We start from the raw sequence: 144,179 nt of genomic DNA, 5'->3' as shown, positions 1-144,179 counted from the left end.
GGCAAGCTCCCCACTCCCGAGTTATACTAACAAAACCTGCATTTTCATAAGAAAACATTGGTGCAGTTTGATAAAGTTCAGAATTGAAGTTTTGCTAAAGAATGTCTGCTCTCAGAAGTAAACAACTTATTGCCAATCGAGTCTCACAGCCCACTTTAATACTGCACTGCGCTAACCTAAGGACATTCGCATATTTATCTTGGCTCGAGTGCCCGAAGAAAACAAAACAGGTGGTGAACGTGACATAGTGGTTCCCAAACTGTGTGCTTGGTGCATGGCGCCCCTGGTAGGTTTTGACGGCGCACCAGGGTGCCGCGGCGCACAGATTGGGAACCACTGCCTTAAACTGATATAGCCTCTCTGGCATACAAAATTTAGTCTTTGCCGTGGCATCAGGTGGCAAAGGGATCTGCCAATAACCACTGGTCAGATCCAAAGTGTTCAAGTACTTTCAGCACCTAACCGATCCGCAAGTTCATCTGCTCTGGGGATTGGATGGGTATCGGTTTTGATGACTTCATTGAGGGCTCGATTGTCGACATAGAACTGTAACTCAGTAGACCCTGGCTTTGGTAATAGCACCACAGGACTAGACCACAAACTACGGGATCTCTCAGTGGCCTCCAGGTCCAACATTTTGATAATGTCCACCTTAATACATCCCTGGGCCCGGTCAGACATAACGTACATCCTGCCCTTCACTGACAGACTGTTTCCTGTGTCTATTGTCACGCACACAGACAGGTGCCAATCCTGGAGCAAGCTAGAAAAGGATTGTGAATTGTCCCACTCCCTCTCTATACGCCCCACACTGCTCAGGTGTTAACTTAGGGGCTAGCTGACCCCCTTGCACAGTGCCATCCTTCATGTCACTATGCAGCTAGTCAGGAAGAGGGTCACTGTCTTCCTCTACTTCCTTTGCCAAACCCATGATATTCATTGTGTAATCTCTCCGGAGGTAAGACCTCAGCCTGTTTACATGGGACACCTTCTTGGGTTCCTTTGTGACACCACTTGTGTGCACCAAGAAGGTACCCTCAGAAATCTTTTGAACTACCTTGTATGGACCACACTATTTGTCCTTCAAGTGCTCGGACAAATAGGCTTTAGCAACAAGTCCTCCTGCCCTTCCTGATACCCTGTTAGTGTAGCTTCCTGGTGGTCGTACCACTCCTTCTGTCTGTGTGCCTGAGTCTCGAATAAAATTATCTCAGAGACTCTCAACCATGTTCTTGCAACTAACAGCATTTATTATCAATGTTGGAGTGTTTTAGTCTTACCCGATCCTATTCCCTTTTTCAAAAATAAATCACTTGGGGGGCGTGGCCTGAGGCATCAAGATGGCGGTCGCAGTCCGGAGTGCTCCGGACCCCCTTCGTCATCCGCCTCTTATCTGCTCATTTGCAGCTGTCATCCAATCCTCCAACCTGCCCCCGGAGCCTCCCTATCCCACCAGCATTGCTCTGATCTCTTTTGCTGTTGGATCTGAGCTCCCGCCACCTTGTTCGACCTTCATCCTCCCGAGGCCCGGATACTGCAAAATGGCGGCCTCCACTGTGTCCCGTCTCTGGGCCTGATGTCTCTGCCCTGACGGTCCGCTGCCTTGCTCCCCCTCGCTGCTACAGGGCAGCGGACTTGCCTGGCCTGGGTCCGCTTGCTATCCCCCCACCTGCGACTCACCCTGGGGTTGCACCTCCACGTCGACATCTGCCTGTGGCGCGTCGGCACCCGAGACTGCTGTTGAGGGCTCGCTCCTCGTCCTGACAGATCCGGAGAGAGACGGGGAGTGAACGTGGCCCGACCGCACTGGTGACTTCCTCCCGGCTCCAACAGTGAACTGAGCGACTGCCTGATGTCCCCCAGAGGGGCTCGGCCCTAGACTTGTGTGAGGACACCCGCCCGGTGAGTGGGGCTGTACCGGGCTCGGCTACCATTGTCGAGTAGTGGCGCGAGGGGTCGGGCGTCGGCCCCCTCTCCCCCTCACTGAGTTTATGCCCTCCACCTTGTGCTCAGATGACCCATCCCCTGCGGCTGGAGGTGGGGGGTCGCCCTCGCCCTCGCCACGCTGCGTCCCGCCTTTCATGGTGGTGAGGCGGTGGACTCGACCCTCGGTGCGACCCTTTTCATCACCGGAGACTCCCCTCTCATTAACAACTTGCTGTCGCACCCCTACTGCTGTAAGGACACCGAGCCTGGCCCTGTCTGGGCCCCCTGCTCTTCATAGGCCGTGGCGGTGCTGCGGCCTCAGCCCGGCTCCCAAGCTTTATCGGCTTCCAAGGACAACAGGAACCCCCTGTGGCCTCCATCTACAAGCTCCCGGTGAGTGGGGTTGGAATTGGGGATCGGCTACCGTGTCGGGTGGCGGTGTGGAGGGAGGATGTTGGTGCTCTCGCCCCCCTCTTCCCCATTAGTTGTCCCAACTTTTCTATCCTGGGGGACCTTAACCTTCATTTCGATAGACCTAACATCCCCCTGGTTAACGGTATTCTCTCGGACCTAGAGGCCATTCAGCTGACGCAATTGGTCCAACAGCCCACTCACATCGGCGGTCATACGTTAGATCCCTTCTTCACCAATTTGCCAGATGCTTCTGTCATTGCCGTCTCACCCCTTGGCTGGACAGACCACTCTTTGGTCGCCATCAGTACCCCCCTGCCGGGTAGGATTACTATCCCCCCTGCAAAACTGGTCGTAAGGCGGCATTGGAGTAAACTTCGGCTGGAGGATTTTCACCGTGTCCTTGCGGCAGAGCCATTAGATCCTTTTGTATCTGTTGATTCAGGTTACGATGGGTTCTGCGCTTGGATCTCTAAGGCGCTTGATACGCTTATTCCTCTGACCGCCTGTAAGATCAGTTCTAGGGACTCCAGTCCATGGTACGATGGCGCCCTTCGTGTACTCAAGGGTAATTGTAGGCGAGCAGAGAGGGCTTGGCGGAAGGCGTATGATATGGGGAAAAAAGCTATCTATCTCGCCTCCGTCAAACTTTACCATCGGGCTGTTTGCCGAGCTCGGGCTACTTACTATACTGCCGAGGTTGGCAATAGCTCCAATCCCTCTAAAACCATATTTAAACTGATGAAGGATCTACTAGCTAAACGCCCCGGTGCCCCGACGACTGGTTCTACCGCTCACTGTGAGGCCCTTGCTGTGTTCTTTCAGGACAAGGTCCAAAACATCTATATGACCTTTCCATCTACAGGGCCCCCAGTGGGGTCCCCGACCAACATCTATGGAGATGTCGCTTTGCGCACACGGCCCCCGTTGACATCTGAAGGGTTTGACATCTTGGCGAAGCAGGTTAAATCTGGGTCCCCCGCCGACCCGCTCAGCTCGACTCTTTTTAGAGACCAGTCGTTCGTGGGACGGGCCGTGGTGCACTCCTTGATTAACATCTCGTTGGAGTCTGGCACGGTTCCCCTTAGCTGGAAGCGGGCGGTGGTTTCTCCTATCTTAAAGAAACCCTCACTGGACCCAGATAAGCCCGAGAATTATCGGCCTATCTCTTTGCTCCCTTGGCCTACCAAAGTCCTAGACGCCCATGTCAACAAAGTTCTGTCGGCCCACCTTATCCAGGCTAACATCTTGGACCCCACCCAGAACGGCTTCCGTCCTGGCCACAGTACGGAGACCGCCCTTCTCTCCATGGCGGAACATCTTCGTACAGTGATGGATGCGGGGCAGACAGCGGCGCTCGTGTTACTAGACCTGAGCGCCGCGTTTGATACTGTGTCCCATCCCATCCTGTTACATCGCCTGGAGGAGATTGGGCTGGGTGGCACTGCCCTCCAGTGGTTTCGCTCCTTCCTGGACGATCGTTTCTTTAGCGTTGCTTTGCCACCGTTCCAGTCCCAATTCCATCCTCTGAGACAGGGAGTCCTGCAAGGCTCCTCGCTGAGCCCCACGCTGTTCAATCTGTACGTGAGACCGCTGGCTGAAGTCGTCAAGCAATGGGACATGACTATGGTCTCATATGCGGACGACACTCAGCTAGCGGTTACGATCAGCGGGGATGCGGACCGGGACGCCCCTAGGTTTCAGAGTGGTCTTAGGGCGGTGGCAAGCTGGATGAAGAACAACTGTCTCCAGCTCAACGCAAAGAAAACAGAGATCATGATCGTTGGTAGGAGGGCGGAACTTTGGGGGGACAAGTGGTCGCCCGCTGAACTGGGGCCGGTCCCCTGCCCGGTCACTGAACTAAAGAATTTGGGAGTATGGATGGACCCCGCTCTCAGCTATGTGGGCCATTCGAAGAAAATCGCGGCCTGCTGTTTTGGTATCTTGCGGTCGCTGCGTCCCATTCTGAAGTTCTTTGACCGTGGTACCAGGCAGCTGATAGTCCAGGCCACTGTGCTATCTCGCCTGGACTATGCAAGCTCTCTCCTGGTAGGGACCAATGTGGCAGAGACTATTCGCCTCCAACGGGTGCAGAACGCCGCGGCGAGTGCCATTGTTGGCTTACCTCGAACGAGTTCCGTCTCTGGCACTCTGAGATCGCTGCACTGGCTGCCCATCAAGTCACGCATTCAGTTTAAAGTGCTTTGTCTGGCGTTTAAGATCTTGAGGGGAGGAGGTCCCCAAATTCTTGAAGATCTTTTGTCTTGGTACGTCCCTACCCGTTCTTTGAGATCGGGGGGCCAAGCTCTCGCCGTGATCCCCCGATACAGGTTGTGTCGGGTTGGTGGCCGGTCCTTCCGGGTCAAGGCAGCTGGTCTTTGGAACTCCCTCCCAGTTGAACTGCGGTTAATAGACAATCTGTTAGCGTTCCGTAAAGCTCTGAAAACTTTTCTTTTTTAAACTGCCCCTCTGCTTTTATTTGTTGTGTTTTTGGTATTGGTCGCACATTTGCCTGCCATGCGCCAGGACGCCCCTTAGCTGGGGCAGCTGTGCGCAATACAAATGTGCGTAACATAACATAACATAACATTACTGACCTACCCCGCCTCCCCCCTACGCCACACATCCTGACTGGGGGTGTCTCTCTGCTTGTATAGACCTGTGGGCACGAGGTGGACCTGCCTAGCCGTCCCCGCCGTGTGCCAGTCCCCTGCCAGCGCAGGGATCCACGCGGAGCTGAGGTCTTGTCCTGCGGCCTCACTCCCCCCATATCCGGGAATGCCCTCCTTTCCTTCCTTTGGCCTCCTACACTAATTGGCAAACTCCGGCTGGCAGACGATCTCGGCCGTCTTTGTCGGGCGGCACAGGGCTCTGATATCAGCCTCCCCTCTCACTACCCACCCGCCTGGGCCCTGTCCCTGCCCCACCCTGGTGCTCAGAGCCCACTGTCCGCCTTCGGCAGTGACCATCGAGCGACGCCGGACCCCTGCATGCTCGAGGTGGTGGGAATAGATCCTAGCTGATTGTGCTGTGGAGCGGCGGACCGGCTCCCCTGCCCCCCCCCATCGATCTATTGCCACCCATCTCGAGCCAGGGGGTGGTGCTTCCCTACTATCGACCGTCACATCGGACGGAAGTGAGAGAGAGGTCCCCGGATTCGCGCTGGTAGGTCCCTGTAGCTCAGAAGGACCTGGGAGGAACGGCCTTAGTGCCCGGGCCCGAGTATTGACGGCTTGGGTGTTGGCCCCCTCCCTGCCTGGGACTGCTGACCACCCCACCACCCGATTGGAGTCAGGGGCCTGTATCCCCGGTTGCAATGGCAGGGACCGTGCCCCGAAGACATCTGCTCCACAGATCCAAACCAAAATGGACCAGTACACCACCAATACCGGGACCCCGGAAGGGGGGCGTCAAATACCCTTGCCCCCGCTGGGGGGTCCTCTCCACTATCCTCCAAGCAGTGTCTGGGGTTACTATCCTTCCCCGATGGAGTGCGGACGATTTGGCGAATGAACGCATGGTTCTTACAAGATGTGGAGTTCGTTGAGTCCATCGGGCAGGAGCTGAGGCACTACTTATTGATCAACAAGGGATCGGTTCCTTCCCCAAGCACACTGTGGGAGGCTGGCAAGGCTACTATGCGGGGCATGGCTAGAGGCTTGGTCCACGTGAAGCGAACAGCCAGACCTGCCGCCTGACACAGCTCGAGGCCCAAGCTGCACAGTTGGAATCATCCCAAGTCTCTGCAGAAGTGCTCGCTCCGCACGACAGTACGCGTTGCTCCATGAGGAGATCTGTCAGATCTCCCTAGAATCATCTAAAATGTTATGGCGTCCCTCGGTGTCACGTGTATATGGCTGGGGAGACAAAAACGGGAAAGTACTCCATAATTTGGTTTCATATCCCAAAGCCAAATCGCATAATCCCTGAGGTCTGCAACGCGGCTGGCACTCATCATTTTACCTCGCATGCTATCGCCCAAGCCTTTGCAGGCTACTATGCCCAACTTTACGCGGTCCGGCCCCCCGAGGCTTCCCTGGCCGACCTGTTGATAGAGGCTGCGATTCAGTTACCCTGCCTTACCCAGGCTGTCTCGCAGAATCTGGACCTCCCTCTTACCCTGGAGGAGATACACGGGCCATTTCACTCTTGCATTCCGGCAAGACGTCAGGGCCGGATGGCTATCCCCAGGAATACTATGCGGCCTACCGCAACTTGCTGGTTCCTCACTTAGTTTGACATGTGGTGTAAACGGGGTCCTTCCCTTCCGAGACCGACGTGCCCACTATTGTGGTTATTCCTAAAACACAGCCGCCCTCCCTCTCCTGCGCGGACTACCGCCCCATTTCCCTCATCAATACCGAGGTGAAAATCTTTGCCACTGCCTTGGCCCAACACCTCCACCCCCTACTGCACAAGTTGGTCCATCCAGACCAATGTGGTTTTATGTCTGCCCGAGGTACCCGGCACTGCATACGCCGCCTTCACCTCGCCCTCGCACACCGCCACCAGCTCACCCCGTACTTGGCCCTGCTTTTTATCGACTTTAAAAAGGCCTTTTGACACCGTTGACTGGAGCTACCTGGAGGACGTGCTTGACGCGATGGGATTTGGCCTCCCATTTAGGTGTTTTATCCCCGTCCTGTATTCTAACCCTAAAGCATGGGTCCTGACCAATGTTGCACTCTCTGAGGCGTTTTCCATCCAGAGTGGCACCTGCCAGGGCTGTCCCCTCTTGCCACTCTTATTTGCGCTGGCAATGGAGCCCCTGGCCTCCCTCATACGCAATGATCCCCAAATTCGTGGATGGGCTTGGGACCCCTATCATGTAGACAAAGTCGCCCTTTATGCGGATGACGTCATCCTTTTCTTAGCGAATCCTGAGGACTCTGGTCCACGGTGCTTAGAAGCCCTTTACGCCTTTGAGCGAGTCTCCAGCCTGCTGCTCAACCCATCTAGTTCCCCTAACCCGTCACGAGCCTGTTTCGACTGGCAGACAACTATTCCCTTGCGTAGACAGTCATTCAAATACTTAGGAGTTTGGGTGACCTTGCTCCTTGAGCTTGAATGGGCCCTCAACCGTACACCCCTGGTTATCAAGGTCAAGGCAGACCTCAAACGCAGGCAGTCCCTTCCTCTCAATCCCCTTGGCAGAAGTACGCTCTTTAAAATCATGATTATCCCCTGCTTCCTGTATATTCTTCAAAATATAACTTTTCATCTCCCGGGGAGCTGGTTCCGTGAGATAGATGGTCCGCTCACCCGGATTTTGTGGTAGGGTGGGAGGCCGCGTAAGGCCCTGGCTCATTGTCGGATACCTCCTTATTGCGGTGGCATGGGTGTGACCAATCTTCACCTTTATTATTTGGCTACGAGACTTGTTGTTGTTCATGACTGGTTCGCCGGTGGCTGGTCCGACCCGGCGTACCAGATTGAGCTCCGGACAATGGACTTTCCACAGCTCCAGGACTACTTGTACTGGGCCCCCATTCCACAAGTCCACCCCCCTATCACTAGGGCAGTCCTACTGGCTTGGCTCACTGCCCTGCGCCATACGAGATGGGATGGGAAGCTTACCCAACACACACCCCTGTGGCATGGTGCCTGGCTGCGTGAGACTTCGACTCTCCGGGACTTTCGTCAATGAGACCGCATTGGGATCTCGCTTCTTGGGGACGTCTGGGTTGGGGACCATAAAAGGGCCTTCGCGGATTTGCAGCAGCGCTACTCCCTCCATGCCTCCCAGGCTTTCAAATATCTGCAGCTTTGTCACGCCCTCAATGCGCACATTTCATCACCCACCTCCCTCCATGAATTCAGTCCCCTCGAGGCCCAAGTTATGATGGAGAACCTAGGTAGAAGAGGGGTGTCACGGATCCACTGCTCCCTTGTGAACAATGGCCCTGCGACCCTAGATTCACTGCGCGCCCGCTAGGAGGGATGGCTTGGCCCCTTGGAGGATGGAGACTGGTGGGACGCTCTCATGGCTCCCAAGACCTTGATGACCTCCTCCAATCTGCGCCTAATCCAACTCTACTATTTGCATATGGCATATCTAACTCCTGCGCATTTGTATGGAGCTCGACTGCGGCCCTCCCCGACTTGCGCACGATGCGGCCACGCCCCAGCTGACTTTTACCATGTGGTCTGGCAGTGCCCTGCCATTGCAGCATTCTGGGCGGGTGTGGAACTAGAGCTTACACGGACCTTGTGGTCGGTAGTCCCAAATGACCCACTATGTTTCCTTCTAGGTGTGTTTGATGGACTGGATGGCTCTCGGGCCGATAAACGTTTCCTTGGGACCGGAGTGGCGGTGGCAAAATGGGACATTACGGCAGCCTGGTCTCAGGCCAAAACTCTACTGTACAGAAATGGTGGCAGGGGTGGATTGGCTCAGGAAGAACCCCTCTTTGAGGCCCGGGGCTGCCCTGAACTGTTCGAAAAGATCTGGGGTAAATGGCTCAATCTATTGTCTTGATTAGTGTATGTGTTCCTACGTATCCTGATAAACTTGCACAGGGGTCTATTCTAGAGCCTGATAAACAGGTCTATGTCATCACCTCTACTGTTAATGATCCTCGAGGTAATGTGCTTGATTTTGCTGTCAATGTGAATGTTTGTTTTCTCCTAAATATCAATAAATTTGATTATCAAAAAAATAATAATCACTTACACAGGATAGGAGATAATGTTATGTTATATCACACAGATTCTGCCACTGTCTTCACCCAGACAGTATCCTTCCTGGTGGAGGTACGTCTCACTTGGAGAACCGAACACTCAAGTGAGGGAGCTCAATGATACCACTCACTACATCACTCCAATGGAGATAATATATGCTGTTGGTTGCGTCAACATGGTTAAGGGTCTCAAGTTTGAGACTCTGGCACACAGACACTCCCCGCCCTGTGATATACATTACAATTGGAAGCTGAGTGAACCTTTCATTTTTCCGCTTCTCCCTCCCTTCCTCTTGATTCATAATGTACCACTCCTTCATCAACACTTGGCTGGTCTGAAGGTTTTTCCTGTGCCTGACTTAAGTCAGGCAAACCTCCTGAGGCCAATCACATAGTCCTCCTTCTGTGGAGCCTCTAAGGTTCCCTCCCATCCTTCTCTGACCAAGGTGAGGGGACCCAGTACCGGTGTCCATACAGAAGCTCAAAGGAACTGAACCCTAACCCCAGCTGACAAATCTCTCGGTAGGCAAAGAGTCACTTCCTCCTGAGGTTCTCTGGCAGAGTTCCAATCGTGCTCTTCAAAGTCATGTTTAATCACTCCACCAAACCATTGGTTTGTGACTGGTAAACCATGGAGACGCGATATGTCATACCAGCTTGCTCCCACATCTCTATCATGCAAGAGGAGATGAAGTTGGCTCCCCAGTCAGAAATAACCATTCTCAGAAATCTGACCCTAGAAAAGATCCCCAGGAGAGCTCTCGCTAACACCCGTGCAGACATGCTCCTCAGAGGTACAGCTTCCAGGCACCTGGTGGCAAGATCCACCACAGCCAAGATATACTCTTTTTTCCAGTTTTGCACAACACAATCTCAACCTGAAGGTATTGGAGCGGTTTACATGAGCACCAGTTACAATACATAACACATTATTTTTTTTAAGGCATGGGGAGATTAAGTGATTTGTCCAGAATCACAGGATGCTGAACAGAGGCTAAGATTTTAACCTGGTTCCCCAGTTCCAGAGTCAGCAGCTCTGGCCATAGTGCCACATTCTCTCCTCTACTTGTTACCTGACTGTGGGGGAGTCAGATGGACCAATTATGTCCATTCCCACCCGCTCAAACGAAACATCTACAAGTGGTAGAGACATTATTAGTACCTCTATCCAGCTTCCATCTTATCATTCATCTGGCAAATGGAACAGGTTCAATAGAACCTCTCGGTGTCCCTGCGACACCCTGACCAGTAGAACAGAGGGTTCATTCTATCCTTGATTTTCTAATCCCCAAATGTCCTGCTAAGGACACTTCATGGGCCAGTGACAACAGGAAAGTTCTGTGAACTAATGGAACCACTAGCCTCCTGCTAGTTCCTAGCTGAGAATTCACCAGCTCACTATAACGTAGGCCATCCTCCCTGCTCACATAGTGTTTCCCGACCACCCCTTTGCTGACCTACAAAGTCACACAAGCGTATTGCACTCTTCCAGTGCCTAGCGGAAATCTTCCCAAGGAGGTCCTCCAGCAGCTAACAACCCCTGCAGAGCTGGAAGTGACCCACACTCCAGCCGATGGTCTGCTTTGGGAGCCTCATCCTCCCCCTAGTTATGAGCAGAAGCGATGACCTCCACAGCCATTGCCTTACTGGAGTCTGCCATTTCTTGCAAACTACCTTGTCATGGTCCCTGTAAATTAGGAATGATTCCAGTCCCAGTCTGAGACTGATGTGTAGCCTGTGCCATGGTCAAAACACCTGACATGGTGCATTCCATAAAGGCCTCTGATCCTGACACCATGCCAGGGGCAATCAAATCATTGCCTAAGAGATATCCAGCAAGTTGCTTTTCCCTCATCCCAACATCAACCATGGCCGTCTTTCCACTAAGCTTAATCACGACCCTAGCAAGCGAATACTTCATGCCCCCTCCGCTGGCTACCAAACCCATGCCCGTGGTCCCGGGAGTATCTCCTGAGACTTAGGTTACCTCCTCTCTACCATTGTGCAGAAGTCTCCAGTATCCCTCAGGTCAGGCACTTTCCTCCCACTGCTACTAACTTCCTGCACCCCATTGTTTTAGGATGAATGTCCTTCAGAGCATCAGGATGTCTCTCCCAGATCTCCATATCTACTAGGTTGAGTCCAGCTGGGCTCTATCTCGTCCTTTCACCCATGTGTAACATGCTTACTGTCACATGTGCTGCAGGGTGAGGGTCCTTTGCCTGACACCATCTTGAAGCGTCCCCCCTGACGGCACATGTAAAAGTCACCACCATGGACTTGGAAGCACTTCCCTGTCCTCCCTCCTCCTGATGCTCCTTACCAGATACACCATTGCCAGTCCAATGTTTCCTGGGCCCTCATGAGTCCCATGGGAATTACCCTGATCCATACTGTTAGAACTGGCTATTTCTGGTAGGCTAAGGCTGACGCCAAAGCCAGGCAGAAACCACCATTCTAGTCAGGGCAAGGAAGTCACACGCCAAGATAACCCCTGCTCACCCCCTTGGTAGCTTGGCACGAGCAGTGAGGCTAAACTCGGAGGCGATGTGTAAAGCATTTGCGCCAGCACACAACAGCAACAACATCCTAGGCACACCACAAAAGGAACTCCACACAAGGTTATATGAAAATAACTTTGTATTGTCAAAACACATCAGATAGAATCACACATATACATTGTGCCAACTGGCACGGGCAATATTCACATGGGATTATTTACACAGGACAGGACCACATGGGCCACTGTCATAATCAACATTTTGTAGATATAGAAATAGCACTTATAGAACTTAGAATAAGTATAGCAAAAAGAATAACAGTTGTAAATCACATCCAGTAACTACTGGGGACAGGTAAGTACCACCTACGCAACCCTAAACACCTTAGGAGAATGTCACGCAGGGGACCAGGCCCTCACTAGGATCACCTGTATCAAAAAGAACAACCATCTAAGTAACACACAGCATTTAGGGGTCTAGGAAAGAACACATTACCCATGATGCACAAATATACATTCAGAGGAGTAGTAAAGGGAAACACATGATGCAGGATATATGACGTTAAAACGCATGTTTTTACAACGCATACCGTTACAACGGGACTTTTACAACGCCAATACTATTACCACGCATGTATTTACAACGCATTTTTTTACAACGCAGGTACCTTTACAACGCATACCATTACAACGTAAGTATTGGTAAGTATATATATTTTTTTAATTGTATATTATTTAAAATTAATATAATGTAATGTAATTGTATTTAATTTAATTTAATTTAATTTAATTTCATTTAATTAATTTAATTTAAATTTAATTTTATTTTATTTTTACCCTGTACCCCTTTACCCAAAAACCCAAAACTGACCCTGAACCCTAAAAATACCCCTTTACCCAAAAACCCAAAACTGACCCTGAACCCTAAAAATACCCCTTTACCCAAAAACCCAAAACTGACCCTAAACCCTAAAAATACCCCTTTACCCAAAAACTGAAAACTGACCCTAAACCCTAAAAATACCCCTTTACCCAAAAACTGAAAACTGACCCTGAACCCTAAAAGTACCCCTTTACCCAAAAACTGAAAACTGACCCTGAACCCTAAAAATACCCCTTTACCCAAAAACTGAAAACTGACCCTGAACCCTAAAAATACCCCTTTACCAAAAAACTGAAAACTGACCCTGAACCCTAAAAATACCCCTTTACCCAAAAACTGAAAACTGACCCTGAACCCTAAAAATACCCCTTTACCCAAAAACCCAAAACTGACCCTGAACCCTAAAAATACCCCATTACCCAAAAACCCATAACTGACCCTGAACCCTAAAAATACCCCTTTACCCAAAAACCCAAAACTGACCCTGAACCCTAAAAATACCCCATTACCCAAAAACCCAAAACTGACCCTGAACCCTAAAAATACCCCTTTACCCAAAAACCCAAAACTGACCCTGAACCCTAAAAATACCCCATTACCCAAAAACCCATAACTGACCCTGAACCCTAAAAATACCCCTTTACCCAAAAACCTAAAACTGACCCTGAACCCTAAAAATACCCCTTTACCCAAAAACCCAAAACTGACCCTAAACCCTAAAAATACCCCTTTACCCAAAAACCCAAAACTGACCCTAAACCCTAAAAATACCCCTTTAAAAAAAACCTAACATATAACATTTTAAATATAATTATATACTTACCAATACTTACGTTGTAATGGTATGCGTTGTAAAAGTACCTGCGTTGTAAAAACATGCGTTGTAAATAAATGCGTTGTAATGGTATTTGCGTTGTAAAAGTTCCGTTGTAATGGTAGTGCGTTGTAAAAAATGCGTTGTAATGTGTGTTTACCCATGATGCATAACCTACACATTCAGCAGTGTTAAGAATAAAGCACATGATGCAATAAAATACATGGTACTAGAACAATGCAGTAGCGCAAAAGTCACATGATGTCTGAAAACATTCAGAGATGCAGGAATAACACATGATGCAAGGAAATACATTCAGAGGTGCAATAACCATACAATTGCGCAAAACTAAACATGAGCCACCACCTGTGGCAGTCCCTAGGCCAACTGGCCTTGTTGGGGCAAAGATGCCCTGGGTCCAAATGTCAGGGCGCGCTGCCATGCAGCGCCAGTCCAAGCACAAGCCTAAACGTAGCAGGTGCCCACTACTTGCTGGGCACCTGGGAACATCCCAAAACCTAAACGGTGCAGCTGCCCAATAATTGCTGGGCAGCTGGGGGTCCAAACTGCGACAGGGTCCTCACTGACCCTTAGGCGCAAACTGCGTCACGCTGGAGCCACCCAGGCCCTGGAAACACTCTACAAACGTTGGAGCCACACAGGCTCTGGCATAACACAAGAGCCTCACAGACTCTTTAAACAATTATGGCCCCTCGAGCCTCGCTGGCTCGTAAATTCAAATGCCCTCTCAATCGCAGCTGACCCCTGCCAGAGTGGGGTAGGTGAGAATAATGCCCCACAGGGGCGGCATGGGTCTCCAGGGCCTTAGGACCCCCACGGGGGACCTCGCTGCACATATGGGACCGTTGGAGCACTCTTGGCTCTAAGGACGTCCTCACCGACATCACCCCTCTTTGGGGCAGCCCGCCGCCAGACGGGCCGCACAGAATGCAGGCAGGACCCGGCGCCTCGCCCAGGCGCCATCTATTTTGCACACGGAGCCCCCCTCAGCAGCTTCTACTCACCGGCTGCTCTTTACTGGTGGGGGCTCCTCTCCGCTCTCCGCCTTCTCCGGAGCCTCAGCTGCTCCGTCTCTGCTGCGGCCGGCCTTCTTTCGGTGCGGGGCTCTCCTCTCCTCATGGGAGCCCCGCGAGCGCCGCAGTCTTCCTCCTCACAGGACAGGAGCGCGGGGAAGCCCTCGAGGTCGGGCCAATCCCAGGATGACGCGAGGGGAATCTCCTCCAGCGGCTGCGGGGCTCCCTCAGCTCACGGGAGCCCTGCCGCCCAGCCGCCATGTTCCCTCTTCCTCTCTCGCCACGGGGCTCCCTCAGCACACGGGAGCCCCAGCAGCAGGCGACGCTTCCTCCTCTTCTCTTGCCTCCATTTTTCGAGCAGGTCACGAGCGATGGGCCAATCCCATCGCGGCTCTTGCGGCGAGCCCCCAGTGACGTCGGAGCCTCTGCGGGCCAGGCGGACAATCTCAGCGCGGCTCTCGGGGACAGGCCTCCTGCAACGGCCAATCAGAGCGCGGCTCCTGTCGGCGAGGGACCAATCAGGTACCGGCCCCTTCGTTTTTCTCTCCTCGGCTCCTGGTCACTTTCAGGGCCCCAGGCCGCGGCGGTGAGCACACGGGCAATGCCGGGTGGGCACCGGCCTCCAATAAACATGAAAATAAAAGCGCTACTAAGCGCTTGGGCAAGATAAAGCGCTCCACAGCGCAAAAGGGCAAGAACACGCCCCCTCAAGCCCAGAAGTACAATTAAAGCGCTATCAGCGCTAAGAATCAAACTACAGCGCCCCCAGCGCTATAAGGACATCCAAAAGTCCAGTAAAGTCTGTCAGGAGATGCAGCAAAGTCCTGGGGAGATAAGAAGGTCCAAAGGATCCCAGGGCAACTCCATCAAGTGTCCAGGGGCTGGCAGGGCTCAGGGATTCCCCTGAGCCCCAGCAGCAGCACGCCCCTGGCAGATTCAAGTCCAAAAACAAGAACATTTTGGAAGGGGACACAGCCCCTTCTTATACACAGAAAAGTCTTTGAAGTCTTTGTGTAGGCAGTGTGAGAACCAGCTAGACTGGTTTAGAGGGAAGACCCTTCAGTATCAGGGACAGAGGAGACAATCGCCCAGCGGGGGGGTGGAGCCAGCATTGTGGCAGGCAGGCACAGCCCTTCACTATCAGGTGCTAATCTCCTCCCACTTCCCTGGCAGCAGATGCTGCCTTTCATCCACGGGCTGACTCAGACAACCTCCTGGGGGCTCTGCAGCCCCTGTCACACTCAAACCAGACAGTCAATCCACAAGCAGGTCCAGGCACTCCTGGGCCAGGCTCACCAGCCAATCACGTGCCAGCAGACTCACTACACAAATATGCCAACTTCTAAAAGTGGTACTTCTAGACTAGACACAACCATGCCGCATACACCATTACGCAGCATTCTTTCTCACGAGTTTGCACATATCAAACTCGACCCTGCACTCCCCACACATCAGGAACTACCATGGGCATACATACTCCCCATTCATTCCTATGGGAGGGCAGGTCACTCACCACACATACACAGAGAGCACACGCACTTTACACTGTACCACAGTGAAAAAGTGCGCAGAGGCCTAAAGTCACCAACCCAGGTTCCAGAAACAGGCTAGGAAAAAGCAAAAAGTCTCGGGGTGAACCTGCCAAAAGGGCCAGGTCCAACACATACCCTCCGGTTTGGAACCATCTGTGGAGAGTTTCTTTCCCCCTTTCACGAAACGGTTTTTACTCCCACTATTAAGGAGGCACAAGCTTAGCAGGTGCAGAATTGCGTTGATTTCCCTTCAATAACTTGAAGGCCACTCTACTTGAAAGGCAGCTGGTTCCTTTTTAGGTCTCGCGTCTAGCGAAAGACCTAGTGTTGCCGGCTTGCCGGGAATGTTGGACAGGGGGTGGGCACGCACTTTCCCTCGGCAATTTCACATCGTGGGCACGCACGCCCAGCCCAGCGCCGTGCACATCTTCTATTTCACATGCTGCTGGGCGGTCGCTCAGGGCCGTTTCAGATTTCAGCGTGTGTGTGCTCTTTTGTCTTTCGCATCGCGTGTACAGGTGTTCTGCTGCCTCCTTTTCGGGCACCCGACTCCCACTCATGTGCACATTAAGTGCTTCCCCCACCCCTGTCCACTGACCGCGAAAATAACCAGATTTTAAGCTGCTTTTGCCACCAGTTACAGCGAAAGATGCGATGGCAGATGTAACAGCACAGGAATAAAAGCATAGATATTTAGTTACAGACCATTGAGTACTTTTCAGGTCACAAGCGTCCCCCACCCACCCCACTGATAGCCTCACGCGCACACACACAGCCATGCACGCACACCCCCCTCCACCCCACTCACACGCTCATGCGCGCGCGCACGCCCACCCTGCTCACAAGCTCACACACACACACATAGCCACACGCAGGCACACAGGAAGTGTATAACTCATGCACACAGACGCACACACATACAGACACACGCACGCACACATTCCCCCCCACTCACCTGGCTCTTTCCGCGTGTCCCTCTCTCCCTCGGCAGGCAGAGGGTCAGTCTCGGCATGGGAGCCCCGCAGGGCTGGTCTTCACCCGGGCCACCTCCTGGGACCCGGGACTTCAGCTGCCGGCGCCAGGCTCCCTCTTCATAGCAAATAGCACGCATGCGCCGGCAGCCCCGCCCTCTCAGTCACAGCCCGCTTTCAGTTTCGCTGTCTTCCGTGTTCGCCGTCCGCGTGAAACCCTCCTTCTGGAGCTGGGCTGCTGTAGACAAGGGTCGAAGGGTGAGGGGCAGCACAGGGGCTAGAGGCCTGGGAGCTTCTCAACGTTTTTGGGCCACCAACATTGCGTGGCATAGGTGGAGCAGGGCAGGCTTTGGATTGAACATTGTTGAGTAGGAGCAGTCCACAGTCAACGGAAGGAACAGCGCTGTTTCCAAGTCTAGTAAGTCTGTTTTGGTGTGGAAAATACTTCTTTATTAATTGCAGTCCAATCTTCTATTTGTTTACATATATGTTTGTACACAATAGTTTTGTAATTGAAATTTTTACTGACAGCCTTCTGTGTATACACACACGTTTAGGGAGTCCTTTACAATCAGCAGTAGCAGTGCGGCATCTCCCCACACACACACACCAAGTGGTACAATGCTAAAAGCAAAGAAAGTTGACCATCGCACACAAAACACATTCAGGACAAGCAGCTGTAATGTAAGCTTCTTTCACACCCAGGAGGTACACTGAGCTGAGGAGTAAATTGCGAAACTTTGCACCTCTCCATGTTTCTTGAGCTTTCTAAAACTCTTCATAAAGCTTACAGACTTCCAAAAACTGCTGTTTTGCTAAATGAAAAATCAAAGAAATGTCTAAAGCTAGATTTCTACTGCTGAAGAATTATTTCCTTGTTTTAAGTGCCGCAGACCCGGTTTCTAAATCATTGACAACAACAGACGGTGCAACCGGCAGCTCTGTTGTGTAAACACAACTATTGTTCCGTGAAGGGGCCAGTCCCCTCTAAACATTGGGCACCACCACATCCACCACCACGGCATCCACCACCACCGCGTCCACCATGTCCACCACCACCACCATGTCCAACACCACATCTACCACCAATGCCACCACACCCACCACCACCTCCACGTCCCACCACCACCACATCCACAATCACCACCTCCACCACTTCCACCACCACCACATCCACCACATCTACCACCACTACATCCACCACCACTATGTCCACCACCACCATGTCCACCACCACCACGTCCACCACCACCACGTCCACCACCACCACATCCACCACGTCCACCACCACATCCACCATCACCACATCCACCACGTCCATGACCACCATGACCACCACCACCACCACATCCACCACCACTACATCCACTCCCACCATGTCCAACACCACCACGTCCACCACCACCATGTCCACCACCACATCCACCACCACCACATCCACCACCTCCACCACCTCTACCACCACCACATCCACCACCCCTTCATCCACCACCACCATGTCCACCACCACCATGTCCACCACCACCACGTCCACCTCCACCACCACCACATCCACCACTCACCACCACCTTGTCCACCACCACTATCACCACAACCATCACCACATCCACCAACACGTCCATGACCATCACGTCCACATTCACCACCACTACATCCACCACCACCATGTCCACCACCACCATGTCCTCCACCACCACGTCCACCACCACCATGTCCACCACCACCACCACCACATCCACCACCACTACATCCACTACCACCATGTCCACCACCACCAAGTCCACCACCACCACGTCCACCACCACCACGTCCACGTCCACCACCACCACCTCCACCACCTCTACCACCACCACATCCACCACCCCTTCATCCACCACCACTACATCCACCACCACCACGTCCACCACCATGTCCACCACCACCACGTCCACCTCCACCACCACCACGTCCACCACTCACCACCATGTCCACCACCACTACCACCACCACCATCACAACCATCACCACATCCACCAACATGTCCACGACCATCACGTCCACATTCACCACCACTACCACCACCACCACCACGTCCACCACCACCACATCCCACCACCACGTCCACCACTCACCACCACCATGTCCACTACCACTACCAAAACCATCACCACATCCACCAACACGTCCACGACCATCACGTCCACATCCACCACCACTACGTCCACCACCACCATGTCCACCACCATGTCCACCACCACCGTGTCCACCACCACGTCCACCACCACACCCACCTCCACCACCACCACGTCCACCACCGCATCCACCACCACCACGTCCACCACATCCACCTCCACCACCACCACGTCCACCATTCACAACCACCATGTCCACCACCACTACCACCACCACCGCAACTATCACCACATCCACCAACAAATCCACAACCATCACGTCCACATCCACCACCACTATGTCCACCACCACCATGTCCACCACCACATTCACCACCACTATGTCCACCACCACGTCCACCACCACCACACCCACCTCCACCACCACCACGTCCACCTCCCACCACCACTACCACCACCACCACGTCCACCACCACCACGTCCCACCACCACGTCCACCACTCACCACCACCATGTCCACCACCACTACCACCACCACCACCAAAACCATCACCACATCCACCAACACATTCACGACCATCACGTCCACATCCACCACCACTACGTCCACCACCACCATGTCCACCACCAATACCACCACCACCACCACGTCCACCACCACCACGTCCACCACCACCACACCCACCACCATCACCACATCCACCACCACCACATTCACCACAACCATGTCCACCACCATGATGTCCACCACCAGCATGTCCACCACGAGGCCACCTCACTCTATCTATCTACCGCCCTCACTCTATCTATTTATCGCCCTCACTCTATCTATCGCCCCCACTCTATCTGTCACACTCACTTTATCTATTGCCCTCACTCTATCGCCCTCACTCTGTCTATCCATCTATCGCCCTCACTCTAGCAATCTATCACCCTCACACTATCTATCGCCCTCACTCTATCTATCTATCGCCCTCACTCCATCGCCCTCACTCACTCACTCTATCGCCCTCACTCTATCTATCTATCGCATTCTATCTATCGCCATCACTCTATCTATCGATCGCCCTCACTCTGTCTATCTATCGCCCTCACTCTATCTATCTATCTATCACCCTCACTCTATCTATCTATTTATTGCCCTCCCTCTATCTATCTATTGCCCTGCCTCTATCTATCGCCCTCCCTCCCACTATCTATCTATCACCCTCACTCTATCGCACTCACTCTATCGCATCAGCACAGCATCACTCGTCGCCACCACAACATCACTCAGCGCCACCACAGCATCAGTCTGTGCAACCATTCAACAACAACTGGTTCAAATATGTTCTCTCAATGTTTCAAGCTTTATTACAAAGGTCACAAAAAGATGTTAATATTTCACTTCTGTTCTTAGATTTTCTTCACAATAAAATACACTGAACATAATCTTCACAAACGTTATTTACAAAAGTTTAAGCTATTGTCATTATAAATTACAATAGCATTTATTTAAGTATTAATTATTTTAAAAAAATAAAGCCATTATTATTTGTAATATCAATACATTTAAGTCACGTAAATACAACACATATTGCATTACAAATGCTATAGGTGTCACATTTGCGAAAGTTACAACTATTGGCATTGTAAATGACAAAGCTATTAATTTCGCTATTTTCAAAACCAACACATAAATAAAAAATGTGTCATTTACAATACCAATAGCTCAAACTTTCCTACTGCTAGACCTATTGCATTGCAAATGCTTGTTAAATAATGCACTGTATTTGCGTAACTCTATGCTGTTTTAGTGTTTCGCTTAAGGCATATTTCCTTATGGACCCTGCAGTTTTTGTGGGACACCTCTTTTCACAATTGATATGCACTGATTGATTTTGATGTTTTTACATGCTCCTGCTAGTGTTTTATCCGTTTTATCTAAAATGTAATATTGTGCTTTTATCACGTATCTTTTATAATCTGCTTTCATGAGATCGAATAAAGATAATTTTTTTTGTCTTAGTCTTTGAAGTGTATGCTGGGCACCACTTCCTTGGAGAAGGGCCCAGTGGACTCTCTCGAATCAAAGAGCACCCTTTGAAGTGTACTGAGGAGCCCGGCTCTCCTTCCTCCAGTGTGTCCCACCCGGCTCACAGGAACGCAGCAATGCACACATCTGCCTGGGGGTGTTTCCTCTACCTCCTCATGTTCCTCCAGTTAGCTCTCGGTCTCTCAAAATGGAACCCAGAGGCTTCCAAGTATTGTACCATTCTCTGGCACATATATACCCAGCACATGCCTATAGCACACAAGCACTGCACAGTACTATATCCTTCATGTATTGTACCACTCGCCCGGACTCGTATGTGCAGGACATGTATATTACACACAAGCCGTGTACATCACTACATGCCAACCTGATGTAGGGTAAGGTGAGTTGTGAGCATGCAGCAGTGGAACCTTTAGTGAGCCTGTAGGCCTCACCCCAGTGACACGGGTGAAAAGGCCTGTTCGCTCCTACGGATCACGACATGGTATGCTGCCACTACCGCGCTCGTGCTGCTTAACTCTGCGCAAAGGCGGTTGCCTTTCAGCACTATGAGGGTAGCGCTTAGGTGCCCTTCCCAGTCCATAAAGATTGCAATCCGTGAGACAGGCCTATGTTATGGTGTGCATGCATGATCCATGTTCACTGGTGACAACAAAAATCAGCACAGGAAATCCAGCCATCATGGGCAGGAGTACATGCCCATTACCATGTGAGGGACTTTTCTGTGCCGATGCATGTACTCACCTTTCAGCGCCTCACAGGTACTCCTGCTACCGCGGAACTCCATAAATCATTTCTAATCAGTACTCATCATTTCCCTGAAACCTCTGAACACACACTCATTCGTCAGTGGGGCCCATAACACTGCACTTTTACTCTATTCACTTAAACTTGGCTTCAAGGATTTTGATGAATCACAATGGAGAAATGCTGTAACATTTGGTGGAGTGTCTAAACCTATTTGATCAGTTAATTATTTACACCTACAATTTTATACATTTACCATGGTTTAATTCAAAACATTTCAGTTTTATTCAGACGCACCACCATAGTGGCAATGGATCTGCTAGAAAGCAAATTAGGCGTAGGAAAATCACAAGACGAGCTTTAATATTCCATTTTCCCAATTTTATTAAAAGCAAAACTTTAATATGTCTGTCATTTAAACATGAATACAACCTTTATTGAGTAAATATGAATCTTTATTTCAAAATGATCATTTTATTTAGAGCTCAGAAAAGTCGTTTATTTAGAAAACAGTTAAAAGTTTAGCAAAGAACAGATAGTTCCAAATTCATTCTCTCCTAACATCCCTAACTAACGCCCACATCTTATCCTTATATCCTGAAAAGCAAACAAGGAGAATTAGTTAGAGTTTTCTTACATCCAAGAATCGATCTTCAGTCGGGCAGCACTTCGAGAGGAAATCGAAAGAGCGACCCCCTCTAAATAAAACCAGGGTTTTTTATACACTAATTTCCTAACTTAATCTATCTAAAAAGTATCTAACATCACCAATTCGGGTTCTGATTGGACAATTTGGGGTGGGTGAGCATCTTCTCACCATTACAACATCAAGCTCACGGTGAATCAGCAAAAAAAAAAACAGTCTCTTGTTTCAAACAGTCTCTGGCCTGGTCACTTCCTTCACTTGCAACGTCGAGTAATTCTCTCGCGCTCGGAACACTTGACTGTCCATATTTTGGCAATCATCCTAGCTTCATGGCTATGTAGCCTTGAACTTCCCATCCGAGTACAGGCAGCTCACTCTTGCTGGCAGGCTTTAGGCACGCATGCGCAGTCCAGCTTTTGCTCTAAGTTAGCCAGAATAATCTGATTTTTTAGGCCTCAGAAGCCACTTTTGGAACTATCATAGAAACAAACACAAATTCATGTTAATTTTGGTAATAAAAACTCTTCTGTTTACCTCCCACCATACTAATGTTTCCCTATTAGTTATTACCTAGCAGGTAAGCCATATAAATGCATTTCATACTCACATATCCGATGATTTTAGCACAATAACGTGTACAATAAGCACATTCATGTTGCGTTTACTTATCTTTAAGCTGTGCATTAGTTCACAACACGATAACAACACAAATTAGTTAATTATTTTGTCCATGCTTGCAAAATTAGTATTTCCCAATGTTCATGTACTTTGCAATTTATACTATGATTAATTAATTTACCACAACACACCATTAGTAAATGTTAACGTTATGGAACATGGACTTTACAAGGGGTACACAAAATTTTGTTTTGCCACCTTGCCCCATCACTCCCGACGCCTCTCATCCCTGCGCATCACCTGTACTCCTGCTGCCTGCTCCCTCTCTGCGCATCACCTGTACTCCTGCTGCCTGCTCCCTCTCTGCGCATCACCTGTACTCGTGCTGCCTGCTCCCCCTCTGCTCATCACCTGTACTCCTGCTGCCTGCTCCCCCTCTGCTCATCACCTGTACTCCTGCTGCCTGCTCCCTCTCTGCGCATCACCTGTACTCCTGCTGCCTGCTCCCTCTCTGCTCATCACCTGTACTCCTGCTGCCTGCTCCCTCTCTGCGCATCACCTGTACTCCTGCTCCCTCTCTGCTCATCACCTGTACTCCTGCTGCCTGCTCCCTCTCTGCGCATCACCTGTACTCCTGCTCCCTCTCTGCTCATCACCTGTACTCGTGCTGCCTGCTCCCCCTCTGCTCATCACCTGTACTCCTGCTCCCCCTCTGCTCATCACCTGTACTCCTGCTGCCTGCTCCCTCTCTGCTCATCACCTGTACTCCTGCTGCCTGCTCCCTCTCTGCTCATCACCTGTACTCTTGCTGCCTGCTCCCTCTCTGCTCATCACCTGTACTCCTGCTGCCTGCTCCCTCTCTGCGCATCACCTGTACTCCTGCTGCCTGCTCCCTCTCTGCGCATCACCTGTACTCCTGCTGCCTGCTCCCTCTCTGCGCATCACCTGTACTCCTGCTCCCTCTCTGCTCATCACCTGTACTCCTGCTGCCTGCTCCCTCTCTGCTCATCACCTGTACTCCTGCTGCCTGCTCCCTCTCTGCGCATCACCTGTACTCCTGCTCCCTCTCTGCTCATCACCTGTACTCCTGCTGCCTGCTCCCTCTCTGCGCATCACCTGTACTCCTGCTGCCTGCTCCCCCTCTGCTCATCACCTGTACTCCTGCTGCCTGCTCCCTCTCTGCGCATCACCTGTACTCCTGCTCCCTCTCTGCTCATCACCTGTACTCCTGCTGCCTGCTCCCTCTCTGCGCATCACCTGTACTCCTGCTCCCTCTCTGCGCATCACCTGTACTCCTGCTGCCTGCTCCCTCTCTGCGCATCACCTGTACTCCTGCTCCCTCTCTGCTCATCACCTGTACTCCTGCTGCCTGCTCCCTCTCTGCTCATCACCTGTACTCCTGCTGCCTGCTCCCTCTCTGCTCATCACCTGTACTCCTGCTGCCTGCTCCCTCTCTGCGCATCACCTGTACTCCTGCTCCCTCTCTGCTCATCACCTGTACTCCTGCTGCCTGCTCCCTCTCTGCTCATCACCTGTACTCCTGCTGCCTGCTCCCTCTCTGCGCATCACCTGTACTCCTGCTCCCTCTCTGCTCATCACCTGTACTCGTGCTGCCTGCTCCCCCTCTGCTCATCACCTGTACTCCTGCTGCCTGCTCCCTCTCTGCTCATCACCTGTACTCCTGCTGCCTGCTCCCTCTCTGCTCATCACCTGTACTCGTGCTGCCTGCTCCCCCTCTGCTCATCACCTGTACTCCTGCTCCCCCTCTGCTCATCACCTGTACTCCTGCTGCCTGCTCCCCCTCTGCTCATCACCTGTACTCCTGCTGCCTGCTCCCTCTCTGCTCATCACCTGTACTCCTGCTGCCTGCTCCCTCTCTGCTCATCACCTGTACTCGTGCTGCCTGCTCCCCCTCTGCTCATCACCTGTACTCCTGCTGCCTGCTCCCTCTCTGCGCATCACCTGTACTCCTGCTGCCTCTCTGCTCATCACCTGTACTCCTGCTGCCTGCTCCCTCTCTGCTCATCACCTGTACTCCTGCTGCCTGCTCCCTCTCTGCGCATCACCTGTACTCCTGCTGCCTGCTCCCTCTCTGCTCATCACCTGTACTCCTGCTGCCTGCTCCCTCTCTGCGCATCACCTGTACTCCTGCTGCCTGCTCCCTCTCTGCTCATCACCTGTACTCCTGCTGCCTGCTCCCCCTCTGCTCATCACCTGTACTCCTGCTGCCTGTTCCCTCTCTGCTCATCACCTGTACTCCTGCTGCCTGCTCCCCCTCTGCTCATCACCTGTACTCCTGCTGCCTGCTCCCTCTCTGCTCATCACCTGTACTCCTGCTGCCTGCTCCCCCTCTGCTCATCACCTGTACTCCTGCTGCCTGCTCCCTCTCTGCTCATCACCTGTACTCGTGCTGCCTGCTCCCCCTCTGCTCATCACCTGTACTCCTGCTGCCTGCTCCCCCTCTGCTCATCACCTGTACTCCTGCTGCCTGTTCCCTCTCTGCTCATCACCTGTACTCCTGCTGCCTGCTCCCCCTCTGCTCATCACCTGTACTCCTGCTGCCTGCTCCCTCTCTGCTCATCACCTGTACTCCTGCTGCCTGCTCCCTCTCTGCTCATCACCTGTACTCGTGCTGCCTGCTCCCCCTCTGCTCATCACCTGTACTCCTGCTGCCTGCTCCCTCTCTGCGCATCACCTGTACTCCTGCTCCCTCTCTGCTCATCACCTGTACTCCTGCTGCCTGCTCCCTCTCTGCTCATCACCTGTACTCCTGCTGCCTGCTCCCTCTCTGCGCATCACCTGTACTCCTGCTGCCTGCTCCCTCTCTGCTCATCACCTGTACTCCTGCTGCCTGCTCCCTCTCTGCGCATCACCTGTACTCCTGCTGCCTGCTCCCTCTCTGCTCATCACCTGTACTCCTGCTGCCTGCTCCCTCTCTGCGCATCACCTGTACTCCTGCTCCCTCTCTGCTCATCACCTGTACTCGTGCTGCCTGCTCCCCCTCTGCTCATCACCTGTACTCCTGCTGCCTGCTCCCTCTCTGCTCATCACCTGTACTCCTGCTGCCTGCTCCCTCTCTGCGCATCACCTGTACTCCTGCTGCCTGCTCCCTCTCTGCGCATCACCTGTACTCCTGCTGCCTGCTCCCTCTCTGCTCATCACCTGTACTCCTGCTCCCTCTCTGCGCATCACCTGTACTCCTGCTGCCTGCTCCCTCTCTGCGCATCACCTGTACTCCTGCTGCCTGCTCCCTCTCTGCGCATCACCTGTACTCCTGCTGCCTGCTCCCTCTCTGCGCATCACCTGTACTCCTGCTCCCTCTCTGCTCATCACCTGTACTCCTGCTGCCTGCTCCCTCTCTGCTCATCACCTGTACTCCTGCTGCCTGCTCCCTCTCTGCGCATCACCTGTACTCCTGCTCCCCCTCTGCTCATCACCTGTACTCCTGCTGCCTGCTCCCTCTCTGCTCATCACCTGTACTCCTGCTGCCTGCTCCCCCTCTGCTCATCACCTGTACTCCTGCTGCCTGCTCCCTCTCTGCTCATCACCTGTACTCCTGCTGCCTGCTCCCCCTCTGCTCATCACCTGTACTCCTGCTGCCTGCTCCCTCTCTGCGCATCACCTGTACTCCTGCTGCCTGCTCCCTCTCTGCGCATCACCTGTACTCCTGCTCCCCCTCTGCTCATCACCTGTACTCCTGCTGCCTGCTCCCTCTCTGCTCATCACCTGTACTCCTGCTGCCTGCTCCCTCTCTGCTCATCACCTGTACTCCTGCTGCCTGCTCCCTCTCTGCTCATCACCTGTACTCCTGCTGCCTGCTCCCTCTCTGCGCATCACCTGTACTCCTGCTCCCTCTCTGCGCATCACCTGTACTCCTGCTGCCTGCTCCCTCTCTGCGCATCACCTGTACTCCTGCTGCCTGCTCCCTCTCTGCGCATCACCTGTACTCCTGCTCCCTCTCTGCTCATCACCTGTACTCCTGCTGCCTGCTCCCTCTCTGCTCATCACCTGTACTCCTGCTGCCTGCTCCCTCTCTGCGCATCACCTGTACTCCTGCTCCCCCTCTGCTCATCACCTGTACTCCTGCTGCCTGCTCCCTCTCTGCTCATCACCTGTACTCCTGCTGCCTGCTCCCCCTCTGCTCATCACCTGTACTCCTGCTGCCTGCTCCCTCTCTGCTCATCACCTGTACTCCTGCTGCCTGCTCCCCCTCTGCTCATCACCTGTACTCCTGCTGCCTGCTCCCTCTCTGCGCATCACCTGTACTCCTGCTGCCTGCTCCCTCTCTGCGCATCACCTGTACTCCTGCTCCCCCTCTGCTCATCACCTGTACTCCTGCTGCCTGCTCCCTCTCTGCTCATCACCTGTACTCCTGCTGCCTGCTCCCTGTCTGCTCATCACCTGTACTCCTGCTGCCTGCTCCCTCTCTGCGCATCACCTGTACTCCTGCTCCCTCTCTGCGCATCACCTGTACTCCTGCTGCCTGCTCCCTCTCTGCTCATCACCTGTACTCCTGCTGCCTGCTCCCTCTCTGCGCATCACCTGTACTCCTGCTGCCTGCTCCCTCTCTGCGCATCACCTGTACTCCTGCTGCCTGCTCCCTCTCTGCGCATCACCTGTACTCCTGCTGCCTGCTCCCTCTCTGCTCATCACCTGTACTCCTGCTCCCTCTCTGCTCATCACCTGTACTCCTGCTGCCTGCTCCCTCTCTGCGCATCACCTGTACTCCTGCTCCCCCTCTGCTCATCACCTGTACTCCTGCTGCCTGCTCCCTCTCTGCTCATCACCTGTACTCCTGCTGCCTGCTCCCTCTCTGCTCATCACCTGTACTCCTGCTGCCTGCTCCCTCTCTGCGCATCACCTGTACTCCTGCTCCCCCTCTGCTCATCACCTGTACTCCTGCTGCCTGCTCCCTCTCTGCTCATCACCTGTACTCCTGCTGCCTGCTCCCCCTCTGCTCATCACCTGTACTCCTGCTGCCTGCTCCCTCTCTGCTCATCACCTGTACTCCTGCTGCCTGCTCCCCCTCTGCTCATCACCTGTACTCCTGCTGCCTGCTCCCTCTCTGCGCATCACCTGTACTCCTGCTGCCTGCTCCCTCTCTGCGCATCACCTGTACTCCTGCTCCCCATCTGCTCATCACCTGTACTCCTGCTGCCTGCTCCCTCTCTGCTCATCACCTGTACTCCTGCTGCCTGCTCCCTCTCTGCTCATCACCTGTACTCCTGCTGCCTGCTCCCTCTCTGCGCATCACCTGTACTCCTGCTGCCTGCTCCCTCTCTGCGCATCACCTGTACTCCTGCTGCCTGCTCCCTCTCTGCGCATCACCTGTACTCCTGCTGCCTGCTCCCTCTCTGCTCATCACCTGTACTCCTGCTCCCTCTCTGCTCATCACCTGTACTCCTGCTGCCTGCTCCCTCTCTGCGCATCACCTGTACTCCTGCTCCCCCTCTGCTCATCACCTGTACTCCTGCTGCCTGCTCCCTCTCTGCTCATCACCTGTACTCCTGCTGCCTGCTCCCTCTCTGCTCATCACCTGTACTCCTGCTGCCTGCTCCCTCTCTGCGCATCACCTGTACTCCTGCTCCCTCTCTGCTCATCACCTGTACTCCTGCTGCCTGCTCCCTCTCTGCTCATCACCTGTACTCCTGCTGCCTGCTCCCTCTCTGCTCATCACCTGTACTTCTGCTGCCTGCTCCCTCTCTGCGCATCACCTGTACTCGTGCTGCCTGCTCCCCCTCTGCTCATCACCTGTACTCCTGCTGCCTGCTCCCTCTCTGCGCATCACCTGTACTCCTGCTGCCTGCTCCCTCTCTGCTCATCACCTGTACTCCTGCTCCCTCTCTGCTCATCACCTGTACTCCTGCTGCCTGCTCCCTCTCTGCGCATCACCTGTACTCCTGCTCCCCCTCTGCTCATCACCTGTGTTCCTGCTGCCTGCTCCCTCTCTGCTCATCACCTGTACTCCTGCTGCCTGCTCCCTCTCTGCGCATCACCTGTACTCCTGCTCCCCCTCTGCTCATCACCTGTACTCCTGCTGCCTGCTCCCTCTCTGCTCATCACCTGTACTCCTGCTGCCTGCTCCCCCTCTGCTCATCACCTGTACTCCTGCTCCCCCTCTGCTCATCACCTGTACTCCTGCTGCCTGCTCCCTCTCTGCTCATCACCTGTACTCCTGCTGCCTGCTCCCCCTCTGCTCATCACCTGTACTCCTGCTGCCTGCTCCCTCTCTGCTCATCACCTGTACTCCTGCTGCCTGCTCCCTCTCTGCGCATCACCTGTACTCCTGCTGCCTGCTCCCTCTCTGCTCATCACCTGTACTCTTGCTGCCTGCTCCCTCTCTGCTCATCACCTGTACTCCTGCTGCCTGCTCCCTCTCTGCGCATCACCTGTACTCCTGCTCCCCCTCTGCTCATCACCTGTACTCCTGCTGCCTGTTCCCTCTCTGCTCATCACCTGTACTCCTGCTGCCTGCTCCCTCTCTGCGCATCACCTGTACTCCTGCTGCCTGCTCCCTCTCTGCTCATCACCTGTACTCCTGCTGCCTGCTCCCTCTCTGCTCATCACCTGTACTCCTGCTGCCTGCTCCCTCTCTGCTCATCACCTGTACTCCTGCTGCCTGCTCCCTCTCTGCTCATCACCTGTACTCCTGCTCCCTCTCTGCTCATCACCTGTACTCCTGCTGCCTGCTCCCTCTCTGCTCATCACCTGTACTCCTGCTGCCTGCTCCCTCTCTGCTCATCACCTGTACTCCTGCTGCCTGCTCCCTCTCTGCTCATCACCTGTACTCCTGCTGCCTGCTCCCTCTCTGCTCATCACCTGTACTCCTGCTGCCTGCTCCCTCTCTGCTCATCACCTGTACTCCTGCTCCCTCTCTGCTCATCACCTGTACTCCTGCTGCCTGCTCCCTCTCTGCTCATCACCTGTACTCCTGCTGCCTGCTCCCTCTCTGCTCATCACCTGTACTCCTGCTGCCTGCTCCCTCTCTGCTCATCACCTGTACTCCTGCTCCCTCTCTGCTCATCACCTGTACTCCTGCTGCCTGCTCCCTCTCTGCTCATCACCTGTACTCTTGCTGCCTCTCTGCTCATCACCTGTACTCCTGCTGCCTGCTCCCTCTCTGCTCATCACCTGTACTCCTGCTGCCTGCTCCCTCTCTGCGCATCACCTGTACTCCTGCTCCCCCTCTGCTCATCACCTGTACTCCTGCTGCCTGCTCCCTCTCTGCTCATCACCTGTACTCCTGCTGCCTGCTCCCCCTCTGCTCATCACCTGTACTCCTGCTGCCTGCTCCCTCTCTGCGCATCACCTGTACTCCTGCTGCCTGCTCCCCCTCTGCTCATCACCTGTACTCCTGCTGCCTGCTCCCTCTCTGCGCATCACCTGTACTCCTGCTGCCTGCTCCCTCTCTGCTCATCACCTGTACTCCTGCTGCCTGCCCCCGACCGCTCATCACCTGTACTCCTGCTGCCTGCTCCCTCTCTGCGCATCACCTGTACTCCTGCTCCCCCTCTGCTCATCACCTGTACTCCTGCTGCCTGCTCCCTCTCTGCGCATCACCTGTACTCCTGCTGCCTGCTCCCTCTCTGCTCATCACCTGTACTCCTGCTCCCTCTCTGCTCATCACCTGTACTCCTGCTGCCTGCTCCCTCTCTGCTCATCACCTGTACTCCTGCTGCCTGCTCCCTCTCTGCGCATCACCTGTACTCCTGCTGCCTGCTCCCTCTCTGCGCATCATCTGTACTCCTGCTCCCTCTCTGCGCATCACCTGTACTCCTGCTGCCTGCTCCCTCTCTGCTCATCACCTGTACTCCTGCTGCCTGCTCCCTCTCTGCTCATCACCTGTACTCCTGCTGCCTGCTCCCTCTCTGCGCATCACCTGTACTCCTGCTGCCTGCTCCCTCTCTGCTCATCACCTGTACTCCTGCTGCCTGCTCCCTCTCTGCTCATCACCTGTACTCCTGCTGCCTGCTCCCTCTCTGCGCATCACCTGTACTCCTGCTGCCTGCTCCCTCTCTGCTCATCACCTGTACTCCTGCTCCCTCTCTGCTCATCACCTGTACTCCTGCTGCCTGCTCCCTCTCTGCTCATCACCTGTACTCCTGCTGCCTGCTCCCTCTCTGCGCATCACCTGTACTCCTGCTCCCCCTCTGCTCATCACCTGTACTCCTGCTGCCTGCTCCCTCTCTGCTCATCACCTGTACTCCTGCTGCCTGCTCCCTCTCTGCGCATCACCTGTACTCCTGCTGCCTGCTCCCTCTCTGCGCATCACCTGTACTCCTGCTGCCTCTCTGCTCATCACCTGTACTCCTGCTGCCTGCTCCCTCTCTGCTCATCACCTGTACTCCTGCTGCCTGCTCCCTCTCTGCGCATCACCTGTACTCCTGCTCCCTCTCTGCTCATCACCTGTACTCCTGCTGCCTGCTCCCTCTCTGCTCATCACCTGTACTCCTGCTCCCTCTCTGCTCATCACCTGTACTCCTGCTGCCTGCTCCCTCTCTGCTCATCACCTGTACTCCTGCTGCCTGCTCCCTCTCTGCGCATCACCTGTACTCCTGCTGCCTGCTCCCTCTCTGCTCATCACCTGTACTCCTGCTCCCTCTCTGCGCATCACCTGTACTCCTGCTGCCTGCTCCCTCTCTGCTCATCACCTGTACTCCTGCTGCCTGCTCCCTCTCTGCTCATCACCTGTACTCCTGCTGCCTGCTCCCTCTCTGCGCATCACCTGTACTCCTGCTGCCTGCTCCCTCTCTGCGCATCACCTGTACTCCTGCTGCCTGCTCCCTCTCTGCGCATCACCTGTACTCCTGCTGCCTGCTCCCTCTCTGCTCATCACCTGTACTCCTGCTCCCCCTCTGCTCATCACCTGTACTCCTGCTCCCTCTCTGCTCATCACCTGTACTCCTGCTGCCTGCTCCCTCTCTGCTCATCACCTGTACTCCTGCTGCCTGCTCCCTCTCTGCGCATCACCTGTACTCCTGCTCCCCCTCTGCTCATCACCTGTACTCCTGCTGCCTGCTCCCTCTCTGCTCATCACCTGTACTCCTGCTGCCTGCTCCCTCTCTGCGCATCACCTGTACTCCTGCTGCCTGCTCCCTCTCTGCTCATCACCTGTACTCCTGCTGCCTGCTCCCTCTCTGCGCATCACCTGTACTCCTGCTGCCTGCTCCCTCTCTGCTCGTCACCTGTACTCCTGCTCCCTCTCTGCTCATCACCTGTACTCCTGCTGCCTGCTCCCCTCTGCTCATCACCTGTACTCGTGCTGCCTGCTCCCCCTCTGCTCATCACCTGTACTCCTGCTCCCCCTCTGCTCATCACCTGTACTCCTGCTGCCTGCTCCTCTCTGCTGCACTCCTGCTGCCCTCTGCTCCTCGTCTTCCCTGGCACCCCCTCCTGCCTCTGCTGCCAGAGTCACTGAGCCAGGCTGCTCTGTGCATGGGCAGGGCAGTATTCTTCTCCTGCTCGTGCAGAGGGCAGGGGCAGCCCCCGCCCGCCCGCCCGCAGAGGCCTGGACTCGCACAGGCAGTACCCCTCCTGCCCTTGCAGTGGCAGTCTCGGGCCCCTCCCCCCGCAGAGGCCTGGAGTCACACGGGCAGTGTCACCCGTCCCCTCTCCTGCCCTTGCAGAGGGCAGAGGCAGTCTCGGGCCCCTCCCCCCGCAGAGGCCTGGAGTCACACGGGCAGTGTCACCCGTCCCCTCTCCTGCCCTTGCAGAGGGCAGAGGCAGTCTCGGGCCCCTCCCCTCGGCAGAGGGCAGGAGTCAGCTGACTGCACCAGAGTCAGCTGACAGCCCCGCAGAGAGGAGGAAGCAGCGGGCACGAGACGAGGGACTGAGAGACAGAGCACAGCGCCTCGAGGCAGAGACACAAAGGGGCAGCGCTTCGAAGCTGACACACGCAGGGCAGCGCTGCGGACGCGGAGACGGGGGCAGCGCCTCGAGGCAGAGCCCACGGAGGGCAGGAGTAGCGCCTCGAGAGTGCGGGCACTGACAGCAGCTGGAACCACTGGACTACGAGGGCGCCGAGGACTCCGGGAGGGACCAGGACAGACAGACAGACGGCCCCCGCTCTCCGCCCAGGGAGGGGTCGGCAGCCATGGAGGGGTAAGCAGCACCTGGACCCGGGACTGTCCTGGGACATGGACTGAGCGAAATGTGTCTGTTTCCGGCCAGTCTGGGTTTGTAAAACTACATCTACCAGCATGCCTCTGTGGGCGTCTTGACAGACAGGGGTGGGTTTAGATTTTTCAGACAGAATTTTCCATCACCCTTGAAACACTGCTTGCTCAGTTGAAAACGATAGCTCATGGCCCTGTTAACCCGCAGAAGAGTTACATAAACTTTTCTCCGAGGTCATCCAGTGCATTCTGGGAATTGTAGTCACTTCGCACCACTAGCGCTTAAGCAACATTAGCGAGACTTCGAGAACGGGTGGCGGGGAGTCGTGCCCTGCTCAGCCTCCCTGGACTGTCTCTGTTAGTGGTCTCACTCGGGCAGGCGTGACACCTCAGCCAACAACACTCTATTTGGAGGACAGGGCATGCGTGACACTTCAGCCAATAGCTCTTTATCTGGGGGACAGGGCAAGCGTGACACCTCAGCCAACAGCTCTTTATTTGGGAGACAGCCTGACAGGGCATGCGTGACACCTCAGCTCTTTATTCGAGGGGGATCTGAGTCCGTCTAGGGCCTGATTCCAGGTGGCACCCTACACTGTGAGCCCTGCGCACACACCCGGGTGCCCAGGGTTCACAATCATAAGTGATGCAATGTTCACTGCTCCTGGTAATTACAGGGCGTGATGAAGCGTGCACTCTTAATTAAAAGGCGGGTCAACCCTGCTGGCATGTGACACGGGTGACCGGTCCAGTATTTTTGGGCTCATGCAGATTTTGATGTGGTAACCATATTATCCCCCCACACACCCCTAAAAAAGAAAGTCAGTGTGATAATTAACACCTCAGTTCTGGATGTTACCAGGAGCACAAATTATTGCATCCAACATTGACCGCTTGAAAAACGCGTTAAACAAAACTGAAGACCCCAGAAGGCGAGGTCTGCTACCGAACAAGCCAGGAGTGACTGTGACTCCTGGCATCGATCATGCCTTTGGGCCTCTTGGCGCTTGAGGACGTAGCCTACAAACGTCGGGCTTTTCTACGCCAGATGCGTGACATCTATCCAGGTAGTTTATCTTCATTCTGTCAGTTGTTTTATGGTCGTTCCTGTAAGACTACAGGCAACAGATGATGAAAAGTATCAGCATCTTTAGCTAGTTGGTCATCTGGGTGTATGTTAAGATCTCACAAAAGCACCAGCTTGCTCGAAATCAGGAGACAGGGGGCCTATGAACTGGTACACATTTGTAAGGAGAGTGCTGTAAAACTTTAAAGGTAAGTCATTTTTTCGTCTGAGAATGGGGGAAATGTAACCAGAGACCTTAGATTTATCTTTAAAAGTACTTGAATCTTCATGCCTTCTTCATATGAATCAATGAGGTCAACAGAAGGAACGACCAAAGAGATTTCCAGGGTGGATTCGCTCTTCAGACATATTTTCGTGATAAATATGCAATCAAAATTAAACTCCTTATTTCATTTAGTTCAATGCAGTGTTTGGTAATCAACCAAGCTCCTTTCTTTACTTCATTTCGGCCAATGGCCATACAAGCAATCCAATTAAAATAATTGTAAAAGGAAGCACAATACAATGTAGCTGGAGCATAAACAAATACAGCGCCTAAACTATTTCTACAAGTATCACGTAGACAAAAACCTATTATGTTAAGTCATGCCTAAAAGTCGGTTTTATACATGTCGTGCTGTGGTGGTGAGGGTGTTGGAAAACTTCGGACCAGATAATACACTTTAAAAGCGGGTACCTCGATAAAGACCGCTAGGTGTGAGCACGCTACATTTAACACACAGGGCACAGGGATTTATCCAGGGTGGAACAAGATGGTACGGATACAGGAGTACAGCTTGGGTTACGCACCTTTCCAGCCGCACAGGCAGCCTAACTGAGTAAAGTGAGAGTGCTTCAGCTTACATTGTAACTTAAAACAAGTTGTAAAACCATGATGCGCGAGAGGGAGGGGATATACATTAGACAGAGAGCAAGGAAAGGGTAAAAGAGCCAATTTTTTGTGAATTGGCCATGTGCGGTCCACAAATTTCAACAATGACCCGGGGCGTGTCCGGTCCGCATATCCGTATCGCTGCTCTGTATTGGACGACTCCTAAAGACGCCACAAAGGAGCAATCCAACGCCTTCGCTGCTTATCACACCTTGAGCAGGAAAATAGATGATCATCAGTTTCCTGAGCACTTCTGGAGACAGGACATTTTGTTTCCACCTTGTTGACTCTTCCGTTGAGCGGTAATGGAAGCAAGAAGCAAAGAGCCTACCCTGAGCCTTCTATAAAGGGCTTTTGTGGATGGAGACTCGATATCATTCAACTAGTTTTCAAAATAAGAGGTGGGCTTGAGTCCAATGATGCAATCGGAGAAGTGTGGCTCACTGGTTAGAGGCAGCAGACCCGTAAGCAGAGAACGGCCCGGGACCAGGGTTCGATTCCCGACGCGGCAGGGTCGTGGACCAGGGTCAGCGGACTCGATAATTCTCGCCTCGGTGCCTACTCTAGTCAGAAACCACACTCTGCAACTCTGGGCATCAGCTTGCCTCATCTTCACAACGGCCCCCCCAGATCGCCGGGGATGCTTGGTCGCACCTTAGAGATACCCATCAGGGACCATCTCTCAGGGTGAGCCAGGACGGGTTCCCCAGTGGTTGAAGCGTGGAGATACTCCTCCGGGAGTCGATTCCTAGCGCTATATAAACCCACAATTAAATTAAAGATGGAAGGCTGCTGGGGATGTCCCTTTGTCTGATGGAAGGCTGCTGGGGAGGTCCCGTTATTTGATGGAAGGCTGCTGGGTGGAAGGCTGGTGGGGAGGTCCCTTTGTCTGATGGAAGGCTGCTGGGTGGAAGGCTGCTGGGGAGGTCTCTTTGTCTGATGGAAGGCTGCTGGGTGGAAGGCTGCTGGGTGGAAGGCTGGTGGGGAGGTCCCTTTGTTTGATGGAGAAGTGTGGCTCACTGGTTAGAGGCGGCAGATCCGTAAGCAGAGAACGGCCCGGGACCAGGGTTCGATTCCCGACGCGGCAGGGTCGTGGACCAGGGTCAGCGGACTCGATAATTCTCGCCTCGGTGCCTACTCTAGTCAGAAACCACACTCTGCAACTCTGGGCATCAGCTTGCCTCATCTTCACAACGGCCCCCCCAGACCGCCGGGGATGCTTGGTCGCACCTTAGAGATACCCATCAGGGACCATCTCTCAGGGTGAGCCAGGACGGGTTCCCCAGCGGTCGAAGCGTGGAGATACTCCTCCGGGAGTCGATTCCTAGCGCTATATAAACCCGCAATTAAATTTCAATTAAATTAAATCAATCGGTCATTTTGACAAACCCGCCTGTTTGGAGAATTTACCCTCCTCAGGCTCCCAGTAGACCGTCTTCACGCTCATGTTTGTGGAAGATGGAAAAGTTTCAGGGGACAACCAATACTCCTATAGATCCATAGAGTATAGGGACTGTTTTGCAGAGTCCAACCAGCAGTAACGGAACACCTCTCTCGGATTTATCGAGGACATCTCTTAATCCCACCCTATATTCTGCCAGCTCCTTTGTAGACTAAATCCATGATCAAAGCAGAATAGGCTTCAGATGCTCTAGGGGTGCAATAGACCGGAAGCCCAAGTCGTGTTTAGAAATAAGTGGCGTACTTTTGGCAATTTAAGGACTGCTCTTTAAAATGTATTCTCCGCCACCTCCAGGGCTTTTAAATCCGCACATCCCCAGAGTTTGGCTCCCTATGTAGCAGCAGCTACAGCTTTGGCCCTCCAGACCCTTTAGAATGGGGGACATTGGATGGAATGAGGGCTTGTTTGCAAATGTTAGTATTGCTGCCACCCTGTGCTTTAGTATCGGAGTACTTTTGATAACCTGGTAAACCGAAGTATTTGTACTACAGAGGCGAATGCCAAGATAATCAAAATCTAGCACTTTCTCCAGCTCCTCCTTACCAATATCATTGATCCTCTGAAGCCTCTATGGGGTGGGTGGCCATGAATGTTGTCTTGCTCGCATTGATTTCCTGTCCATGATCCAGACAGAATTTGTTAAACTTACTTAAAAGGGTCTCTAGGCCCTTGGGGTTTTTGATACTAATAAAGTATCGATCTCAAATAATTGGGCGGGTATTTTAGTTCTCTCTAGAGCCGGAGAATCGTTATCACAACCCAAGAGGTAGTCGATGCAGCCATTTATAAACAGCAGTAACAATGTGGGGGCAAAGACGCATCCGTGCCGGAGTCCGTTTGCAACCTTAAAGGGATCGGTGTTTTCCAAATTTGTAAAAGGCATACAGTTGATGGACGGAATGCAGAACAAATCAAAGCATTCACCCCAGTCAAGAGATTTGGGTTAAATCCATCGTTCTTTTGCTCACCATGCCATCCCAGTTCAAACCTGGCCATATGCAAATCAGTCTTTACCCTGTGCCTCATGGGAACCGTCCAGCCCGAACTGCCAAGCCCTCCTGAACCACAAACAAGCATCCTAGGACCAGTTTCTGGGTTTTACCCCTCATCAACCAGGATAGCTTGAATCCAGTGGCACGGTGAGCCCGGGACCCGCATCAGGGCATACCTGGCGCACTCAGGGCAAGAAAGCAAAAGGCACACACTTGATGGATGGAATGCAGAACAAACCAAAACTTTCACCCCCAGTCGAGATCTGTGAGGACACATCCTTGCGGAGTCCTTGCAACCATAAAGGGATCTGTGTTTTAGACATTTGTACCCCATCTGACTTGCGCAAACTGATTATGGTGAAACCTGGCAAATAAATCAAGAAGAGGGCGGGGAAGCCCTAGGTCACCGCCGTCTTGAGATAACCAAAAACAACATAAAGGCTACCCCTTTTTATGTCTACTTCTTTCCACCTTATTAATTGAAACCTAATAACCTGGTCAATTGTGCTAATTATGGGGCAAAATCCAGGTAGGGTTCCCAAATTGCTGGTTCAGACATAAAAAGGTCCATCGGAATTCGATCTGGCCCGTGTGCCTTTTCAGCTTTCTTTAACCCAGATCTTTTGACTGGGGCAGAATGTTTGCATTGTCAGCATTTCGTCCATCATTTGTTTGCTGTAACACTTTTCGCCCTATGTGGGATGGGTACGCCCAGATGGAGTCCCTTGCCGACTGTGCTACTGGATTCAAGCTATCGTGGCTGATGAAGGGTGACATACCCCGAGACCGGTCCCAGGATGCTTGTTTCCAGTCCAGGGAGGACCTGGCCTGGCAGTTCAGGCTGGGCTGTTCCCATGGGGCACAGGGTCAAGACTGATTTGCATATGCTGGGCCCAAACTGGGGTGGCGATCGATGGATTTAACCCAGATCTCATGACTGGGGGAGAATGTTTGCATTGTCAGCATTCCGCCCATCATTTGTTTGCTGTAACACTTTCCAGCCTTCTCAGTCCCTTCAGTCACCGAAAATACCCATCCATCTTTAATAATATCTAAGCCAAATGGAGTCTCACAAGATGTGCGGGCAACATAGGATCAGGGGAGTCGAGATTCACAAGGGTTAGAGGGGGGCTACCTAATAAAGATTTGAAATGATTCACCCAATCTAGTGGGTGATTGTGTACTTCCAGCTTCATCCTATATGTCTTGGCCCCATGTACTATTATGTGCCAGAAAGCTACCTGGTCCCCTGAGCATGTTGCAGACAATATGTCATTCCAAATTGCTGTGTCCCAAGTCGATTTTGCATGTTTGGGGACTAGTTTGTAATTTTCTCAAGCCAACTTTATATCCTGTGAGCGTCCTCTTATAAGGGCGCTCAGGAGACTGCACTTATCTGACCTCCAAGTACTGTCGTACTATGTGGGATTGGCCTTCTGGGGGGTGATTCTTGTGTGGGGGAGGTTTAGTGAGGAAGCTCATTTTAAATTTCTGAAACCATTTGGTGTGAGCATCCATGATCATGTGGGGCACCTCCTCTGGATTACCCATGTAAAATAGGAGAGGCACTAGGTCATTATAGAGTGAGGCGTGTTTGGACTCATTGTCCTCAATGTTCTCCAACTTAATTCTCCTCCAGTTGTTACTGACTTACCTCCAGGCAAACGAGGGGTCCCACTCCCACTCCCCCCCGTTCGTCGCCTCCACAAAGGGAGAGGCAAAGAGGGAATTGGTCACTCTCATATCTAGGCAGGACTTTCCCTTTTCTATTTCCCCCCCTAATCCTGTTTGGGCTCCAGAGTAGGGTGCTATTCGCCTAAAAGTGCTTCAGCACCTCATCAAGGGTAGCAAGCGCTATATAAATGCAAACCTTTTTCCTCTTTTAACCCTCCGCCATCCTTCTAAATCCAAATAACAGACTAACATATCCACTGCTCAAATTAATTTCATATTTTGCTATACTAATTCACCACTAATCCTCTATGGGTTCCGGAGTAGCATGCTACTTGCTGAAAAAGTGCTTCAATGCTTCGTCAGGAGTAGTAAGCGCTATACAAATGCAATTGCAATACAGAGATAGGTGGTAAATTGGTTGCGGGGTGCTGTTTACAACATAAAGGTGTGGTTTTGGTTGAACTATGTTCATTTACATACGCGAGCTGTGATTGTGTGCAAAGTGAGGTGTTCTGCGCCTACTTTTGTCTGCTTCCATCTTATTGCAGGTGTGTTGCACGTGTGGAGCTGTGGAGGGAGGCAGTCTGAGTAAGATGATCTGTTGGTTCAGTGGAAGATGGTATTTGAGGATTTCAGGGAGTGTTGCGGCAGCTTCGCTTTGCAAACCACATGACTTCTAAGCCATGTTGAGTGATTGTGCCAGGAGGACTGGTTGTCATGTTGAGCTGGAGTAGATATTTGTGTTCTGTTGAGGGTACAAGTGGTGGTGGGTTGATGGCTTGGCTTCACCCATGCTTGCTGTGGGGGTGTGTGCTGTGCCTCAGTGCACCTGGAGGTCTTCCTGGCGCCTTCTGATGGAATGTAGATATTGGGGGTGTGCCATGCATCCTGGCACACTCATTTAGGTCCTTAAATATATGTAGAGTAGATCCTAGAATGTTGCCTTATCTTGGCCCCGTACCGCCTCAACCTGGAACAGCGAGCAGTCTTAGCATGTCTTACTTCACGCTTCCCTTTCTTCTTACAGTAGCCCCACAGGAAGGTGTAGACATGACTTTGTAATTGGAGAATGTTTAGCCTCTTTGGTCTGATTCACCCTGGGGTCTGGCTGACCCTGGGGTCCGGCCCACCCTGGGGTCTGGCCCACCCTGGGGTCTGGCCCACCCTGGGGTCTGGCCCACCCTGGGGTCTGATTCACCCTGGGGTCTGATTCACCCTGGGGTTTGATTCACCCTGGGGTCCGGCCCACCCTGGGGTCCGGACCACCCTGGGGTCCGGCCCACCCTGGGGTCTGGCTCACCCTGGGGTCTGGCCCACCCTGGGGTCTGGCCCACCCTGGGGTCTGGCCCACCCTGGGGTCCGGCCCACCATGGGGTCCGGCCCACCCTGGGGTCCGGACCACCCTGGGGTCCGGCCCACCCTGGGGTCTGGCTCACCCTGGGGTCTGGCCCACCCTGGGGTCCGGCCCACCATGGGGTCCGGCCCACCCTGGGGTCCGGCCCACCCTGGGGTCCGGCCCACCCTGGGGTCCGGCCCACCCTGGGGTCTGGCTCACCCTGGGGTCTGGCTCACCCTGGGGTCTGGCTCACCCTGGGGTCTGGCCCACCCTGGGGTCTGGCCCACCCTGGGGTCTGGCCCACCCTGGGGTCCGGCCCACCCTGGGGTCCGGCCCACCCTGGGGTCCGGCCCACCCTGGGGTCTGGCCCACCCTGGGGTCTGGCTCACCCTGGGGTCTGGCCCACCCTGGGGTCTGGCCCACCCTGGGGTCTGGCCCACCCTGGGGTCTGGCTCACCCTGGGGTCCGGTCCACCCTGGGGTCCGGCCCACCCTGGACTCCGGCCCACCCTGGGGTCTGGCCCACCCTGGGGTCTGGCCCACCCTGGGGTCTGGCCCACCCTGGGGTCTGGCTCACCCTGGGGTCCGGTCCACCCTGGGGTCCGGCCCACCCTGGACTCCGGCCCACCCTGGGGTCTGGCCCACCCTGGGGTCTGGCCCACCCTGGGGTCTGGCCCACCCTGGGGTCTGGCTCACCCTGGGGTCCGGTCCACCCTGGGGTCCGGCCCACCCTGGACTCCGGCCCATCCTCGTTCTGCCCCTGAGACGATGGATGGTGAACCCTGGTGGGCCAGAGGTTGGTGGAGCCCTTGTAACCTTCTGCCTGCAGGCCTGGTCTTTAATGGCGCTGACACAGGATGTCTCTTGGCTGTGATTTTGGAGGAATGTCTTATTATTCATCCAGCCTAAAGTGATGCTTGACATCTATTCCCACGCGGTGAGTTTCTGCCCTGCGTCTCATGGTGCAGCGTCCTGGGCTGCAGGAAGGGGACGGGTGGTCCTTGCATCATGGGGGCCGGGGTCCAGAGGGGGCGAGATTCTCTCTTATGTTATGAAATGTATAGAGCGCAGAGGTGAGGATGCGAGAGGAGCTACTGCTCATTGAAAAAGCCATGTCTTGACTGCCCTTCTAAAGGACAGGGGGTTAGGAATGTTTCTGATAGAAAGTGGCAGAGGGTTCCAAAGAGTGGGTGCAAGCACCTTGAATGAGCGCCCGGCATCTCCGGATCGCGCGCGTCCGATGAAGGTCTGCAGAGTGAAGAACACCAGTGGGTCAGAATGGAAGGGGGAATCGCCGGACCTAAGCCTGCAATAATTTTGTGTGTAATGCAAAGCGCTTTGAAATGTAATCTGCTCTACAGGCTGAGGGAGGCCTCTGTTCCTTGGGCACGAGGAAGCAAAGACCCGGACCACTGCAACTCCTGCTTGCTTCTCTGTCTGGGGGTCCCCTCGGGTCTGGATGTTGTCGGGTAGTTTAGAATAATAGAAAAGTTTATACCATAACAATACATTTTGTAAAATCAGGCACTACAAATGAAACTCTTAGTGTTTACCTGCATTTTGATTTTCTGAATCAAAACTTTCCGTTTCAAGTGCAAATATTTTTAAAATTTAGACATTTTAACATACACAATGTACAATTTTAAAGCGGATCAGAAGCATTTGTTGGGCCATGTGACGTGTTCCTCCCCGATGTTCTAGTGTTGTTCTGTGTTGTGTTCGGGAGAGCCCTCTACTGCAGAGTCGACCGTCCCGTTTCCCTTTTCTGGGCAAGGCACAGGGTTACATTTCAGTGCATGTGTTTGAGCCAGAAGGAACTTTATTAGTTGGCAATTCATTGGAGTGTCAGTTGGATCTAAGGTCGCCATGATCGCCGATCTGCACGTTCTTATACCTCTGGAGTTCATAACTTTTTAAAAATAGATTCGGACAAATGCAGACAAGATGGATAAAGTCCTCCTTGCTACTACCACATAGTCTGCAGTCTTTGGACCCGTCATGGACCCAGGTTGGCTGGTCCATGGTAGATGGAAATGTACCCAAACATAGGGCCATTAGCTGTAATTTTCTGTGGACCAGAAATTTAATTGTTAAGTATGGAGCTGGAGTGAGTCATTTATAGTTGGATATTACCATCCAAGCATGTTTTCTCTTGGTAAAAGTGGTTTTGTCAGCTAGAAGCGCATGCTATTTTGCTGATTTGTTATGGCTTGCTTAAAGGCCAGGTAAGGCAGTTTGGTTTCCCAGAGGTCTCTTGTGCGGGTGTCTATTAAGGCTTTATTTAGGAATTGGTTGTATGGGGACTTTACGTCATTTTCTATTTCGTCCCACAAGGCCTTATTCAGTTCCGAGGCTGCTGTGTTCTGTTTCAAAAATACCAATGCTTGATAGTTGCATACTTTCTTCCCAGCGTTTCATTTAGTACTCCAAATTCTAATCTGGTCTGCGCTGGTGAAGCTCCCTGATCGATTTGGAAGACTGATTTATAGATTGCCATCTGTACTTTGTTAAGCAGGTCCACGTCTTTCCCATAGAGGGCTGTGCTGCCATATGATAGCGTATAAAGCATTTTGGCTTTTATTGTTGCCAGTAGGGGTTTGTATGATGGCCCCTTGAGCTTTTTTGTTAGGGACCTGAAGGCGAACAATAAAGCGTTTGCTCTCTGGGACATGTAGGCTTTTTGCTGCTGGTGATTGTGCCGATTATCAAAATAAAATCCCAAGTACTTGTAATTAGGCACTGCTTCTGTCTTTCTTCCCTCCAATTGAGTATGTTGATTGACCGTCCGTCGTCTGTTGATGAGCATTGTTTTGCTTTTTGTGGTGTTTACCTCCAAGTTGTTAATGGTTATAAATTCCGCAAATCCCACAAGTGACCTTTGAAGGCCGATCTTGGTTAGGCTCATCAGTACGACATTGTCCACGTAGGATGGATGGGTTAGAGGTAAGGTGGCTAATTTGGGTGGATGGGATGTAATCTTGTTGAGCCTTGGCACAAGGTCTGCCATGAAAAGATTGAAGACATGAGGGGCCAGTACACAGCCTTGCTTGAGCCCTTTGCTGGTTTTGATCTTTCTTGATAGCCGTGCTCCGTCCCCCAGTTTTACTTCCATCCATGTGTTGGAATATAGGTGCAGTATTCCTCTGAGTATTTTGTCCGGGATATTCCAGCTACGCAATTTCCCCCATAGGATATTTCGGTCTACGCTGTCGAAGGCCGCCTTTAGGTCAATGAAACAGAGATGCAACTACTGTTTCTTTCGTATATATTTGTCGGCTAACAGTGAGAGTGAAAAGATGTTTGTCATTGTCCCGCTCCCTTTTCTGAAGCCTTCTTTGATTAGGCGGGATTCGTTTTGTGCTATCGGACCAACTAATCAGTACTTCAAGGAATAATGATGCATAATACTTTGCGTCTACGTCCAAGAGAGTTGTCAGTAAGTAACTTGCTGGGGATGTTCTGTCTCCTCCTTTGAAGAGCGGTGAGATTGAGCCTTGCCAGCTTGATGGAATTAGCTTTTCTCTCTCTACCTCACCAAATAGTTTTTTTAATCTTCCACTCCAGAAATCTGGGTCCGATTTAAAAACTATTGGGGGGAAGCCGTTTGGACCTGGGGCTACACTGCCACGGCTCTTCCTAAGTATTATTCTTATGTCTTCATCACTGAAGCCTGGGTGTCCGAGTGTCTGCTATCGCATATCTCTCCGTTGAGTGTGCCTCTTCTAGGTAGTGCAATGTTGACCATTGACCCATATCTGGGGGTTGAACTGCACTGCTTTCTTCACTCTGGTATGCTTTATCTGTGCAGAGCGTTATATGTCGACGACAGGTTAGGGAGCTATTTGTTCTTTGTGTGGCCTTATTGTTGTTAATTTGTTGTTCAAAGCATACCTTGGACAGGTCTTGCGTTCTCAGCCCGCATTCTAGATATTTCGGAGGTGTTACGTCCATAAATCTCTTTATTATTAGTGCGACCCAGTCCGCTTCTTGGACATTTGATGTTATTGGGTTTGCGGGATGGTTTAGCCCATTGATTATTCTCCAAAGTGCACTTGAGGTTGGTGTTCTTTGCCGTGCAGAGTAATTTTGCCCAAAAATCATCCTTCAGAGTTCTTTTGTATTCCCACATTGCATTTTTGTGTTTTTTCTTGAGATTCTGCCTTTGGACTCAGTCTTTGGATGTCATGGTTATTTTTTTTAGAGCTCTTGCATTTTTCCTTATCTCTAGCTTGAGTTTGACCAGTACTTTCGGGAGTGGCATATTATGTGTTGAGGCCCGTGTTTTTTTATAAGAAGCGGACATGATTGTTGTTAACTCTTCCGTTAAAACTCTCCCATTTTTGAATCTGGTTACCTGTGATTGTTTCACTACCTATTTTTATTCCCTGAACTTTTACCTGAAGGTATACAATGTTGCCCATTATTCTATTCAATCGTTTCAGGTTAGTTGAAATGGAACTTTCTACAAATATCTTAGTGTTATGATGTTTAATAGACTTTAGATTGAAGTAAATATGCTGGTATTAATGATCACTTTTTGATGTAAATTCAATTGAAAATTGCTGAACGAAGGGTAATAATGGAAGTGATACTGCTGTGTAGTCTAGTCTTGATGTTGTCGACCCTCCCAGATGAGTATACTGTGGAGGGTTATCGCCTGTAATTTTCCTATTAAGGAACCGTAGGCCCAGATATTCCAAGGTTGTTACCAGATGTTGCCCTGCTGGATCATAGCGCTCTGTTTTGAGTTGGTATTGTGGTGTCACATTCCAGAATTCATTTTCTGCAGCTAGCTTTTCGTCCTCATCTGGGGTGTGGATTAAATTTGAGTTGAAATCACCTGTTAAGATGACTTCCCAGGTAGGATTGTTGTTTCGAATGTCATTAATTGTAGTTACTAGCTTGTTTAACTGGACTTGCTTCTCTTTCACGTAAGGATGTACATAGGTGTTCACTAGTAATACATGGGCCGCTCTGCCGGGAAGAGCCATTTGCCCCTCCCCTGTGGACTGCTTCCCCCTTATTGTTTATATTTACACTTCAGCCTCCAAGATGTAGTAGAATCTTTATATCAGCGGTAGGGGGTGGACTCTTATCTACCCCAACTGGGAGTTTCCATGTGTCATTGCCTTCTGAGGTTTTAGTTGATTCCTCTTGGTTATTGCCTGCGTTTTCAAACTGGATTTGGTCATTGTTTCCCTCATACCATGCTTTGTGTCTTGCTTTGTCTGGGGTTTGATTTTTCTTTACCTTGTGCAGTGCATGTTGGCCCTTCGGACCGCTTTTCAAGTTTGGCGTTGAGATTAGGTCCATACAGCATAGATTTTGTATTGTGCCCTTCCTTTTTATGTTGTGGGCTTATCTCAGAACTGCGTGGACGCCCTGTGTGTTCGCTTTTTTGGAGGGAGCCTGCGTTACCTTTGCGGGTGCTTTTTTCTGCGACGCCCTCTGTGCGAGTCTTGCTCTGTTGGTTTTTATGTATGGTCTCTCTGTGTAGCGTAGCCTGCGCTCGTCCTAGGGCTTGCAGCTCTATCCCTTCTGTCTCCTATGGACTCCGCTGCGTTGTACGTAGAGTGGTGACTTTCTTCCTTTAGGAGTAGATCATCCCTTCCTTTTTTTACTAGAGGCTGCTTTTTTGGTGACTCGATCAATAGGTCCATCTGGTCCACAGATAATCTTGTTGTATTTAGTGTGTGACCCTTTTTTAGCTATAGTGAATATGGGGAACATTTTCACCCCTTGCTCCGTGTTCCCTGCTGTTTGTTTATTCCATGCTTTCCTTTCACGTTTTTTTTTTAAGTTTAGTTAATGTAGTTTGATTGTTTGGGACTAATATGTTTGGCGTAGGACTTACTTTTTCCGGGTTCTTCACTTTTTGCTTTTCTCTATCTGACTTTTTGGGGGGAGAACATTATGTATTGTTCTCAACTACTTTGTGCGTGGAAGGAGGCGAGCTTGATTCTCTGAATGCCAGTATTTGTTTCATAAGGTTGGGAAGGAGGCTCAGTTTGTATATATTTGGGCCACAGGAACAGGGACTTTGTTCCAGTGTGTATTTTGATTGGGCTGTTATTATCAGTTTGTCCAGTTTAGTGTCTATCCCCGCGATGTAGTAAGCTATGGTATTCATTAAGTTTATTTGGACGTCCATTTTATCTGATTGCCAATTTACTGACTTTGCTGATGACTGAAGGGTTTCTATTACTGATAAGAGAAGCTCCGGTTGGGTTACGCTGGTGCTATGTTCAAACTTTTGATGAGATAAGTAGTCAGCACCTTCTTGATGTGGCGAGCTGTTGATGGAATTTGGAGTTGATGTCGTTCCTGCTCCTGTTTTTTTCCGGTGTTTTTTCGTGGCTCTTCGCCTGGATGGAGTGCTCCTCTTCGTTGAATCCGAACGTTTTTTTTTTTGCCGCTGCTTTTTTTACTTTGGGTTTAATTTTGCTTGTGTCTTGTGTCTTGTGAAGACTCTTTGTTTACTATTGGGCTTGATGTGGAGCTTAGGAACTTCAGCCATGAGGTTTTGGAGTCATTCAGATTGTTTGGTTCCATTATACTTGTCATTTGCACCTTGTGTATTTGAGCTTCAATTCTCCATGCCTCTTTGGTAGATGATTTGTGTCTTAGTGACTTTGTTATGGGGCTAGGTGATGTGAATTTTGTGAAGAAAGTTAGTGCTGTTGTAGGTGTTGCATTAGATTCTAGTCGTGTTTTGCTTTCTCCATGCATCTCTCCTTCCTTCCTCCAATTACTATCTGTGACAGGATGAGTTGTTGCTGCTGTTACCTGAGTTTTACTCTGGCCCGATGCTGAAATTTATCTTATACTCAGCTTTTCCGAGGAGGTAACTCTCCACTGGTTACTCTCGCCAGTTTCCTTATGCTGTTGATTGATTGCTGTTCTGTCGTCTTGATGTGGGCTTTGGCAGTATGAGGTGATTTGGTCCTCAAAGGGTGCTATTGGGCCCCGGGATGGCTGGGGGGTTAAAGAACGTAATGCGGTTGCTGGACATTTGTTGTAAACTGCCTTCTCGGGAGTTAAGGGAGCGGGCGGGCCTGGCAAAACTTGTAGAGTCGTGAGGAGGGTGGTCCCCTGTTTTTCAAGAAGAAGAAGGCCTTGTTTATTCCTGGTTTCTCTCTTCTTTTTTGTTCTTGTTCATGGTTGCGATTGGGGAGATTAGTGGACTTTGTGCAACTGTTGATGTTCCTTTTTTTGTTCGGATTGAGTTATTGGATGCAATTTTATTTTGTCTTACGTTCCCCTGGTCGATGCTAGGGGTTTTCTTTGCCTTTAGGGTATTTCGAGGCTGCTTCGGTGTCCGCCTGACCCTGCCTGATCTCATCCTACGTGAGCAAGTGGCTAAGTTATGACTATTGGTTTTCGGCTTTGAAGGTTCTTTTTTGATTTTAGTTTCCTTTGTCAAGATCCTAGTATGGCTCTGCACGCCGAGTTCCGAAATCGCTCTAATTCACTTTACCCCCGCGGTCTCTTGCCCAGCAGGCTTGTGGGGGAAGTGAAGAAGAGAGAAACACGAGCTGTGAGCAAGATCCTCAGCTCAGCAGCGACAGCGTTTGTCTTGGAGCGGTGGTGGTGTATCACGGCGTTAGAGACTACGTATCTCAACGGCGGTACCTCTCCCACTGATGGCTATTCGCGAGAGTTGGACTGGATCAACACTGTACCCCTGGCCCACCAATCCCAGAGCCCTGACAAAGAGACCCTTCTGATGTCAAACTTAGCAAACTCAAGGCTCCTTAAACACTCACCGGGGCTCTGGTGTGGCTTGGATGGGCTCAGTCGATTTTTTTTGGGGCAGTCCTTTGGTGTTAACTTCACTGGGGGGGAGCAAAGGGGGAGAGCAGGTTGCTGCACTGACCTGCCGGGAATGGGAGACCGTGGCAGACGACTGCAGACCACCGCCACCGAAGCCTGCAAGCTCTTTTCAGATTCGGCCCACTCCAGCAAGCAGCGTGTTCTCCTCCTCCTCCTCCGCTGTTGGCTGGTCCCTTCTCTCTAATTTAGACAATAGGGTAGGATGAGGCGAACTCTCGCCCCAAGTCAGATGCACAGCAAATAGAAGCCTTCGTGGCTGTTCAATAGTTCATCCATCATATGATACTCTGTAACCTTTTCTGCCAATATTGTATTCTGTATTTTAACTTTTTGGTCTTTCCAGTTTATTCAGTACTCCACACGCGGGATAGGTTGCCAATTTTCCAAGCTTCTCATGCATAAACTGTGCCCATCCGGGCCTCTCGCTTAAACACGACAGTAGCAAGGGTTCGTTCCACGCAGTGTTTATTTTAAAACCCAATGCATTTCGGGGCTGAAAGCCCCTTCGTCAGGGGACACTATAAAATAACAATAAACACATGTCCCTACTTACAAAACTCGACACTATTATGACATTAATTAATGACATTTTTTTAAAACAGTATATCATGTGCATCAACGTTAACATCTAATAGAATCCATCATCTGTGAGTTACTAATTAATAGCAAGTAAATGGTTTAAATAAACATGGCTACCTGTTCACTAGACCCTCCCTTCATTATGCTGCTCGAAAATATTTTACTGAATGTAACATTCGATCTAAACAGAGCATATGGAACAATTCACCCCTGATCAAAGTGTAAACCTCTACTCTCCACCATAATTCGCCTAGTGTATACATTGCCCTTGGTTTTCACATTACCTTCACGTTTCACCCACAGCTCTAGAGCACAACGCTGTGGGTGAAACGTGAAGGTAATGTGAAAACCAAGGGCAATGTATACACTAGGCGAATTATGGTGGAGAGTAGAGGTTTACACTTTGATCAGGGGTGAATTGTTCCATATGCTCTGTTTAGATCGAATGTTACATTCAGTAAAATATTTTCGAGCAGCATAATGAAGGGAGGGTCTAGTGAACAGGTAGCCATGTTTATTTAAACCATTTACTTGCTATTAATTAGTAACTCACAGATGATGGATTCTATTAGATGTTAACGTTGATGCACATGATATACTGTTTTAAAAAAAATGTCATTAATTAATGTCATAATAGTGTCGAGTTTTGTAAGTAGGGACATGTGTTTATTGTTATTTTATAGTGTCCCCTGACGAAGGGGCTTTCAGCCCCGAAATGCATTGGGTTTTAAAATAAACACTGCGTGGAACGAACCCTTGCTACTGTCGTGTTTAAGCGAGAGGCCCGGATGGGCACAGTTTATGCATGAGAAGCTTGGAAAATTGGCAACCTATCCCGCGTGTGGAGTACTGAATAAACTGGAAAGACCAAAAAGTTAAAATACAGAATACAATATTGGCAGAAAAGGTTACAGAGTATCATATGATGGATGAACTATTGAACAGCCACGAAGGCTTCTATTTGCTGTGCATCTGACTTGGGGCGAGAGTTCGCCTCATCCTACCCTGTTGTCTAAATTTGAGGGCCACAGGGCAAGGCTCGATGTCAGGCTGCACGCACTCTTACTAAATGATGGATACAAATTGTGGAAAAGGATTATAAAGGTGTGCATCCCGATATCCCCGAATTGTTGGTCCCTTCTCTCTGCCACACACTGTTGCCTGTTGCACACTGCTGCACACTGTTGCTTGGGTTCGCAGCCCTCAACCCTCCCTGCCCGGATGGTTGTGCTGCAGCACGGCAGGAGCGGCTGATCGGGGCACTCCGGGGGGCCAAAAACTCACTGCCGCCCAGCCGCGATTGACCGCCGGCCGCCCGCGGCTCAATGGCTCACCCGGCCCCATGGGCGAGGCAAGACCAGCAGGAGCCGGGGGCAGGGGCCGGGAGCCGCGAGCTCTGTGCAGCGAGAGAAAAAGTCACCAGGAGACGGACCCGGTACCGTGAGGCAGTAGTTCTCCCCACTTCCTCTGCTGCTCGCTTGCTGAAAATCGGCGGTAAGCACGAAGAGGTGGACTGGCGTGGTACTACCTCCTCAGCTTACGGAGAGCACCTCCGCTTTCCACTGCTGTTCTCCAGTCGACGAGAGGGCGGCCTTGTGTTTCTTCCAAGGCACCGGACTGCAAGTGGCAGGAGACCGTGGACTTTGTACTTGAAAGAGGGGCGACAGGTGTTGGGGGTATCCATAATGTTTTAAGTATAAAGAACATTCAGATGGACTCCTCCCCCCCTCCCCTCCCCTTAACCATTGGCACACAGCTTTATTTTCTGGGGTGCCTGGTGACTTCTTAAAGGGCGGACTAAAAAGTGGGGACCAGGTTGAATGAGAGAGGGAGTGACTTGAGCGTGCCAGACTGATATGGCCTGCACCCCGATCTCACCAGCACGTCCTTTCATCACCGCAGAGACGCCACTGCTGTTACCAGCAGCTTCAAGACCATAGTATAAGTCTTCATCCTATTAAATGTTTGAAAAATGCAGCCTGTGTGAGACCAATTCAGTAATCCAGAATCAAATTAATATCACACTCGTCCTTGTTACGAACAAAGCCAGCGCTGTCCTCCGTGAAGCCCATATCACCCCGCCCTGAGGTGATCCCACACACCGATTAGACCAGCTCCTCCTTTGGCTTCTGCTACCATTCTTAGGCTGACGTTCCCCACATATCTTTCCACTTTTCTCTCTTTAAAATTACAACTCAACACAGTGAGATAATAAATCTTTAACTTAAAATCATTTTTATTCATAACAAACTTAAAAATGCAAACTCTGGTAAAAAAGAAACAAAAGTTATTTTAAAAGGCACAATTTACAAATATTATCTATTCTCTTGAAACATGCTATAAGGATTAAGGAATTATATTAAACTAAAATATTTTCTTTCTTGCCTTTGCCAGAGCAAAGTCACTGATGTAATCACCAAATGATAAACTGCGTAGTTTGTCGCTTTCTATGCACATGAGACTGAGGGAACATAATTTATCTTGAGTCACTGTTGTTCTAAATTCATTTTTTATCCTCTTCAGCTGAGAAAAAGATCTTTCTCCAGAGCAATCTTCAACCATCATACTAAGAAACAATCTCAAAATTGCTTCTACATTAGGGAATGCTGATTGGACACGATCGTTAAATATACCCTATACAGATCCTCATGTGTCAGACTATCTTGTTCCGCTGAACCATGGGCTTGACTATGTCTAACATATTGATGAAAATGCTTGACTTCTCCTACAAGATTCATGTCCACATCTTCAGGATATGTTTGGCAACAAGCACTAACTCCTTCATGAATCTCCTTCTGTAGCTTCTAGTTTTGTTAAGAATGAAAACATTTTTGCAGCATCATTGTATACTGAGGCCCTCTGTGCCAGACTTGACTCTAATGCATCCATCACAGGTATAAATGTTTTGATTCTGAACTAGTCTCTTGGCTCAAGGTTCTCTAAAGCATCATCTTAATCATCATTGATATGCCTTTTTCTATATCTTCTTTTCTTGTAATCAACATCAGGCACGTTTTTCTTTGCTTCTTCTTCAAAATGAAAGATCCCTGGAACCTTTAACAAAATCCGAAAGTGAAGCATACAATTTCCTACATACATCTTGACTAATTTGGGGGTCTTGCAGTGATTGACTAGTCTTGTGAAATTCATCCAGCAAGTATCTCCACAAATATAACAATACCATAAATTCAAACTCCTCTATTTTATTCAAAATGTTTATGGCTTGATTTCTTGTTTCGCCTTTCTCTGTAGTATCAATATGCAGCTGATGCAATGCAGAAATTATTCCATCATAACTATCAAGTATTGCACTTGTGGCCATTGAATGTGCTTCCCATCTAGTCTTTGACAAAGACTTTGGAACTTTTGAATCATCTTTGAAGAATGACAACAGTACTGCCCATCTATGTGTAGATGATGAAAAGAAATTATATATTTCTTGAACAATTCCCAAAAAGTTTACTGCATCTAAACAACAGTCAACTGCTGCTCTACCAGCAAGATTCAGGGAATGACCAGCACATGGAATATACATAGCATACTTGTTAATCTTCAATATTATTTCTTGCATACCCTTGTATTTGCCAGACATATTGGCAGCATTTTCATATGACTGGCCTCGACACTTACTAAAATCTATTTTGCACTCATTTGTAAGGTAGTTGTGCACCATCTTAGCCATACTTTCCCCCGTGTGGCTACCCATCTCTAGGAAAGTTAGAAAACGTTCAATAGGGAGCCCATCATCTGGTGAAACCTACCTCACAATAACAGTGAGCTGATCAATATGGGACCGGTCTGGAGTTGAATCTACAGATAAACTGAAGAACCCTGCAGTTCTTAAATCATCCAAGATTGAGTCTCTTACTTTATGTGTCATAATTTGGATAAATTCATCACATATTGTTTTAGAAAGATAAGATGTGACACCTGATCCTTTATTCCCAAATGTTTTTATATGGCTTGCTAGAAAAGGAACACATTTTGCTATAAGTTCGAGTAATCCAAGGAAATTGCCATTGTGAGGAGAACCAAATGTTTCCTTATCTCCACGCTCTGCCATAGTAATTATGACTGCCACAACTCGTTCAAGAACATTTTTCCAGTACTGCCGTTTATTATTTATCTGTTCTACTAGTTGGCAGTCAATTGTTGAGCCATGTTTTCTTGTAAGATAGGTTACCGAAGCTGTTCTATGGTCTACAGAGTTTTCATGACTTTGAACTAAATAGGTGTTGCGCCAATCACAAAATCCATCGGATGATAATGGTGTAGAAGAATTTGAAAAGAGTTTACACACGAAACAGTATACACGACCAGTTGCTGGCGAATATACTAACCATTCTCTGCAATATTTTTCACCATTAGCCCGTTTGGGATAGAACAAGCTTTTCGAGCAATATCTGTCTTGGTTTGCAAAAAGCTTCTTTGATTTTTCAAATGAGCCATTTGAGTGCTGACATTCTGACTGACCTTTTTCTACCCAGTATAAAATCTCATCTTTACCTAAATCACCCCATACCCCAACATCATTCTGTTTGTTTTTTGATGCTGAATCTTCTGTGCTTGTACTACTCTCTGGTTTATAAATCTTAATATTTGTTGCTTCATTCTTTGAAGTAGTAGATTCTATACAACTAGATGCACCAGGCTCTGTATCAGGAATAGGGTGAATATCCCGTGACTGACTCACTGTGGTAGAGGCTTTTGGTTCATCAGGCCCCATATCTATCTTCTCCTTTGTTAAGAAACTATCTCATTTTGTTAACTTGCTAAGCTCTTCTTCAGCTCTCTGCTTCTTTTTCCTCTTTTGAGATCCACTTTTAGAACTTCTGGTTGACATCTTGCAAACTGTGGGCAGAATATTTAATATAACTATAAACATACTACATTTAAAAGTAATATAATGCTTGACATTTTTTTTCATTGAAAATTTCCTGTGATATTACCACTACTTACCAGCAAGCGATATTTTTATAATAAATAAACATGCAAAGAGAAAATTAACAATATCCTCGCAAGTTTTAATATTAGTTTAATTAATTAAATTAACGAAGAAAAAAACAATTAACATATACATTAATACTTAATTTAATACAATCAAAACAAAATATGTATTTTTAATGTGCAGTTCTTTCAAATATATATTTAATAATAACAAATTGTAAGTTTATATATTAAACTTACAATTTGTTATTATACTTACAAAAAAAACGTTAAAAATATATATGCTATATAAGAGCAGGCAAGCACTTTGGATTTAACATTGGCGGCCACCGTGTTAACGGAAAGTGCCTGGCTGTAAGGACCTTTGATGTTAACCTCTGCTTCCACCATACTTTATTCTTTAACGCATGGCAGCCAATGTTAAAATCCAAGGTACTTGCATGCACTGAGCCGCTTTCACCGACTACTACGCAAAGGCAAATGAAAGCGTGGTTAAGTCAGTGAAAGCGGATTAGTGCAGGCAAGAAACTTGCATTTAACATCGGATGCCCAGTACCTAAAAGGACTTTTAATTTTAACGTTGCCTGCCCTTGCGCTCTATTACTGAAGGCAGATCTAAAGCACAGAGGCAGCCAACGTTAAAATCAAGGGGCCTTTCAGGCATTCCTTCGATTTTATCAACGCTGCTACGGCTGAGTTAAAGGCCCACTTACCTCATAACTGCCCGATTTTACAGACTCTGCAACTGCTCGATTAGGGGCCCACTTAACTCACAGCTGCTCCGGGAGGCCCAGATCGAAAACAAATGCGAAGTGCGGTTCCAGGCTGCGATGTACTGTTTCAGGCTGCAAATGGCGGTGCCAGCCCGGAAATGACAGGTGGCGCATGACTAAGAGGAAGAACATCACATTCTTCAGCCCGCCCCGCCCCAGCTAAGCTCACTTCAGCCAATCGGAGCAGCTGGTTTGTGTGAGGGCGGGCAAGGGCGATTATAGCTGTGAAAGACAATGAAGGATTACAAAATACAATGCTTATAAAGCCTTATATGACGTCTCGATAATTAGTTAACCGCGCAAGCTACTCTCAGAGGGTCGGCGAGCTACTACCGGTAGCTCGCGATTGACCGGTTGGAGTTGGAGACCCTGTCCTGCCCTAGGCAAATAGCGCTTTGTTCTTCGAAAAGACGCGCTAAAAAAATTCGGTGAAGAGTATGGGACATCCCGGACGTGCAAACAAAGTTGAGTATGCTACAGAAATGTAGGCATATCCCTGCGGCGGGCACACTGGATCAGGTTCGAGGGCACCAGGAGTGGTGCGACGAATTCCAATAAAGTTCAAATCAAAAAGTTATCTTTTGAAGTTTTCAATTTATTATCCATTCCATTCATTCCTCATGGCAATTCATATTTTCATCATATGAAACATCACGGTAAGTAAATGATCATTATATGACGCTGGATTTACTCCAATGCATTTCGGACTGGAGGTCCTTTGTCAAGGAGCGCTACAACAGAAAGAATAAACGGGATATCAATCAATGAGGGTCCTGGATAAACCAGGCTATGGCTGTTAAATGATCTCATGCACTCATGCATTCATGCACTTAAGAGACCCAAATGGTGAAAGAAGAGACTAGGTGGATATCGTGAGGAAGGAGGAGTTCTAATGGTGGCGTATTTAGTGAGTGGGCGGGTGAAGGGAACAAAGCTGATGTGTCCAGGTTGGAAAACGAGTGAAAGAAACCGGGCTCGTGACTTTAACAAGTTAAAAGAGAAAAGGACGAGTAAGACGCAGTAGATGCGGTGCGGTGCGGTGGAGTTCAATGAACGGGCTGCTCAGTGTTATCTGAGACTTATGTCCTTTGCGAGGTGAAAAACGGCTGCAATTATAAAACACTTACTTAGGATATCAGCGTCTCATGGCAGCATGAGGGTGTCGGTTCAATGGCTCCGCGGAGTTGAAGCGGAGTTTAGGTAGGGAAAAGGGTGATGGTAATCAAGGTAGGACTAGAAAGGAAGTGTAAAAATGGAGGTGGGACTATCACGGGGGTGTAGCGAAAATAGAGAATCTTAGGCGGCCATATTGGAAAAGGGTTAAAACACGGAGAGTAACGTACATGGAGAGTGAAATTGATAGCCAACAGAATTACAAAAATACAGTGCATCAAAGAAGTCCATTACAAATAGCAGCTTAATTCAGTGCGGTCATTGAGACCGGCCGGTTTCTGTGACTGGAGTCTATAGATCCAAGATGTTTCTCGTTGGAGTAACATTTTGTTGTTGTCTTTGCCTTCAACTTTTTGGACCAGTTCAAGTACTAAATATCTCAACTGTGCCACGCTGTGGTTGGCCTCCATAAAGTGGAGGGCTACATTGGATTTAGAGTTTCTGGTACGAATGTTCATCCCGGACGTGCAGCATTGGGACTAATAATATTTTTTGGGGGCCCCCAAGAAAGTGGGGGCCCCAAGCTATAGCTTGTGTAGCTTATACGTAAATCCTGCGCTGCCTGGGCACCAGACACTGATTCTCAACTCGAGAAAGGTTAGGATTATCCATTTTCTTTAATCCTGTGCCTCTACCACTCTGTATCGCCATCTTCCTTACGCCTGACACTCTCTCGCCACTCAGGGCTCAAATTCAACTCACAATGGTGCCCACCAATTTCAACCGTCCTTCCTTGTTTAAAAAAAACAACAACTTTTTATTGAAAATTGAACAGGGTTCAAGGAAGGGGAGGAATGAAAAAGAAAGAGGATGGATATACAGAAAAACTAAACAATACTGCACCGAATGACAACACGTTATGATTAGATCAAGCGACAGTTTGGTTGAGTTACACAGCATTATTGATTTTCTGAGACTTTCTCCTCCTTCTGCATCTCCTGCTAGTTTTCCCGCACTCTTCGAGGGAGCTGTGGGAGTGTACACAACCCTCCCTGCACATTGTTCCATTTACCCCACACTTTCACCCATTTCCCGGGGCATCCTCTATTTGTGTAATCTGTCTTCTCTGCCACCGTACATGTGTCCATGTCCTTTTACCAGTCTTTAAGGCATTGCCACCCCACAATTGCGAGCTATGTTACGTTTGGCGACAACATGGCCCAATCTCATCCATACCTTACCCTTTGTTGTGATAACTGCTTCCTCCCATATGTTCAGGAGGCACCATTTTGGTGTTGGCTATCTCTTTAGGAGAGGCTAGCGCCGCAAGCCATTCATCCTCATCTAGGCCACCTACATCTGTTGCCCATTTGCCTCGTAATTGGGCAGGTTGTTTGTTTTTTATATCTGAGTAGGTTGTTTGTTTTTTATACTTGAGTGAGGTCGCTTTGCGGGTCATGTTTCTTTCGAGCAGACAGTCTTTGAGTGGTGATTATTCCATCCCTAAGCCCCATGCCAAATTTTGATTGTGATGTTCGTGGGGTTCTGTTGCTGCGTTTTCGAAGATGTAGCATATAGGGCTCTTAGGTATCCGCCGGGACGCATCACCCATCGGTCCATATGAATTGAAGGCTCATCGTCCGGCAGCGTCCTTCCTTGTTTGTCCTGATGCTTCCCACCAATCCAGAGCGTCCTTCCTTGTGCGTCCTGCTGCTTTCTGATCAATGTAATAACCTGATTAGGCTGAATTACAAAATAAAAACACAAACTCAACACAGAGGATGGAGTGATTTACTTCATCAAGAGTTACTGCAGCATGTCTACAACTCTCCAATATAGGGACAGTCCTCAACTTTTACCCTCCTTGAATGTAGATCAGCAGGTCCTATTTGTGATGAGCTTACTGGTCAACTCCTTGTAAAATTCCCAAGAATCCCTTTCAATCTCCCCAAACACACCCTACACCTTTACAGACACCAGGCTGGATGGCAAGACCTAGCACAGTACAAACTTCTCACCCTCTGGTTTGCAAAACCAAATTCCTCTCTGTTTGGTGACATTTATAAATGTACCAGCCCCTCATACTCAGAGCCGCACACCCATACCTGCTTACCATCCCCAAGCAGTACTGTGCCCCCTCAATGTTCAGTTTATATGTTGTTGTAGTTCTCCTTTTGGCAGCCACTGGACACTCTACAATTATTTATTTAATTTCTTCTTATGATTCATTTTTTAATAAATGCTCACTTCTTGCCATAACTTTTAAGACAATAGTTTATTGTTCAGAATCACAGGGTAAGTACATTTTATCCCTTGAAAGGCCGCTTGGTTGAATTTCTCCTTTGTCATTCGCAGGTTGGTTGCCCGTTGCATCCTGTTCGTGGCCTGCTGTGGAGCCGCTGTCACAGGCGCGTATCTGGAGCCGGACCAGAGTTTGGGGTAAGTGATCCGCACCGCTGTATGTGGGCGCGAATGGGGAGGAGACTGCGACCCATACAAACTATCCCAAACCTCACTACAATCTCAAGCGAGGGATGGATCTTGTGATGCCCCTGTCAGCTGATTGCTTCAGATGCTCTTCCTACTGGAGACGGAAAGAACCTATTGGTGGCGAGGACCTTTAATTCCCTCTTCTTGCCTCCCCGCCCCCTGTCTCCTTGCCCCTAGTCCTCTCCTTCTTCCCTCCTCTCCTTTCTCCTTCAGTGGCCCTGCTCTGCTCCTGGTCCAGGCAGCCTCCCAGGCTCCTCCGACTCCTCCTCATCCATGGACCCACGCATGGCCTGGCTGCTGTGCTCCCCTTTGCCCCAAGCAAGGCTCTCATGAGTAGCTTCAGGAGTGTTTCCTTGGTCCATTCATGTTCTGTACCACCGGGTCTCTCTGAGTACAGTCACTATTTCATTTGACTGTACTCACTTGGCACGCCCGCTTGTTTGGTCTGATCACTATGCTGTACACTTTGTGCTACCGCCCGGTCTCTATATAGCTAGTGATTATGTAGAGGAAACTAAACCATCCTATTGCTGGGACAGGATCGATATAGCTGCTTTCAATCTGCATCTGACTGAAACAATTCCATCTATCATTAACACTGAGCAAAATTTGAATGCCCCCATTTCTTGGTGGCTAACAGATGCAGTATCTGTTCATGCGCCTCGTTCTGGCAGTAAATTTCGATCCTTGCGTCCCCCAGCACCTTGGTACTCGGATGAGTTAAAAATCCAACGTGCTAAATGTAAAGCCCTGGAGAGGAAGTGGAGAAGGTCCTATTCCATTCCCTCTAAAATGATTTACAAAGATGAGCTGAAAGCTTATCATGCCAACTGTAAACGTGCCAAAGCCCTTTACATTACCTCTACAATCACCTCAGTGCAGAATTGTCCTCGGACTCTTTTTGCTACTGTCAAGAAACTTACAGGTGCTGACACTGTTCCTGCGTTGCCGGCTTTAGACGGTATACATTGCAATGCTATTGCGGACTTTTTTATATCGAAGGTTCAGGGCATCCATCAATCTCTAGCCTCCCTCCCATCTTCTACTGACCCTTCCTTACCTGGGTTTTGTTGTAATGTTTCTGTCCCTCCTACTGAGTTTCTGTACAACTGGAAATTATTTGATGATGTGTCCTTCCTGTCATGCTTAAAAAGCATTAGGTCAGGCTCTCCTCGGGACCCTGTCCCCATGAAGATACTGAAACAACTTGACCTTGAACCTCGAAGATTCCTAATGAGGTTACTTAACATCTCCCTCAGTGAATCCCGGGTTGAACAGGATTGGAAACATGCCATGGTCGTCCCCCTACTAAAAAAATCTGGTGCGGACATTACTAACCTGGCCAACTTTAGGCCTATATACGCCATGTCAACTTCCAGCTAAATGAGTTTGTTGAAAATACGGGATATCTTCATCCATCCCAATCAGGCTTTCGCGCCAACTATTCCACCGAATCCGCACTCCTAGGGGTGACTGAGCGACTCCGACACGGTATTGATAGTGGTGAGACCTTTGCGCTTATCCGTCTGGATTTAAGCGCGGCTTTCGATACCGTGTCGCATTCCATTCTATTGGAGTCCCTTCACTCCCTTGGTGTTGCTGGATCTGCGCTTGCCTGGGTGGCCTCATTTCTCAATGAGCGCACATTTCAGGTATTTTCAAACCAAGCTGAATCGGCGATCTGTGCATCTGCTTACGGCGTCCCTCAAGGGTCTATATTGAGCCCTCTGTTGTTCAATATTTACATCAGACCCCTCGCTACTATCGTAGAGGACGCCAGTCTGTCCATATACTCATATGCAGACGACACGCAGATTGTGTTTTCCTTGTCAGGCAGCAGGGTTCAGGACATTTCTGCCCTAAAAATCGGCCTTTCTCGTGTTGCGGCCTGGATGCAAGTCAATCTGCTAAAGCTCAACGGAGATAAGACTGAGGTTATTATACTAGGCAAACATAAAGATCTGTGTGGCCCTAGACACTGGCCCAGTGATATGGGTCCACTGCCTACCCCCGTGCCAGTTGTTCGTAACCTCGGTTTTTTAATCGACGAGAAACTTTCGATGCGACAACAGGCAACCAAGGTCGCTGCAATCTGCTTTAATACCTTACGCTGGTTGCAGAAGATCCTATGGATGTTGCCTGAGTCTACTCGAAGAACTGTTGTTCAGGCCCTTGTAATGTCCCGTATCGACTACGGCAATGTGCTTTATCTAGGAGCCGATAAAGCCACAATGAATATACTCCAGGTTGTACAGAACTCGGCCCGTCTTTTGTGCAATATTCCACGGAGAATGTCTGCAACGCAAGCCCTGTGTGACCTTCACTGGTTAAAAATCCCTGATCGCGTGGCTTTCAAAACCTTGTGTCTCCTGTTTAAGATTCGTCAGGGTTCTGCCCCCACTTACCTGCACAATCTCGTTCAGCCATATCAGCCCAGTCGTCCTCTCAGGTCATCAAATAAAGCCAATTTTGTAATTCCAAGAATTCGATTGGCAAAAATGGGAGGTCGCTCATTCGCTCACTTGGGGCCGAAGATGTGGAATGCTCTTCCGTTGGCGCTAAAAACTGAGACCAACCTTCTTGTTTTTCGTAAGAAACTGAAAACTTTTCTGTTTTAGTCCGGTCACTGCTCCTGTTCTTCTCCTTCTCAGCAATTGCCTGTCTCTCTTCTTTTGTCTGTCCCTGGCGCCGGGAAACCCTTTACGGGTAGCTGTGCGCAATATAAATTTAATAAATAATAAATAAATAATAATTGCTTGGACAGACCGTTCCTCCACCTGACCCATCCTGAACCTCGGGTAGCCTTCGATTGGTGTTTTAGTCTCTTCTGCTCCTAGCCCTGTCCTCATTCTGTACCACCAAACATATTTTTTCCCAGTTATAAAAGTGCTCTTCCTTCATCAGCAGCTCTAGTACCCGGCCATCCCTTACCCGGATAGTATCCAAGGGCCCTGCCGCTGCGCCGGTCCGTGGCGCCATAACACCTGGCCTGGGGGGATTCTGACATTCCTCCCACACCATCTGTGTTTTTGGGTCATTCTTTCATCCCATGTGTCCCTCTCTCCCTTCTGTGCCGCCAATGGTACCCGATCGTTCCTTGGTCGCGCATACTCTAAGGGACCTGCCTTTCTTCTCACCCCAGCAGTGTTACCTCACCCTACATTTCCCACCTACATCCCACAAGTCCTGGCATTCCTGCTGCCCCTGCGGTGTTACTCTGCAGTGCCTTGCTTGCATGTGTGTACGGATCCCGCCATTAGTCATATAATGTCTGAGTGTTCCTTCCTCCCAAGTACTCCTCACTGCCAACAATTCACCCTGCACCCGCTATAATGCTGGAGTGTTCCCTACTCCCATGTATTCACCCCCTCCCCCCCAGTATTTTTAAATTTTATTTTTAAAGCGTGAACTAATCACCCCAAGGGTCTCAAGGCGCTGGGGGCCGTCAAGGAGATTAAGTGAGCTATTGCCCAGAGTCACATGATGCTGATCTGCACCCGGCGCTGGGTATTGAACCGTTAGCCCCGTGCTCCTGAGTCGGCCACCCTGGCCGCCGCGCCACACCTCGACCTCCGAACCCTCTATTTCCTACTGCAGCTGCTTCTTTCCTTATTCCTGCATGTTGAAGGGTCCTGCCATTCCTCCCGTGTTATGTGACTATTCCTTACACTTGAGTAAACCTTCTGTACCTTCTGCATTATTAGATAATTCATTATTCCAATGGAGCCCGCCATCTTTTCTGTATCTGCCATACTCCCTTACTATTCATTAATTCCATGTTCCCCACACAGACCTCAAAAAATCACCAGACCTGCAGGGTATACAGCCTTTACAACGACATACCATTAAAACACAACTTTTACAACGCAAACTATTACAACGCATTGCTCTGGGGGCGCTCTAGGATAGGGAATAGGTTAATTTACTATCCAATAACCTTCCCTACTATCCACGGGGACTGGAGTTGGAATAGTAAATTAAACTATTCACTATCCAGCGCCTAAAAGCATTATGCGTTGTAAAAGTATGCGTTGTAAAAACTGCGTTGTAAAGGCATGCGTTGTAAAAGCATGCGTTGTAACGTCATACATCCGACCTGCAGGTCTAGAGACTTGAATAATCTACTGGACATAACCGTCATGAGCTTGAACCATAAACTGGGCACAAATTATGTGATAATAGGCAAAAAATGTATTTCACTGAGCCGCCTTTTTCTTCATTTTCACACGAGAGCACCTTGAAAGTTGTGAGTTCAGCAGGCCTGCTGTACAGAAAACTCTTTTGCTTGCTTTAATAGACTAAACTGATTTGTCTTGGTCCTATTAAAATCTTTGTTTCCATCACACTGCAATGATTAAAAATGTGCTTTCCTAACTGCTAATCTATTTTGAAATATTTGTAAAGTTAATTTATAAACTACTTAAATGCTGTGCTTTAGAAAAAAAAACTGACATCCTACAGCCTTTCATTTCACACTCCCTGTACCCCAGCACGATTGACAGATGCTTCACTTTCAAAAATCCTGTAAGTTTGCAATCAGGAAAAGAAAAGTAAACCCCAATCTCTAGGATAAAATAAGCAGCAGTTTGTAAGAAGACATTAAGCTGACATTTGACCTCTGTCTTTAAAGGCAAAAAAAATGTGACCAGATAAAAAGAAGATTTAAAGGTATCTTTATTGCTCAGTCACTTTCTGAATAGAACATCTGTTCTTTGCCAGCTCGAGCTCTCTTGCCACAATGGGCCAGTAAGCCCTAAAAATAGCTCGCCCTGATGAAATCTGACTCTCCGTAGCAAGCGGGCAAGTAGAGTTTTCGAGTCCAGTCTGCAGTCCTTTCCATTCTTTCTGCTCAATCCCTTGCTACCATGTTGTAGCACCCTCTTCCTCCTGTTTTACATGACCCTTCCTTATTCCCATGTGCCCAGTGGCCCTCACGCTTCTCCTACAGCGTCTGCATTATTGGCCATTCTGTACACCCTATGTCCACCTGTGCGAGTGCTCATGTTGTCAGTCACTACTCTCTGGTTTTGGGGCTCACTCCGCCTGCGCCTTCTATACATCCTAGAAGGCTGCCTGTCCTCCTAGTCTGCCCTAGTAAACCTCATTTCTTCACACCTATCCGTTTTGCCCCTTTTTTACCAACCACATTCCATGATTATCTCTGTTTCTTGTTACTTTCTTTTTGTTGTCTCCTTTTCCTGCTGATCCATGTTTTCCTTCTACCATTCATCTCAAGGCCATGCCCACTTGCTCTGATGCCCCAAGTAGTGCTTCATTTGAGCTGACACTCATTTGTGGGGGCCAGCATTTATTTTCCTCATCAAACTTTCATCCAGAGTGAGAGAAAGAATATCCCAAAAGGAGGAAATCCAAAGAGCTAGAAAGACAGAAAAAAAGACAAATTGAGAAAGCAGGCTGTCTGTGGAGTGCCATCTTTGGATGCTTGCGTCTGGAGGGGTCTCTATAGTTCCTGGTTTCCCCTGTAATTCATTGGAAGGTTTCTAAGAAATCTTTCCAGGTAAGGAGGCCTTCTTGTAGACTTGTCCACTTGAGACTTCTGGTGACCCTGAATCCTGTTTCTGCAGTTCGAGGCCCACCCAGCGGTGTCCCTTGTGCATCCGTCCACCCCGCTGCTCCACCCTCTGGGCACTGTATCCTGTCTGAACTCAGTTTTCTTGAGGTGTTCAGGATGCCTTATCCTTCTCCTGCACATACAAACAAAAACCCCTTTATGTTTAGTATTCCAGATGGATGGACCCATGTTGGCCGCCTGGCTGCTTTTGATGACGTCACCTTGACCTTTGCCCTGAAACAGCAGCATGTAGACAAGTTGAAGGACCTGGTGGACAGAGTGTCGGATCCGGATTCTCCCTTCTATGGTAAGTCACCGAGGCAATGCTTCCAAGCGGGTATTATTCGGTATTTTGTATATTGTGCATATATTACCTGCTCCAATTTCTGATGCATTCCTGCATCCCTTTGCTACACCATGTTTCAGAAAACAACCCCATCTTTGGGTTGATAAACCCCTGACCTTAGTCCTCAACCGTTCGCCCTATGCGCCTCCAAGATATATTCCCTCACCCTCGTCAAGTACCCCTCACCGCCTCCAGGATGTCCCTGGCATTGTCAGCCTTCCCTTCTCACCACCGAAGACGTATCCTCCGTGCCTCTCCTTGCACCCTTCCCCCTTGCACAGAAGAGGTATCCCTACTCTCCAGCCTGTAGCCCCAGTTTACCTCTGGCTACCTTCTTCACCTGGAGCCGTATTGCAGATGGTGCCCCGGGGGCGCAATGGGCGTTTGCGCCCACTTTGCGCACCCCTGGGGCAATTTGGTAATATAGACTGGTGTGCGTCCCCTTCTATAATACCGATAGCGCTGGTGCACTTAAAGCAACAGTGCTCTGAGCAGACCGTGTTCCCTCATTTGCATAGGGGCGTGTCCTATGTAAATGAGGGAATCTCTTTGCCTCTGCGCATGCGCCGTATTACAAACGTGGGTGCAGAGTCAAAGCATGCAGGCGGCGCACTGACGGTGCGTCATTTAAAAGGTGGCGCACTTTCATTGCGCCCCCTGAGAGCAGCTCACTGCAGGGGGTAAAGTGGGTCCCATGGACCCTCCAGACATCCCTTGCAGACGGATGCAGTCACTGACTGCACCCGCCTGCAAGGGGATCTCTATTACCCTGTAAAAGTGCAGGCGGGTGCCACCTGCATTGTGAAAGCATGGAGCAGCTGCTCTGTGTTTTCACAGGAATTCGCTGCCCCCAGGGCAGCATATTTACCAAAATGGGGCGCATTGGCATTGCTTCCCGGCGCACCTTTTCAAAGGTGCACCGGGCACAAATAATGCCAATACATAACACGGCCCCAGGTATCCCTTCAGCACCTCCATGATATCTCTCATACCCTGCACTCCCGGCTAGATTCCCCCCTTGCCCCTGCCAGGAATCCTCCTACAACTTGCCATTGCTACTGTCCATCTGTTTCACCCGATGCCCCTTCTGTCTGGGGCTAAACCTTCTCTCCACTCTTAGGATGTTCTTCTGCTCTGGCGGCAGACCTCTCCTTGAAGCATTCTTCCTCTGTCAGGATTCCTTTAATCCAGTAACTCTTCTACTAGCTAGTCCTCCGAAATGCATCAATGCTCTCTACCATCTTCAACACTTACAGCTAATGCTACAGACCAAGTCTGGGCTCTAAGGAGTAGCGTGCTACCCATCACAAACCATCTATACACCTCATCAGGGGCAGGAAGCGGTCTGTGATCCACTGTTCAGTGCAACACCAGACATCCCTCCACTGTCCTTCAGAAGGTGTCCTAATGTAAACGAGATACCCCGCTGCTTCTCAGCTGGATGCGGCCCCGCTGCTTCTCAGCTGGATGCGGCCCCGCTGCTTCTCAGCTGGATGCGGCCCCGCTGCTTCTCAGCTGGATGCGGCCCCGCTGCTTCTCAGCTGGATGCGGCCCCGCTGCTTCTCAGCTGGATGCGGCCCCGCTGCTTCTCAGCTGGATGCGGCACCGCTGCTTCTCAGCTGGATGCGGCCCCGCTGCTTCTCAGCTGGATGCGGCCCGCTGCTTCTCAGCTGGATGCGGCCCCGCTGCTTCTCAGCTGGATACGGCCCCGCTGCTTCTCAGCTGGATACGGCCCCGCTGCTTCTCAGCTGGATGCGGCCCCGCTGCTTCTCAGCTGGATGCGGCCCGCTGCTTCTCAGCTGGATGCGGCCCCGCTGCTTCTCAGCTGGACGCGGCCCCGCTGCTTCTCAGCTGGACGCGGCCCCGCTGCTCTCCTTGAAGTATTCTTCCTCTGTCAGGATTCCTTTAATGCAGTAACTCTTCTACTAGCTAGTCCTCCGAAATGCATCAATGCTCTCTACCATCTTCAACACTTACAGCTAATGCTACAGACCAAGTCTGGGCTCTAAGGAGTAGCGTGCTACCCATCACAAACCATCCATACACCTCATCAGGGGCAGGAAGCGGTCTGTGATCCACTGTTCAGTGCAACACCAGACATCCCTCCACTGTCCTTCAGAAGGTGTCCTAATGTAAACGAGATACCCCGCTGCTTCTCAGCTGGATGCGACCCCCTGCTTCTCAGCTGGATGCGACCCCCTGCTTCTCAGCTGGATGCGACCCCCTGCTTCTCAGCTGGATGCGGCCCCGCTGCTTCTCAGCTGGATGCGGCCCCGCTGCTTCTCAGCTGGATGCGGCCCCGCTGCTTCTCAGCTGGATGCGGCCCCGCTGCTTCTCAGCTGGATGCGGCCCCGCTGCTTCTCAGCTGGATGCGGCCCCGCTGCTTCTCAGCTGGATGCGGCCCCGCTGCTTCTCAGCTGGATGCGGCCCCGCTGCTTCTCAGCTGGATGCGGCCCCGCTGCTTCTCAGCTGGATGCGGCACCGCTGCTTCTCAGCTGGATGCGGCCCCGCTGCTTCTCAGCTGGATGCGGCCCCGCTGCTTCTCAGCTGGATGCGGCCCCGCTGCTTCTCAGCTGGACGCGGCCCCGCTGCTTCTCAGCTGGACGCGGCCCCGCTGCTTCTCAGCTGGACGCGGCCCCGCTGCTTCTCAGCTGGACGCGGCCCCGCTGCTTCTCAGCTGGACGCGGCCCCGCTGCTTCTCAGCTGGACGCGGCCCCGCTGCTTCTCAGCTGGACGCGGCCCCGCTGCTTCTCAGCTGGACGCGGCCCCGCTGCTTCTCAGCTGGACGCGGCCCCGCTGCTTCTCAGCTGGACGCGGCCCGCTGCTCTCCTTGAAGCATTCTTCCTCTGTCAGGATTCCTTTAATGCAGTAACTCTTCTACTAGCTAGTCCTCCGAAATGCATCAATGCTCTCTACCATCTTCAACACTTACAGCTAATGCTACAGACCAAGTCTGGGCTCTAAGGAGTAGCGTGCTACCCATCACAAACCATCTATACACCTCATCAGGGGCAGGAAGCGGTCTGTGATCCACTGTTCAGTGCAGCACCAGACATCCCTCCACTGTCCTTCAGAAGGTGTCCTAATGTAAACGAGATACCCCGCTGCTTCTCAGCTGGATGCGGCCCCGCTGCTTCTCAGCTGGATGCGGCCCCGCTGCTTCTCAGCTGGATGCGGCCCCACTGCTTCTCAGCTGGATGCGGCCCCGCTGCTTCTCAGCTGGATGCGGCCCAACTGCTTCTCAGCTGGATGCGGCCCCGCTGCTTCTCAGCTGGATGCGGCCCCGCTGTTTCTCAGCTGGGTGCGGCCCGCTGCTTCTCAGCTGGATGCGACCCCCTGCTTCTCAGCTGGATGCGACCCCCTGCTTCTCAGCTGGATGCGACCCCCTGCTTCTCAGCTGGATGCGACCCCCTGCTTCTCAGCTGGATGCGACCCCCTGCTTCTCAGCTGGATGCGACCCCCTGCTTCTCAGCTGGATGCGACCCCCTGCTTCTCAGCTGGATGCGGCCCCGCTGCTTCTCAGCTGTAGGTGCCCCCGCTGCTTCTCAGCTGGATGCGGCCCCGCTGCTTCTCAGCTGGATGCGGCCCCGCTGCTTCTCAGCTGGATGCGGCCCCGCTGCTTCTCAGCTGGATTCGGCCCCGCTGCTTCTCAGCTGGATGCGGCCCCGCTGCTTCTCAGCTGGATGCGGCCCCGCTGCTTCTCAGCTGGATGCGGCCCCGCTGCTTCTCAGCTGGATGCGGCCCCGCTGCTTCTCAGCTGGATGCGGCCCCGCTGCTTCTCAGCTGGATGCGGCCCCGCTGCTTCTCAGCTGGATGCGGCCCCGCTGCTTCTCAGCTGGATGCGGCCCCGCTGCTTCTCAGCTGGATGCGGCCCCGCTGCTTCTCAGCTGGATGCGGCCCCGCTGCTTCTCAGCTGGATGCGGCCCCGCTGCTTCTCAGCTGGATGCGACCCCCTGCTTCTCAGCTGGATGCGACCCCCTGCTTCTCAGCTGGATGCGGCCCCGCTGCTTCTCAGCTGGATGCGACCCCCTGCTTCTCAGCTGGATGCGACCCCCTGCTTCTCAGCTGGATGCGGCCCCGCTGCTTCTCAGCTGGATGCGGCCCCGCTGCTTCTCAGCTGGATGCGGCCCCGCTGCTTCTCAGCTGGATGCGGCCCCGCTGCTTCTCAGCTGGATGCGGCCCCGCTGATTCTCAGCTGGATGCGGCCCCGCTGCTTCTCAGCTGGATGCGACCCCCTGCTTTTCAGCTGGATGCGGCCCGCTGCTTCTCAGTTGGATGCGGCCCCCGGCCCTTGCTCCTCAGCAGGACACGGCCCCCCTGCACCTCAGCTGGATGCACCCACCTGCGTCTCCTCCAAGTGTCCTCCTGCTCTTGAAGTGAATGCTGTGTCCTCCATTAGATGTCTTCCTGCTCCTCAGACAGATTTCCTCCCACTTCCGCTATCCCCTCAGTAGCTGTGAAACAGATATCACTTATCAGCCAAACTCTTGTTATCTCCCTGTGACATCCAAGGGATTTTCACTGTACATCCACTAAGCCCCCCCCATTGCTAAAGAAGCTTCGTCTGTGGGGTGGCGGTGCATTCATACTGTGGGTGGGTCTAGAGCGGTTACTGACACTCTTCCTCGTGTACTTACCTGTCTTTTCTATTTGCTTGTTGTGACACCCATCCGTTTCCCCTCTTCCTTTGTGCAGGGAAGCACCTCACGCTGCAGGAGCTGAGGGCCATGATCCAGCCCTCCAGCCTCACCCTCTCCACAGTCAGGAAATGGCTACAGATGCATGGGGTCGACGACTGCCAGACCATTCAGACCATGGACTTCTTGCAGTGCACCATGTCTGCCAGGTGAGGGCGCTGGAGAGCGAGCCGTAGAGTGGCTGTGGAGTCGTCATTATGAAGTTGGGACACTCTTTTGCATGTCACCCTTCCTCTCTTGTACTCAGTCTGCTCGGTTATTTTGCTTTTCCTTTCTGATTCTTTCTAAGCCTCTCGCAACACCTTTCTTCAGTCACTCGTGTGTGTGTGTCTCCTTTCCTGTAGGTTCACTCTTAATTTACAACTCACGCGTTACAACGCGTTCCATTACAACACATTTTTTACATCGCAAAATCCATTACAACGCATGCCTTTACATTGCATAATCATTACAAAGCATTCCCTAAAGTATTGCCCCAGCGGAGTTAGAATAGTATTTGCGTTGTAATGGATTTTGCGATGTAAAAAAAGTGTTGTAATGACACGTTGTAGCACGTGCGTTGTAAAGTGTCATATTCACCTGGGGTAAACTACTCCCTGAGAGAAATTATTATTTCTTTTTTTAAAACCTAGTTTTACTGAGCTTTTTGGGAAAACAGTACCGTAATCACAACAGTGTGTGACATTGATCCTTAACAATTATAATGCTGATGTAGTAATACACCTGATGCATAAGTTTCTTAACAAAGGGGAAACGGGAGCTATTCATGCAAAAATAGGAAACAAATAGAAAAGAAAGAAATGACCAGGGAGGAGGATTCAAGCTTTCACGCTGCAGACGCATAAGAAACGTCCAAGTTCACATCACACGTGCACAGGTGTGTGTCGTCGCTAAAGGAAAAACAGTGCAAATTGGGCACCATTGCCCCAGGAAAAAGACAGAACCAGAGGGAGGAATACAAAGGGGTGGGTGGAGGGACTGACACTTACAGGTCAGTCAGGGCGGCAGGAGGAGCATCAGTGGTGTGGGGGGGCTGATGGAGCAGGTCTAAGAAGTGGGTCCTGTGCTGACCGGAGCAGGTGGCTGGTCAGTCTGGGTGGGATTAGCAGCTGCCACCCCAGATTTAAAAACTTCAAGTGGAGGGTCCCATTGGTGTGAGATGGGGTATTTCTGGAGGCCTTTCAGTTCCTCTGACTGTAGGGCTGCTTCCTCCCCCGCCGCCACGCCTCCACTGACCGAGCCCAAGCCAGTGGCCGTGGGGGGCTCGATTTCCAATAGCGTGTGATCCCCCTCTTAGCTAAAAGAAGTGCTAGGTCGAGGAATCTGGAAAATGCTTTGTTTCTCTTGGTATGCTTGTAAAGACCAAGGGCGCAAGCACCCCAAGTGCACAGCGAGGGGACCCTGGTGGTGTGGGAGCAGATGGTGGTGACAGATGACCAGAAATCAGTCAGTTGGCGGCACGACCACAACATGTGTATGAAATCTGCATCCTCACTTAAGCAAGGGGGACAGGAAGCGTCCGTGCAGCGGAGGAGTCCGTTGACTTTTGCAGTGGTGAGTACGCTCTATGCCGGATATAGAACTGGATTAGTTACCCCCTGGCATACATTATAAGGATATTGCAAGTCACCAAGGAGTTCCATGGCCATATAGAGGAATGAGGCCGAAGGCTGCTCGTCCTCAGCTGATCTAGACTCTTCTGGTCATCCAAAGTAAACCCCCCAAAATGATCAAAGGAAGCCTCGAGCTGCTCATCCATAGACTGTGAAGTCACTAACGATGGTAAGGATGATGTTGATGACAAACTAGATTTGTAGAGCGCATAATTACCCAGGTGCACGGGCACAGCAACAAAATATAGCAAGAAGGCTGGCAAAGACAACCTAAAGAATCCCACAGGGCATCATACATTAAAGAGGGGGGTTTCGATACATTCCGGAAAGTCAGAAAATGATGTTTCAGGATAGAGAGAGGAAGGGAATTCCACGGTTTTGGCCCAAGATGGGAAAACACATGTCCACCACATCTGGAGACAGTGACCCTGATGCTAGTTGAGGGTACAGACCTCTTCACTTCTATCCGAGTGGAGAGCCGACGTGCTTTCTTTTGTAAAGGTTCGTCCAGCACTTCATAGCATTGGTCCGAATTAATTCTTATAGGTGTTAAAAATCAAACACAACATGTTGTAAAACCCAGAAATCTAATGTGTTTAATTCGCAAATAGCAAACTGCACAGCAAATAATCAAAATCAAATGTAATTTCAACTGTCTAGAACTCTCACTAAAAAGGATCAGGTGGAGCCTAACGCTAAAATACATGAGATTTAGGACAGTTTGTTTATGTATATTGCAATAAATTGTTTTTTTGGGGGGTGGGAAATTACGCCAATGTGTAAATTATTCACGCAGTACCAAAACAGTAATAAAATCAATATGCATATTAATAAAAATCCTAATCTGAATCAAACAAAATATTCAAAAAAATAACAACCAAACTGACAAAAAATCCAGTAAAGGGAACCGGAGATATGAAGTATAAATAATATCAAAAAGCACCAATGTAAGCCAATGGTCGTGATAGATTGGAATCTAGACAAAATCTGAGGCTAATCGCGATGGAGCGTATGTCAGATACATCAACTAAGTTCATCCAGGTCAAAGGTCAAAGATTTTACCATCTGTAAGTCTTTCAAGTCCCAGTCCACCACAGGAGTGCCCTTCTAAAGCCACCCAGGACCTCAGGGCAGGCATTAGCAGCCTCAGAGGGTGTCAGGCAGAGGCCAACAGCAGGGTCCACTCCGGGTGCTGGTGTCACTGGTCAGCTGGGTACTTCAAGGAAAACCCCTCTTGCAGCTTGTTGTCTCCCTGTGGCCATGCAGGATGTCAGCCACTGACCCTCACGTCCACTTCTTTCTTCTGGGTGCAAAAGGGAGCTGGTCCAGTCCTTCAGGACTCTTCTTCAGTCACAAAGAGCATCTCCAGTCCTTCAGGGCTCATCTCCAGTCACAACCAATGGGTCCAGTCCTCTTCTGTTGTCCTCTTGTCCAGAAAGTGTTCTGAACTGGGAGCCAAGACACACCACATTTTATGCCTGGTGTGATCTAGTGGGGTATGGGGAGGGAGGGGGAGAGGGGGAGAGGGGGAAGGGGAAGGAGGGAGAGGGGGAGAGAGGGAAAGAGAGGGTGAGAGAGAGAGAGAGAGATATTATATTTATAGTGTCAACCCACATCTAACGCTAAAATCCAGTTTGAAGTTGCCACTGTACTCACAGCAAACCCAGAGACCGAAGTCTGGTAGGACAAAAGCACAGTCCTTCAACAACCAGACTGGGGATACACGAGAATTGTCTTGGTATCCTGAAGGAATGAGTGCGTGAATGAATTAATGAAATGCTACTTCTAGTGCGCCAATAGCTGCTTCCATGAAGCATCACAGCGCTATTCAGTTGTAATCATGTTCTCTCCTTTTCAAGAGTGCTCCAAGTGATACATGTGAACCCCTCAGATCTGTCATGGATGTTTGACACTCAAGCCGGATTTGACACTGTAGTGTCTGGAAAGATGCCTACAACCCCCACTGCATATTCTGTGATGTTCAGAAGAGTCCTCGCTGCCCATTCATATCAGCCTATTGTTTGCTGCTGGGAGGCATTTCACATCTTTTTCACATCTATCCAAGGCTAATCACTGGTTAATCAAGGCTGGGCGAAGCTGGACAGCCCATTGCAAATTATCCTTCCAGAACTTCAGGCAGGGAAAAGGTAACGTTCTTGCTGTGACGGAACCCTAAACTTCTGTTACCAATTGGGACTGTTGAAACATTTTTGCTCTAGTTGGTGCCGTCAATCCTGTGGGCATACCTGTCACATGAAAATCTTTCTTACGACAAACTTTTCAACTTTAGTAGTTCTAGGTGACGTCATAGTGGGTGCTGACTGACGGCTAAATCTGCCCCAGTAAAGAACATCAAGACCAGGTGGGTCATGAACTGGTCAATTAGATCCCTGTGCTACTGGGTTCCCAGTTGACTGTTGACCCTTAACCTCAGTAAAACAACGCCCCCCCTCCCCTATTACAAGAGCATCAGTAAAGTCTGAGATCCATATTAAGACATGGAGCGCAGTGAAAATTAAATGATTTCCCAAAATGGTTCTACAGAGACCAATACACACAGGAGGGTGGGGAAACATATGGGATATCCTGCCAGGTAGGGATTCATGGAGCCACATATAAACCACAGATGAGCAGAACATGTCTTCTACTATGAAACAAAGTCCCGCTGAGTAGTGAAGCATGCACCAAGTCTACAGTGGATCGAAGAGCTTGCTTCGAGACCTTCTGGGAGACTTGGTAGGGGTGTAAACTGGGACAGTAGAGTTTATAAACTCAGATAGTAGGTGTTATTACCTCAGATAGTAGGGTTTATAAACTCAGTAGGTGTTTTATAACCCCAGATAGCAAGGGTAATAACCCCAGATAGCAGGAGTTAGGAACTCGGATAGAAATTCAGATAGTAGGGGTTAGGAACTCAGATAGTCGGTGTTATCAACTGGGACAGGTGAGTTTATGAACTCAGATACTAGGGTTATAAATTAAGATAGAAGGATTGTAAACTAGGTAGGTATTTTATAAACTCATTAGGGGTTAGAAACTCAGATAGTCGGTGCTATAAACTCAGACAGTAGAGTTTCTAAACGATAGCAGGTGTTAGAAACTAAGATGGTAGTGGTTATTAACTCAGATAGTAGGGTTTATGAACTCAGTAGATGTTTTATAAACTTGGATAGTAGAGATTATAACACCATATAGTAGGGGTTATAACCCCAGATAGTAGGGATTATAAACTCGGATAGTAGGGGTTATAAACTCAGATAGTAGGGGTTATAAATAGGGGTGGGCGTAGTAGTTCGCGAAATAGCGCTACGCGAAGTGCACTTTGCAATACACGAGCTACGCGTAGCACTACGCGAACTGCGTAGTAGCATGTTCGCACTGTGCAAGATGTCGTTTTCAATGATTGCACAGTGCGGACAAGCATCCTGCACTGTACAATCATTGAAAACGGCATCTTGCAGCTGTACTTTTCTGCTGCTCAACTAGATTTTTATTCGAGCTGCAGCTTTGTCAACGCGGACTGGTAGTTTCTTATCGCGAGTGGTCGTGAGCATGCACGACCACTTGCATTGACAAACCTGACCTCCCCGCGTTGAGAATCTCGCCGGGAGGTTTATTTTCCATGCTCGCGATCGGCAACTTGATGTTGCTGATCGCGAACAAGGAAAAAGTCTTGCGAGGATGTCATTTTGCTTGCTCGCGGTCGCCAACTTGACGTTGAAGACCACAAGCAAGCAAAAAATGACCGCTGCACTACGCTACGCATGTTCTCACTGTGCTACGTGCAGTTTGCGTAGTGCGAAGTTGCACAAACTTCGCAAACTACGCGACCGTAGCATAGTGCTTTGCCCAGGGTTAGTTATAAACTCAGATAGTAGGGGTTTTAAACTCCAATAGTAAGGGTTCTAACCCCAGATAGTAGGCGTTGCAACCTTGCCGCTGCTCCCTGCAGGAGTCTAAACCCAGGCAGCTCTGTGCAGAGGGGTGCAGTTTCCATGTGGACGGGGAGGTTTATGTTTATTTAAATAGTGGTGAGATTGGTGTTTGGATGTGTGTGCTTTTGCCTGGTTCCTTTAGGGATCCTGTGTGCAGGAAGCAGTGCAGAGGGCAGGGGACACCAGGCATCTCTCACTGAGGTCAATGCTGTGGCAGCTCCTCTGTCTGTGATCCTTTCATCTGTCTCAAGTCCAAGAGTTCAGTCCCCTCTGTTGTGTCCTCGGGTCTCCTGGGCAGGGAGGCCTGTCCTGTGTCTGCGACGCAGCTGCCCTGTCTTCCCCTCCTTCTGCTCCACATCTTCTCCTGCTCTGCTGGCTCCCTCTCTTGCAGTCTGCTCCATGCCTGGTCTCTCATGTCTCCTTCCTCTCTGGGCCCCTCTGTCTCTGCCTTTGATTACTGTCACCCTTCCCAGGTCTCTGTGTCCAGTAAGGTCTCCCTCTTTCTTCCACAGGACAGCTGAGAAGCTTCTCCCTGGCTCCGAATTTCATCGCTACATGAAGGGGTCGCAGAGCGTGGTCCGGTCCCCCTCGCCCTACCAGATCTCCGAGGAGCTGGCCGATCACATCGACTTCGGTGAGTCCTGCAACAAGGCATAGAGGCACTAGAAGTGAAGCTTTGAGGCGCTTGTGCATTTGTTTAGGTGATCCAGGATTCCTAAAGGGGGCTCTGATCTCAAGGAACTGGGAGGCGGATGTCCACTGGGGTGGACATCCGCCTCCCTCTGTACGTCCTCACGGTTCTTCCCCCACCCAGAAGCACATTGATGGCACCGACCATGGCGGCCCAGGCCTCAGACAGCAGAGCTATCGCTCATGGTGCACATACCACAGTGTCTGTCTGTACACAGCAGAGCTGTTCTCTAAGAGTCAGAGAAAGTAAAGGCTCAGGGAGCTTTTCTATAGATATCTAGAGATACTGTTCCTCGCTGAGACTTGCGACAAAATATTAATAGCTCTGAATGTTCTCTGGTTTAACCTGGGAGGAACAATCTTTTACATCAAGCCGGACCTCCTAGCCAGGCAGAGCGGAAAGAGGGCCTGAGTGACAGCTCTGGCAGACCTTTCATTGTAGGAAGACTCGCTGTGTTGTGTCTCTCTCTCTCATCTCTGTTTCACACCTCTGATTCTAGAGCCAGGCATAGACCGTGACCTGTGACTTGGACAGCAGGCCCGGTTCCAGGAATTTTTAATTGGGTGGGCCAAGGGTGCATTCGGGTGGGCCACTGCGGGCTCGGTTTTGTCGCATATATGTCTAGGCAGGCCTGCTTCAGGGCCCTCCTTTATCTCTTCTTAGTCTTACAAGGCCCAGTAAAATGCACTCTTTCCCAAATCTCTTTCTAAATGTGATCACTCTCAAAAAGTGTTATTTCCATGTAATGTCCCTTTGATGGGAAGAGGAGGGTTCTGAGGTGGGAGTATCAGGCAAGTGACACTTCTCCGGCTCCCTCTGTGCGAGCCATCAGGGAGAATCCCTCTTCATTACTACCACCACCTGACCACGGACTCTACTGTGAACTCCCTTACAGGCTTGATTATCCACTACTCCTCTCCAGTGCACCTTATCTCACAGCTGACCTTGGGCCCCAGCCCCATATCAGGCACCATTGGGCTCCACTTTCATTTTTCCTGGTAAAAACATTAGTAAAATCGCCTTCAAACTTAAAACATTGAATATAGTAGTAAATATAATTAGCACACACTTTAAAGTATGTTCCACAGTAGACCTTATGACCCAACAGCTAATTAAATAAACAAAAACAGAAATGCCGGTTTCAGCGCTGATGCGAAAGTCTTTTTTGGCGCCGCACCCGTAACCTCTTTTTCCGTAAATACCTACACTCCCACCCTCCACCAGTGCCCCTCATCTTTCCCTAACTCCCCCCTCCGCCCCATGACCTCTTCCTCGGATTCCCTCTCTACCACCCTCCACCAGTGCCCCTCATCTCTCCCTAGCTCCCCCCTCTGCCCCATGACCTCTTCCTCGGATTCTCTCACTACCACCCTCGACCAGTGCCCCTAATCGCTCCATAGTCCCTCCCACTACCTCCTCCTTGGATTCCCTCACTGCCACCCTCCAACAGTGCCTTTCATCTTTACGTAGCCCCTCTCTCATATGCTTAGATTTGTTGTATAGCGCTACTCCTATCAGTGTAGTGCGTGTCAGTACTTTACACCAAGCACACATTACACAGAGACAATGAATCATACAAGTATGTAAATCAGTCAACAGGGAATGACACATAAGCCAATGAGGATTACAAGGTGTATGAATCACATGTCATCCATACTGGTGGGCAGTATATTTTAAGAGGGTTTGGTCTGGGGAAACACAACCTTAGGATTTAAAGAGTATTCCATGGGGGTCAGCTTTACTGATAAAAATGTATCTCTGCCCAAACATACTCATTTTAACAACATTAGAATAATGAAAGACTGGGGAAGTTCTAACTCTATCACAAAACAAAAAAAGCGAAGTTCTAACTATACCATTCATGTTTGTATGCAGCTCTTTGAAGACAGTTCATTGGTTACTGTCCCATGTTAGGATTGTAACTTCTAAATTGCAAGTAACACAAGGATCTTTGTGACAAAGGCAGTAATGCACTGAGCTATCCAGGGCTTTAAGTGGGCCGGGTCTCACTGGGTCTGAGCACCAGCAGTTTTTTTAAGGGGGTCTAGAAACTGGTCTCTCTCGAGTCTGTTTTGAGCCCTGGCACAGGTAGTCCGTTTTTTTCCGAACTGCAGTGACAGCAGTGTGCTGTCACTGCAGTCCAGATAAAAGGGGAGAGGAGTTGGCCTAACGGCTAGGGCGCTCGACCTCGGACCTGGGGATCTGGGTTCGAGTCTCGGTAACGACGCCAAAAACATCCTGTGATTCTGGGCAAATCACTTAATCTCCCCATGCCTAAAAAATGAATGCGTGTCCTCATGTAACGTAACTGGTGCTATGTAAAGCGCTCTGATACCTGATTCAGTTCGGGTCTAGTTCGCGCTATATAAAACTCTTCCCAAAAAAAAAAAAATGTGCCAGGGCACAAAACAGAGCCTGATAGAGACCCGTTTTGAGACAGCAGGCACATCGGTGTACCCTGTTCACACTACTCACATGTGTAAAGTTACGGCATGACGTCATGCCAGGTGAGCATTGTAGGGGGAAGGGAAATCCTTTAAAGAGTCATTTTCTCTCTGGATTTTCCTTCTCCTTTTGAAACTTGGGAGCAGCAACATTGTTGTGATGTCACCAGTGCTTTAAGTGGAAGCTTTTGCAATATTATATACAAGCCATAGTTGCTATTATCTTATGCAACTAAGAACCATTGACAAAGCCAATAGACCTGACTTGTAGGTATGATGTTACTTGTTGTATCAAATACCTGGATGCAATGACAGAAACAGAAAAATACAAGTCAGGCCGCACACTGCTAAACACAGATTTTTAACGTACTGTTTTTAAGCCACGTCCTCAAATACATTGGACACGCCCCTTTGAGAGACCCTCCCCCACCCCCCCCCCCAGTTTTTTCATCCCACTTAAAGCCCTGGAGTTATTCACATAAAATACAGTTCATAAGCATGTAAAAACTACCAACAGATAAATGATTGCTCTCCAGCAGGATCATTAATCACCAGCGTTATCTGGTCATTCTGTATTATTATTGTTGTCCTGCATTGGCCAAGATAAAAACTGTTTAAATGAAGCACACACGAAGTGTGTGTTCTGCTGGGCCTGTGCAGATTTAAAAAAAGAAAAAAATGTAGTAACACATTCTCTTACCTACTCCATTAGTCAAACTTTGCAGGGATAAGGAAAGGTGAATAGAATTAAACAAACTTCTTTGCTCCGGTGCTGCGTAGAAAAAGAAATATCACAGCAGCAGGACAGTAGGCAAAGGTTATCAAAGGTTACCTTTGTCAAAGAAATGATTTGTTGCCTTTTGCCATGCAGAGAGGAAGGGGGTGAAAAAAGTAAACAAAGCCTCGTTTACATATACATGGTCTTGTAAAGACCTGTGAAGTACTCTGATGCGTCATCGATAATCTCTAAAACTGCCTCTGTGTGCGCGCGCCGGGAAGCTGTCTCGGCCCGGGCGCACACACGATGGAGGAGGGTTGAAGCACTTTGATCCTAAAGGCATTGCGCGCCTGCCTTCAGGCCCTCACTGCTAGGGCCAAGGATCCTGTTTGGGTGGGCCTGGCTCACCCGGCCCACCCGCTAGAACCGGGCCTGTTGGACAGCGGAACTATCTCTCAAGTTGCACAGATCTGACAATCAGACATTTCGGACAGCATGGCAATCTCTCACAGTACGCTGCTTCTTTAGCTGGTTACATATAGCTGCATTAAACGAGTCGCCGAGGATCACACCGAGTCGGTAGGAGCTGCGATATCCTCTCTTGGAGCTCGGCCCCTGCCTGAGTCGCTGCCTGCACTCCAGCCCACCCAGACCTTTTTCTGTCAGATGCTTCTGGTTAGATTTAATTTAGTTAATTGTTAATACTTTTAATCATTTCAGTGATTCTTCAAACTCATTTCTTACATAGTCCTCTGTGCACAGTCACTAAGCCGCCACTTAACCCTGCTTTATTTAATTTATATATTGCCCCCCCGCCCCCCTAATTTTGTTGATCTCTTGTTTTGAAGTTGGATCGACATCTTATGCTGTTGACATGAAGCTGATTTTGGCTTTGGACAAAGCATCCATCGCCTCTGAGCCTAACTTCAATCTTTGTCCAACTGAAGCTATCCGGTGGATGCAACCCAACCATTTAAAATGTAACACTGATCAGACGGAGATCAGGCTGCTGGGAAAAGCCAGCCCCTTTGACCCTATTCTATGGAGGCTGAATTCTGTATCTCTGCTCCTTACCACAGTTGAGGTAGTAAAAAAACCTTGGAGTGAAATGTGATGTCTCTATCCTTTCGCACACAAGCCCTTACAGTGGCAGGGACGTGCTTCAATGTAATAAAATCACTGAAAAATGATTTGACTACCTCCCACTTGCAGCAAGAAAGGCAGTGGCCTTTGCACTAATAACGTCCAGATTGGACGACTGGACTAGTTTATAAGCAGGTGCCACCAAACCCACTATTCAGAAGTTTCATGTGTTACAACATGTGGCGGCCAGGCTTGTGCTGAAACTGCACCCCCCCCCCCCCCCCGCCCGCTCATCAGCCTCAGCAGCTCTTAAAGCCCTCCATTGGTTGCTAGTGCATAAGAGGGTCCTTTTTTGCAATTCTCCTGTTCACTTTCAGAGCCTATAGACCAGTGGGGCCAAAATAGCTAATCTCTAGACTCGCCCACTACATCACCGCTCGGACCCTGAGATCCTCATCTTAAACCCCCTAACTTTAGACTCTAAACCAAAGGAGGCAAATCCTTTGCTGTTTTAAGAGCTAAGGCTTGGAACCAACTCCCCAGTTATGCGAGATTCATTGAATCTGAATCCATCTTCAAGAAACCCTGTGAAGACCTGCATCTTTGCTGCCCCTGACTCATTATGTCGTGCACGTATTCGTTGATTTCTTGACTTGGTCAGTCACGTTGTTATGGACCCTGTTCTTACTGCGCAGAGCCAGGATGCTCCTTTGGGAGCTACAGCTGTGCTTTATAAATGCAATATTCATTCATTCATTCATTCATTCTTATGTCTCATTCCTTTCTGTCCGTCCTTAGGTTGAGCATGCTAGACAGTGCATTGAGGAGCCTGGAGTGCCCCCCTCACCCCATTGCTTCCTATTGGTTGGCTTTCCTTGTCACTCTCATTTGACTGCTTCTTATTCGTGCTCCAGCTTGCAAGTCATGTGCTTGTCCCTCTCATGGAGCATTGGCTCTTCACCATCGCTTTGAATGGCTGGCATCTGTACTTTCATTGCTTGCTTTTCAAGCAATACTTTTTAGGTTGAGCATTCGAGACCTCTTGTATATACTTTAGTATATACTTATATGTCTATGTACTTTTTGGGCTCTGGAGATGATCCCCAGGACTTGTCTGCTTCTGCTTAGGGACTTTATTTTCTGTTCTTCTGCCTCTATTTCACTGTCTTGATAGAAAACGACCAGCAGAGGTCAGTACAATACCAGAATTGCTTTCTGCTTAAGAACTTTATTTTTTTTAATTTTCTGGAAACTGCCTCTATTTAACTTTCTTGATCAGTAAAACACCAGAATCACTTTAGCATTCGCTAGATTCCAGTCCATAGAAACGGTCTTCTCCGAGCACCCAATGACAATAATATTGTTTTCAAATCTTGTATTTTCAGTGATATGACCACTGAAGACCCTCATTGTATATTAAAAACAGAGCTTTGGACTATACCATTTCCCGCTGAAAGGCAATATTCCTCTCCATGTGTTTCCATACCTGGCGTGTCACGCAGTTTGGTGCTTACTTTCCCTCCATGTTAAAGAACAGTAGATGTTTCAGCACCCAGGCTAATGTGCTGCATAGCTAAATACACATAAGGTCCCAAAGGCGAGACCGATTGCATTGCAAAGGCTTGTTTATTTTGTGTTAAGCACTCCATGAGAGCGCATGTTTCCTAGCTCTCTCCCTTGCTTGCTGCTTTTCCTCCTCACTCACTCAGGAGTGAGGACTCACTCAGTTCATGTCACTCCTACTTCTCTCCTTCTTAGCTCGATGTTTTGTGTTTTTTTCCACTGCAGCTGAGTCACTCTACGGCAGTGCTGACCACACCCCTCTACAGTCGTCCGCTCCCCATCTTCCATCTCCCCTCCTCTGCAAAGATGTCATCTGTGCAGTGGCTTTGACAACCCCAGGAGCCAGAAACATCTTCTTTTGTATTTCCAGGGCTACCTTTGCATGCCGGATGCCCGTCTTCTTCCCTCTGTCGTTAGCTGCCTGCACACCATTACTGGGGCATGGATGGGGCCCAGCACGAGCTAGGAGGTCACCCCCTCCAAGCCAGGAGGACAACAGTAGCTGTGTTGCGCTCTGCCTTGAGTTTATAATATATATTTATTGACACCGGGGCTGTGAGAGCTTCGAGCTGGGGTTGGCTTGGCTGCCCCAGCTGTGGCTGCCCCACCCTGCCTGCATCCGCACCCTTGTGCCTGGCTCCCCTGGCTCCCAACGGGAAGGAGCAGCTAAACTTTTAAAGGCTGCGCCTCTTGGCTGCTCACTAGAGCTCTCTCTGTAAAAGGACTGCCCGGGTCAAGGACAAGGTGTCCTAACTTCTTGTGCTACAGAAGCGATGGGCTTCAGTCTGTGCAGGCCGCCGGGAGCTCCTTTCTGCTTTAATCAGATCTTTTTATTAATTTTACAACCAACACACAAACATTAAACATGGGACCGAAGTCTCCATAAACCCCGTCCCACCCCTTCCCCAGTTCCGCAGCATAGGATCAGCTCCAGACAGAATCCTGGTCTCTTGGGCTGCACAGAGGCCAGAAGCGGCGATTCATTGATCCGGGCTACCAACTCTCCAAAGCAGGCTTCTTCAGCTTTTTTAGCCCTGTGCTGTGAACAGGAAGTTAGCCAGCTGACTCTTGGAGTCTCTGTTCCTGGCCGGGCTCAGGGGGTGACTTCTCCTCAAGCAAGACACAGAAGGCAGAGTCCCTTCCTTCGTAGCCCAAGGAGCAGTAGCTGAGGTTCAACTTCGGCGCAATCTCTTCTTTGCCAGGTCCGTGGTCAGCCGGGTAGTCCTTTGGTCCTTTTCTGCAGTCAAGCAAGATCTGGGTTTTGGGTTCCAGGGGTGCCACTTTTATGCCAAGAAAATTCCCTCATGGAAGGTCGCTGTCACTCGCTAATGAGCTACTAACTTCCCTCCCACCTGATGACCACTTCCTGTGAAGTAAGAATCTAACTTTCCCAGAGTGCTCTATTCTGCCCACTCCCAAGATGTTGGGACCCTTTCTCTTGGTATGTGGAGCTCTGTAGCCCGTCCTCGAGGTGTGGCTATCTGTGCGCTCCATGTCAAACCCAGTTTGGCCAGTGTTTCCCCCTCTCTGTCTGTGACTCCCAACCTGTCACCCAAACAAAAGAGCAGCCCCTCTAATGAGGTCACCATTTGCCCTTCAAAGGTGACTTACCCTATAAAGCTTGCCTTTTTTGCTAACAATCTGTGTGGCTTCCTTCCAGGAGTGGGTAACGCCTCCTCCAGAGCTGGCCTCTAGTGTTATCTGTCCTGGTAGCCGTTGACACGTCTCCCTGGGCGGGCAGAAGGCTGTCTCATGGTCATCCTCCGCATACAGCACTGGAAAATTGGAACAACAAAGTGGCAACTTTCTAAAAGTTGCATTTGGCACCAGCTTATATTAATTTTGACTTGTTACATTAAGCCCGACTTGATGCCCAAGTTGCTTCATACCTTGAAGTACCAACTTTGGAAGTCCCATTCAGAAGTTAGCTCAGCTGAGTTGTCCGTATGTAACTCTGCACTCGCCAGTGGGGCTACCAGTACCCCTCACAGTTAAAAGAATTGTAGCTTTTTACTACTAGAAAATGTTAAATACATGTTCTACTGCACTAATATGCCTCACCCTGCCTCGAGACTTGCTAGGCCTGCTGTAGGGGTGACTTACACACATTAGACAGAGAGTTTGGGCTTTGCCCTTGCTCAAAATGGCAAAGTGAAGTTAGCAGTTTTAAACTGCCCTTCGGCTCTGCAGTGGCGGGCTGGGAGCCTTGTTTGAACTCGTCCCACTCCGGGTGGCACAGTGAGTGCTACTGACCCTGAGGGGACACTCCTAACTTACAGGTGATCTGTGCCCCCGGTACTACATATTAGGGATTTGGAAGTAATTTAGCTTGCCAATCGGGTATAAACCAATCAAACCGACCTGTTTAAGGGTCAGGGCACAGGCACTGGGGTCTGGTTAGCAGGCCGCAGTGCACTCTAAGAGTCGGAAAACCAAGAGTATCTGTCAAAACCTTTGGGGGCACCTAGTGGCCAGCCGGGGTAGAGCGGTGGGTGGAGTAGACCAAGATGGCAGCCACAGGGACACATTAATGCTTAATTTGTAAAAGAGTTCTGGTAGCCAAAGTTTTCAGAAGCCTGTGGCTGTCACTGCAGAATGCCGGGTGCTGGAGTTGCCACTAAATGTCGAGGCGCAGAATACCAGGGCTGCGTAGTCTTGATTCCACCTCATCACTCTCTACGCCCCCACCAGACACCCCCCACCTCTTTGTCTCAGTCCTGCAGGTTCTTTCATCCCTGCTTTCTCCCTTCGCCGTTGTTTTCCTTTCTTTCGCTTCTGCCTTTTTCTGGCTCAAACTATTCTGGTCAAAACAAGCCCCGGTCCCCAAAGCGGGGTCAAGGACCGCGGTGCGGCCTCTTCAGAAGAGGCCCGGATGCAGGCATCTGACTTGCAGTTAGGCTCAATTACCGCTAATTCTCCGATGACCAACCCTCGAGTCACGCGCATCCAGTTGATTGAATGTGAACAATAAACCAAAGCACACAGCAGCTGACCAAGGTTTCGCACATCAACTTTTCCTGTTTCAAAAATATTTGGTGGTGCTGCTACTCTCACCATCCGCTGCCAAGGATGTATATCAAAGCAAATAGAAAAAAGAATAGAGAGGCGCACTCAATAAGATTAGTAGCTCGAAAAGTCCATAAAAAACGTAGATCCTCTGTCGTTTTTCTTAAATATATTCTTTATTTTCATTTGCATAAAACGGCACAGCCAACGCGTTTCATCCCCACAATGTGCCTAGGGGATTTCGTCAGGGCATAAACAGAACAATCAGGATAATGAAGTAATATCAAAGAAGATAGCTCTATCGACGCGGTTATCTGAGCTCGATCACAGTAGATCCCAGTATTTTCCTGGGAGAGATCTGTCACTCAGGTCCAATTAAGATAAAAATGCATGTCCCCCGAGTTGCAGGTTTTAACGGACAGGGTGTCTGTAGTTCCTTGACGCATATGATGCCTTAGTGGAACTTCGCAGTAGTGGGCGTTCAGCGTCCTCCAGGGGGTAACAGGCTCAAGTGATGCCTACTCTTCGCGTTGTTGCGGAAAGTACCTCTAATATGGTACTCGTACTCCACTGCTCCTCCTCATGGAATAATGGCAGCCATTAACTACAGGAACTACAGACACCCTGTCCGTTAAAACCTGCAACTCGGGGGACATGCATTTTTATCTTAATTGGACCTGAGTGACAGATCTCTCCCAGGAAAATACTGGGATCTACTGTGATCGAGCTCAGATAACCGCGTCGATAGAGCTATCTTCTTTGATATTACTTCATTATCCTGATTGTTCTGTTTATGCCCTGACGAAATCCCCTAGGCACATTGTGGGGATGAAACGCGTTGGCTGTGCCGTTTTATGCAAATGAAAATAAAGAATATATTTAAGAAAAACGACAGAGGATCTACGTTTTTTATGGACTTTTCGAGCTACTAATCTTATTGAGTGCGCCTCTCTATTCTTTTTTCCAGTTGATTGAATGTGGTGTGGATGCTTTTTTGGAAAGATGAAAAGCAACGTTCCAAAGATGTTCACGTGGATCATTTAATTGGATGAGAGGAAGGCGCCAGGAATAGATCTGGGGTGCAGGCATGGAACACCCCCGGGCTTTGACTGGGCCGCGGGAAATTAGTAGCACAAGATGGCATTCACCAGTTTACAGCCTTCGCTTCCTGCCAAAAAATGTTTCACTTGATAAAAAAATAAGGAAAGGGCCTTAATCGGACTTATCCTAAGAATCAGTTGTACTTTATTTCACAAGATTTAAAATTGAAAATAAAACCTGCTTTTGGTTTGACTACATCTTTCTGTTTGGCTATACGCTCAAAGCAAAGACGCCGAATGTTGAGACTGCACTGGGGCCGCGTTATGCATTGTGATTGTTTGCGCCCGGCGCACCTTTGGAAAGGTGCGCCAGGCGCAATGCACCCCATTGTGATGTATGCGCTGCCCCAGGGGTCAGCATTCATGTGAAAACACGGAGAAGTCGCTCTGTGTTTTTCACTTTTACAGGGGTTTAGAGATCCCTTGCAGGCGGGTGCAGTCACTGACTGATCCGATTGGTAAGGGGGGCACTCGGGCAATGCCCGAGGGGCTGGTATCGATGTTCCAGGTGCAGGATTTTTGGCACCTGGGGGGCCGGTTTGGGCTGTGTCTGGTGTGTTCAGATGTGACCAGCAGCCTGGTTGGGCCCTGAGTGGCCTTTCTGGAGACTGATGGGCGTCCATTACCTCCCAACGGGCGAGGTGTCACTCCGTTTCTGTCGCTGGGCCAGTCAATCAATGTGTGCATACTGAGGGGCGGAGGGGGCCTGAGCAGAAGTGGCCTCACTTGTTTTCAGGTGTTTATAAAACTTTGCCGAAGCAGTGTTTTGTAGAAAGGCAATATGCAAATGTGGGCCACTTTTCTTTTGCGTGCCCGGGCCGATTTCTAATCCCAATCCAACCCTGGCAGTCAGTACTGCACTGCACCTGCCTGCAAGGGGATGTCTGGGGGGCTCCATGGGACCTCCTTTACCCTCCTGCAGAGGGCTGTTCTCATGGTGCACTGTCAGTGCGCCTCCTGAGAGATTCTTTGCCTCTGCACCTGCGTCTGTAATACGCCCCTTTACAAATGAGGGAACACCCTCTGAAGATAAAGCTGTCGCTTTATGTGCGGCTGCGCTATTGGCATTATAGAAGAAGACGCACAAGCGTCTGCACCCCCTTCTATAATATCAAAGTGCCCCGGGGCAACAGAGCAGGCGCCAATGCCTGTTGTGCCCCGGGCACTTATTGTAATACAGCCAGGCGTGTGACATATCCGTAGTTTCCGTCTGTCTATGTGTGGCATTTGAATTCCTTATGTGGGATACTGAGTGATACCGAATAGAGAACCAGGAACCGAACAGAGAACAGTTACATCTGTGTGTTGAGATACATTTCACAAACGAACCCATATTGTGGTTTAAAACTTCCTCAAAACTGCCCAGAGCCCCTAACGTGCTCTTGCAGTTCAGTAACGTCCTTCTCTGCGCTAGCAGGAGCACCTTGTAGACATAGGTGCAGGGCTCGAGTCGGGGTACCACGTGGGTGGACGGCTTCCCCCCACTTATTTTTTCGGGTGGATGCTGTCCCCCCTGCCAAACAGCTGGACTTCACTCTTTGGCCTCTCTGGGACGAGATCGGAGCTCATTCAGAACGCTGCTCATGCGCTGACTTCTCAGATGCAATCGCATCAAAGGGGTGAGCGAGGGGAGGCAATGAGCCCGATGTTGCAAGCCACCTTTCTTGATGTCACTTCCTGTCATGACGTCACTTCCGGTGACCGCGTCCCCCCACTTCTTTTTGTAGGACTTGTGCCCTGCTTAGGTGGCACCTAGATAAACAATATATATGTTTTTTACGGTCATTACTGTAGTTTAATAAGATTCTATGTACTGTCAGGAACATATTTAAGCTAAATTAAAGGGACTGTTAAACCATAAGAGTCCACGAAAGATAGTACATGGGAATCTCAGACACCAAAGCATATCTGAACCCACTGTGGCACTTTTCAAGGAAGTGTCATCACCCCTGTGATAAACTGCAACCGGCTGCAAAGCAGATATTTTTAAATAATCCATGTTCAACATGGAAAACGAATGGCAATAGAATACGGGATCAGGCACAATTTGGTGTGCAGAAAAAAGACGGTGGCAACACCCTGCGCCCCTCCCAAAAAAGCTTTGAGACAAAAAAGGGGGGGAAGGGGTTCTAAAAGGGGTGTGGCCTATGGAATTAAGTGCGTGGCTTACACACGTAAACTACATTTCTGTGATTCCCATAGTGTGCCACTCCACTAGTATTTTGGTGTCTCTGCTCTTTCTGTTGTTGCATCCAGTTCTACAACACAACAAGTGACCCACGCCCAAAACCAGCTAGGACTATTGGCTTTGTCAATGACATAGCTGTTTAAGATAAATAAGTAACATCAATGATTTTGTTGCAAATAATATTGAAAATGTTTAAATCCTGTAATTGTGAGTATGTGATTTGAAATATTAGTGGGGCCTGTGGAAGGGGTAGTGGTCGTCCGAGTGTCTCAGTCACTCCTGTTACGCTCACACGTGCGCTGTCTTTCTCTCCACTTCTCCTTCTGCGTATCTTACATCTCTTTCCTCCTCCGCACCCTCTTTTCACTCTCTCCTGAATGCACGTCCTCCCATCTCCTTCACTTCTCCACCTCCCAAACACGCAGCGCATCCACTCGCGTCAGGACTGCATTTTCTTTTACTATCACCTTGTCGCAGTATTGACAGCTGTGTGCCTATTTCACACACGTTTGCACAAGATGACAAGCGCAAGTGGAATACATGACCACTGCTCTGTGCGCTCTGCAGAGAGGCCTAGGATTGAATGGCCACCTTTACTCCCTTGGGATCACTGACTGGCACTTCGAGAAAGTCGCGCAGCCTTCAGCCTCAACTCCAGAGCTCTCAAACGAGGCTGGTTTATAAATACCATGAGGCGATTTTGCACTATATAAGAGTAATCTACTACACAAAAAAATACAGAAACAAAACGTTTTGGAAATAGCGAACATTCTTGGGAACGCAAGATAAGTAAAGCGTGAAATATAAACAGGAACTAAATCGCTGAGCTGGATTACCGTAACTTTTACACATTCAGATTTTGATCAGTGTTTTTGACACTAAAATTCAGGACATGAATAAAGGGCCCGATAGGGACCTGTTAGAATGGGTCTGATACCCAGCAGTACCTGGCACCCTCGAAGCCCTAATTCGCTCACTGCACCTTCAGTCGCAGGGTGCAGTTCCAGCCCCCGGCCATGCCACCTGCCTCGTCTCACACCTGTTGAATTGGGAAGGGCAGGTTTCTCCCTGTCTTTACTTGTTCTCATCCTGCCGCATGTCTCCACAGTCAGAGGGCCTGGGGCTGCTCCAGGCACCAGTATTTTAGCGCCAGATCTAGGTAAATCAGAAATACCGATTTCTTAATAGCGAATTTTGAAGATTCGCTATTAAGAAATTGGTATTTCCTATGTAGGTAAAGATTCGGTAACAAATACTGAATCCTTAATATTCCTTATTACCGAATCGGTAATTGAGATTCGGTAATAAGGAATACCTACCCATTCATTTCTATGGGCTTGGAGGCCCATAGGAATGAATGTGAAGACATTCAGTAGTACCGAATCTGTATTACCGAATCTGTAATACCTCGAGGCATTTCAAGGGTGCCAGGGTGTCCAAAGGACACCCTGTTGCACCCCTGAAATGTGCATGTGTGCACATATGGCGCACATACCTGCCCTAAGAGCATGGATGTGTGCCACATGGCACTTAAAAAAAAAAGAAAAAAAGTGTTTTTTTAAGGGAAATCGGTAATTACCACCAACTTGAAGTTGGTGGTAATTACCAATTTCTTAAGGCTCAAAGCACTCTTTAATGTGCTTCCTACATCGCATTTAAGGAATCGGTATTACCGATTCCTTATTTACCGATTCCTTACCTACAGTAGGAATGGCTAAATACCGGTCGGTAACGCTGAAATTTACCGAATTTCGGCGTTACCAACCGGTATTTAGCCACCTACGTCTGGCCCTTGATGTTGTGCCTAGAAAGTAAGAGCTGTTTCCAAGGGAGCCTCCCCTCTTTTCAACCCCAGTCTCTGCCTTGAGCAGGGTGACAGTTTGTATTTATTTTCACACTGTAGCGCTACAAGCAGAGCGCCTTGAATAATCTAAGAGGAGCCATAACTGACATGACATTTAGGGCCACATGTATGTACCTTTTTAAGGCCGCTTACGGCCCGAATCGCCCGATTTGATCATCTTGCGACTGTAAAAAAGGCTTTCCCAATGTACCAAACCGGATTTTGCGATTCGGTAACCTATTACCGAATCGCAAAATTGGTTAGTGATTCACTATTCAGAAGGGGCGTGTTTAGGGCGTCCCTTCCTAATGCCGAATCTCAGCAGTATGAGGGTTTTGTGACCGAAATGCGGTTGCAAAACATTCGCATTTTACCTCCTACTTCAAGTAGGTGGTAACCCATTCGCAAATTGGAAGGGGTTCCGTCGGGACCCCTTCCCTTTTGTGAATGTATGTAAAAATCTTTTGTGAGAGCAGGCAGTGGTCCCACGGACTACTCTTAAAAAAGGAAAAGAAAACTTTTCGTTTTTTTCTAAACACAACCTGTTTCCTTTAACGAAAACGGGCTGCTTTAAAAAAAAAAGTTTGCTTTATTTAAAAGCAATCACTGACATGGTGTTCTTCTGACCCGAGCAGGCCGCCATCCCCGTGATTTTGGCGATTTCTAGCGGCTCGCAAATTGTGACCTACCTAATTAAAATTAATGAGGTTGGTCGATTTGCAACCCCCTACGAATTGCTATATGACACGCTTGGAGTGTCATACATTTGTAATAGCGATTAACTAATTGTGATTGCCAGAAAATCGCAATTAGGTCATCGTTATTACAAATGTTGATGCATGTGGCCCTAAGTTTCAGGGCAGCAGCACTGAAATGCGTTTGGCTGACCCGCGATGCGTGGCACTTGGCGGGGCTGTTAATGTAACTACTGTGAACCAAGACAATCTGGTTCCCTGGCGGTTGAGGAATGCAGCGGCTTTGTGTGGCCTGTTGACGCGTTGCAACAGGTCCTAGGCGGTCAGAGCTGTTGTTACATCTCTGCGGTAACTGTGTCCCTTTCACCCACTAAACCGGTTCCTCTGGATTCACGAACAGCCTAAGGAGGCAGTTGTCTGTATTCACTTGGTGGCAGACACGCCAGCTGCGGCTCCCATGGGTCCTGCGAGAGTCGCTTTAGGATACAATATTTGTTGTTTGTTTCTTAAGCAGACAAAACCTTCCATGCTCCTGTCCGTCTGTCTGTGCCAGAGGTTTGCATGGATCATTCCCATGAACTCATCTTTATTGCAGGGACCCAGCAAGGGTGCCCTGGGGCGCAGTGCAAATACTGTACAAGGGAACCGTGCAGGGGTTTAGAAGGGAAAAGGCAATAAAGAGGCATTAAAGTTTACTTTTTATCTTATATCATTTGCTGTGAGTTCAAAGACACAGCTCAGGTGCCATGCAACGCTTCTACAAACTGCTGCTTCTTTGACATGGAGGTGGGTGTTTACTTGCCCTTTCCTGGAGTGGAAAGTGAGGGAATTCTGTAATCACCAAGTGGCACTCTTGCTGGGGGGCAGGAAGTATGAAAGGAATGGCTGGCGGATGTCTAACACACAGCATGTAAGGACTTGGAAATGAACTTCACAAATAGTCCAAAATATATGAGCAGCAAGAAAAGTTCAAATAAGGCACATTAAGGTGTGATGGAAGCAAAGTTTTGATTGTATCAAAACAACAACCCAAAAGACTTTACTGATGATGCACAAAGGATACATATACGCAGACATCCCATGTCTGCCCGTTCTCCTTTGTGCGCGGCACAAGTGTAACAGGAAAGCTGCCAGACGGATGCAGATTCAACGGCCCTTTCAGTGGAGAGGGTCTTTCTGTAACGGCGGTACCCCAGCACCCCTGCCGTGGCTGTATATTTCAGGCGGTGCTCTGCAGAATGCACCACTGCGGGCACACTGTCCACCCATCGCTCTCATGCCGAGTGCGCGTGGCTCATGTGCTTCCCTTGTGTCACTCTTGCATTTCTCACAGCCCCTGCGCCTTCACTGACGTAGCCTTGACGTCAGCACCCTCCTCTGACAGCGGTCCCAGGGCCAGAGGCGTAAAGTTGCGTTGTCGGTAATGGGTAGGGCCGGAGAGAGTTGCAAAAAGGCGGGTGGATCATGTGTCCGAGGAGGCTGCCTCCAGGCTGGGCTCAGTAATCTCGGGCTCCGCCAGCGGGCGCTGGGGCGGATTATCCGAGGCCTAAAAACCGGTGAAAATGTACCAGGTTCTGCGTCATCGGAGGTGGTCCTCCAAGAAGTGATGTCTAGCACTGGTGGGTGACGGGCAGGTAGTGGGAACGAGGCCATGATCTAGTCTGCAGATCATACATGTGTTACCTGTTCTACATATCACACATGTGCTGTGTAGATTGTTGTCCAGCTGGAGTTTCTTTGCACGTTCATCCTTCACACCAGTGTATAGGGCTGGGTTGTTCTGCACAGGGCCTGATCTATACTACATTGTCAGGATATCCACTGGCAAGATCTCGGTGGGCCGGTTCCATTCATTAAATGTACTCTTTGTGCCTGTCCAGACAATCTGGCAAAATACACGCCTTCCTGGGACTCTGTAATTTGCTTAGAATATTCTTTGCTTAAACTTTGCTCCCCCCTTCTTGTTTGATAACTCTTTTTCTTAATTTTAAAATGTTTTTAACAGTTGTCTTTATTGACATTCTTGAACATTCAACTACTTACATCCTGCTATGGGTCGATGAGATCTCGATGCATTTTGGTCCCGCCCTGCGGCGTGCATCTGCTAAGTTGCATGTTACTTGGCAGATAACGTTCTGGAGATACAACTTGGTTTGCTTTTTTTGTATTACAGGCTCATTTTTTCACATTTACCCGGAGTCCGTCCCTAAACTTCTTCTATTTTTTCTTTTCACTGAGCTTCCAGTGTGTGCATATATTTGACTTTTAATGCCCATGTGCCTTTTTGGTCTAGACCCTTAAAAACACCCAATTTGCAACTAATAGCGGGTGGTGCAAGATTAGTGTATATACTTAAGGTGTGTGGTTTGTAACGGGACTGTGTGTTGTGTCCATTATATGCCTGCCATTGCTGACATATCGTGCTTTTGTAAAGCGCACGTTCACCCAGAAGGGCGTCTTGGGAGATTTGTTACCCAACTCAATGGTTCTCATTTTATCGACCTCAGAAGAATGAAAGACTTAATGGACCCGCCGGGATTTGAACCTGTGACCATGAGGTCAAACACAGGCCCCATGCAGTGGACGCATTAGCCCACTAAGGCACCAGACCTGACTCAGGGGTGTTAGATGTGTAACAAACAAATGGCAACAGTATTTCATGTCTTATTTTGTGCAAAGGAATTCGTAGTCTTTGTGCTTTAATTTGTCTGATGCTGTTTGGGAAGCAATGTACTCAACTTGTCTGGGTTAATCGATAGCTGAATTTGACATTTTCAGGACAGTTGATGGCTGTACTCGACTTGTTCTACTTGTTCGGGACAGTCGCTAGTTGTATTCGACTTTTCTGGGTCAGTCGATATCTGTATTTGATATGCTCAGGACAGTTGATGGGCGTACTCGACTTGTTCTGCACAGTCGATAACTGTTCTCAACTTGTCCAGTACAGTCGATAGTTGCCCTCGATTGGTCTGCGACAGTCGAGATTTGTACTCCACTTGTCTAGGACAATCAATGGAACCACTCAACTGTTCTGTGGAAGTTGACCGGTGTAATCGACTTGTCTAGGACAGTCAATAGTTGATAGCTGTACAGGACTTGTCCAGGATATTCGATTGTAGATAGCTATACTCAACTTGTCTAGGACAGTCAATAGTTGTACTTGACTTTTCTGGAACATTCCATAGTTGATAGCTGTACTCTACTTGTCCCGAGAGTTGATAGTTTTGCTCAAGTTGTCCGGGACAGTCAATAGCTGATACTTATTTTCCAGGGCAGTCGATAGTTGCTTTGTTTCGCTCAGTGCCATTGGTGGGACGCTAGGCCTGTCGCTGCGCTGAAATTCATGAATCCTTTGTCCTAATGCCTGGCTGTGGGCCCTCTGACGCGCTCTCTGTGCAGGGCCACTCTCGGTCTCTGCCCGGTTTTACCTCCAGCTTTTCCACGGCATTGCGCAGTACGGGGGCCCCAGGGAGACTTCCAACCCATAGAGTCACTCCTGGAGCCATTACCAACGCCGCGTCCATACATTTCTTTGCCACCATTTTGGTTTTAAGACCAGGAACTGACCCAGCAGACATGATTCGGGTGCACAAGCCCTTCTCTCGCCTGACAATCTCTAGGTCTTTTGTGATTTCCTCCCAGTGTGGTCTGTAAGTTTCACAGCTCCAAACCACATGGTGAAGTCCCATCTCCGCCTGTGAGCATCTGGGGCTTGTCTACGGAATGGTGCTAAAATCTGGTTGATGCTTCTGCGTGTCATGTATGACCCATGTAGGTAACTGAATCGTATGTACAGAAAGTGTGCGGTCCCCTATCATGTGTGTATCCCAGTGCACGACGCAACCTGTTTGTCATCATAATCTTGTCTAAATGTGTTTTTACTGGTCTTTAATGTCACTTTTTTTTTTTCACAACAACATTTTTATTTTTGATTGATCAGGTAAAGCATATACGCAGTTCTCCACAGTCAGGAGGGCCTGCCAAATGTCAACAGTGGTAGGAGTAGTACCGAAACCCTAATCAAAGAAACAACCCCACACAACCCCCTCCCACCTCCCAGGCCCACTCCTTATCCCTCCCTAACCCTGCACACGTGATCTCAATAAAGCTCCAAGAAAGTTAGTGTCCAGCCAGGTAACACGTGGTCCCACGGGCCTACACTCCATTGTCCACATCTAGGCCAACCTTAGGGTCCACTGGAGGCACCAGGGTCAGACCTCGATACTCCGCCCAACGCTTCCAAATTTTGTAATGTTTCCGGGGGCATCCTCTGGCCTCAAACACAGGGCGCTCTAGCCCCATAAAGTAGTCCATCCCTGCTTTCCACGCGTTCAACGGGGGGGCACGGTCCCTCTTCCATGCTTGTGCCAAGTCCCGTTTTGCCACTATAAGACCTAACAATAAAAGGTGGCTCTTGTAAGTATTCCCCCCCCAAGCCCTCCAGTACATGCAGCAGTCCCAGTCTAGGGGTACGGGGAAGATCCCATCCCAGCACCTCCGAAAGGCAGCTCCACACACCTCTCCAGAATCTGGTCAGGCCCACTCACGACCATACAGTATGCAACAGGGTACCTATCTCGGCTCCGCACCGCAAGCACTCCGGGGATCCAATCAAGCCCGCCTTCCACAATCGCTCCCTCGTGTAATAGGCCCTATGCAAATATTTAAATTGGACCAGCCTGAGACGCACCGCACCAGCAGTCCCTCGCGGGGACTCTAAGGCCTCCCTCCAGTCATCCTCATCCAAGGAGCCCACATCCCCTTCCCAGGCCTCCTTCAGTGTGCATAGAGTAGAGGAACAGTGGGTGACAAGGGTTTGGTAAATGCGTGAGACCTTCTTATCTCCAAGATCCCCCATGAAAACTTTTGCCTCCAGGGGGCTGAACTCCGGTAGCGATTCCAGGCCTACTAGGCTGGGCTCAAGCGCGTGGCGTAACTGCAAATATCTGAAAAATTGGGTATTGGGCATATGAAACTCGTCCCTCAGCTCCTGAAACGATTTGAGGGCCACTCCAGACACAACGTTTCCCAGCGAAGAGATCCCTATAGAATCCCATCCGCCAAATCCCGCCAGCGCGGCCAACGCAGGGAGCCGCCTGTTACGCCACAGAGGGGTCTCCGCCGTCAATCTGCCCCACCAGCCCATGCGACACAGCGCCTGTCGCCATATCACGAAGACCACCTGCGTGGCACGAGGCAGCTGCCTCCTCAGTGCAGCTGAGTACAAGAGCGTATGCAAGGTGTTGGTTCCCATCAAGGAGCGCTCCAACGCATAAGCCGGATCCTCCCTATCGCCGTACCACCAGTCATTCAACACCAACAAGTGGGAGGCCTGGTAGTATGACAGCAGATCAGACGTTGCGAGGCCTCCACAGTATGTGGACAGAAAGCAGGTACGCAGTGCCACCCTGGCCACGCCTCCCGCCCACAAAAAGCGCCCCAGCACCGAATTAACTTGCCTAAACCACTGGGGTGCAACCAGATGCGGATGATTCTGCAGTTGATAAAGGAGGCGCGGGAGTGCAAGCATTTTAAAGATCGCAGACCTGCCATAAATGGTGAGGGGCATGCGGTACAACGTTTTAATGTCCGACTGGACCTTTTCCCACACCGGCAGAATGTTGCGCTCCCAAGAGATCGCCATAGACTCAGACAGGAACACGCCAAGATACTGCAAGCCTCCATCTGCTACCTGCAAAGAAGATGCCCAAGAGCCCGCACACGCTCCGTCTCCCAACACCCATAGGGTGGACTTATGAGGGTTAAGGTAGAGTCCCGAAACCTCACCAAAGATGCGCATAATCTCCAACACCCGAGGCCCCGATCTATCCAAGTCCGTGAGGAAAAAGAGGACATCGTCCGCGTAAAGCGCGATCCTGTCCGTGATTCCCCGGTCCCACTGAAAGCCGCACAGCTGTGCGTCAATTCGCACCCAGGAGGCCAAAGGCTCCATGGCCAGCACAAATAGGTACAGGGATAGCGGGCAACCCTGACGGGTCCCCCGACCGATTGGGAACTTCTCGGAGACCGCCCTGGAGACTCGCACGGATGCCGTGATGTCGGTGTATAGCAACTTGAGATAGGAAATAAAAACCGGGCCCAGGTTAAGATGGGGCAGGAGCGCAAACAGGTAGGTCCAGCTTACGGAGTCAAACGCCCTGTCAATATCCGCCAGTAGTAGGGCCGCCCTCTCCTCCGTGGCCCCCATCGCGTCCACCGGCGTCTGTGCCCGACGAATATTGTGTCGCGTTGCCCTGTGTGGCATAAATCCCGCCTGATCCGGATGGACCAGATCCGCCACATAAGGGAGAAGACGGTTCGCCAGTGCCTTAGCCAGCAGCTTAGCTTCGACGTTAAGCAAGGAGATAGGGCGGTAGGAGTTGTGACGATCCGGCGGCCTACCCGGCTTTTGAAACACCACCACTTCAGCGTGGCGCCAGTCCGCTGGCAACCTCCCCAGCTCTTGCGCCTCCTCCAGCACAGCTCTGTAGTGGGACCCCAATTGGAGGTGGAATTTGTTATAGAACTCGCACGGGAAGCCACTCGGCCCAGGAGCTTTCCCGGGATTGAGCTGACCTAGCGCAGCACCCAATTCCTCCGCTGTAAGAGGGAGGTCCAGTGCCGCTCGCGTATCATCAGAGACGGTTTTCGGGGGCAAATCAGCAATACATTTATCGACATCAGCAGCCGGCAGGCAGTCCCGTGGTGCGTATTGCCCCGCGTAGTATCGAGCAAAGCTAGCCGCCAGCTCCACTGGATCAGTTAAAGTGACCCCGGCTGCATCCGTGAGTCCCGGCAGCGTCAGTGGCGGCTGCAGGGTACGCTGGCACAGCCTATGGAGCATAGTGCAGGACTTGTCTCCCCATTGATAAACCCTACTTCGCGTGGCTAGCCACGCCTGCCGGGCCTCATCCATCAACACGGACGTGTAGGACCGCTGTGCCTGCAGGAGTAGCCGCACCGCCACATCATCTCCCCCCCCCCCCCTTGGCACCGCCTCTCAAGAACCTCCACCTGTGCCGTGGCAGCAACTATGGCTTCCTTACGTCGGCGACGGGCCGCCGCACACCACGCGATGTCAATTCCCCGCAAAGTGGGCGTCATGGCCTCCCATACCACCGTCACATCTGCGTCCGGCCCCAGGTTTTCTTGCCAATAATGGGCGATCGCCCCCGCAGATGATGCACATAGCCTGCTGGAGATGCCATGAAGACATCCGCCACCGAAAGGGTTGTCTCTTCCTGCACAGCTCAACATCCACAGCCACTGGGGAATGGTCAGATAGCCCCCTGGGCAAAATGTCCGCCCCACGCACTCTGCTCAAGAACGCACCTGGCACAAATATATAATCCAGGCGCGAGAAGGAGCCATGCACAGCTGAGACATAGGTATACTCACGAACACTAGCATGCAAGTGTCGCCATACATCAATCCAACCCGCCACCATTGCACTCAGCCGGGTGGGGGCAAGCATAGTCGGAGTCTCCTGCATACTCACATTCATAACATTGTTCCAATCACCCCCTAGCACAGCCAGGGACTCCGGAATCTCCGCCTATACCTCAAACAGCCTCTCAGCCAGGGACCACTGCAATGGGAGAGGTGCATATATACTCCCAAACACAACAGATTCTGAGCCCACCATCCCCTTCACAAAGACGAACCGACCTTGCGGGTCAAGCCACTGCCTCTCATGCACATAAGCCAGCCTGCGGTGGACCAAAATAGCGACTCCCGTAGAGCCCCTGGTAAACCCAGCATGATAGACCTGATGGTAGCCATAGCGTTGTAGGCTAAGCACTTCTGTTCCCATCATGAGTCTCCTGTAGCAATAGGACGTCTGCAGCTTCCCTCTTGCCCCAACGTAGAATCGCCCCCGCTTGATTTTATCCAGCATCCCTCTGACATTCCAACTCAATATATGCAAGGACGCCTTAGGGGGTCCCAAAGGTGATGCATCAGCCATAATCCCAGGGAACATCAAACCAGAGCAACCAGTACCAGGCCCGGGCAGACCACACAATCAGAAATGGAGCAGTAGAAATCACGTGCAACCCCCACCAACCCCCCCACCCATCCCCCCAGAACACCCCTCTCAAACCCGCATCCCCCTCCCCACCCCCCCCCCCCCATACCTCATAGAACACTGAAGTGCCTGTCGCGGCATGGGTAACATCGGGCCCAAAACAGAGCGCCCAAGGCCAACCATACCAATGGATCCCAACTACCCGCTCAACTAGGAAGAAACCCCCCCCTCCAACTCCCTCGCACGTAGGAGACAAGAAGCACCCGCAAATAGGCTCCCCGAACCCCACCCCGCAGCCCCATACAATCATGGAGCAGCCATGCAAACAGTCATCATGTACTCAATCTTCGGATGTTCGATAAGCGGAGGGCAGCCCTCCGAGCACCCCCGGCAGGGGTCCAAGATGCCAGCAGATAATCTCACACCTCAGCGTCCGTCAATGTTCCTTTCCGGAGTGATCAGTCGGCAGTCGTCCCATCCCGTGCTTCACTGCGGGAGGGGGAACGTTTCCGCGACCTGGATCTCCTGTGCCGCTTGCTGCGGGCAGCGTGGTCGCCTCGCTCCTGCGACGAGCCCCTCGACGAACCCGGGTTCAAGCCCGGCTGGGCGTGTGGCCGGACCCTCCCCGTCTCGTCGTTCCATCTGAAGACCTCCTCTGGGGTATCAAAGAAGTGGGTCCGTGACTTAAATACCACCCGCAGGCGGGCCGGATAGAGTAAGGAATACTGGATCTTCAGGCCTCTCAGTTTCGCCTTGGCCGCAATGAAGGAGTGGCGCTGCTGCTGCACCATTCTTGTATAGTCTGGAAAGATCATGATCTTCTGGTTCTCGAACGTGAGCTGATCCTTAGCCCTCGCCTCCCGCAGGATGGTGTCCTTATGAAAGTTCAGGATCCTAGCAATCACTGGCCGGGGCCACTCCCCAGCAGGCGGCTTCTGCGTTAGGGCCCTGTGTGCCCGTTCTATCACAAAACATCGCGACAAAACATCTGGGGGGAGCCAGCTCGCCAGCCACTGGGTTAAGAAGTGTTCCATGTTCCCCTTCTCGCAACCCTCCGGAAAGCCCACAAAGCGAAGGTTGTTCCTGCGCGCCTGCCCCTTGGCGTCTTCCACCCGGCGCGCCAGGCCTCTCTGAATGTTCTCCATTGCTGCTACTTTTTGCTTCAGGGTTCCCACATCATCCTCCACGCACGAGATCCTGGACTCGGCCTCCGTGATGCGAGTCACCACATTGCGAAGATCTTGACGAAGCAGAGTCACATCAGCCCCCACCGCTCCTATCTTGGCGTCCAGCATATCCCTGGATTGGGTGATCGCCGCCATAAGCGCCGCGTTGTCCGGCCCCGCGCCCTGGCCACTGCCAGATGCTCCGGGCCCCCCACTCGGCCCGGTGAATTTGTCAATGGGCCCCTGTTTGGCGGACCTACTGCCCCCTCCTCCTCTGGTCATGTCTGGAATGTATGGGGGGCAGCTCCCAACGGTCGAGGCGCGAATTGTCTCAGGGAGGGCCCACTGCACCACCAGGATCAACTAGGGCCATTCCATCCTATGGGCTTCACTGCCCCAAGGCCCACAAGTCCAGCACGCAGTCGTCTACCACTGATCAGGGACGCCTCTGGCCTCCAGGCAGGCCCGGCCGTGTGGCGGGGGGATAAAATGCGGTTCCAGTCCAGCTATGCCTCCCCGTCCGAGTGGCACAAGTCCAGACCCCTCAGCAGCCAGCGGATCGTCGGCTCCCCCTCACCACTGCCCAGAGTCTCGGCACACCAGCAGCTCCACCGCCACTCGACAGCACACACGGGGGCCCCGGGGACACTCACTGTTTACTCCTCGCCACCGCCGCCACTGCTCACGGGCACCCTCGAATCAGGGAGTCCACTGGCCAAGAATCCGGGCGAGCACCAGAACAACAGCAGCTCCACTGCCACTCAGCCACCTACATGGTTGCCCGGGGACACTCACTGCGCACGTCCTTCCTTCGCCGCCACTGCTCACAGGCACACCCCAGATCAAGGAGCACCAAGCCATGCAGGCCGGGTAGGATCTCGCACCGGTGGGCTACAGCGCTGTCGGCCCCTCCGCTTCACTGCGCAGGCCTCCTCCGCTCACCACTGTATGTTGCCGGGGACCTCCAAACTCGAAGCCCCGGTCTCCGGATCGCTCTGTGGGCCGCAGTCCGCCTCTAGATCCTCCTTAGCGCCAGCAGCCACACCTGTGCTTAAGGGCCTGGCTAGATCCCCATTCACCTCGCCGCTTCCGATCACAGCCTAAAGGCAGGGCCCAACAGCCGCAGCGGCCAGCCAGCTCCGGATGTCCCGGACCGGGGGCCGCCAAAATTGAGGCCCCGGCTGCTCACGCCGGGACTAGGCCTCAGGCCGCCACAGCCGCCAGCTCAGCCGCCGAGGATCCGGGAGCGCAAATCGCCGCACCGGAAGGCGCCCTCCGCCGCTCGCCACCACAGCAGCAATTGCGGGCTACAGTGCGGGTCCGGGGGCCAGGATAAGTCGTTGGATCAGGATCGGGCAGGTGGGAGCTCTAGCAAGCTGCGTCCACCATCTTCGCCCGCTAAGCCACGCCCCCTTTAATGTCACTTTTTGTCATATTTTAATGGGCACAATAAAGCCCAGCTGCTATCCGCCTTCCAAGCACCCCCATCGTGTTTTCTCTGCTTATGAAACAAGTTCCGAGTTTCCACCCTCAGCCCAAGGACTTGAGGTACTCGTTTTCTAAATTGCTGCCTCCCCTTGAAGGTCAAACACGAGCTCAGGCTCAGAACCAGATACCCCCAGGTTTCTGATGGTAGAGGCTGGACTAGGGAATGTACCTGGGGACATCTTGGCAGAATAATTCTGTGGCCAAACCCTCGGTTTCTAATCCTTTCCCTATCCACATCGGCCAGCTTTTCAGCCCCAGTTTGCCATATTCCAATGCTGTTCTTCTTTCTGTCCCCATTCTGGTGGTTGCAACTGACAAGTCTTGGCTTCACCACTAGATGGCGCTATATTCATAATAAATGGAACTATTTCAAGCTGCAGATCTGTTTTGTTTGCGATATTACAGAAGGAAGGGCTTAGTGCTAAAGAGCAGCTCAGCTTCTTATCGTGAATATGTCCTATTGTAGCAGGAGCATCAGAAGCGTGTGCTGCACATGGAACAAGATGTCTGTGGGCTCTGATTGGCAGGGGTCTGGTAGGGTCTGATTGGCAGGGGTCTGGTGGGGTCTGATAGACAGGGGTCTGGTGGAGTCTGATAGACAGGGGTCTGGTGGAGTCTGATTGACAGGGGTCTGGTGGGGTCTGATTGACAGGGGTCTGGTGGGGTCTGATAGACAGGGGTCTGGTGGAGTCTGATAGACAGGGGTCTGGTGGAGTCTGATTGACAGGGGTCTGGTGGAGTCTGATTGACAGGGGTCTGGTGGAGTCTGATTGACAGGGGTCTGGTGGGGTCTGATTGACAGGGGTCTGGTGGGGTCTGATAGACAGGGGTCTGGTGGAGTCTCATTGACAGGGGTCTGGTGGAGTCTGATAGACAGGGGTCTGGTGGAGTCTGATAGACAGGGGTCTGGTGGAGTCTGATAGACAGGGGTCTGGTGGAGTCTGATAGACAGGGGTCTGGTGGAGTCTGATTGACAGGGGTCTGGTGGGGTCTGTTTGACAGGGGTCTGGTGGGGTCTTATAGACAGGGGTCTGGTGGAGTCTGATAGACAGGGGTCTGGTGGAGTCTGATTGACAGGGGTCTGGTGGAGTCTGTTTGACAGGGGTCTGGTGGGGTCTGATTGACAGGGGTCTGGTGGGGTCTGATTGACAGGGGTCTGGTGGGGTCTGATTGACAGGGGTCTGGTGGGGTCTGATTGACAGGGGTCTGGTGGGGTCTGATTGACAGGGGTCTGGTGGGGTATGATTGACAGGGGTCTGGTGGGGTCTGATTGACAAGGGTCTGGTGGGGTCTGTTTGACAGGGTTCTGGTGGGGTCTGATAGACAGGGGTCTGGTGGAGTCTGATAGACAGGGGTCTGGTGGAGTCTGATTGACAGGGGTCTGGTGGGGTCTGATTGACAGGGGTCTGGTGGGGTCTGATTGACAGGGGTCTGGTGGAGTCTGATAGACAGGGGTCTGGTGGAGTCTGATAGACAGGGGTCTGGTGGAGTCTGATAGACAGGGGTCTGGTGGAGTCTGATTGACAGGGGTCTGGTGGAGTCTGATTGACAGGGGTCTGGTGGGGTCTGATTGACAGGGGTCTGGTGGGGTCTGATAGACAGGGGTCTGGTGGGGTCTGATAGACAGGGGTCTGGTGGGGTCTGTTTGACAGGGGTCTGGTGGGGTCTGATTGACAGGGGTCTGGTGGAGTCTGATTGACAGGGGTCTGGTGGGGTCTGTTTGACAAGGGTCTGGTGGAGTCTGATTGACAGGGGTCTGGTGGGGTCTGATTGACAGGGGTCTGGTGGGGTCTGATTGACAGGGGTCTGGTGGGGTCTGATTGACAGGGGTCTGGTGGGGTCTGAATGACAGGGGTCTGATAGACAGGGGTCTGGTGGAGTCTGATTGACAGGGGTCTGGTGGAGTCTGATAGACAGGGGTCTGGTGGAGTCTGATTGACAGGGGTCTGGTGGAGTCTGATAGACAGGGGTCTGGTGGAGTCTGATAGACAGGGGTCTGGTGGGGTATGATTGACAGGGGTCTGGTGGGGTCTGATTGACAAGGGTCTGGTGGGGTCTGTTTGACAGGGGTCTGGTGGGGTCTGATAGACAGGGGTCTGGTGGAGTCTGATAGACAGGGGTCTGGTGGAGTCTGATTGACAGGGGTCTGGTGGGGTCTGATTGACAGGGGTCTGGTGGGGTCTGATTGACAGGGGTCTGGTGGAGTCTGATAGACAGGGGTCTGGTGGAGTCTGATAGACAGGGGTCTGGTGGAGTCTGATTGACAGGGGTCTGGTGGAGTCTGATTGACAGGGGTCTGGTGGGGTCTGAATGACAGGGGTCTGGTGGGGTCTGATTGACAGGGGTCTAGTGGGGTCTGATTGACAGGGGTCTGGTGGGCTCTGACAGGGGTCTGGTGGGGTCTGATAGACAGGGGTCTGGTGGGGTCTGATAGACAGGGGTCTGGTGGAGTCTGATTGACAGGGGTCTGGTGGAGTCTGATTGACAGGGGTCTGGTGGAGTCTGATTGACAGGGGTCTGGTGGAGTCTGATTGACAGGGGTCTGGTGGGGTCTGTTTGACAGGGGTCTGGTGGGCTCTGACAGGGGTCTGGTGGGGTCTGTTTGACAGGGGTCTGGTGGAGTCTGTTTGTGGTATAAAGTGAGGGCGGGACTAGTAAGAGGGATGGCACTGAATATGTAAACACTGTACAGCTATTTATAAATAACTCACCTATTTACATTACATTGTAAGTCTGGGCTGCAAGAGAATTAAAGGCCATTATGTACATGGAATTCTGTTTGTGATTACCGAATAGCAAATTTTTGCGATTCAGTATTCAGAAATCACAAATAGCGATGTACTACAGTGTGACTGTTTGTGTTTCCCAGTGGGTCACAAATTGACCTACCTCATTAATATTGATGAGGTAGGTCGCAATTTGCGACCCATTGAAAATGGGCTACAGTCACAGGGACGGAGGCCTGCTTAAATGCAGTCCGTTTTCCTTAAAGAAAAACGGGATGCCGTTCAAAAACAAAAATGAATAGTTTTCTTTTCATTTTTTAAGAGTAGGCAGTTATCAGTGGGATCACTGCCAGCTCTTAAAAAACGTTTTTACAACCACGCACAACAGGAGAGGGGTCCTTTGGGAACCCCTTCCCATTTGTGAATAGCGAACAGTGGCAGCGTCTGCCAGCGTGCTGATCTGCCAAAATGCAGTAAAATACGCTGCTGTTTCTTTTTAACTTGCACATCGTACCTTATGTACTTTTAAAGTACCAACTGTAAGTATATTACGCTGTGTCATTTTAAATCTGCACATCGTACCTTAAGGTACTGCTGGAGTACCAACTCTAGGATTTTTAGCACCACCAGCACCGCACTCTCACCTGCTGCCCGCTTCCGCTGCGGCTGTAGTGCCGTTGAGCAGGCCAAAATCAGCAGTCTAGTGGTCCGCTTCCGGCGGCTCCCCACCTACTTAGTTCCGATGCCAGCAAGGACGCGCAGCGGACACGTGCAGCGGGCGTGCCAAAGGCAAGCACATCTGCGTCCATCCGCGGCTGGCCGGGGCAAGGGGCCAGAACCCCCGCTCGTTTTAGTAGAGAGCAGCACATCAGGTACTCAAGAGAGCAACTTAGAGCATTAGAGCCTTCACTCCCAACTACATGCATACACTTGCTATCCGTAGAAACATTGCCTATGCGTTGCTTGCACCGTCCCTTAAAACAAGTGCGCCTAAGATAGTTCCCAAAGGGAAGCTTAAGCTCAATCTTCTACTTATTAACTGTAGGTCGCTGAATAGGCACAAGATTGAAATTCACAACTGCATTTTGGATAACCATCCTGATGCCCTATTTCTTACAGAAACTTGGCTAAGCGAGTCCTCTGCTGCTGATATACTTCTAGCACTTCCACCAAATTACGGTATCCTTAGACAGGACTGCATCAATAAGCGTGATGGCTGATAGCAATAATTCACAAACTGCACTATGCAAGCAGTAGACATAAACCAAAGTGAAGCAGCCGCTTTTACAATAAAGGCAGCTGATAATCACCCAGCCAATGGGTTTCTGATATATCGACCGCCTGGAGTTGCCTCAGGATTTATTGCAAGACTGGTGGAACTAGTGGTTCAACCAGCTCTACCCCACAGCAATCGGACTATCCTGGGAGGCCTAAATCTACACTTTGACAACCACTCTTGAGGTGAAGCCAAGTACTTACGGCAAGAACTTGCCGGCCTCCAGTAAGCACTTAAATCCACGCACTCTACACACAAACTAGGGCACATATTAGACCCTATTTTCTTTAATCGTTCAGATCTGGTAGTTGAGCCTCCCACCACAGTTCCTTGGTCTGACCACAACCTTGTGGCTTTTTCCATCCTTTTATCTAAACCTCCCCCCTACAGCTAGAACAGTATTTAACCCCACTCACAGGATTTATCTCTGAGAGCTTTACCCAGGCTCCACAGCTAAACCAACCCTCCCTAGGTAAGGACATGAATGCGGCGAGTATGGTAGGGTTACTGAAGTGCTTGATGTGGTTGCTCTATGGACTTCTAGTGTCCCTCGCAGACGCAATAAGTCTGCATCTTAGTTTAATGGAGCCTTGAGGATGGCTAAGAAATCTTGTTAACGCTCAGAGGGCAAGTGGAGGACAGACTTTTCGGACATAAATAAGGCTGCCTATAAACTAAACTTAAAGCACAATCACTCCCTTATCAAGAAGACACATGCTGCCTTCTATAGTGACGGGATTGAGCAAGCGGATAATTCCTCCAGAGAACTTTTTGCTATTCTCAAAGATCTATCCTCCCTAGAGAGAACAGTGGCTCCGGCCCCCAGCTCTAAAGAGTTGTGTAACCAAACGGCTGACTTTTTTGCAATAAAGGTATTAAAAAGATATGATGCCTTCCCTGATGAGGCTTGCAACAGAACAGACTGCCAAACCGAAAGGAACCTGGAGTGGGGGGAAAACTGCCTCTCAGAATTCTCCCGCCCCACCTTGGAAGATCTGAAAAAGGTAGCTCTAAGTATCAAATCAGGATCCCCAACAGACCCAACCACGCCAAAAGTCTTCAGCCTAGGGCTTGATACAATACTGCCCTTTGTGCAGCAGCTGCTAGGAATCTCCTTTCAAGGAGGGGTGGTCCTGGACGCATAGAAGCAAGCAATCGTCCTCCTTCTGAGAAAAAAAAATACCACAGCAGATATGAATCTATTGGAGAAACTGTGGCCTATCTCACTTTTACCCCATTTTTCAAAAATGGCAGTAAAGGTGGTAAACACATAGCTGATCGTACATATCAACCATCACAATCTACTCCATCCCTGCCAATCAGGCTTTAGAGCGACTCATTCGATGCAGTCTGCACTGCTCTTTGCTACAGAGACAGTACGTATCTGAGTGGAGGAAGGCCTGACTGCTGCACTGGTCCTTTTGGACCTCAGTGCAGCTTTCGACACAGTATCCCATAAACTACTCCTACACCATCTCAGATTAGGTGGACTGGATGAAGCCGCTTTTAATTGGATGACCTCCTATCTGCAGGATCAGAGTTTTCCAGTTACACAACCTCCACATACCTCCAAAACATTGCTGTACCTCAGGGGTGTGCCCCAGGGCTCAATTTTGAGCCCCACTCTCTTCAATCTTTACGTTTCCCCCTTGGCGGAGATTTTGGATAAACATGGTGTCACCATTATGTCATACGCAGATGACACGCAGTTAGTGGTCACCCTGTCCCCAAACTCAGTGAAGGCAGCCAGCAAGTTTGCAGAATGCCTAATGGATCTTGCCCTTTGGATGACTAGTAATTGCCTTAAATTAAATGACAGCAAAACAGAGATCCTGGTAGTGGGGAAGTCTCCATCCATCTGGTCCGCAAGCCTAAGAAGGAATTGGAGAGAGGTGCTGGCTTTAGAAGTTACTGCAATGTGAGAACTCCAGTAGCATGGTTAAGTCCTCCTGCTGTGTACCCATGTCCCCATTCAAAATCTCAGTGAACTACAGAAAATATTTAGCTGCAAGATTCTGAGACAAAGTCCTGCCCAGTCCTGAGGAAGACCACAAAAAGCAGATGCTACCAAGGGTTGAAACACTGCATCAGTTACCCAAGGAGGAACCCAGAGCATGAAAGCAGAAGCCAGAAGATAGGCCCTAAATCAAATTAGAAGAATATATATCACTGTTCAACTTCAAAAAGATTTTCCATCCATGTGTATATGGTTGTCATAAATAAGGGCCTTCAATTATCGTTTAATTATTGGAATAGGTGCTTAACCACTTCCGTGCTAATGACAAGGTCAGCTCGTCATGCAGTACACTGGAGCTGTGCTTATGACGAGCTGACCTTGTCATGAACAATGCAAACCTGGAGCCTTCAGCACAGGACGGGAAAAGCCTTAGCAGCCAAGGTGTTATAATAGGAATTCTTTGATTGATGTCAACATTTTGTTGTGATAGAGTGTACAGGCTGCCATTTTTGGGCTTTTGTGAAAAGGTTGTGGCAAAACCAGGCCTGCAAGCAAAACACATATTTTTGTTGATTGTTTTTCAAATGCAATTTCTTACAATCATTTTCTCAGAGGTTGTGTTAAATCTTGTATCCAGGAGTTCAGCTGTGAGTAAGTCAGTAAGAGTTTTTCAACATGCAAAAGAAATCAAAGAATGTTTGTGTTGCACAGCTTAGCCCTGACACCTGTATTAAGAATCTTTCATTCATTTATTGGATTCTTTATTCGATGATTAAAAATCACCATAAAAGTACAAACATTCAATATACATTCAGTTCATTTCTTTTTAAAAACAAACCATCAAATTAACATGTATCCTAATGTTAGTACAACAAAATCCCAATAAATTGAATAAAAAACATTATAATCCATTAAAAACAGTCACGGAAGTCTCACAATTCACCCCCCCCCCTCTAGTAGCTCTTAATCGAACGGCTACTTTGATAAAATTAATAATACAGCACAATGTAAGGGGGTCCGACGCCTGTTGTAAAAAAATCAAAGCCTCTTTGGCACATTTTATATTAGATTTTTTCAGGATGTCTACCAAGAATCTACGTCTGGGTTCAGAATAAAATGAACATAACAATACAAAATGAAGGGAATCCTGCGGAGACCTATTGTCGCAGCCGTAGGTTCCCTTCTGCTCAATAGTAAGTGAATACCCTAATGGTGATCCCAATAAATATGGTAAAAAATTGAGCCTAAAACGGTTCATTAAAAACCTTTCTTGTGCATTGTATAACAGGTATAGGTAAGGTTCCATTCCTTCTGTAGTCTTTACAAGGTTGTATGCGCACACCGTGGTTTTAGCCCTTTCTTGTTCTGTTCTCTGTGTGGCTTTGTGTGCCAGAAACGCTTTTTTAACAATTGTCTTATGCTGGGGGGTGATTGCTGTCGGATCGATAAAAAGATTCCCTAGGCCCAGAGTTACCAATACAGACTTTACTTAACTGAGCCACGGGATTCGCGACCATTTTTCTCTGCCCAAGCAGTCCTTCAATATTTCCCTGCTTAGGCTCGCCTCTGGGTTTATCCAGATTTTAAGCCAGGCTAAGATTGGCCTAACCGTTATTGAATCTTCAAGGTAGGGGATCCCTAACTCCCTGTGTGCCATTGCGGCTGCCAAGCTGTGTGGCTTTCAGGACGGAGCGTAGATGTTTGTTCTCCACCCGCTGCAGTTGGCAAGTGTTTACAAAGCCCCACTCCTCTGCCCCATAGATAACTTTAGAGCAGCACATTGAGTTGTACAGGATCATCACCTGTTCGAGACACCACCTCCCCAGCCTTCGGCCATAACCAGTTATAGCCCCATTGGCGGCATTCATTTTACGAAAAATGATCCTCTATCAGGGCATTACATTTTAATAAACCATCAAATAGTAAGCCCAGATATGAGAATGATTTAACCTTCTCCATCTTATGACTCCCAATCGTAAAGGTACATTTATTGGAGGGTTTTTTACCAGCAGATAAAACATACGATTTACCCAAATTGACAGAAAGGTCTAATGAACCCATAAAAGAAACAAAACCATCAATTAAAATCTGTAGACTCTTTGGTGTACGTCCGAGGAGGACCGCGTCATCTGTGTAAAGTAACACAGGAACTTGACGCGACCCTACTCGGGGACAGTCCGATCCCAACTGTAGAAGATTCTGTTCAAGATTATCAATATAAAGGGAGAATAAAAAAGGCGCCAGGATCAATGTTATACCTGACTTGCGCTGAGGTGTTACTGTGCAATTCCCTTAGAATGTTAATGAGGCCAGCCTCTATCCCCATACTGGTCATCATGTTCCAAAGCTTGCCTCTATTGACGTGATCAAAAGCAGCTGCCAGATCCATGAACCCCATATAAAGGGATTCGTCGCTGGCCATAGTGTATTTAGCTGCTATCATATAGAGTTCAAGAATCTTTCAATTAATGGCTGGCGATGAACCCTTTTTTTGTCGATATAACACCTGAAACCACAAAAGAAACCATGTTCCAAGACTAGCTTCTTCTTTACCTTGACCCACAGTGCTAGTCCTCATGGGTTCCTCAGCCCTTGATATGTTTAAAACTGTAAGGAAAAGTAGCACCGTATAAACTAATTCCTTCTTTATGATTTGACTGTTCTATAAATTGAGCAGGATATCCCTTTTCTGATGCTTAATGGCGTGAATAAGGTAGGATTCCCAAATGGTGTTTGCGTGGTTGGGCAAACTGCCGGATAAAGGATATTTGTTCTCTCTTCTACTCTTTTTCTTAATAATGGAATACGTTTCTGCTTTTTGTTCTTCGGGGGCTGACCAATTTTCTGGTCAATGGCCTCATGCTGTTGCCTGTTTCTCTCTTTGTGTCTGCAGTGGGAGGGCTGCATCGTTTTCCTCAGGAGAAGAAAGTCCTCAGCAGAGCATGGAAGGATCACGCGAAGCGGAGTGTGGAATTCCACCTGGGAGTTACTCCATCGGTGATCAGGGAGCGATACAACATTTCATCCGGCGACATTGGATCCTCCCCTGACAACAGTCAGGCGTGTGCACAGGTAAGTGCATGCCGCTACGAAGTCTTATAATGGGGTTTAACACACAGGAAGCCTAGATCTTTGCACCTAAACTGCATTCTTAACCAGGGCATACAACACACAGTGGCGGCTCTCCCACTGACTTGTTTGGGCAGAGCCCCGCCAGATGACAAAGGCTGTCCTTTAGAGCGGCTAGAAGTTTATGGCACGCCACACCCTGAAGGCATTAACTGACAGCAGCACAGTGAAAGTACAAATGTGAGATGGTCTGTGTGTCCCATTTCATGACAGTGGTGGCAGAATCAGCTAAGACACTGTCTGATACTGGAGAATGAATCTGCAGTCCATTAATGTGTAACAAGGTGTTTGGATCCTGAGCCCCAAGGGACAATAGCCATTGATGCAGCTTTGTGGCTGACACTCATTTGGGAACAGCTGCTCACGCTGCATCAAGGTTCACCAGGAACTCCTTCACAAGTGTGGAATTCTTTCAGTAAGATTCACTCTCTGATAATTTGCTTTCGAAGTCCTTTCCAGCAAACTCGCTGCCATTGGCATGTAAATGTTTCAGAAATCTCTTCATATATTTATAACTTTAGTCTCATGAAAACCTAATGATAGCCTAACCAAAGTAAATCACATGTCGTTCCAAAGACATTTGACAGCTGGCTAATACACAGGGAGGTTTCTAAACATACATTCGTCAACAAGATAACACGTATGAATCTCCTAATTTCGCCAGACAACTGATGTCACTCTTACCTCCAGTCCCATGATAACAGACTCACACATAGGCCACCCAATACCCCACAACAGACTCGATAGCTCTTTCACTGATGGGGAATCTTACTCGCGTGCCGTATATACACGCATGGACTCCTACTCTTCCGCAGCTACATGATAGCAGATTCACATACCGAGAACCCCGCTCACCCAAATGCGCCAGAGAATACTTCTGATAAGTGCTTCACACAAAGCATGTGGTCAACTATAACCTCAACTAAACAGGGAGCCTTATTAGGAGTTTGATGGACAGAGTACGCCGTCCAAATGTGGCGGATATACCGTTCGCTTTATTACAAGTTCATTGTAGTCAATGGCACTCTAAATACTGCGGACAGTCCTGTTGTGACAGATTGCCCTGTCAGCCAAACTCTAAATAAAGCAGAGAGACCATTCATCTTCATATGTGAGATATAAATCTTCTACAAGCATAATCTCTGGATAATTGATCCTCACTTGTGGATAATCCAAGTCCCCGATTCTGAATCTGCTGTTCTTTCTGTCAGAGGGATTTCTTGTCTCTTGATTGCATTGTCTTTTCTTTTCTAGTTCCTGGAGCAGTATTTCCACCAGGCCGACCTTGCGGAGTTCATGCAGCTCTTTGGACGCAGCTTCGATCATCACGACCAGGTCGATAAGTTGGTGGGTCATCAGGGCGCAGGGAAGGCGGGGCTGGAAGCAAGTCTGGACGTGGAGTACATCATGAGTACTGGAGCCAACATCTCCACCTGGGTCTTCAGTAATCCAGGTGCGTACACGCTCTACCTCGTTGCAGCTCATCACCGCCTGGATCCACCTCAGAACCGAAAGATCTCTCTTTGTATGCCAGTTTCCGCACTAGACCCAACTACGTGATCTGGGTCAAATACATTGATCCTCCTGTGCCTTCCTTCCTTTATCTGAGAAGAACAAAAAGTAACTGCTGGAATATTTATATAATTGCAGCCCTTTATAAATTGTTGTGAATTGCAATCTTTATATTACATAAAACACAATGAATCTGGCTTGCTGTTTGGGAACTAAAGGTACTTAAAGAGTCTTTCGAGTGACTGATGTCACATTATGTCTCAAAATCCAACCATTTATCATCACGCAAAGGAACACTCTAGGATACCTATTGTTGATAATTAAAGGGAAAGGGCGGAGTTAAGAGGTCTGTTCCCCCCCCCCTCTTCCAATGATGGTCGTGTTAAAGCTGTTACCATCCGATTGTGTAACCTGACCACTTCTTCAAAGTGTTGTGGTCTTCAGCTTCCTGCTTAGGCCTGACAGGCTGCAGTCATGCAGTCCTCTCTTCCCAGCGTCTCTTTCTGCTCCTGACTGATTTGGCAATCCTCTGCCTTCTCCTCAGAAGGTGGAAGAATCCCATTGGTAATACGGCGATCCATTTTAGGAGTAGGGGATCTAGTTGCAAAACCCAGCATGCTTATCTGTGATCGCTCCAAGTTTATTACTGGTCGAATGGCAAGGTTTGAAAGAGTTACTGAAGCAGAATAATCAATTCTCAGAGGACCACAGTAAGTTCCTGGTAGAGGCGTAGGCAGTGGAGTGCCGGGTGTCTGTAGCTGTACCTCAACATTCTGTCCTCATATCATGCAAAAGAGATCTGGAATGAAAATAGTTTCTCTACGACTACAATGCTCGTCTATAGATTATGTAAAAATCATCCCTCAGATGATTGATTACTTTTCCAGATCCTTAGTGATTTTATTCAAGGACATACAGTTCTTTTGGTACCTCAGGTAGTCTGGGTTCACTGTGCTCCTACAGCCTGCCTTTTGTCCCCCACCATCTCTTCCAAAATCTCACCTGTTAGTTGTAAGCCACTTTCGGCAGTGATTTTTTTAGCCACCTCCAGCTTAAAACCAACAGTTGAGGGTTTCTCCAGAGGGAGGCTTGAAGTTGGGGGGGTCTGTAGTAACATTTGATGTTCCGGTCGCATATGGATTGCGGTACTGCCCCTCTCTCCCATATACCTGGTCGCCCCATATAACTGGTGAACTGGTCACTTAAATAACTAGAATTCTTTCATCCGTTAACAGATGAAAAAAGGGTTTAACACACAGGCAAAGTTTAGCGAGGCTTTGTGTTGTATACAACACATCTTTAATTGTCTTACTTTTATTCTGTTTCCACCACGCTTAGTCGTGATGTTTTGTCACATATCGATTGTGGTAGAAGAAAGTGCAGACCTGTGGTTTGTAGAAGGGTGACAATAGATCTTGGTGGTGATCACAACCTTCTTGTGTGTTTGGACATTTCTTTGGCGGGTTCCTTTCTACCCAGATGTTATTTTCTGGTATGGGGTCAGTGTTGGTCATCATGTCCTGGGCCAGTATTTGAAACTGTTACAGTATCTCTTCTCTGAGGACTTAATGTGGGTTTTATCAAGAGGTCCACCCTGTGTTGCCCCAGGATTTCTTCTCTGGCATAAACACATGTTCAGTGATCAGCTGGTGCTTCTCGGAAGGCACAGTACCTCCTGGGGACAAACATTGTTACCAGTAGGTAATGCTCCTGTTTGCTGTTGCAGACTGAAGTATTTTGTTGCTTTAGACCCTTTAAATCCTATGGGTTTTAGATCATATATTTGTAAATTACGGTATTGTGCGGTAAAATCCACTGTTTGGTAGAATATTTTGTAAGGTTTGCTGTGGGAAAGATCTCACCGCTGCGCAAACACTACTATAGGGGGTGGTGCTTGTAGGGTCAGAGCAGTGTGGGGCTAACAGTTGTTATTTTTCTGGACCTCCTGTTGGTTCCCAGCTGTGCTTTGCCCATGATGAGGTTTGATGACTTCCTTTGCATGAATGATCACGGTCCACCCTAGTGTTGTCGTGGACTTTCTGTCAACCTGTGTCAACCCTGCTCTTACGGGGCGCGATTGGCTTCTGTAGGATCAATAGTCCCGATGTACTTCTATAAACCATCTTTTGCAGTTTGACTGTGATGCAACATGTGTACTGAGCGTTTGCATCAGAAAACCTCCCACAGGCAGAGGGTAACAAACGCACCCCCATCGTACATATTAAATAGGCAGGCAATTGTGACACCCTATGAATGCTAGGGTGTGGTATCAAATGGGAAACCTTTATACCTGATTTAAAAAAAAAGCTTCCAGTTTGAGAAGACATTGAGGGAAAAAACATTGGGTCCATGGACTGCTGCCTCACATCCAGGTTTCCCTACGTAAATGTCATACATGAAGCCGGCCCCTGGAGCTAGCTTCCTGCTTGCAAATCAGTCCTGATAAAAATTCAGGGATCGGTAATTGATCAGTGGTTTGCGACTGCACATGCGGTCACAAAACTGTCATCCATTCCATTGGGAGTGCCAAGTAGCAGGGAGAGTCCATTTCATGCGCTCTCTTATTTGCACAAGACTTTTCTGACTTGTGGAATAAATGTTGTACTTAGAAAAATAGTCTTTTAGGGCTGCAGAGTATGCTTTTTTGCAATTCACAGCCTTTGAGTCTCGTACACAAACCTCTTTTGTGGGCGCATTTTCACTTGTATCCATAGATAGCGCCATTTGCATCATTTGCTTCCTAGTGAGGTGCATCTCCTGTGCTGTTAGCCCCTTAAGTGAAGTTGATGTACTGTTGGTATCCACCCGCCCGCCCTTTGCAGTGCATTGACTAGAATGGTCCGTCCACCATACTGAGCAAGGAAATCCTTCTGGTACAAGCACCACAAGGGCTTTTTCTTTTTTATTCGAACATGTCTGAGCAGCTTCTAGCTTGCCTTGATTGTTTTTTTTTTTAATTCATGAGTAGCGCTCTACGCATACTGATGTCCCACTCGTAGGTGAATGCAGTCGATGCCACTGGGTGACTTCTGCTTTCACTTCTATTGATACTTGGGGCATAATTCAGTCCCTCAAGCACCAATCAGTGTGGAAGAGGTACTCCCGGAAAGTGGACAATGTCCCCTTTTTGGCATCATATCTCTGTAGTGGATCCCTGCTTGGGGATCCACCCACTAGACACCAGAGAAGGTGGTTGGTGGGGGAAGGAAAACATTCCCTTGACCATGGGCAAGAACCCCTACACAAAAAGGTAAGTACACTCTTTCTGCGCCCCGGAGTGGGCTAGTGTGCGAGAGGGTGGGCTGAAGTTTGGATTCTTTTGGGTGTAGTTTTGACTTGTGGGTCAGCAGAAGGGGGGGGGGGGGTAAATTCCAATTTCCTCTCACTTGCCTGCTGAATAGATGCACTATTTGGGCTCAGGGTAACAGGAAGCCAGTAAAACCCCGCGAACTCTGGGCATTCTGAGTCACAGTGACCCAGCCAAATCCAGGGGGGTATTGTTTGCCTGGATTCCATTATGTTTTCTTGCCAGAACACCATGAAAACTTCAAACTTTGGCTAACATTATGCATTTTCCTCACATTTTGTGAGGAAAAGTACAGGAATGTGCGAAGATCCACACAATTCCTACTGCCTAGCATTCCCACACTTTTCACAATAAAAACACACCCCACTTATGTGGCTGAGCCTATTTCCTGAGACCAGAACAATCCACCCATGGACTATACGAAAACCACATTGACTTTATATGGTCACAGTTTTCATCCACTCCTGTTGCGGGTGGTGGGCGAGACCCTTTTTAGGTCTCGCCTGTCGATGCGCATGCGCATCGAGCTTGCGAGCCTATTGCGGCTTAAACAACCTTTAACTACGAAGCAAGGAATCGTGGCGATTCCTTGCAGTGCCCGTGACTTTTAAGCTCAATGCGCATGTGCATTGAGCTTAAAAGCGCGTGCACATCAGTTCCCTCAGCCGCCGCATTCCTCCGACACCTTTTGAAGTGAAGCTTAGCTTCACTTCAAAGGCCCGGCTTCTTCACACCCACATGCCGCTCTCCCCCGCTCCGCCCCCTCCCCTGCCCGCCGTGTGCATTTCTTTTCTCCGGCCTGCGTGCTTCCCACAGGGGGCCGGGCTAATTTTTCAGTCAATTCTTCACACCCACATGCCGCTCTCCCCCGCTCCGCCCCCTCCCCTGCCCGCCGTGTGCATTTCTTTTCTCCGGCCTGCGTGCTTCCCACAGGGGGCCGGGCTAATTTTTCAGTCAATTTGCAGAAGGTCTGCCTTTATTCTGCAAGTGCATCCCTTTCGCAACCGACCATGCTTTTAACACCGAACAACTCTCCCGCAAACTCACCTTCCTCAGCTCGCTAGTACGGTCCCTCATGTTGCAGCTACCCCAGGTCAAGCGGATCCGCAGCTAATAGTGCCAGGCCTTGCCATGGGAAGCAAATCCGCCCGAGTGAAACACGCATGCGCATCGAAGGCAATGAATGCTTTTTTTCATGGCGTCCATCTTCAAACGGTATTATTGCCAGCGCAACCAACGTTTTCGTCACTACAAAAGCCCAACCGATCGACATAGAAAACAGACAAGACTTCTACTTCCCGTCTGTGTGTGCCCATCCTCGCGTGTGCGCACGCGTTTTATAATAGGCATGCGTACTATGTAATTTGTCTCAGAACAGATATTTCTAAGCTCCCCGGTGTTCTGCCGTTTTAGTGCGTATAAGTAGGTTACAATTTGTTATCGTAGATGTATTTTGAAGCTTCCTGTGGCCGCAGTTCAATTCCCATTCTTCCCTGAATACTAATTTCTTTTTTTATTATTGCGTTTCAAAAGAGGAAATATACTCTACAATACCACCATGCAAGGCGGCCTTGCACATTACTCACCCAATCTAAAATTAAAAACATCGAATTATAACAAACAAACACAATTAATATCCTTAACAATTATGATTGTACAGTCGACTTGGCAGATACTGTCTCTGCAGATATGCTGCGTCTTCATTATGCCGGATGTTTCAATTATTAGAAAAACAACAAGATGCCGACCCTACCAATATTCAACTGCTCTCATTCCGAGCGAACAAATCAGACACACGCAACGCCACTCACACACGCAACGCCACTCACACACGCAACGCCACTCACACACGCAACGCCACTCACACACGCAACGCCACTCACACACACAACGCCACTCACACACACAACGCCACTCACACACGCAACGCCACTCACTCAAAGCCACTCACACCCACGCAGTGCCACTTTCACCCACACTGTGCAGTGCACAATAGGCCTCGCAGTAGGAAAGTTGGAGCTATTGGTTTTGTAAATGACAAAGCCCTTTATGTTTTTAAAATGAAAACAAAAATAAAAGGCATTGTTATTTGCAATTGTAATAGCTCCAACTTTACTACTGCGAGACCTATTGGCAACGCCAGTGCTTGTTTATTATGAGATGTGTGGGAATGCTAGGTGGTAGGAATGGAATTTTGTGGAAGGTTACATTTCAGCGTTGAGTTCCTCTTGTCTAAATATTGGCGGCATTCTCAGGATTGTGATATAGGTTTCCGACCACATTTTGTCGATACCAAATATTCAGATTTTGGCCTCGTGCCACGGGGTCGATTTCCAAGATTCCGATTTTGTCCTCGAGCCGTGTTCTCCTGTCCCAAGATTCAGTGTTGGCTGCACACAGTGCATCCTTTAGGTTCTCCACCTTGTTTCCTAGTTGGATAGGCGCATCTGCAATGCAGCGCGGATAATCAGGGTATGTTCATTGGGTGTTAGTTTGCCTCACCTCGCTTCTGCTGCCCTCCAATGAGGCTGTATTGGACTCTGCAGATACCAGAGTCCAGGAAATCCATTCTCAATTCAGAGTCCATCGACCGCCTTCTTCTTATGGATTGTTTACCGCGAGGTCTCCCCTTCACTATACCCTTGACTTCATCTAAAGGATCTTCATTTTCTCTTGAGGCAGTTTCCCAAAAAGTATGTGGTTAAAAACAAAGACCGACTGACTACTGTTTAGTTTTCTTTGTGCTCTTTTCCCTCTATTTATCTGACCAAAATTAAGTGCTGTCTCCAATGTGCAGCTCCTTTGCCAGGATTCTGCCCTGGGGTAGGTGAGGAGTGTCGTGATCCAGTGGTGTGCTCCACCCAGTAGTCGCAATGGTTATGCGGAAGCGGTGTGGGGCACCTTTGTGCTTCAGAAACAAAGTCTTTCATGGGATTGCTCTGGGTGCTCTTTCTCTTTGTGCTCCCCAAGATGTCCCTTTATGTCAGGTTGTCTTACGCTTGCAGAGTATCACGTGCCAGGTGTAATGTGTCCACACAAGGTCTACTTGGCCTGACCTGTCCCCCTTTTTTTTTTTTGGTTTATAGAGTGTTTTTTCAGTTCTTTGTTTGATGTTGATAGTTTTTTCTTTCTAGTGAATAGCGTTTCTTGAAGCTCTTTTGTTTGAGTTTGATTTTACCACTCTCTCCGATAGCGAAGGCTTTGCATTTACACAGGCGTGAGGTAGAGACCAACCAGCCTCACACGGAAGCTTGGCTCCACCAGAGAATTGTAGTGCTGTACTGTTCATCACTGCTTGACAAACCTCTCCGCTCCTCTACCGAACATTTCGGTGGGTTGAAATATTGTCTGTGTGCTCCAAAGTTCAGTGTTACTTGGATGTGGTGTGTTGACCCACAGCACTGGACTCTTCACTGTGATTCCACGGCCTCGCTACCATGGATTCATGGAATCTCTGCTGGCACAGCTTAGCCATATAGCTCCCTGCTGCTGTGTTAGTGTTTTTTTTACATCACTTCTGTAGTTTTTCACAAACTGTGATGGACGTTTCCGTCATTTGACCTGTCACACATCTGAACTCAAATAAACGCATATCATTGTCGCAGTCATTTCGTACAGTAAGTAAACCGCCTTTTTTCAGAAATTCTCTTTTAAACCTTTTTCTTTGGTATGAACATTATATACCCAACATGTTTAATTAATGAGGATTTTGTGGCTTATAGTAGTTCTTTATGTGCACCATAGGTCTGAGCATTGGGATTTATTGAGTAGTAAACCTCCATCAGCGGCTTGGGGTCTGATTTCTGTTCATCTGTTGGATTTGTTGTAGGCCGCCACGAGTCGCAGGAGCCATTTTTGGACTGGCTGTTGTTGCTGAGTAACATGTCGGCTCTCCCGTGGGTCCACAGCGTCAGCTACGGCGACGATGAAGACAGCCTGTCGGTGGCCTACATGGAGCGGATTAACGTGGAGTTCATGAAGGCGGCAGCAAGAGGACTCACCATACTCTTTGCCTCAGGTACATCCTCAAAAGCACAACAATAACGTGCATGGTATCTGGCCATTATCACCTTACCCCACAGCATCTGGGCTGCTCTACCCAGGGTGCAGTGCAGATGTGACCTTACCCAGTCACAGCAGTTCATTGAGGCAGTGCGGGTGGGCACATTGTGAGGGACCAGCAGACATCACTGTGTTGAATGTTTTTGTGGTGTGATTTCGAGTCTGAGTATACAGGAGGATTGTACAGAATGTTTGCAAGTGATTTTGCAGGTGTTTTTAAAATCAGTATTCGTCTGAGTCCATATGGGTTTTTTTGTAGATTTTTCAGAAATGTGAAATCTGTGGAAAGTGCAAGATTTTTAATCCAGGATTGTCAGGCCTCAAAAAATCATAACGTTGTTACTAGATTTAGAGGTCTACTAACTTGAATAATCTACTCGACCTAACTGTAATATACTTTACCTGTAAACTGGTCTCAAATTGTGTGATCCTAGGTAAATATTTTATTTTATGGAGCCGCCTTTTTCTTCATTATCACGTGAGAACACCTTCAAATATGCGAGTTCAGCATTTCTGCTGTTCAATAAAATGTTTTTATTTAATAGACTAAACGTTTGCTCCATGTATAATAACAACTAAACCCAAATATGTAATGTAATGTAATGTAATTTAATGTATGTATACTTGTAAAGCGCACTGTTACCTCGTTACGTGGCGTCCTGGCGCTGTATACCGCTGGGGAACCCGTCCTGGCTTTCCCTGTGAGAGGGCACCCCAAGGTGAAGCCAGGCATCCCCGGCGTTGCTGGGGCCGTTGTGGAGATTAAGCAAGCTATTGCCCAGAGTTGCAGAGTGGGACCCATGGTTAGCGTAGGCACCTAAGCGAGAATTATCGAGTCTGCGGACATTGACCCAAGACCCTGCCGCGTCGGGAATTGAACCCTGGTCCCGGGCCGACCTCTGCTTCAGGGTCTGCCGCTTCTAACCGGTGAGCCACACTTCTCCACGATATATATAGGGTACACATGACCCCTTACTTGCCATGAGGTGGTAGTGCACTGTCATTTACAGACAGCAAATTTTCCATTGAAATGTCGACAAACTTTCCCACTAACATGCAGTTTTACGGATAAAACTATATAGCCCATAAACAATGTTTGGAAATTGGGTTTCCGCAAAAATATTTAGCAATTACACATAAAGTGCTCGGATTTGTTTTCATCCTATAATAATCTTCTTTTCACCACACAGAATTACAAAAATGTGCCTTTATAACTACTGAAATCTATTTTGAAATGTTCATGAAGTTTACCTATTCGCTATTTCAATGTTGTCTTAGAAAAAAAGCATGACATCTTACAGTCTTTCATTTCACACGCTTTGCACAGCACGATTGTCAGTTCAGTTAAAAAAAAAATCCTCTAACTGCACGGTCAGACAAAGAAAAGTAAATGTAATAAGACAAACTGACTTTTGACCTCTGTCTGTGAATGCAGAGCAAATGTAACAAGATTAAAAAAAGATTCAAAGACATCTTTATTACTCATTCGCTTTGTGAGTGAACAGAACACCTGTCCGCCAGAACGAGCAAGTAGGTTCTAAAAATAGCTCGCCCTGATGAAACCTGACTCACCATAGCGAGTGAGCGATTAGGTTTCTTGAGGACAATTGTTTTTATTGGGTGGCTGGGGTTTGAGCTCAAGGTAGTTGTACCAATTTTTGATAAGTCTGAGGGCCTGGCTTGTGAACACAGGTCTGAGGGCCTGGCTTGTGTACACAGATCCAAGGGGCTGGCATGTGAAAACAGTTCCTGTTTGATACAGATACAGTTGCTGAGAGCCCTGGTTGGTACTTAAGGACAGATTGAAGGCACTAGACTGTAGTTTAACAAGCGATAGGACATCCAGTGTATGTTTCTTTCTGACACACCACTTGCAGTGTCATGCAGTGCCTTTTGTGAAATTGTGGAGGCCTTCTCATTAGAGGGGTGCAAGAGGAGGTAGTGCGTCTCAATGTTCGAATGACATTTTGGGTGGGCAGTGGTATGTCGAAGGGTGCAAGGGTTAGCCAGTACTCAAAGAGGAGTTACTGACAGATGTTGTCCGAGGGAGGGACTTCGAGGTAGAGGATGTGCACAAGGATGACATTGACATGTCTGCAAATCTGCAGATGGATTCAGGTCAGAGGGTTTACCCAATAGTATCAAATCCCTTTAGTCAAGCTTATCTGGAACCATGTCCAATAGGGGGACCACAGACCAACATTGCATGATTCACTGAATGGAGGAGAGGTTATCCTGCTTCAAGCTGGTGAGCCCACATAGCACCAGGAAACCTTTCTCCGATGGACCCAGATATCTTACACCTTCACATCCCTGGCTAGGGGTCACATACAGTTGACTGGAGTCCAACGGTCTTGATTCCAGAGTCATTTGAACCATCTTCATAGTATTCCTAGTTCCAGATGTAGCTCTTTTGAAAGACACTGTTGGCCTACAGCTGTAAAGTCCAGCTGTTATTTGAACCCAGTGAAGCCCTGCGGTCCAGTTGGTGCCCAAAGTTCTGCCACTAGCAGTTTTTGATCACAAAGGGTTCTTTGAGGAAGGCAGTCCCCCAAGTTTTGGCACCTCCGGAGATATTACTTTGTATGCTGACCCACTATTACATTTACCTCCATTCAGATTTCAGAGACTTAACTTGCCTCTCAACTGTGTCCTACCAAAGCACTGGGAGATCCCTACACCGAGACCCTGACATCTTCACTGGTGACTTTACTGGAGTCACCCGTATGGTTTACGATATATAAATACCAATGCATGCACACATAATGTATAAGAATTCAGACATGATACTCATGGTGAACGATGATTCACTTTTCAATGCGGTGGTGAAATGTTAGTGTGAGAGTCTTTCAATCTGTAAAGATAAGATTACAGGATGGGGAACTCTTGTATGGGCTGTTGCCTAGGAGCCGGACATCAGTGGCTGCTGCCCTTTGTTTTCATGTTGTGGTGCAGTCACATTTGTGTTATTGTCACTCCCTGAAATCATAGATGTAGGAAGAGAATAGGAAGCGCTTGTCAGTGGACTCCAGCGAAATACCACCTGTGCTGAATACAGTCCTTGCATGTTTTGGTATCCTCCCTTTGCAACGACTTTTGGAGATCCGTAACCTTCATACTCTGTAAGTCCATCTCTGTGCATTCCTCTTTCTAACTAGGCCTGGGCGTTAAATTCGGTTTCGCTCTTGGAATTTGTGTAATTTGGTTAATTTCGCGTTCCGCGGAATTGCCAAAAATGCAATCTGCTGCTTCGTGGAATTTTGTGCTTGTTCGCGCTTTCAAAATGTGTGTTCGCAAAATATTTCCCCCGGAGCACGCAAACAGCGTTCGCGAACAGGAAAAAAGCATTGCGAACGGGCAGAACAAGCAATTCCGCGTGTTCGCAGAACTCTACGTGCTCGTGGAGATTTGTTACTGTTTCGCTGAGCTTTGCGTAGTGTGACTACGCAAATTCCGCCCACCCCTACTTCTAACACGACATGCCAGCCGCAGTCTTTAATGCAAATAGGACAGGCTTTCTCACTTTCGATTCGGTTCTCATTCTGAAACATTGAAGCTTCAGCAAATTTCAAAAATCATTACAAGTCAATATAGACCCGTGTCTCACCTGCAGAGGAACGACCTGGTATCAGGATGTGGGTGTAACTTTCATTTTGATGTCAGGGACAGTGAGTGCAGCCTACAAGTGTCTCAAGACAGAGCCCGATGGCCGGGTAAAGGCTTACAGACCAGGCTGAGAGAGGCCCTGACAGAGTGAGGGTGTTGACTGAGAGAGAGAATTGCCTAGTGTCAAAGTATGAAGCACAGAGGGAAGTAAGGGTGTGATGCAACAGACAGTTGGGAAGGCACTGGCAGAAGTGAAAATTCTATAAAGCAAACTAGCAGGGGACCAGTGGAGCACAGTACATAGTGATGGGAGATGTGGAGTTGATCCATTGGAATACATTCAAGGTCCGGGCAGTAAACTCCGCAAAAACAGGTGTTGAAGATCTTGCGGACTGTCAGAGAATTACAGCCAAAGCCAGGTGCAAGTGTTTGTAGCTCTGCTCCACAGATGCCAGTGCACCATCTCATTGGCAATTTAGGTTTTTCCATGTCAACAACTCTTTAAGGGCTTGCATAATTATCAAAGTTTGAAATTATTAGGAATGCAAAGAGCAATACATGCATGTTTGGCCTCAGTATTTAATGTAGAGTAGAATTAAATAGGTGGTGGGTGTGACTGGGAAACTCTTTGGAATAGTGAAAAAGCTGCCAGCTCTCCCATTGCTCATTCAGTTGAAGAACTTGGCCATATTGAAAATCCTGAGACTTTAAGAGTGTTTATAAAGTCACAATGATGGTATAATTCACCATCTAGATGGTGAAGCAGCGATGGTTCGTCCTATTGATGGTATCACATCTCTATTCAGGAAAGTTTTGGGGGTACTCCATGATCTGCCATTAAGCCCCAGAAAGGCCAATTCACAACACCACTCTTTCCTAAAACATGACTTGTCCTGTTGCTTGGATAGAGATTCAGAAATGGTGAGTATGTGTAATCTAATTTCTTTCATAAAACCCTTAATTTTACCAGTTGTGAGCTCCATCACGAATGCATCCTTGCTTTGGCATTGGAACCTCTGTGGCATAGAGGATGCTTGGCTGCCCCTTCCTTATGTCTTTCATCATAGCTGCCTGCTGCTTTCTTGAAGTCCTCAGATGGAGAATCAATTCTGCAGTTCACTAATCCTAGCTAATCACTGTAGGGGAATCCATGATAACTCTGAGCCCTTTTGTGATATAGTAGGTAGCGGCTGATCAGTGCAGCTGGTAATCTCCATGGTTTTCTTTTGCAGGGGACTCTGGGGCTGGCTGCTGGCACAAAGAGAAAGGGACAAATGTATTCAGGCCCAGTTTTCCTGCTTCTAGGTAAGAACACAAACCATAGCCTGATCTTCCAGGTGTCGCTTGTGAGTTCTCACAGACAAAATACAACACAAGGTCTGTAAAGCAGAACTTCATTACAATTGGTAGAACGTGAGTTGATGTTTGTGTGAATGAGAGTATCATGAGATGTACTGAAGTACCAGAGCACTAGTAGGGGGGGATGAGAATGAAGACACTGGCGAGGACCACACATCTACTGACACTTGCAACTGTTAGCATAGACATCAGTGGTGAGTTTAGGTAGTAGGAGGGAATTGTGACTGTAACCATGAGGTCATTTGGCGATGCTTCACCAGTTATCAGAAACTTATGTTTAGTCACTTACACATACATATTGCTAAATAGATAACCCAGGTGACCTAATCTGCAAGGTTTAGGAGAGCTGAAGAGCGACAGTCGATGACGGCCACAGAGAGAAGCAACGCTTTGGTGAAGCAAAACGAGTGATGAGTTGGTGTTTGTGGTTGCTTGTCACATGTTGTAGAGCAGATCATGAAGTGCTAACAGTTCAAGGTAGGAATGGATGAGAAGTTTGGGAGGTCTGAGTTTTTGTTGTATTTGTAATTCCCAAAATGTGTTTTCGTCCTTCTCTCTGCAGTCCCTATGTCACCACAGTGGGAGGAACGTCCTTCAAGAACCCATTCTTACTCACCTACGAGGTGACAGACTACATCAGTGGTGGAGGGTTCAGCAACATCTTCCCTATGCCAGACTATCAGGTGCTTTGGTCTTTTTTTAATCTTTGAGGCAACATGATGATTATTGTCCACTTTACTTGATGATATTTGTTTTGTTCCTGGTCCCAATGCAGGTTTCTCATAAAACTTAATTCACCTCTAGTTTGTCTTATAGTTTGTTTTCAATCACCCTCCAGTGTTACCTGCTCCTTAAATGTCCACCATCGTCCTGCAATCCATATACACAGAACGTCTTCAGCCACTCGCCTGAGTTTGCCCTCTGACTACAACGCCTGCCTTGATACCTTTATCCTTTGTTCTCCTCACATTATTGTACTCCATGTTACATAAAACATCACCCATGGACTTCAAATAGATATGTCTTTCCTTTACACTTCATCTGTCCAGAATTAATTTACACTCATGGTTTCTACCCAGAATACTACTTTTTGGTTCTCACCTATTACACCATTAAAGATTATCCCCCCCATAAACCTAATTAAAAATAACAATGACACATGCTTCTACAAGTCCATACTACTTTCCTTTTAAATGTCTACTGCCCTATTTGTTCTTTCAGCAGTAACATTCCTCTTGGGATTGTATATGAAAGAGTGATAGTAACACCATTCCATTTTGTTCCAAGAAATATCTCACCAAAGTTAAACAGAGTTATACACCAGTATCTGTAACCAGCTTGTTAAGTGCACACTCGGGGAAGATTTAAAAAAACAAAAAACTTGAAGACCTGAAGAGTTTTTACATTTTGACCATTTCGATGTTAGTAATACTTCAGCACAATGACAATTCTGTGCTCTCTTCCTAATCCAACCTGTTCTATCTATTGTGATTTCCTGAAATGCCATTGGAACATCTGCATCCTATAATGGAGCTGCGCTGCTGTGGTGCACTTTGTCACTATTATTGCTTCCCTTGTGAGGGGAATACTACAGTTGTCTGGTGGCAGCAATCATGGGATATACAAGACCAGTGACCCAGCATATTTAGGTACTGAGTGCCAAGCCAAACCAGTGGTAACATCAGTTAATTTGCTTTCACAATCTCTCCAGTTTTTGAGTAAGAATAGTTTGTAGACTATGAGGGGCTGATAATTCGTTATCAGTAACTAAATGAGGATGTCAGTGGGGGAATAACGTGTACCAATAAACTGCACAATGTAGCTGAGAAGTTAAATAGTATCATTGGAAGTTGGGACCACAAACACACCCCTCCCCCTTGCCTAAGGGTAATATATGAGTTCCCCCATTGAATAAAAGGTTCTTTCTCAGCCCAAACCAGTCTTGTTAAGTACTGATGGTGTAGTTACATTACAAAATGAATGTAGGAATTTTGGCAGGACCCCTGTTTTAAAGATGGTGGTCTGACTCACTGTGCATGTGGGCAGGACTCTTCGCCTCTTAATATGATACTCCAGCTTCTCCACTTCTGTGTCATAGTTTTCCCTAGTGACCACACCTAGGTCCTTGTGAACCACTGTTACTAGTATATAGTCATATTTCTTTTATAGTGGTAAGTCCAGGTCCACTCTCTGCATGCATTCATTGAGCAGGTTACGTCCACTAGTTTATGCAGAGGACCAAATGGAGGTCAACCCTGATAACGGCACATATTGGACATACATTTTCTTCAGGAAAGAATATATCCGTACATGTGACAAGAACTGTATCCTCTCGCCTTTTCAGATTGGCTTCAGGGCAAATAGTTCCACCATGGACAACATCTTAGCACTCTCTTACCTCTCAAAGCAAGCCGTATTGGGTAATAAGTTGCCCCTGTTTTGCTGCTTCATAGACTACTCCATGGCCTTCGACAGAGTCAATCGAAGACGGTTATGGGTAAAACTCGAATCTTGGGGGGATCCCGGAAACCCTTCTTAAAGCAATAAAAGCCCTCTAGAAGGGGACATGTGTCCGGGTTAAACTAAGTCCAACAATCGTAACACCAAGAATCAAAACTAACACCGGATTAAAGCAGGGATGTGTTTTGGCCCCCCTAATATTTAATTTGTTCACAGCAGACTTGGGGCCAGCCTTGAAAGACGCCAGCCTAGTACCACTGAGATTGGGGAAGTTGGGCCTGGGAACCCTCCAGTATGCGACGATACAGTGGTCATGGGCCACACTAGGGTGGGGCTCCAAAGAGCATTAAATAGTCTTGCAGTGTACAACAAGGAAAATAGCCTACAGATCAATGAGAGCAAGACCAACCCAGATAACAGCACACATTGGACATACATTTGCTTCAGGAATGAGGTTTAACATATATCAGTACATGAGATCTCCTTGTTTCTTAAGTCCACCCCTTCACAGTTCAATCCAACATCCACAATGCATCATACCTTTACAAACCTAGTCACCTTGTGACTGCTTATCTTGACTAATATTCCTTGACCACTTCACACAGCCGCAAACATCATTTCCCTTGTGACCTATGCTAACATTCCTTCACACCTTTGTACTCTCACAGACATCATATTCTGGGTGATTAGTTATCCAGAATAATATTTCTTCACAACTCTATAGCATCACATACTACATTCCTCTTATGAGTGGTCACCTAGACTAGCACGGCATACCAACTTCATCCCTTCACGGTCATCTTCCTGGTGACTAGTTATCCAGACTAACATTTCCTCACAACTCTATACCCTTTCAAACATCATCCCCCTTATGACTTGTTACCCAGACTGACATCCCTTCTCAACAGTTTTCTGTTTTGCAACAAAGTCCATACTGAAGTTGAATTAATGGATCAACTTCAACAGGATGTGGCATGACCAGAACCTTTGGTATTCAATGGGGACTTAAGAGATTTATAAGCTTTAATGTAATTGTAAAATCTATTCTTGACCCCACAAGAGTTCTTCGAATGTGCCAGACCCATAATTAGTTCTTCCACACTCCCTCTCTGTCTCTTTTCTTTGCATAAAATGAATGTGAGGTCACAGCTCATGGTGTTTGGTCTTTGAATTAGAAATCAACTTGCCAGGTTGTTCGTGCTACACAAATGGTGCACGTTGCTTCAATAGCTCCTTCTATAACATTATTTTGTCTAAATTAAACTCTATATTTGGTATTCTATTCCCTGAGATCCCAAAATAATTACCAGAAAAACATCCTTAGATATTAGTCATTGGATTCTTGATTTTATCACTCCTTTTCTTGGCTTCATATTCAAGACCCTCCTTACAGCTTGTGGCTCAAGCAGTACACCACCTTATTCTTTGCTATTGTTGGAAAGATGCCACAGAGGCAGCAATAAAGTTCATACTTTAATGATAATTCCTACAGCACATGCAAAAAACTCCTTCCTATAGGTGGTCTTCAGTGGTCCCTTATAACCTTCACTTGGTGACTATGCTAAGGTTACTGCGAGTCCATGACCCGAAGACGTAACTTTTCCAGCCTTTGACTTTCTTTTACAAGTCCTTGTTAACAACTGTGATCATCCAATAGATTTTCTAAAAGCAAATTAAGACTATGAGTCCAAGAATGCACCGATATGGTCTTTGCAAGTCTATCAATGGAAATGCAGAGTCCTCATGACATTGAGTCGTTTGTGGTCCTGGGCAACACTACACGTGCAGTCATCTCCATTCCTTGACTGGGATTATGAAAGCAAGAATCTTCAAACATTACTCTTCATACACCGGTGGATCTGGAGCAAATGTCACTGTGAGGTCGCAAATTTAATGTAAATTTGTGCCACAAGCTGACTGCAAAAACTTGACCAACCACAGAATTTATCGGGGGTGTGGGGAGAATCCTTGAAAGAAATACCTAGGAAGGACTGTGTTTTAGACTGGAAGGCAGTGATTGTGTGTTTATTGCTGTTCTTGTCCCTTCCCAGGTTTCTGCTGTGAAGAACTACCTGAAGAATATACCAAAGCCACCACCGCAGAGCTACTACAATGCCAGCGGCCGGGCGTACCCCGATATCGCTGCCCTGTCTGATAACTACTGGATTGTGAGCAACCGCATCCCCATACCTTGGGTGTCGGGGACCTCGGTAAGGACTGGTATACTGGAACCATTGATTGTTAATAGGATCCATTGATTGTAAATAGGATCCATTGATTGTTATTGGGATGCATTGATTATTATTAGGATCCATTGATTGTTAATAGGAACCATTGATTGTTAATAGGAACCATAGATTATTAATAGGAACCATTGATTGTTAATAGGAATAATTGATTAATAATAGGAACCACTGATTATTATTAGGAAAGATTGATTATTAATAGGAACCTCTGATTATTAATAGGAATCATTGATTATTAATAGGAATCATTGAATAATAGGAATCATTGATTATTAATAGGAATCATTGATTATCAATCGGAACCATTGATTATCAATCAGAACCACTGATCAATATGAGCCATTGATTATTAATAGGAACTAGTTATTATTAATAGGAACCATTGATTATTAATAGGAACCATTGATTATTAATAGGAACCATTGATTAATAGAAACCAGTGATTATTAATAGGATCCGTTGATTATTAATAGACCTGCAGAGTGAAAGTAGGAGCTTGTGAGCATTAGTACCAATAGACATGCTGACGGGAAGTAGTACTCGGAAAGTGCTACTGTACCGATGCCTAGTAACAGGAGGGCGAACAGGCTACAAGGGGCAAGGAGCCAGTGGTTACCGCTAGCCTGAGGCCAGACAGTAGGGTTTTGTTCGGTCTCAGGTGGGATCCCTTCTTGCTGCAGTGCCTGTGGTCAGGATTTCCAGTGGATTGCCTTTTCTTTGGACGTTATTGACCTTCAGCGCACAATACTATTGTATCTGGGGCCATACTCACACTTGAGTCAAGGATAGGCATTGAAGTGGCTCTTGGCACTTTAGCTGAATGCACCTTTTGGTGATTTATACTAAGAAATTTAAATGCTCCATTTAATCAGCTGTTTTAAAATATATATAGGACAGTATATTACAGCTTACAGTTTAACAGTTGAACATTGACAAAAAGCTGGCGAACACATCTGCCCCCACATTGAAAATGAAAAACGAAAAAAAATTATTAATAAATTATGCCATTATAACGTGGGAGATAAAAAAAAAAAATAGTTCAGATACATACAATATAGTGATAAACTATGGTTTTTGAATCGACAGGGACATCCGGCCTGGTAATAGTCCGACTCAAATATATTTGGTATTAGCATTTAATGTCCTTGTAAAAACATAGTCTATATGACAGCAAATATAACATATAAAAAGTGCTCCCTCCCTATCCCACCCTCCCCCAAGCTTCCAGTAAAACCATCGGCATTTAGGGTTTACTATTAGTGTAGCTCCTGCTAACCTACTATGGTACAACATGTTATGAGTGTGTAGGGCCGCCACTCACGTCTCTGCACACTGTTTCAGCAATGGTGTCCCCCTAACCAGTATGATCCGGGTGTCTGGAATGGATTGACCTTTGCCCTCTGGCTCCAGTAGTGCATGGGTAATGGCATCCCAGGATAGCAGAATATCAGCCACCGTAGCATCACTTCATGTTCTCCTTGTACGCGCCTCCTCTGCTGCCGCCCACTCTAACAACTCCCGCTCCAAGGTCTCCCTTATGGGGGGCTTCACCATGAACCAACTGATGGCTGTGTGCCTCTTAGCCACGAAGAGACCTAGCATTGTGAATCATCTGCTTCGCTTCAATCCAGGGTTGTGGGGTAGAAGACCCAATTAACATTGATTCACCGTATGCGATACTTCCCACCCTGTTGCACGACAGAGTTGTGGCAACACCTCCAACCATTATGATATAATGATGGGGCAGTGCTATACCATATGTTGGAAATCTGCAGCCATCGCTCCACACCGGGGACATCTGTGGTCCCTATTGGGGTAGATGCCATGTCATGTAGTCTCTTGGGCGACAGATAAGCCATATGTATTATGTTGTACTGTACTTGTTTAAACTAAGCGCAGACCGAATCCTCGTGAACCCCCTCATGAACTTTAGGCTAGTATGTAGGGACAATAGGCTCATCGCTAAGAGCCTGCCAAGTCTCATCCACCCGGAGCGGCATCAGTTGTCTGTCTGTACAGAGTGCTCGGTACATATGTGTTATGCGTTTGCACCCACATGTCATTTATAGTAGGGTGACCAGAGTCTGTGTTAGACTAGAGGACTCGGGGAATTAGGGCCATAGCTGAAATATTGCAAAACCAAAGGGGATGATGGACGGAGTGTTGAACATTGCAAGCACTCACCCCAGTCAACTGATTTGGGTTTAATCCATCATCATCAATTATTAGCTCACTCCACCACCCCAGTTCAGACATGGCCATATGCAAATCAGTCTGACCCTGTGCCTCATGGGAACAGTCCAGCCTGAACTGCCAAGCCATGTCTACCCTGGACCGGAAACAAGTACCCTGGGACCGGTTTCTGGCATTCCAGCCGTCTTCAGCCCGGCTTGCTTGAATCCAGTGGCAAAGTGAGCAAGGGACCCACGTCTGGGCATACCCTGCCAACTTAGGGTGAACAAAGCAAAACCAAAGGGGATGATGGACGGAGTGTTGAACATTACATAGCATAGAACCTCTTATCTGGCCTATCTTATTTACAACTCGGAAGTTACTCTAATCAAAATATTTTCTCACAGCAATAGAATCTTTGCACGCAAATGACTTGTCTTTTTTATATTTATTTATCAAAAAGTTTTTTAGATAGTTTTTATTTTCAAACCTATTAAGATTCAATTGTGTAAACATCACAATCATTACATAAAGTGAAATCACGGTATTATTCAAACAAGAAAGAGAATTTTTTTTTCACCTATTGCAAATAAGAAGAAATATTTACAATGACCCCCAAAATAAGCTCATCATACTTCCATTCACTCCTATCATTCTACTCGTACATACCAACTACCATACCACACAAATAAATACACGATAAAAAGACATCTGAGAAAAAAACCTGCTAGTTGATGTAATATATATTGTAGTAATCAATTCCACAATTTGACCAAGCAACATAAGTACGCCAGTTTTGATTTTGATTATTTCTTCTTTTTTGGTTTGATCTTGGGTAGGGCTCTCAGATGCTTGTCAAGGAGTGTTGCACATTGCAAGCACTCACCCCCAGTCAACTGATCTGGGTATAATCCATCATCATTCTTTAGCTCACTCGCCAACCCAGTTCAGACATGGCCACTGTGCCATTGGAAATCAAGCTATCCTGGTTGAAGAGGGGTGAAACTCTGAAACCAGTCCTAGGATGCTTGTTTCCGATCCAGGGAGGACCTGGCTTGGTAGTTCGGGCTGGACTTATCCCATGAGGCTCAGGATCAAGACTGAGTTGCATATGGCCAGGTCTAAACTGGGGTGTTATGGTGAGCAAATGAATGATGGGTTTAACCCAGATCTCTTGACTGGGGGTGAATGTTTTGATTTGTTCTGCATTCCGTCCATCAATTGTGTGTCCTTTGCTTTCTCGCCCATGGCTGAAATGTTGGCATACTGGAGGAATTGACTATCCCCCCAGTCCGAACGTCTTCATGGCGTACTGTAATTTGATAAAGTGTCCCTCCGAGAGCATCAAGCACCCACTCGCCTGCCATCTATCTATCACCCTGAAGCAGGCCATTTGTTCAAATGGGTGAACTATCCTTTTATCTAAATCAGGAGCGTAAGGTGCCCGCCAAATTATTCGTTGCACCACTCACTCCCTGAGACCGGCTATCGATTGGATTACGTGAAGAAATTCAGGAGGGATCTGCTGACCCCTCATCAACAGTTCCCCAAGCTGGTGTCTGTTGTGCATGCCATCCAACAGAGAACGTTCCCAATTAGGCTCCCCGTCTAGCCAGTGAACAGCGTGCTGCATGTGTGCTGCCAGATAGGATTATTCCAGAATGGGGACTTCCATCCCACCCCTATCCCATGGTCGTTGTAGGGTACTGAGGCTCACTCTACACCTCTTGCCTGCCTATTGAAGCCCCACAATCAGCTTCTCAAGTTGCCAAAATTCCGTTTGAGGAATTTCATACTTCGCACCTTGTAACATGTAGAGACATCTTGGCAAAAGTACCCTTTTAATTAACAGTATATTCCCCATTAGTGATGGCCTTAGTGTATTCCAAAAAGCAGTCTAAGGGCGTATGTTCTGCAGCACTCGGCCCCGATTCAGGTCATAGGATCGATACTCGCAGTGTACGACCTGTATACCAAAATATTTGACACCATATGTCTTCCATGGTAACCCTTCATCCAGAAGAGCGTCCGCTGAGAGAGGACCATTGGGGTACCCAATGTGAAAAGGGCAGACTTTGCATGATTAACCTGTAGTCCGGAGAATTCCCAAAATTTGTGCATAATGATAACCAGTATGAGGCCAGATAAATCTGTATGACGCAAGTAGATCATGGTATCGTCAGCGTACAGAGAGATGAACAGTACTACCAACCCTTATACCCCATTCGTGAAGAGACTGTTAAAGTCCGCACCCAAGCGGCTCTTAAGCCATGATGAAAATTAGGGGAGACAGCCAGCATCCTTGGCGTGTGCCACGCTGTTGGACAATTTCTGCCGAGACGTATTGTCTGGTCCTCACCCTAGCCCTCGGATTTGAATAGAGCAGTTTAACTCGTTTGATATAGGCGGTTCCCAATTCTATCCGATTGAGCATGTGCCAGAGATAGTCACACCGCACCCAGTCTAAAGCTTGCTCCATTGAATCGGCTGTATCGGCAGCCCAGTTGCTTTAACCCTAAGCCTATGTGAGTCCATCGCTGTGATAACCTGCACCGCTCTAGCTACGAATCTAAATCTGAAACTAGGAAAGCATTATGAACAGCAGCTCCGGTTGGCTCTGACTGTGTGATTCTGAATTTCGTTCTTGTCTTTTCACCTCTCACTCTGTCCTCTTTTGCTTTCTTTCAGGCCTCCTGCCCTGTCTTCGGAGGTGTCCTGGCACTTGTTAATGATCACCGGCTGCAAAAGGGGCTGGCACCGCTGGGCTTCCTGAACCCGGCACTCTACAAACTGCAGGCCAACGGCAGCAGCGGTGCCCTCTTCGATGTAAGTCATGCTGATGGGATGTGTGAGTACCTGCCAACATGGTGGATGCTGGCAGAGGTGGGCATGGGTGGAAATCGATGCAGGCCGAGATGTAACAAGGCGTATGAGGACTACAGGTGGAGGTGGACGCAGGCGTATGAGGACCACAGGTGGAGAGAGATGAGGTCTACAGGTGGAGGTGGACGCAGGCGTATGAGGACCACAGGTGGAGGTGGATGAGGACTACAGGTGGAGGTAGATGCAGGTGTAGGGAGATGAGGACTACAGGTGGAGGGGGACACAGGCAGATGAGGGCTACAGGTGGAGGACACAGGCGGATGAGGGCTACAGGTGGAGGTGGATGAGGACTGTAGGTGGAGGTAGATGAGGACTACAGGTGGACGCAGGTGGATGAGGACTACAGGTGGAGGTGGATGAGGACTTTAGGTGGAGATGGACGCAGGCAGATGAGGACTATAAGTGGAGGTGGATGCAGGCGGAAGAGGGCTACAGGTGGAGGTGGATGAGGACTACAAGTGGAGGTGGACGCAGGCGGATGAGGACTAAAAGTGGAGGTGAACGCAGGCAGATGAGGGCTACAGGTGGAGGTGGATGAGGACTGTAGGTGGAGGTGGACACAGACGGAGGAGGGCTACAGGTGGAGGTGGATGAGGACTGTAGGTGGAGGTGGACGCAGGCGGATGAGGACTATAGGTGGAGGTGGACCTGTACAGAGACTGAAGACAGCCAAGGGCATGGGTGGAGGTTGATGTGGGCAGAGGTGTATGTAGGTGCCGATGGATATGTAGGTGCAGATGGATGAGGTCAGAGAGTAGAAGTGGACGAAGACCGAAGGGACGGAGGCGGAGATGGGTGAGGAAGAAAAGGTGGAGATGGAGATGACACAGAAGGCACAGACGACAGGCATGGTGACACAGACGACCCAGATGGAGACGACTGCTCAGGTCTCGGATAGAGCATGCGGCTGGAGATAACGCAGCGATTGAGTAGAAACCAGATCTACTTCTGGCAGCGAGTGGGCACAGGCAGTAAAGGGAGGAGAACATGAGGTATCTGAACTCTGGGTAGAGATTGTGGCATTTAGACTCTAGGTAGCAGAAACTTTGTGTTAAAAGCCTCATAAGTGCAGCAGCATTTTAAAACCTGGATTTACCTAGTAAACAAAACAACCAGAGTTGCGTCTTGCCATGTCTACTATGCCTCGTATCTCTTCCAAGCACCAGTTTCAGTTCCCCGAAGAGGCAGAATGATGCGCATTGTGGACACAGATGTGTTGTCAGAATTGGCTTCTGAATGTTGTGACTCGCAAATAAACAATAAAGACAGATTATTTGTAATATCAAAAGTCATCAGAGCTGCAGTTAACCTGTCTGAAACGGAAGTCATAAAATTCCATTCCTAAAACATTGGGAGCTATTCCACATTTTTGGAAAATTACATACTTCCACGCCTTAAATCATGGGAGTGAATTACTTCATGGACAAAAAACAATCAAGTAAACAGTGTGGTGAGCTACAAGGATAAGCAGCCAGTGGGACCTGTAGGGGTCCCCCGACTGGGCATTCATAGTGGGTTATGGGAGATATTCAAAATACTTCAGAGACTCCAGTATGGGAGCCCTAATTTAAACACAGCGCAAGGTGTTGAAGCGTTTAACTTCCAGGCTTGTCTCTTGGAAGCTTTATGACTTTTATGGATGAGCAAAGGTGCTAAGGTTGAAGCTCTGGTTGCCAGAACTGTTTTGAAAACAGACATGTGGATGATGGACACTCCTTTCTGCTGGTCACCATTTCCCTTGAGTGGGTGAAGTCCTAAGCGGACACCAAGTCATAATTTGAAGAAACCTGAAAAGTAGTTTTTCTAAAACGAAGTTGTTTGTGTTTACTGTCCAGGTACTACTATGAGATGCTTCCACGGTATGTACTCATTCGGTTGTCACTAGACTACGGTTAAAGCATTAATCCTGGTAGTGTGCCACAGGGAACTCATGCCTTCAGCTAATACAGACATCTGCAGCTCGGGTGGTTCTGGGGCTCCAACGGTTTGATCAAGCATTCGCGACACTGGTGTCCTTCCATCAGATCCTGGTGAATCAAAGGATCCTGCTGAAGTACATGTCCGCGTTGCGCACACAATATCTACCCTGGTGTCTAACTTTAATTTAGAACTGCACTTCTTTGAAAATGCACTCAATACCAGAACTGCTAGAATTTTTAGCACCCAGATATGAGTGAACATAAGCGCCATGGGAAAAATAAACATAATATCATATAAGTACCTGCACTAAAAAAAAAATTTTTTTTTTTTATTTGAACATTATTATATGGATTGGGTATAACTTGTTTCTTTATTGACTTATTTTCATGTTTATCTGCATTACTTTTTCCCATGTGTTTATAATCAATGGTGGAATCCGTAAATGACGGTGAAGGTTGATAAAATTGTCTTTCCCTAGTACACCGAGGGGAGTTTGGGTATTTTTGGGATCCATGAATGATGCCATTTGAGCCTGTGATGGGTCTTCATGTAAGTTTCCAAGTGGTCCCACTTGGCGCTGTTGAGCTGCGTGTACTAACTGGAGTCTTTCTGTTTTCAGGTCACTGAAGGTTGCCACCTCTCCTGCCTGGACGACAAAGTGGAGGGTCAGGGGTTCTGCGCCTCCCCCTCCTGGGACCCCGTATCTGGATGGGGCACCCCAAACTTTCCAGAACTGTTGAGAGCCCTTCTGCCCAATTAGGCTCCCGAACAAGAGAAACTCTTCTACCTGCTTCAAGGCATCTGTTGGAAATTACTAAAAGTGGAAACATACCAGCAAAATTCTCAACTTTGGACCACACAAAACCTGCTGCTTGAGATGTCTAAAAAAATCAAAAAAATTATCGACCTAACTAGGTCCAGCATCTTCATCAGTTACCAAAGTTCTCTAACTCCTGATAATCTTTGACTTCGCCATGTGTTACCATCCCTTGAATAACACACACAAGCAACGCGTCCAACTTTAATTGGACACTATTCTAACCTGAATACAAGCTGTACATCTGTCTTAAACTGAGTGGGATATTGTAACTTACTTTACTTAGATCTGCAAAAGAACAAATGAAAGGAATCGAACACGACTGAAAGCCGAACGCAGAAGTAGGCATCAGAAAACCTGTAAACGCACCCAGGTTTCCAGGTTGTTAATGGCGACAGAGTGCAACAGAGATAAACCTTCAACCTTTTCCACTAGTGCCATTAAGTCAACTGGGCATCACAATATGTTTCCACAATGGAACTCAACTTCGGACTTTGGACAACTACTGATGTTGAACCCACAGAAAAACAAATTCCTTATATCTCCAAAACATCAAGGCGAATTTGAGAAAGCATTATAGTCCAGCTTGACGCTCAAAGGCTTCGTCCTAATCTGGTAACTGGAAATACATTTAAGGTGGGTCAACACTGTTCTCTCTTCACAGAAATGTAAACTCACTTAATCAGCAATTTTTTTCCTCCACTCCCCAAGGAAAACTCAAGACCTTTTTCGCCAAACCACAACTAAAATTTGAGTCACACTCCCTAATGACTGGACTATGGAAATGCCTTGCTCCCTGGCATTCCTCGGCTGCCTTAGCCTCACTGAAAGCAATCGCGGACCACAGCAAGGTTGGGTCCTTGAAGAAGAAATTCAGCCTTAAAACAACTATTTTAAAAGATCTACACTTGGTGAAATTTAAAGAAAGCTGCCTAGCGTATAAGACCATTCACCCGAAAACCATCCATGTTTAGAAAGTTTGATGTCTCAGAAAATTTGTGGAGATTGAGATGAGGACTTTCTTCATCTCGGGTCACCAAAACTCAAAACTCGCCTATCCTTGAAAACCTCTTTCTCAAGTGATGCGTCAAGTTTTGAAACTTTTTGCCCAAGCATTTGAGGGCTCTGTCAACTTATCTCGCTTTCAGAAAAGCCCAAAGATTCATCTGTTCTATCAGCACTTCAATGAGACCTCCAGTCCTCGGCTCTAATGGATGCAGTTAGAATATATTTTGTCATCTTTCTGAATGCTTCCCCCATCTCTCCATATCCAACAGGTTTGCTTTGTGTAAAATACAAGGAAAGGTGGATTTGCTATGATGACCAGCACATCAACATATGTTCTCTTAGTCAAATTAGCTTTAATCCCAATTTCAAGGTCAACACATTCAATGTTGAGTGCAACTTTGGTGTTTGATGTGCATCCACCTGGGGCATCCACAAAGACCTCCTGCCCAACCTAAATTGAGGCAGTAAGTCACAATACAAAAAATAGTACACCAGTGCACATCAAATATAGTCACTTTTATCCCTTGTGCAATTTAGCACTTCTTTGTCCATCAATGTTCTTTATCGTAATAGACTTCAAGTAGCCATGTGATGTTGGTAATTCAAATTTTATTTCTTAAACGACAGTGATCCACAGCCAAGAACATTGATGGACAAAGAAGTGCTAAATTGCACAAGGGATAAAAGTTATATTTGATGTGCACTGGTGTAGTATTTTTAGGTTTACTTTGTGTGTTTGCGGTTATTACGAATACAACGCGCCAATACACTGTGCTGCAGCTTGTGTTATATGGCACTATTAACTAGGGTAGGGATAGGCTGGGCCACGTTCGTCTTAGTGAAAAGATGGAGGTTAGAGAGGAGGTTAATGAGAGAGACTGCACTGGGATCATGTATACTGTTGAGATTGGTGACACTAGGCATTGTTTCAGGGGTAGGGTTGGATAAATGATGAACTTGTGCATAGGGCCTAAAGGCTGTGGGTAAATTATGTAACAGTGATGGGTTTATGAGATGAAAAATGTGCCTAAAAGGGACAATATTTTAAACTTGGGGTTACAGACTAATAGCCATATTTATATACAGACTACATTGATATTCGAAATTTTGGTTTCCCACTTTTATTTCTGATTTTTTTTCTCAGTTCTTGATTTTACAGTTCAACCTAGAATCTCTAAATGAAACAAACACTCATGCATAAATGTTCTACCTCTCAAAATAAGTCAAGAATAGAAAATCAGCCATAAAACATGTTATTTACAATACTTTTTCCAGTGAATATAAAACATGGAATCATTGGCTTCCTCTTACTCTTCAGGCCATCAACATATGCACCCTGTATAGGAAGGTAGCAGGGCTTTTTATATGCTTTGCAGCTGCTAGTACCACAAGTAGGGTCTTCCCTACTAATAGCTTTATCACCAGGAAGGCAAAGTGTTGTGACCCTTAATTGACCACTGCACCCCTAGAGGAGGGCATCATTGTAAATCACCCAGGGCCCGACAATCACCCACATCAGAAAGACACATCTGAGTGTTACCTCCTGATCCACATATGAGGTGGCGACCTAGCGAGGGGGTCCTCTGTGCATGGTTCACTGCTCTGGAACTAACCTTCTCCGGAGATGCAGACCCACTGGTTTAGGAAGGTGGTATGAGCTCTATACTGAGCCTTGTTCTGCCCTGGGGCGTGTGGGGCACCTCCACTCCAGGCTCCCCATCCTTATTCACAAACCCAGCAGCAGACTACAGCCCAGGCAGAAGCAGTGTAGAAAACATTTAAACCCCAAATAACTACCTGCAGTTCCACAGCATTCGGCCACCTCATTGTAACCCTCTGAGCTTCACTCTATACAGACCTCTACTCTGAACCTCCCTTCTACAAGCTATATTCCATTAAGAGCAATGTGGAGCAAATGCTGGCAGATTTGAAGCCCATGAACTCCTGGGTCAAGGGTCATTTCCTTTTTTGTGTTCTTTCAACATGACATTGAGGTGACTTCAATAAAATGTATCCCAACAGAGGAGCAAAGTCTCCTTACTATCCGAAGAAAGTAGTTGTTGAAACCCATGGTAGAAGTCGTCTGCCCAGGGCCCACCTGCCTTATTGCAAAGTTTCACAGAAAGCCGCAGCAGCGCTGACTTGGGCGCACCCCCTCCTGGATAATGTTGAAGCCCCTGGAACACGTACTCTACTCTCTGAACTTTGCGTAGAGTGCGATGGTTCCTAGACCCACAGCAGCGCTGATGTAACCACACCACCTCCCGGACATCGTCATATCCCTTGGAAGACGTTTTCTACCCTCTGAACTTTAGGCCAGTAACATCGCTTCGTAAATGAGCTGCTGCAACGACTTGAGGACACGGTCTACTGGATGTGGACCAAGCCCTTGTAACAGCCCAGCCTGGTGCATATGGCTATTAGTTTGAAACCAATAGTTTAAAATGTTGTCCCTTTTAGACACATTTGTATGGTGCTTCAGCAGACCTGTGAAACAAGAAAAATCCCATTGGGTAGTTTTCTATACAAATATTAGGAACCATATTCCTTTTGTCACCCTCATCAACTACACTCTTTCCGCTTTATCTTTTTACACACCTAGAGATTGTGCCATATATAACAGGAAAACCATTATGAGAAGCAAAATAAACACAAAATGTTATTGGTTACATACATATAAAATTCATGAAGTTAGAAAAGACCTAACAACCAGCTAGATATCTCAAAGTTTAAAAAAAATACAATACATAACCATTTGAATTCCACATAAATAAAAAAACATACTAGATAGTAAAAAAGGCAGACGGGTATATTAAGTCTTGACAGGCTACACATCCATTGCTACACGGTATCACTCGCATTGAAAAATACAGTTCGCACTTTCCTTTGTTCAAACAATGCTGGGTAAATGGATTGTGTATTGATTTGGCGTCGACGCGTTCCGATGGTTCAATAAATCATTCCATCTTTTTCAAGACCAGTTAATAACTCTCTGTGCTTGTTATATATTTTTTCAAGCATTCACCTTTGATAAGTTGATAGACTGCCTCGTCTTCATTCGACTAGTCTATCCTTTCTGAGTATAGACAGTGCTCCACACGTAATTGAATTGTCTCTATACAAAGACTCAGGATTGTGTCTGATATTTTTGCTTCAGCACTCTATATGCAGTTCCAGATAGTGGTGGTGTCATAACATTCACCCCTTGGTCAGTGAGGATGGTGTAACCACTGAATAGAAGATTGTCTCATTCGTCTCACTTCCTACGGGTTACTTGTTTTCCATAAACTTTGGATCATTCAATAATCCTTTTTGCAATTAGGACCAGTAATCCGTCAATGCGGTCTGGTCAGGAGCAGCAGACCTGTCATCATTCTCAGCAGGAGATCTGCCCGGCTGAAACAAAGTGGAAAGTTACCAGGACTTCCTTTCCTGACTTCCTGCAGGAAAGAACCCTGGCGCTAGGGATTAGGAACAAACGTTGCTGCCTGTGGTCTATTCAGCCAGCAAATGCATCCTTCAGGCGCCGCCTCTTTGTACCATTTCCAGTACTATCTGTTCCTTCTCTTCTTTGGGGGAAATAACAGTACGTGTAGAGGCGGTCAAGCAACTTCGACTTGGATATGATGTCCAGCTGCCCCCTTGTGCCCCCCTCATCAGCATGTCTGACTCTTTCATCAGGGTGGTCTTCTCTTTTGGTGGCCTGGGTTCAACCATTGATGCTGGTTTACTGTGCAACCTGCCCATGTGCCTAACACAAGGTTTACGCCTCCAGCGTTCCTCATGTTGGCCGCTGGATGTGAAGTGATGAAAGGCGTTTTTCTCTGTTAAAACAAAATACACATATCCCTTCTCTTTATACACAATGAATATACCTTACCTGTATGTCTTTGTTGGTCATTGTTGAACCTTAGCCTGCAGAAAATTAACCCAAATGAAAATGTAACAGGAAAATGTGTCTCACTATCTCAGGACCAAGGGTCTACTATTGAGCTCATTCCACTTCCATTTCAATGGCCACTTTTCGTGTCCTGCCGTGGTGTCTTTTTCTCAAAAAGGCTGCAACGTGTGATCCTCTCTGGCTGCAGACTTGTCACGGATCGTTCAATGATGTTGCATAAAAAACATCAAACTCTAATGTGGCCTCCAAGAATCCTGCCTCTGCTGCTTTCTTAAAGGAATGACCATGCCTTAGCAGCCTGTGGATCAACTATTGCTATGAAACTAACAGAGGTCTGTCTTCCAGGGCAATGTTCAGTCTCCATCCTTGGTCTGAAGTACAGAGACCAGATCTTCCCCATGCTTGGGCCAGTTCTGTACAATACAGCATGTCTGTTCTGTCTTGTAGGAAATGCCCATCTTTCGTGTGGTACCAGCCTAGATTTTTGTCTTGACTGTTTTGCCGGCTGTAGAAGTCTGTGCTCTTTACCTCTGCTAACCAGTGACAAAGGGGCCATGCTCCCCCTTTCAGCACGATCAACTAAGCATACCACTGATTGGCATATTTAACATACTTATAAGTCCCTAGTATATGGTACGACGGTACAGTATATGGTACCAGGGTCTGTAAGTTAAATGTCACGAGTGGACTGCAGCACGTTGAGCCATCCACTGCAGTGACCGAGTAACCATGACTGCAGGCCTGCTACCAGTAGCGTGGTTGTGCAGGTTTACACTTCACCATGCCTTTCCGGCTGTCCACATGCCTCCGTACACAAAGGCAATGGAAGTTGAACATTGTGTGTACATGGCTCCTTCCTCTGGAACTTGCATCCACTCACACTTCAGTGATAAAGACTATAAGGTTTCCGAGAACACGTCTGCTCCTGCAGGCCTTTCCACTGCGACGCAATCACATCCTGTGGTCCAGAGATCTGTAGTGTCAACAGGGGGTCTTCATAGAAGGTGCTGTTGCCCCTCCTGACTCCTCCTATTGTTCCATTCTCCCACCAGCTCAAATATTAGCATGTTTTACTTTGCACTACTCTACCACTGTTCTTAAATTTCATGGAGCAGTTAAATAACAGGTGTTACTATTACCCAACTCAGTGGTGCTCAATGTGTTGACCTGGGATGGATGAAAGGCCGAGTTACCCTGTTAGAATTGAAACCTGTATTTAAGACTCCAGAAGGAGTTGAACTCTGTGGGTGTTATTTTAAGCACCCAATGAGGCCAGAGTTCATCCAGAAGACTGCTCATCATCAGCTACACCCAAAAAATTGGAGCAAAATATAAATAACACCAATGTGAGCTATAAATCATACTGATCAAGGAAGGAATCTTAACTCTTGAATTGAGTGTCTCAGGAATGCTATGACATTTTTTTTATTGTTTGCTAATTGCTTTGGATTGAAATAGCACTAGATTTTTTTTAAAACATTGGTTCTGTGGTAATTCTCTCCCCTTTTTTTTGCAATTTAAAATGTTGCAAACTTAGAAGCTCTCGCATGTGATTTTCTCTAATATTTGTGTATGACTTTTGCTAGTGTCCACGGTGGTGGAACTGGGGGTTATATGAAATTCTTCTTGAGGGTTTTTTACATTACCCCTCCAGCCACAGAACATAAGTACCTTTTTCTCCTTTGTCTGCCATTCATTTCTCTTTGGGATTCACTTGAATAATTATTGTGTGTCTCAAGTGGGATAAAGATTCTAGTGCCAAACCCAGGAGTGTGTGTTTGAATATCTTCTTCCTGCACTAAGTGTGAATAACAAAATCCTTTTTTGAAACTGAACAATGAGAAAATAAACATTTTTTAACTGTTTATGGCTTTTTGACTTTTTGCTGAAAATGCGACAATATAATGAATGTAAAAATATATTTGTATGGAATTTGATGAGAGTTAAAAACAGATCTTCGCACTGCTTGGGGGGTCCATATGAGAGCAGTAATGAAAAATGCCAAAACAAGGTGTGCTTTGGCACCTCTGGTCACCACCGATGGGCAGATATACTTCACTGATGAGGCCTAGTAAGGGCTGAACCTGTCTAGGGTTGCATGTATTTCCTCTGGAGAGGACCTCGCCTTGGGGTTCGGAATGGACTGTTTCCATAAGGATGGTGGTCAGCATGATTTGCAAAAGGTGGACATCCGTCGAAATTGGCGCACTTGGCAAAAACCGTGGGTTGGAATGCTACCCGCAGTGATTGCCAGTAGTTTAAACTATTTGCAAGCATTCCCTGAAGATACAGATTTAAAAAAAAAACAATAAATTCATGGGGATTCTAGCAGCTAGACTGGGGCTGTGTCTACCGGGTATTATTGAACCCGATCAATCGGGCTTCATCCCCAACAGACAGTGCAGTGATAATACTAAGCGACTTCTGCATGTGATAGACAAGGCCCATTTTAACGACACAGACGCAGATCTTCTTTCAGTCGACGCCGAGAAGGCATTCGACAGGGTGGACTGGCGGTACCTGGACAAGACCCTGGCACGCTTTGGTATCGGTGGCATCTTTAGGTCATGGGTCGCCAGTTGTTACGACACTCCGCAAGCGACCATCCGGGTTAATGGCATAGGCTCCAATCTTTTGACATCAGACGGTGCACCCGGCAGGGGTGCCCGCTCTCGCCCCTGCCATTTGCCCTTTACATTGAACGATTCACGCAGAGAATTCGGGACAATCCGGACATCGTGGGAGTCACGTTTGGTGGCGAACCGCACACCATTAGTCTGTATGCAGACGACATACTGGTGGCGGTCACCAACCCGTTACGCAAGGTGCCAGCTTTCCTGTCGGAAATGGAGACCTTTGGGGGAATTTCGGGATTCAAAATGAATGTGGGTAAGTCCCTGATCCTTCCTCTGGGCTGCAATGCCAGTAAATCCGCTGGCGGACTGCGACAGCTTGGGAGATTGTCCACGCGCCTGTCTCTGGCCTATTTGGGGATCATCCTGATGCCCAGTACAACGCAAACGGTCGAGCACAACTAAAATACAGGGGGACCGGAAGAGGTGGCGTCAACAGCCGCTCTCCTGGCTGGGACGGGTTGCGGCGATCAAAATGTCCCTGCTCCCCAAGATTCTCTACCTGTTCCAAACCATCCCTGTCACCCCACCGATCGGGATGCTCAAGAAGATGCAAGATGCGATACAGCAATTCGTCTGGGCCGGTAGACGGTCGCGACTCCGCCGCGATTTGACCAAGCGTGCTCCCGATGAGTGGGGATTGGGCGTCCCAGATCTTCTTCGCTGCTTCCAAGCGGCACAACTTCGTTATCTCCTGGAATAGCACCGTCCAGAATCGGAAAAGCGATGGCTATTTCAGGACAGGGCAATGGCCCCAATGACACTGTGGAAGGTCCCCTTTCTGCATCGCTCGAACAGGCTGGCATATCTTAAAAAATCACCTATCACTCGCACAATCCTCAAGGTGTGGGA

General features: G+C 48.8%; 1 protein-coding gene across 1 annotated transcript; it reads left to right on the top strand.

Moving 5' to 3' along the window:
* The first annotated feature begins 32,652 nt into the window (after positions 1-32,652).
* On the top strand, positions 32,653-142,559 carry TPP1 (tripeptidyl peptidase 1). The gene is made up of 15 exons (XM_078658753.1): positions 32,653-33,009; positions 58,045-58,128; positions 63,919-64,058; positions 68,793-68,943; positions 74,855-74,976; positions 109,206-109,384; positions 110,696-110,894; positions 118,090-118,278; positions 123,161-123,233; positions 123,850-123,970; positions 127,799-127,957; positions 132,854-132,991; positions 135,588-137,062; positions 137,515-139,282; positions 140,147-142,559. Exons 1-13 carry the CDS (start codon positions 33,002-33,004, stop codon positions 135,726-135,728), a joined length of 1,704 nt encoding a protein of 567 aa, XP_078514879.1. The 5' UTR covers positions 32,653-33,001; the 3' UTR covers positions 135,729-137,062; positions 137,515-139,282; positions 140,147-142,559.
* The last annotated feature ends 1,620 nt before the right edge of the window (positions 142,560-144,179 follow it).

The sequence above is a fragment of the Lissotriton helveticus genome, chromosome 8 (assembly GCF_964261635.1).
Source record: "Lissotriton helveticus chromosome 8, aLisHel1.1, whole genome shotgun sequence".
Lineage (NCBI taxonomy): Eukaryota > Metazoa > Chordata > Amphibia > Caudata > Salamandridae > Lissotriton > Lissotriton helveticus.
Note: the sequence above shows the minus strand (reverse complement) of the source record. Positions and strands in the feature narration are given on the sequence as shown.

What these genes read in the sequence shown, in the direction of transcription:
- TPP1 (XM_078658753.1), top strand. An exon ending in GAGCCGGACCAGAGTTTGGG is followed by an intron (nt 58,129 to 63,918) that starts GTAAGTGATCCG and finishes CTTTATGTTTAG; the next exon opens with TATTCCAGATGGATGGACCC. An exon ending in GCAGCGGTGCCCTCTTCGAT is followed by an intron (nt 132,992 to 135,587) that starts GTAAGTCATGCT and finishes TTCTGTTTTCAG; the next exon opens with GTCACTGAAGGTTGCCACCT.